The sequence below is a fragment of the Gadus macrocephalus genome, chromosome 11 (genome assembly GCF_031168955.1).
Source record: "Gadus macrocephalus chromosome 11, ASM3116895v1".
Classification (NCBI taxonomy): Eukaryota; Metazoa; Chordata; class Actinopteri; order Gadiformes; family Gadidae; genus Gadus; species Gadus macrocephalus.
Window position 1 is genome coordinate 23,563,864 of NC_082392.1, and position 144,179 is coordinate 23,708,042.

Genomic DNA, 144,179 nt, shown 5'->3' on the forward strand with positions numbered 1-144,179 from the left:
TGTGTGCGTTTGAGATGTGTATGGTTCTGTGTGTCTTTGGTTGACCTTGCCTCCCAGGCTCTAGTGTATGCATGTATATCTTCTTGTGTTCTTCCTGACGGGGGAGAGTCTCACAGAGTCTCCTGCTTGTGGCCCTCCCGTTCTGAGGATGAAACGGTGCATTGTCTGAGTGTTTACCATTTGCCGGGAGGAGAGATGGGGCCTTGGTTCTGGCCTTCACCTGACCATGTTCTCATGTGTGTGTTATGTGTTAAAAATGGACTATATTGTAACGTGACTGCCATGTGTTGTGCTCCTCAAGCTAGGGTGGGAGTTAGCTATATTTATAATGTACATGTGATGTGCTCAGCAGGTTATTTTGCCCAACACTCCCAAAAAGGGTCCTATGCCGCCCGGTATGTATGGCTACAGGGGAACATAGGACCCTTTTTGGGAAAAACGGGGAACATAGGACCCGGGGAACATAGGACCGACCCCTTTAGTCCTATGTCGTATAGGCTTCGCCTTTTAAGGCTATCGCTATTGGGTTATCCCTAGGCGTGAGCCGTAGCACTGAAAATTTTGTAATCCCCGCCCACCAACAGCGTGGGCCTCAATTACGTCCGCGTGTGGCGTGCCTCAACGACGTCCGCATTTCGCAGATATAGTCGGGCGCCGGCGGACGTTCTGCTCCCGTTTTCTTCAGCGTTCCTAGCATACTGAAAGATACGAACATGGACTCCAGGACGGTCACCAACTGCAAGCACTGTAACACGGGTTACATCTTGCCTCATGACGGCCATGAAGTGTGCGAGGGCTGCCTCGGGCATGAACATGCCCTCTTGGCGCTCTCGCCGCTCTGCCTGTGTCGGCATTGTAAGGCGCTGTCGGTGGAATGCCGACAGCGCAGGGCCGACACTGCAGCCGCCATCATTGAGGGTGCCGACCACTTCACCGTCCCGCTCGAAGATGCCCTCTCCGTCCTCGTGGGCTCGGAGTCGGACGACTCCGCCCGCGGCGAGGAGGGGGCGTCTCCCCCGGCTTCCCCTTTCCGGATGGAGGGGTCGGAGCCCGGGGTAGCAGCATTGCCCGTCCCTGCTGCCACCTCCCTTCCAGTGGTTGGGGCTTTTTTTTTTTTTGGCAGCCGCAAACCTTGGCCTTGCGGTGCCCTTGCCTGAGTCCCCCCACCGCCCGGACCAGCTGCATGGCATCTGGGGGCTCGAGGCCGCGACACACCCCGCCCATCTCGACCCGATCTGGCCGATGTTTCCCGCCATCAGCCCATACTTCAGTGGGGCTGCGGCGGAGCCCGGGAAGCTCGGAGCCCCGGTGAAGACGTTCATCCAGGTCACGAAGAGGGAGGGTCTGACGGACCGGGGTTACAGGGCGGTACCGCCGCTGGATCCCGCTCTGTGCGCTGTCTTTGGAGTGAAGCCGGGGCTCGGCGGCCGCCGCCCCACTCCCAAAGACCAGCTGACGGCGAAGCTGACAGACAGGGCGCATCAGTGCATGATGCAGCAGGAGGCTGTCATGAACAACATCGCCTTAATGGAACATGACATCTCCACCATGGCGGCTGACCCTCATCGTCTGGCCGAACGGGCAGTCGACGTGGCGAAAGCTGCCGGCGTCATCCTCTGCCTCTGCTCCACCAGTGCGGTGACAGCGGCCCGGACGGCGGCGTGGCAGCACCTCATCCAGAGGAACCTGTGGCTACAGCAGACCCCAGGCATCCCTGAGCCAATGAGGCGGCAGCTGTTGGAGTGTCCCATCAGCCCGGACGGGCTGTTGTCCATGGTGGACAAAATGCAGGCTGCGTCCGAGGAGGCGGAAAAGTTCCGGAGGCACGTCTCCCGCCCTCCGCCCCAGCAGCAGCGCTCCGCCCCGGGTTCCCGTCGCCGCCATAGGCCGTCAGCCACGGTCACGGCGCCGCCTGCAGCTCCTCCTTCTGGCCCCCTGGCTTACCAGCCTTGCACGGCTTACAAGCCCCGCCCGCCTCAGTCTCAGGCTGCGGCGAGCGGCCAGCAAGGGCCCCGGGCAACGGGCTCATGGGGCAATGCCCCGCCCCACAAGCGCCGGCGAAGGCTGTGATGGGGCGAGGGGGAAGCGTGTGACGGCGAGGAAAAAACTGCTCTTTTAAGAGCCACCCACCTCTTTATTAAAGACGGCTGTTTCCTCCACACACCCCAGTTAGCGCCAGAGCCTATCGGCTCGGCCATAACTGTTTCACACGCGTCTCCCACTACATATGGACAGACCGTCGATAAACCTCGTATTATCGAGCCAGCCTTTCATTGCTTTTTAAAAGGCAACCCCGCCCGACTTACCAGCCCCGCCCACCTCCATCGCAGGCCGCGGTGAGCGGCAAGCAAAAGCCTCGGGCACCGGGCGCCCCGCCCCACAAGCGCCGGCGACAATTACGGGGCGAGGGAGAAGCGCGTGACGGCGAAACACACCTCTTTACTAGAGACGGCTGTTTTCTCCCCGTGCCCCAGTTAATGCCGGAGCCTACTGGCTCGGCCATAACTGTTTCGCACGCATCTTCCGCTACGTATGGGCGGGCCGTCAATAAACCTTGTATTATTGATCGAGAGCGAGAAAACACCTCGATCGAGAGCGAGAAACACCTCTTTACTAAAGACGGCTGTTTTCTCCCCACACAGTTAACGCCGGAGCCTACCGGCCCGGCCATAACTGTTTCACACGCATCCCCCCCACATATAGGCAGGCCGTCAATAAACTTTGTATTATTGATCGAGCCAGCCCTACATTACTTTCCCCTCACCACGTCATGCCTGGCATGACACGTGGCGAGACGGATGCTAAAGCGAGCTCTCTGTCTACGAATGACACGCAGCTCGTTCACAGTGTCAGCAGTCTGCTGCCCAGTCACAATGTTATTCCTCCTCGCGTCCAAACGCTCGGGAGAGAGGAAGCTACACTCTTGTCACAAGCTGAGCAGGCAGGGCATGCCTCTGCTAATGACACACACAACCAGCCCTTTCGGGCAGAGCCCCCCATGGGCTGCGGGGAGGACTCCTCCCCTTGCAGCGGCGGCAGGGGCTCAAGCGTGGCTCGTTTCCATGAATGCCGCATCAAAACAAGAGGCTGCACAGCCGCTTTCAGAGCATTACTCAGAATGGCTGAACGCATGCACCCTGGCCAAATGGATGGACAGGCTGATCAGCAAGGGTCACACCCTGCAGTTCACCTCCGTTCCGCCGCGATTCAACGGGATTGTGGAAACAACGCTGTCATCCAAGGATCAACAGCTGTCACTCTTGACGGAGCTCCAGCAGCTTCTAGCGAAAAAAGTGATTTCCACGGTCCCGAAGGGAGAGGAAATGCAAGGATTCTATTCCCGTTATTTCCTGGTACCCAAGAAAACAGGAGGGCTGAGACCGATTCTCGATCTAGCCCTATTCAACAAATGCATCGCGGAGAGGCCGTTTCACATGTTAACAATCAGACGAGTGTTACAGTGTGTAAAGCCGGGCGACTGGTTCACCTCAATAGTTTTGAAGGACGCCTACTTCCACGTCACAGTGATCCCCAAACACAGGAAATTCCTGCGTTTTGAGTTCCAAGGGTCACACTACCAGTACAACCGTCTCCCGTTCGGCTATTCTCCAGCCCCACAAACGTTTTCCAAGTGCGTGGAGACGGCTCTCCGGCCGCTTCACACAACAGGAATGAGAGTACTGTTCTACTTGGACAATCTGCTTTTGATGGCTCGCTCCAAGGAGGAAGCAGCTATTCAATTCACCTGTCGAATTTAGGCTTCGCCATAAATTGGAAGAAGAGCTCCCCCCTCCCCTCACAGAGTGTGATGTATTTGGGGGTAGAGCTGGATTCAGCTGTAATGAGAGCACGGCTCTCACAGCAGAGGATGGAGACGCTGTGGTCTCTCTTCCGCCGCTGTTCCCCGGGCAGCGTCGTGACAGCCCTCTCTGTCATGAGGCTGCTGGGCATGATGTCAGCCGCACACACGGTGGTGCCGCTGGGGCTGCTTCACATGAGGCGGCTGCAGAGATGGTCTCGCCTGTGCATCGACCCGGGGCGCCAACGGCGGCGCAAAGTGACCATTCCCCTATCAGTGGGCCCCGATTTGACCCACTGGGGCGATCCCCGAACTCTCCCGAATTCTCCTGATTCCCAACACACACACACACACGAGTGTGTGTGTGTAGGCGTTATTCGATAGCCTGATAATGTGTAAAGGCCTATGTACGGTAGGAATATTCCAACCTGGTCTCACAGGAATCCGTGAAATGACTACGGAAGAATAACTCGAAATCCGTGGACACATCACGGAAACACGCCGATTTCCGTGATGTGGCCACGGAATTCGCTCCAATGCAAGTTAATGACGCTGCTGTTCCGTGGCTCACACACGGATCCCCGTTTCAACGAGCGAGTCGACCACGGGGTCTCGTTGAGACCGGGGTGGTCTCACTGAAACACTTAAATTGTACTTGTTGAGTCCACGGAAGTTGCTCCAATGCAAGTAAATGACAATGACAATGATACACACAGATTCCTGTTTCAATCTGTGTGTGTGCTCCCGTTTCAATCTGTGTGTGTGCCACATTTGACCAAAGCGGGGGCTTAACTCAAAATCCGTGGTGGTCTGACGGAATCACTTCAATTCTCCGTGATGTGGCCACGGAATTTGCTCCAATGCAAGTAAATGACACTGTTATTCCAACCCGGTATCACGCAATTGCGTGCTCCTGCGCACGAACGTTAATCTATTGAAGCGTGTTCCCGAGCACGATAGTCCGACTTTTTGCGTGTTACACAAAACGAAATGTAAACCAATGCATTCTGAATGGGAGTGTTCTAAGACAATTAACGTGCTCCACAAAACGGTACGAGAGAGAGAGAAAGAGAGAGCGGGAGGGACAGAGAGAGAGAGAGAGAGAGAGCGAGAGAGAGGCTTCAGAAAGGGTGTGCGCAGATAGTACAGTGCACCCTAGTTATGTTTATGCCAAAACCTATATATATAATTAGGCTGTGGAAATTGCAATAAGTTAAGAACACAACTTCGCACGTTGAGCACACAGCCGTGTGACTCGTTTATTTTGTAAAAAAAAGAAAACCGGAAAACAAAGCGTGCTGAAGGTAAACAAATCCAGCATGGTCTGTGACGTCATGAGACGCACGTAATCCTTAGGGACCGCGATCCCTGAACCACCAAGAACGTAAATGACATGCAGTAAACAACAACACAATTGAAAGAACAACACATAACGAAATACTGTAGGTGAATTATGTTACGGTCACTACAAGGCTATAATTATATTATTTAGCGTGTAATGAGACAATCTATAGCCAAATTGTCGAAGATGCCCGAGAATCTTCGGGGATATCAGCATGGGAAATCGGCGAATCAGACCCATGAAGGGTGGGGGGGGGGGACACGTTAGTTGAAGGGGGGGGGGGGGGCACGTTTGTAGGGGGGGGGCACGCTCGACAACGAGAGTTGGTTTTTATTGAACGCTCGACAACGAGAGTTGGTTTTTATTGAACGAGACTTCAACACGGAACAGCTGCACGAAACGATGGTCACGTCACTCTCGGTGACGGTGTCGACAATAATGAACACACGAACAATGTTAATAGAACAACACACAACCACATAACATCCCGAACCCATTAACCCCACTTAATCCTAACAACAAAACAAGTTAACAAAAGCCCCATTTGTCAACTGAGAACCCCAATTCCCAGAATCCCCCGCGGCTCCGGAACACGGCGTAGCTTATATTAATCTTAATTATCCGAATGGGAAATGCAATATTTTAGGACAGATACACCATTAAACGCGTTTCTAATGACATTTCTAGCGAGAAATGTACATTTTCCTTACATAATCTTCAGTCAGTGAATGTGTATGATCTTTATTAATATTTATTATCTGAATGGGAAATGCAATATTTTAGGACAGATACACCATTAAACGCGTTTCTAATGACTTTTCTAGCGAGAAATGTACATTTTCCTTACATAATCTTCAGTCAGTGAATGTGTATGATCTTTATTAATCTTTATTATCTGAATGGGAAATGCAATATTTTAGGACCGATTCACCGTTAAACGTGTTTCTAATAACATTTCTAGCGAGAAATATACTTTTTACTTGCATAATCTTCAGTCAGTGATTGTGTCTGATCTTTAGTTTTATAGTTATTAGGATTGGATCGGCTCGCTCGCATGTTTCAACGACGTCAGGTTGCTTTCGCTAAACTAGCAGCTCACGTGCTTCCTGCGTTTGTGTTATTAAACTGTTACTTTATGTAACTTTTAATGATATCATCTTGTTAGAAACACGTATATCTGAGAGCCAACCCAGTCGCCAAAAGCATACGTTGACAGTGTACTTTTCGTGAACACTGGATTACGTCGCATTTCAACATAAAATAGCGTGTTATACACACACACGCACGCACAGACACACACACACAAGCACACACAAGCACACACACGCACGCACAGACACACAGACACAGACACACACACACACGCACACGGTGCATTTCGCTGCTAAAACAACAACAAAAAAATATTCCCTCAAATATTATTACTTTCAAAACGTTGGCCGAAATGGCCAATAATATCATTTTTTATTTGGGATGCTTCTAGGACATTTTGGGTGGATTTTGAACGGTATGTGGGGGGCACGTTTTTTGCAGGACCTGGCAACCCTGCGCTGTTGCCCGAGATCTGGATCCAGCCCGGCGTGGTGCCGTCTCCTTTTGACCTTTTTGACCCCAGACTTCTGGGGGAATAGCTGAATCAATTCATTAGTCAATCAGAAGCATGTTAATATCGTCCCGGTGGCGTAAGAGGACGAACAAGGTATCCTTCAACATCTACGCTTCCAGGAGATTGCAACGGTGCCACACATGAGCATATTCGAACATGTTTAATGGTAGTAATTAGCTGTCGAAATTGGAGGCCTTAATCAATACTGAGCAGCTATTGATTTGCTTTCCGATAAAGATTTGTCACAAATGACATGTTATTTAGCATCTACACGTTGAGCTGAGTCCAATGACACCAAGAACGACACTCTAGCTAATGGTAACATGTGTTTAACATGGTACACCTAGGTCTAGGACATGATCTCGGTGTAGCAAGAGGCCGAGCTTGATCTCATTGGACTCAGCTTAACGTGTAGATGCTAATTAACATGTCATTTGTCAAAAATCTCCATCGGGAAGCAAATCTATAGCTGGTCATTATTGATAAAGGCCTCCAAAATCGACAGCTAATTACTACCCCGGAACATATTCAAATATGATCATGTGTGGCACTGTTGCAATCGTCTCGAAACGTAGATGTCAAAGGACACCTTGTTTGCTCTGTTGCACCACCGGGAAGATATTTTCATACTTCTAATGGATTGATTCATATTTTAAGGTTCTCGGAGTGAGACTTTAAGTGGCTGCAGCAGAAGTGTTGAGACGAAAGATGATATCAAGAGATTTATAGAATATTCCCATTCACATTATGATTCTTCGTCGTAACATCCGACCAAACATCCTTTACATTCACAGAGCGAAGATTATGAAAGTCCAGGCTCAGCAAGTGCTCCATCTCGTTGCACCTGCACCCAGCGGCTCGCTTGCAAGATTTTGGCCTGAAGTTCTTCCCAGACCAACACCCTAGCCATCCAACATGCATATCTGAGAATCAGGCCTCTCTTTAATAATGACAAAAAGTTATGAGAGAAACACACATTAACTTTTTGTTATCTCATAAGCGGCGTGGTGCCGGCTCCTTTTGACCTTTTGAGCCCCGACTTCAAAAACGTGGCCACAGGCCAGCTGTGTCTACACACCTTTAGCCACAAATGTACACCTCCATCCCACAAAAAAAAAAAAAGTTTTTGAGATAGGAAGGTCCTACCGCAAAAACAGTTTTTCCACCACATTCTGAACCATTAGGTCTTGCAGGCTACACTTCTGAGGGGCTTTGTCCAAATGACACTCCATTTGGGAAAACTTTTTTTCTCTAAGGGCTAGAACTCCAAATCTCGGATATGTCGTACACGGGGCCCCGGGAAATGTGTGTAAACATTTTAGCATCCCTAGCTATCTCGAAAAGGTCGGCAAAGGGGCGTGACCTCCAACAGTACAGTAAATGTACATAAGACAGAGGTTAGTTTCTAGTCCCCATTTTTTGTGGGATGGAGGTGTACATTTGTGGCTAAAGGTGTGTAGACACAGCTGGCCTGTGGCCACGTTTTTGAGGTCGGGGCTCAAAAGGTCAAAAGGAGCCGGCACCACGCCGCTTATGAGATAACAAAAAGTTAATGTGTGTTTCTCTCATAACTTTTTGTCATTATTAAAGAGGCCTGATTCTCAGATATGCATGTTGGATGGCTAGGGTGTTGGTCTGGGAAGAACTTCAGGCCAAAATCTTGCAAGCGAGCCGCTGGGTGCAGGTGCAACGAGATGGAGCACTTGCTGAGCCTGGACTTTCATAATCTTCGCTCTGTGAATGTAAAGGATGTTTGGTCGGATGTTACGACGAAGAATCATAATGTGAATGGGAATATTCTATAAATCTCTTGATATCATCTTTCGTCTCAACACTTCTGCTGCAGCCACTTAAAGTCTCACACCGAGAACCTTAAAATATGAATCAATCCATTAGAAGTATGAAAATATCTTCCCGGTGGTGCAACAGAGCAAACAAGGTGTCCTTTGACATCTACGTTTCGAGACGATTGCAACAGTGCCACACATGATCATATTTGAATATGTTTCGGGGTAGTAATTAGTTGTCGATTTTGGAGGCCTTTATCAATAATGACCAGCTATAGATTTGCTACCCGATGGAGATTTTTGACAAATTACATGTTAATTAGCATCTACACGTTAAGCTGAGTCCAATGAGATCAAGCTCGGCCTCTTGCTACACCGAGATCATGTCCTAGACCTAGGTGTACCATGTAAAACACATGTTACCATTAGCTAGAGTGTCGTTCTTGGTGTCATTGGACTCAGCTCAACGTGTAGATGCTAAATAACATGTCATTTGTGACAAATCTTTATCGGGAAGCAAATCAATAGCTGCTCAGTATTGATTAAGGCCTCCAATTTCGACAGCTAATTACTACCATTAAACATGTTCGAATATGCTCATGTGTGGAACCGTTGCAATCTCCTGGAAGCGTAGATGTTGAAGGACACCTTGTTCGTCCTCTTACGCCACCGGGACGATATTTACATGCTTCTGATTGACTAATGAATTGATTCAGCTATTCCCCCAGAAGTCTGGGGTCAAAAGGTCAAAAGGACACGGCACCACGCCGGGGTGGATCCAGATCTCGGGCAACAGCGCAGGGTTGCCAGGTCCTGCAAAAAACGTGCCCCCCACATACCGTTCAAAATCCACCCAAAATGTCCTAGAAGCATCCCAAATAAAAAATGATATTATTGGCCATTTCGGCCAACGTTTTGAAAGTAATAATATTTGAGGGAATATTTTTTTGTTGTTGTTTTAGCAGCGAAATGCACCGTGTGCGTGTGTGCGTGTGTGTGTGTGTCTGTGTCTGTGTGTCTGTGCATGCGTGTGTGTGCTTGTGTGTGTGTGTCTGTGCGTGTGCGTGCGTGTGTGTGTGTGTATAACACGCTATTTTATGTTGAAATGCGACGTAATCCAGTGTTCACGAAAAGTACACTGTCAACGTATGCTTTTGGCGACTGGGTTGGCTCTCAGATATACGTGTTTCTAACAAGATGATATCATTAAAAGTTACATAAAGTAACAGTTTAATAACACAAACGCAGGAAGCACGTGAGCTGCTAGTTTAGCGAAAGCAACCTGACGTCGTTGAAACATGCGAGCGAGCCGATCAAATCCTAATAACTATAAAACTAAAGATCAGACACAATCACTGACTGAAGATTATGCAAGTAAAAAGTATATTTCTCGCTAGAAATGTTATTAGAAACACGTTTAACGGTGAATCAGTCCTAAAATATTGCATTTCCCATTCAGATAATAAAGATTAATAAAGATCATACACATTCACTGACTGAAGATTATGTAAGGAAAATGTAAATTTCTCGCTAGAAAAGTCATTAGAAACGCGTTTAATGGTGTATCTGTCCTAAAATATTGCATTTCCCATTCAGATAATAAAGATTAATAAAGATCATACACATTCACTGACTGAAGATTATGTAAGGAAAATGTACATTTCTCGCTAGAAATGTCATTAGAAACGCGTTTAATGGTGTATCTGTCCTAAAATATTGCATTTCCCATTCGGATAATAAAGATTAATATAAGCTGCGCCGTGTTCCGGAGCCGCGGGGATTCTGGGAATTGGGGTTCTCAGTTGACAAATGGGGCTTTTGTTAACTTGTTTTGTTGTTAGGATTAAGTGGGGTTAATGGGTTCGGGATGTTATGTGGTTGTGTGTTGTTCTATTAACATTGTTCGTGTGTTCATTATTGTCGACACCGTCACCGAGAGTGACGTGACCATCGTTTCGTGCAGCTGTTCCGTGTTGAAGTCTCGTTCAATAAAAACCAACTCTCGTTGTCGAGCGTTCAATAAAAACCAACTCTCGTTGTCGAGCGTGCCCCCCCCCCTACAAACGTGTCTCCCCCCCCCCTCAACAAACGTGTCTCCCCCCCCCCCCCCCCCCCCCCCTTCAACTAACGTGTCCCCCCCCCCCCCCCCTTCATGGGTCTGATTCGCCGATTTCCCATGCTGATATCCCCGAAGATTCTCGGGCATCTTCGACAATTTGGCTATAGATTGTCTCATTACACGCTAAATAATATAATTATAGCCTTGTAGTGACCGTAACATAATTCACCTACAGTATTTCGTTATGTGTTGTTCTTTCAATTGTGTTGTTGTTTACTGCATGTCATTTACGTTCTTGGTGGTTCAGGGATCGCGGTCCCCAAGGATTACGTGCGTCTCATGACGTCACAGACCATGCTGGATTTGTTTACCTTCAGCACGCTTTGTTTTCCGGTTTTCTTTTTTACAAAATAAACGAGTCACACGGCTGTGTGCTCAACGTGCGAAGTTGTGTTCTTAACTTATTGCAATTTCCACAGCCTAATTATATATATAGGTTTTGGCATAAACATAACTAGGGTGCACTGTACTATCTGCGCACACCCTTTCTGAAGCCTCTCTCTCGCTCTCTCTCTCTCTCTCTGTCCCTCCCGCTCTCTCTTTCTCTCTCTCTCGTACCGTTTTGTGGAGCACGTTAATTGTCTTAGAACACTCCCATTCAGAATGCATTGGTTTACATTTCATTTTGTGTAACACGCAAAAAGTCGGACTATCGTGCTCGGGAACACGCTTCAATAGATTAACGTTCGTGCGCAGGAGCACGCAATTGCGTGATACCGGGTTGGTTATTCCGTGGCTCACACATGGATATCGGCGTGTTTCCGTGATGTGGCCACGGATTTCTAGTTAAGCGTCCGACCGTAGTCATTTCAAGGATTCCTGTGAGACCATGTTGGAATATTCATACTGGTTTAAATGTTATAGTATTTCCCATCTTAGCTGAGGAAGAGTTTCGATAGTTCAGTGATTGAAACAAATAAAAGCCTGGGTTATTGAAGGTTTACGGGAGGCCTACCCACTGTCATGCACCTACCCGATGTTAAGTGGACTGGGTTGAATTCACTGCGGGTCTCTCTTCTTACTGTCCTTCTCAACACTCTCTGATCTTACTAAAAGACTAGCAGCACAAAATCATGGGATATCTAGAATAGAAAAAAATGTGCGTGAACCGTGATTAATTGCGAGTTAACTATGACATTAATGCGATTTATCGTGATTAAATATTTGAATCGCTTGACAGCACTAATATATACACAAACATATTCATACATATATAGGCAGGAGCGGCTGGTGGTATGGGGTGGGGGAGCTAACAAATGCATTAAAGGCCCCATGCCATTAAAAACACATTTTTCCTATTGTTTGTTAATTAACATAGGTCAGAATAAGTTTGTGACCTGTGGTAAGTTTGAAACGTATGCAGTTTGTCTGCTGTATGCAATAGCCAATGAAAGGAAAAAGGCAATCTGGATAAGGGGACACTGCTACGTAGCGTTGTCAAATTATTATTCATGGCCCTGCCCACTTGGTTGGTTCGTAACCGCCCAATGAAATTCTGAAGGAGTCGTGATTGAGCTAGTGCGAATACGTGTACGTAGTTGCTGCGTAGTAACAGGCTAGTTACAGAATTTTTAATGCAATGGCAGAACGACATCGCACCTGTGTGTTATGCCAAGGCAAAACGTCCACATTGCATCTCCTGCCAAAGACAGAGGAATTAAGGGAGACATGGTTGCAATTTATTTTTGGAGGAATTCCGAAAAACTATGGAGCCAGATTAGTGCTGTGCTCGGCGCAATACAGAGACGATGACTTTGTCAACTTCGGGGAGTACAGCAGTGGGTTTGCATTATAGTTGGTTTTGAAACCTGGAGTTGTGCCATCACGGAGGTTACCCACTTCTCCAACAGCCGTAAATAATTGTATCTACACAATGAAATCCTATTATATGTAACTACATGATCTATATGCCCATTTTGGACAATGCTAGCATTAACGATCAAAGTAGCACGTGCAGCTAGCGCTAACTTCATTCCATGGTAGCCGCCAAGTTGTACTGATATGGTTGACACAACGTTTCAACCGTATAGGTCTTCGTCAGACTTGACGAAGACCTAGCAGCTATACGGTCGAAACGTTGTGTATCTAATACAATCTGTTACGTATTTTAAGAATCTAAGCTACCCACACATAGACCCAATGAAGCAGGACCAAACATATAAGCCGTAAATACTATACATAGCCACAAGGGGAGCAAGACCTTATTGGAGGCTGCTCCAGCCACAGATAGCAGCACCTTTAGATATATGAAGAAGCCAAAGCCATTACGGCACCCCGGCCACGCCCACTTGACGGTCTCTACCTGTGCACTCGAGGTGGAGAGCGTCAGAGATTATCAGCGACACCCGCGGAGGGTCACGGGCCTCTGCCCGTGGCTCGAAGTAGCTAGAGTTATTATCTCTCACACGTGTTCAACACGATTCCTAGACTTTCGTTCCATAGTCAGTTACCATGCCGAAACATGCAGGCTTTAACAATAAACTGAGTTAAAAGCAATCCCGGATTTGAACCCTTTCCTTGAAGAACTATTCAGCATTTGGTGATCCTGACGTTCTTGGAAAAGTTCTACCGAGACTCGAACCACGCAGCCGTTGGAACGCAGTTCAAGCTGGATGCAGGCGCCATTGAAAGGTAAACAGAACCTGTTGTCAATGACCAAAATCTGTAATAGTTAGAATAGTATCATTTAGGTAGGGTGACCATACGTCCGTATTTCCCGGGACATGTCCGTATTTCACGTCCTGTCCCGGGTGTCCCGGGTTATTTTTAGAAAGTGAGGAAATGTCCTGGTTTTTAAAATTACCTTCTTTGGACCATTACATTTACATGCACTAGGGCACTGCCCACGGCGCTGCGTGCGACGTAGCCTAATCCCCGCCCCTATGCTGTCAGCCCTATTAATCAGAACGTAGACAACGTGACTGTCAGTCATACGCAAGCAACATGCCGAAGCGCAAGTGTTCGTTTACCGACGAATTACTAAAGAGTTTCCCAGCTTTCAGACCGGGTCGAGACAAATGGGAAGCCTTGTGCACAGTGTGCAAAGCAGGCACATATGTCTCGGTGTCCAATGGAGGTGCAAGAGATCTGAAAATCCACCTGGACACCGAGAAGCACAAAACAGCTGTCCGAGGCGAGGGTAGTGCTAGCTCGATCACACAGTACTTTCTCAGACCAGGGAACGAGGATGCAGTGAATGCAGCGGAGGCTGCATGGTCATTTCACACAGTGAAACACCACAACAGTTACAGATCCATGGACTGCACTAGTGCATTGCTCAAAAAGACCCTCCCCGATTCAGACACTGCTAAAAAGTTTAGTTGTGCCCGAACTAAGACCGAGGCTATTGTTGATAGTGTACTGGCACCGCATTCTGTAGAAGTGGCGCACGAAGCACTAAAAGACATCCCTTATTGTGGTGTAAGTACTGATGGGAGCAATCATGGTGCGGTGAAAATCTTCCCCATCATTATTCAGTATTTTGATTGGAAGGCGGGTGGTGTTCAGAGTAAACTAATTGAAGTGCAAGATACACCCAACGAGACTGCAACAACCATCGCCAATTACTTAATGCAAACATTGACGAAAAACAATTTGGCCTCCAAATGCGTCGCATTTACCGGCGACAATTGCAACACCAATTTTGGTGGAACTCGGCGTGACGAAGGGGGAAATAATGTGTTTGCACATTTGAAGAGGCTGCTACAAAACAAAACATTGATTGGCGTGGGATGCCCAGCACATATCCTTAACAACTGTGTCCATCACGGGGCAGATAGGCTTAATGTGGACATTGAAAATATCATTTTCAAAATCTACCAGTACTTCCACATATACACTGTGCGCACAGAGTCCCTCAAAGAGTACTGCGATTTTGTGGATGTGGAATACAGGAGGATGCTGTCACACAGCAAGACCAGGTGGCTCTCTCTATTCCCAGGAATAGAGAGGATGCTGCAGATGTTCCCTGCTCTAAAAGCATTCTTTTTATCCCAAGAAAAGCCACCTGTGATGATCAAGGTTTTTTTTGAAAACCCTTTTAGTGAGGTGTATTTGTGGCACATGCACTCCCTCATGTCCATCTTCCACTGCCACATTCAGGAGATGGAAAGGGAGGACAACTCCATCATGGAAATCAAGAAAATATTGAGCAGCATCCACAACGTTGTTATTGAACGGAAGACCAATAATTTCATGTCCCTGAAAGTCAAGGGACTGCTTGCCGCACACCGCAGAGAAGGACTTGGAGAGGGATGTGACAAGTTCATGGCGGATGTGCTAGGCATGTATAGCTCATGCTTGGAGTACCTGGAGAAATGGATGGCGCCCATGGAAGAATTCACACCTTTCATGTGGATGGACATGAGCGAGGCACCTAAGTGGGATGATGTGGAGGCCTGCATCAAGTACCTTGAGGAGAAAGGGGTGGCAATTGACGATGTGAAATGCTTTGACCAAGTGTCCAATTTAAAGAAATTTGTGGAAAGCTGCAGTGAGGATGAAGCATTCATGGGCCTGCAGGTGCACCAGAGGTGGGTCAAGTACTTCGAGAAGGCCAAAAGCATCGGATGCTACTCGGAGCTGCTGAGGATGGCACAGTTTGTCTTCGCACTTTCTCCACATAATGCAAATGTGGAGAGAGTGTTTTCACTGATGCAGAGCCAGTGGACAAAGGAGAGGAACCAGCTCTCAGTTCCATCTTTGAAAGGGATCCTATTTGTGCAATACAATCTCAAAGATATGTCATGCAAGGACTTTCACACGTACATGTTGGGCCACAAGACACTGCTGAAGAAGATCAGCTCTACAGCTAAATACAAATGGGCAAAGAAGGACGAGGAAGAAAAACCAGACGAAGAGGAGGACAAAACAGATGAAGAGGGAGACGAGGATTAAGCAGGGAAGTTAAGATGGTGTGTTGATATTTATTTATTTTTTTTGTATATTTTAAGTAATTTTTTCGAGTATACAAGAGGTTTTTTTTTGTATTATGCTCATTTGTTAATTTATTTTCTCCAATAGGCTACCTGATTGTAAATGAGCTCATTTGTTATTTATTTTAATTATTTTCAATGATTGTTAATCAGCTCATTGGTTAATTCCCCCCCCCCCCAATAGCCCTACAAAACAGACTTTATTTTGTTCATTACTGAGGCTAAGTGAGTGTTATTTCGAGTTCAGAGTTATTGTTAACTTGTTAAGTGAAGCATGTTAAGATGCAACATTATTTCTTTCATTGTGCTGTTCATTCATTACAGGAATTGTTGACTCAAGCATTTTGAATAAAATTATCATTTGTTATTGGAGTTATTGTTGACTTTTACTGAAAAGCATTTTTAATAAACCAACTGTAAATATCTAGTTCTATCTATATAATATAATATAACGGTATAATTGAATAATAATAAAATACTATTAAAGCAGCAGCATCCTCCACATGACCGCCCACCCCCCAGCCACCCCGCCCCGCCCCACCTTCAACCCCCCCCCCCCCCCCCCCCCCCCCCCCCGACAAGGTGTCCTGGTTTTCCCAAATGAAAATATGGTCACCCTAATTTAGGCAAATAGCTTGTACTGCCTCCGTCTGGCTGCGGGGTCTCGGATTGTAATTCATAAACAGCCGGTTACTTGGACGGCCTCATATACGCTAACAGATTAAATAAAATAATTATATTAAAGGAACAAAGGGCTAGGAGTGTGTTTTTATGGGTTTGTCGATAGACTGTATCCAATCCCGTCTAGATCAATGTTTGTACCACGTGGGAGACATTACCTGTGGTATGGTGACTGTACGGATGTAAAGCCAGTACAGGCCAAGATATTATTTATTGCCGGCCACAAACGTTCCAAACTCTTACGGTGGGGTGAAGGATAGGTCAGGTTTTTAACGTTAATCTAGCTTAGTTGCATATTAAACCGGAGGCTAGGCCTTTGTTTGACCTGGAGTTAGAATGGGATTGATTCCTACCGGCCCGGTTCATGTGAAAATCAAATGTGCAATTTCGTATAGTGTAAAACGCAGCCGTGAGGCAAACTTACGCAGTTTTAAACCAACTGTTTTGTATGCATCGCTAACCCGCCGTGGAGACAAACTTGCAGAAATCTCATACTTCTTACAGAGATCCAATGCAGTGCATTTGACCAGTGCTATCTGGGTCGAACCAAACCAGTTTGAATCTACCGCGGACGTTGGGTGTAACACGTGGGGTAGGATTTAAAGAGACAACGCGTCTTGGTGACGTGGGTTTCCTTTGTCCAGACGTCCGCCATCTTGGGTCTTGCAGAGACCAAGAGCAGCGGGGAGCCCAACTACAGTGTTACATTCTCTCCCTCTCCATCCCTACCCCCCTCTCCCCCCTCTCTCTATCCATCCCTCTCCCCCTCTCTCTCTCTCTCTCTCCCCCCTCTCTCTATCCATCCCTCTCCCCCCCTCTCTCTATCCATCCCTCTCCCCCCATCTGTCTCTCCATCCCTCCCCCCTCTCTCTATCCATCCCTCTTCCCCCTTCTCTCTCTCCATCCCTCTCTCCCTCTCTCTCCCTCCACCTCTCTCTCCCCCCTCCCCTCCCTCCCTCTCTCCCTCTCCCCCTCCCTCCCTATTCTGCAAGTCGGTAGGGGCCATATTGTCTGTTGTTAAACACGGCATGGTCTCTGACCTGGGACAAAAGCAGCTCCCTCTCCCTCTCTCTCTCTCTCTCTCTCTCTCGCTCCCTCTCTCTCTCGCTCTCTCTCTCACTTTGACTCTCTCTCTCCCTCTCCCTCCCCCTCGCTCTCGCTCTCACTTTGACTCTCTCGCTCTCACTTTGACTCTCGCTCTCTCTCTCCCTCTCACTTTGGCTCTCTCTCTCTCTCTCTCTCTCTCTCTCTCTCTCTCTCTCTCTCTCTCTCTCTCTCTTCTGCAAATAGGTAGGGACTGCAATGGTAAGTCTTTTGTTAAGACTGCATGATCTCTAACCTGGGCAATAGCAGATCTCTCTCTCTCTCTCTCTCTCTCTCTCTCTCTCTCTCTCGCCCTCTCACCCTCTCTCACTCTCACTCTCACTCTCTTCCTTCTGCAAATAGGTAGGGACTGCACTAGTAAATCTTTTGTTAAGACTGCATGATCTCTGACCTGGGTAAAAGCAGATCTCGCTCTCTCTCTCTCTCTAGAGATATGTTCTCTCTCTCTCTCTCTCTCTCTCTCTCTCTCTAGAGATATGTTCTCTCTATCTCTCTCTCTCTAGAGATATGTTCTCTCTATCTCTCTCCAAGCACACACTTATTGAAGGCAACAAGTGTCATTTTTTGACCTGGGTGCTCCTGGCTGTTTTGATAAGGCAATGGTAGCCTGCACAAAGGGACCCCCGGTGTGTTGTGTTATGTCTGTCTGTCTGTCTGTCTGTCTGTCTGTCTGTCTGTCTGTCCAGTGTTTCCCAGACATAGACCATTGTGTGATGCGGCGCCACAGAATCAACATCGAGCGCCACAAATTGATTCTGTCTTTTCTTTTTTTTTATTAATTAATATTATTATTATTATTTATTTTTTTATAACGCGATTTGGAAATCAAAAAATCGTTCCGTCCATTAATCTCCGCATAGCACTCGTTCTCCCCATCATTCTCGTACACACACACACACACACACGGAGCGAGAGCGACGATACGCTAACACATGAACCCACCGATGTCACCCGTCGCTTAGCAACCGGACACGCTGGGGTTGATAAGTTACCGTACTACTGTAACTACTACGGAGTGATAATAACAAAGACGTGAATCAGGCAATAAATCCAATTTCCTTGACAGCGGTAAAGTTCGGTGTGCATTAAAGTACAGACGGAGTGGACCAATTGCGAACTACTGCAGCTGCTCTAAGTTAAACCCCAAACTAATCGGAATAAGTGTTTATAGCGGACTACACCACCTCTTCTATTCCGCATAGAATTCTATTCCGAACCGATTGAGGCGTATATATATGATACTTTTCTATTCCGATTTAGCTGTTCTTCCACATCTATGCGGATCAGATGTGTCCGCATGTAAACGCGGAGTTACATGCACACTCACTGACGGCTGATTCGCCCGCTCCTCCTGTCCACGCGCAATGCTTGAGATCAATTGAAAAATATATTTGGCACAGAGAAGACGGTCTGCGACATTTGCAGTTTACCAAAGGTTAGTATGATATACTGTGGTCCAAATTTTTTGTTAACTCAGAAAAGGTAATATTAGCTTTATGAACTCAACGTTATTGATATTGAACATCCCGCACCCGTCATCATAGACAACGTCGTTGGTAACGCAGCGAACACTGCGATTAAGATGAAATGCGGTTATAGTTTAGATAGGCCTATACGGTGCCCATATCAAAAAGAATAGAAAACATTTATTACATTCTATTCTTAATATTATTTTATTCTGACTCTGAATGTTTGTTGCTTTAATGCAGATGAGTATTGAAAAGTTTTTTCTGCACCAAAAAAGGCCTCGTCCAGACGACGCGGAGCAGCTTGAGGAGGTAGTTAGCTTAGTCTGAAATCAAGTTGAACAGTCAAATGGCTGTGGCTAGTAAATGTTTATTAAATATATAATACATTTATTTCGAATGTTCCTAGGCATCAAACATTGCTGAACAACCCAGTGCTTCTCAGGGGCCGGGCTGTTCAGGAGAGACGCTGATTAATATAGGCCAGGAGGACAGCAGACAAAATGTTGCTGAAACAACAGGTGAGGTGGAAACGGATTAGTGTAGATTTTAACTTTAAAAAAATAAGAGTAGGGAAAGTAATTTCGATCCTTCTGTTCCTGGTAGAGAAAATGTGCTGATCTGTTCATTGTAGGTCATCCAACCCTACATTACTGGCCTGGAGACAGAACTAACAAAGGAGGTTCCAGGAGCTGGACATCCTAGGAGCCTTCCAAGTCCTTAGACCTCAGTCGGCTGCCCTCCCTGACAATATGTGCATTGCATTCATTATTTTAGTTAGTTGCCTTGCTGTACCTAGTAGTATATTGTTACTATTTATTTTATTTTTCCTAAAAAAGTTAAATATTGGTTCAGATAGGTCTTGAGATAATTTGTACTTGAAATAAAAACCTCCAGCTTTAGTTGTCTGTTGCAATTCATTCCTTGAATGTCACAGAATCAAAAGTTCTGGTAAAAACTAAACTCGTGCGCTGACGCCGCCGCGTCGCCGTGCCGCGCTGTGCCTGTCTGTCTCTAGAAATATGTTCTCTCTCCATAAATATATTCCCTTAAAGATCCATCTGTTTCAAATGATAATAATATTTTGGCAGCTACTTATTCAGCCAATGGTGCAAGTATAATTGTCACATTTCACTAGTCAATAGCTGGAAGTATTATATTGTATATTTCATTCCAATATTTGAGGTATTTAGTTTGATTTTGATTTAAATATCAATATCTATTTCATAACTACAGTTTCCGCACGCTCATTAAGTGCCCTCATCCTCTACGAATCAATAAATCCATAGCAATAAGTTGAAAACCATCGGTAAAGCAATAGTTTCTGTACACATAATATTTTGACTATAATTTTGTAACTAATAGCATTCAACATCTATGGGAGAACAATATTTATGTATACATGTGATAATATCTGTAAATCCACTTTGTTTGTGCAGACATATTACTTTTGTGCAACACAAGAAGGTTGTTCCACAGTTTCAATATGGAATATTGAAAAGTAATTAACGTTGTACAATCTTGTAACTCCCAATTCCTCGCTCTTTCTCTCTCTGTCTGCCTGCCTGTCTAAAGGTAGGCCCTCCCTCACCCCGTAAATTCCTTCCCCACCCTTTGTCCCTGTCTCCGCAGGTCCGGTCATCAGACCTTTCCTCCCCACCCTTTTGTCCCCCCCTCCCACCCCCCCCCCCCCATAAAGACCCCCCCCCCCCCTTCCCCACAGAATAGCTTTGTTTTTAATGCCCCACTGGCGTCGTTTTGAGTACTCGTCGTTAACGATTGTTCATGGTTATGGGTGCGAGGTAAGGTCCTCCATTATCGGTCTCTGTGAAGATCGAGCCACAAAAGAACATTAACGAGAGTTCCAATCATTATTATCTTTCACTTACCCATTCTTCTGAACTTTCCTGAGGCTGGCACGGTCTGTGTTCCTAAGCAGTAGCTCCATTGCGGACGTTCAGAGTAAATACCACCTATCTGATGATCTGCTAATACCATCCAAGACTGCATGATTACATTTTACATTCAAGTCTGTTGGTATTTTGTTATTAAAGACGATGAATTATTAATCTACGAGTCCCGCCTAACACTTTACACTGGTAAAAGTCCCCACCACCCCCCCTCCAGGCCCAGTCTAACACCCCGTCCCCTCACTGGCCTTCCATCTCTCTCTCTCTCTCCTCCTCGTCTCTTCCTCCCGCCTAAACCCTCCTCGTAAATCCAACCCCCAGCCTCTCCCACGACACATCTCTCTCTCTCTGTCGCTATTTTTAACAACGATAACGTCTATTTGTAGTTCCCCTTATCATCCAAGGATCTCATAGGGCTATCTGTGTACATATAAATGTACACACAGCGCAGAAACAGAGTGTATTGAGAACACAAATTGCGGTTAAGTGGTAGCCTTATGCCATAAGGTACCACCGTTTTCAGCCGGACAGATAGAACTCAGAGAAGTTTCTGTAGTCGGCTGATACGTATGAAGTTTGCCCAGCCGCCATATTTGTAGTTCTTGATAGTGAATCCAACCCCCCCTCTCCCCTCCCTCCGATCCCCCTTCGTGGATCTCCTCCTCGTCTCTTCCTCACGCCTGAACCTCCTCGTAAAGACCACCCCTCCCACGACACCTCTCTCTTGCTCTTGCTCTCTGTGTGTGTGTGTGTGTGTGGCTGTTTAAAACCAACGATAACTTCTGTTTGTAGTTCCCCTTTTCATCCGAGGAACACATAGGACTATCTGTGTATATATACATGTACACACAGCGTGGAGAAAGAGTGTACTGAGAGCGCAAAATGCGGTTAAAGGCCCACTATGCAACTTTTTTAGCCAAAATTACATTAAGGGCCCTATCTTGCATCCGGCGCAAGTGACTTAGTCACTGGCGCATGTGTCGTTGCTAGTTTACAACTGGCGCAGAGCGTTCTTTTCCCACCACCGCCACTCGCCGGTAAATTAGGGATTGATCATGCGCCCCAAGGGGCGGTTCGGCGGAAGGAGGAGGCGTGTTCTGGCGCACGGTATTTTGCCGTTTCTGAATACCATTGCGCTACTGACCAGGAAATACCTGGTTTAAAGTCAGTGGCGCGTTGTTCAGATGCTATTTTAAGGGCGCATGCATACATGCGCATGTGATGCATACGGATTGCTTGTGCACCTCGCGCATACACTTTGCTTCTCCCATCTACCTAGCCGCACATTCTTGGTAAATTATTTGGGAAAGAACAGCTGAAGCAGCGGTAATAAGTTGTACTTTTAAATCAATGCATCTGCAAACACCGTACAGAAAACACATATTTTCTTGACACAGACATTGTGTAGGCCTACATGCCCATAACTTTTAGGATTGATGAGTATTTGATCGTGAAAAACATTGTTTTACCGCCAGTGAGTGTTAAAAAGAATGAATGAATGCGGGCGCGCGTGTGTGCTTTGTTTAAACACACGCAAACTAAACACGTAACGCATAATACAATCAATGGCAATGTCTATTACCGCGGGGACACATGCATATTAGGATAGCATACAATACTGATAAGAAACAATGTTTATAATGTATTGCGTATATCATTAAATAGAACCACAGTTACCGCATATCATATGTTATATCATATACGTTTTCTTTGCCGAAATTTATTTGAGGACTCAGTATTTCTGAAGTTGTGGAAGAAAACCCCTTATTCCATGTGTGAATTAGGCCATATTATTTGGCAATAAACTGAGCCATTTGCAGTTTGAAATTCATGTGCATCTGTCTCATCGGAGACTGCAGACGCCCTGTCAAAATACTTGTCCGATTCAAATGCGCTCATGGCTCTTAAAGGGGATGGGAGCTGGCACTCTCATTGGTTTGTTGGACGTTACGCCCAAACCACACCTACGGGTAACTAGGCTGCTTCAGACCAACCCTTTTGACACTTGCGCCGCGACGCAAGTGTCATTTATCCGCCTGTAAAATAGCGATAGCGCCGTAGAACCGCCCACAAAGCTACTTGCGCTTTGCGCTTCCCACTTGCGTTTCAGACCGTTAAAATAGGGCCCTAAGTATGCAGGTTTAGAGTTATGCTGATGGTTCTGCATCCATTTCTGGGTCGATTGGTGGGTGTGTCATTTACCCATGTCGCAACGGAAGTATCCTCGAAAATGTAGTCAGATTGTAGTTTTGAAAATGCTTTACGGCACAGACACACACCCAAACATGGCACCGGCTAGATATAAACAGCCAGTTGCGAGGCAATTGTTGCATTCATCATGGATCAATCGACTAATGGTACGGCCACACCAACCGCGTTACTCGCGTTGGATAACGCGAGTAACGCGCCTAACCTGACGCTTGATCATTGTGTGTCACAAAAATGGTTCAACGCGCCCAACGCGCCTGTGGCTGCGCTAGAGTCCGAGGTAGGAAACCCAAACGCCGCCGTGTTTGGGTGCATGATAGAGTTTAGATCGGGTTAGATTAAATAATCTCGGATATAAATAACGATCTCATCTCATCGTCATCCGTTTATCCGGGGTCGGGTCGCGGGGGGAGCAGCTCAAGCAGGGGGCTCCAGACTTCCCTTTCCCGGGCCACATTGACCAGCTCTGACGGGGGGATCCCGAGGCATTCCCAGGCCAGTGTTGAGATATAATCTATCCACCTAGTCCTGGGTCTTCCCCGAGGTCTCCTCCCCACTGGACGTGCCTGAAACACCTCCCAATGGAGGTGCCCAGTGGGCATCCTTGCCAGATGCCCGAACCACCTCAGCTGACTCCTTTCTAAGTATAGGAGCAGCGGCTCTAACGCCTCGTGCCCACTGCACTCAGTCAACGGACGTGGGAAGGCGTGGCTGACGGATGGGGGAGTAGTCTTTGCAGAGGCATCCGTCAGCCAATCAAATCGCTTCGCCGGGTTCTTCCCGCTTCTTCCTGCTTGTTGCGAGGCAAGATGACCCGCTTGCCTCGCAAGCGGTGACCCGTAGTGCCCACTACGGAGGTAGTGGGCACGGGGCGTAATCCGAGTTCCTCACGGATGACTGAGCTTCTCATCCTATCCCGAGACGCCAGCCACCCTTCTGAGAAAACTCATCTCGGCCGCTTGTACCCGCGATCTCGTCCTTTCGGCCATCACCCATGACCATAGGTGAGGATAGGAACGAAGATCGACCGGTAGATCGAGAGCTTTGCCTTGCGGCTCAGCTCTCTTTTCGTAACAACAGTGCGGTAAAGCGAACGCAATACCACCTCCGATTCTCCGGCCAATCTCACGCTCCATAGTACCCTCACTCGCGAACAAGACCCCGAGGTACTTGAACTCCTTCACTTGGGCCAAGGACTCATAAATAACGATAATCGGGTTAAATAACTTCACATGGTGTGTCTGGTGTGTTTCCAGCATTCGTAGTGTTGATCAGCAGAGAAATAGTCCGCCAAGACGTTGAGGTTGCTTAGCAACCAGAGACTCTGTCCATGCAAGTGAACGGAGCGTTCACTCTTCGTCATAACTATCAAACCAAACATCCTTCACATTCACCGAGCGAACATTATGAAAGTAAAATGCACATTTCTCGCTAAAAATGTTTCCATAAACGCATTTAATGGCGTAACTATGTTACTATTTCCACCCAGAATAAAGAAAGATGTCGGCCGTATGCTTCTGTGCAAGGGTCACTACTCTCTGTCAGTGACGTCGGGTCAAGCTCCACGCTGATTGGCTATTGTGGCTAAGCGTCACGCGTTGGAGCGTTGAAAGTTCAATTTTCTGAACTCCGGGCGTTGGTGCTTTACAGCACAGACCCCCAAACACGGAACCGGCTCGATATAAACACAAGTAACTAAGGGATTGTTATATTCATCATAGATCAGCCGACTAAAAAGAGACAGAGAAACCCAATGTCGGAGGAACAGAAGAAGAGAAAAGGGAGACTGACCGACAGAGAGGCCAGACACGAGTAAACGTTGGGCAAGCTTTTCAGGAATAGCGTGAACTGAAAGAAAAAGAAGACTGCAAATCAGACGCCGACTCGGCCGTGTTGCTTTTGAAATTGAAAGTACCCTTGGGTGAACTTTGTCTTCGTGGTATTCTTGATGTTGATAGTCTCTGTACAAATGTGTTTGCTCAACCATTTTGTTGTGAGCCCTGTAAAAATTGTTTTCTCGACCGTTTTGTTGTGAGCCCTGTATGTTTCTAGCTTGCTTGGTTGCAACCATATAAACACCTTTGTTTCCATGGGTGTTTTGCTGTTCGTCCGTCTCGTCCCCCAGATACAGACTGAATCCCCGAATCCAGGTTCTTTTTTATTCAGATTATTATGTTGGCCAAACCTCTTACACTGATTGTTCTGTTCAACCTAAGATATAACAATTATAACCTAGGATATAAATTCTCCCCTTCAACTATAAAAAAGGATGGATTTATGTTTATTGCAATACAAATACACCATTTTAAAAATGTATAACCTTGCCTACACTTTATGAACATCTACTTCGGACATGGCTCCACGCATTCGCCGGCTTCTTTGAAAACAAATGCACATGGCTCGCGTAGAAGTGCATGGGGAAGGGTCGTCAACGAGTTGTTACGACAGTGTTGTGAAATATCTACTACGAAGCTGTAGGGGGCGCTGTGTAGAGAAATGTGCGTTCCAAAACCAAGAAAACAGCGAAGAAATGCCCGAAGTTGCATAGTGGGCCTTTAAGTGGTAGCCTTATGCCATAAGGTACCCCAGATATCAGCCGGACAAATAGAACTCAGAAAGTTTCTTTTATCGGCTGATACGTATGTTGTTTGCACCGCAGCCATATTTGTAGTCCTTGGTAGTGCCCCCTACTCGATAACACGAGATTATTCGCAATTACATCTCAACATCTCCAACTGCACCACAAGAATATAACTATTATAAGTCCCAACTGGACAACCCCCTGCTTTCCAAGAAGCCGATCTACTGTTTTCCCCCATCCAGCTCAAGAATCCCCTTAATTGTCCAAACGAGACCAAATTTGCCTTGCAACAATAGGGTAATTAAATAGCCGTTCAAAACCCCTCTTGACTTTAACATTCATACTGAATCAGAGGGATCTAATACATTTATATACACCCCTATGCCACATCAACTTGATAGACAAAGCCCTGCAGATCACACAGCCCTGCAACTTAAAGCACACCTAGGCTGTACCTCCAAACGCTCTCTACTACACACTGCCTTATTTACATTGTTTAAAGAAGGAGGCTAAACCCCTTCCTATTGTCAGTTAAATTGAAGTCTTATCTCATTGTTCTTTCTCCCCCTTGCCCCCTCCCACCCCTAACACCTGGTAATATGTTGGAACCAGCATGTCAATTTGGTATATGTGTTTGTATATTTGAGGGTCTGTGTGTCTGGGTGCTGAAATACAGGGAGCCAGTCCCTAGTTGATATCGGCAAAACACGCAAATATTTGTGTAGGTTGTAATCAATGTTTTTTGATTCACCAACATTGATAGTTTAAACGATCTATAAATGTCTTGCATTTGTACTAAATTTGTTCTCTTTTCTCGTCAGGCCTTTGCAACCCGAGCAGTAATGGATGCCCGACATTCATCATTTTAATCGTTAACATTACTACAAATATTCCCTTTTCTAATCAGGGAGTGGCAACACAACGATCAGTTGCCCACGATCATCATTTTACTTCTGTGCATAAAATCTTAATTCTCTTTTCTCTTTAGGAGGTGTCAACACAAGCATTATAGTTGCCAAACACTCATCTTTTTACTTCTCTGCAATGATCTTAATTCTCTCTCTCCAGGAAATGGCAGTATAAGAACGAATGCCAAACACTGACAGTATTATTTATTTATTTTCAGGTTGCTAAGCCCTTCTGTCTATTCAACATGCGTTTTGTGTAGCAAGACAGGTAGAGAACCAGGCTGGTTCAAATAGACACGGGGTTCAACTGCTAGAATAATATGTCTAATTAATAAATGGTGCACATGGTTTTAAACGGTGCCCAAGGAGGGAGTTAGCTCAACTGCTGTAGACACAATTACAATACGTTTTTTGCGAATATTAACATGGGTTAAATTCTGCTATAATCAGCTACTACATACGAATAAACTGAATAACACTGCGTGAGGTGTTCAAAGGTCAACTATTGCTTCCATTGGAGCGATTGCAATAGATATAATATCGTACCACCAATATGCATGCATTATCTTGTATTCAACAATTAGGAAAGCCGGATTCCAGAACCGAAAGAAGTCCTACAAAAGGACACCAACCCAGGGGTCTTACATCAAACTAGATCCCTGTACGACAGTTACACGGTGATCTTAAGATAGGAATAATTATCTACAAACTATAAAAATAACAATATTTTAATAAAAGTCTTCACATAATCTATGGTTAATAATTGGCAATATTTACAATAAAATTACATAAATAGAATAAAATGTAATCCATAATTCATACTAATTTTGATTAACAATATACGTGTTACGTTTTTTCATTACACGCCAAGACAGTGGATACTCGATTATTACAATATATCACAACCAGTTTAATGGTCAACCAAAACGCACAGCCGTACGTAACCCCGACTGTCCCCAACTGACAACGTTCCGGTAACAACAGAAATATGATGCCTAATATTGAAATGCAGATTTTTTATATTAAGATATTTTGATAATGTTCAAATTTAAGTTTTGTATGTTTGTATTTTCCCATGTGGTCTTGTCATCCTGTTATTCTGCAGGGTCGTTCAAAATCCTTTGAGGTTAGTTGAAGTCAGTTCTCACTCTGTTCCTTTGTTGTCCTGTGTTGGTTTGGGCCCGTTATCCTTGATCCCCAGAGAAGCGCAGAGACGCAAGTGATAAGGAACGGCCAACCCCATATTTATGACATCTTAAGGAATGATGACTTAGATGACCATATGGTTAACAAAGGCTTTTGGTTTGTTGTGAGGCAGCTGGCCTCAGCAACACTTCTGAAGGTGTAAGAACTCCTGGCCACTCAGCGGACCTCTCTGCGGACCCTTTAGAAAATGAAGGGCTCCGCAGGAAGAAATCCCATCTGAGGTCTGTTGATGCATGTTATGATTAATCTTCGTTCGTGCTTTTCTTAAGAATGTGTATATAGAGATAAGAATAAAATGAAAATAAAAATCAGTAAAAATATAAAATGAAAACAAATGGTGGATTCTTGTGTGTGTCAGAGCCACCAAAATAATGGAGGTTACTCGACTGTTACATACACGAGGGGATATTGAAAGCATACCACATATAAAACTAAGATAATTAGAAAATGGTTCATTATAATTAACTTTCAATAACATTTGCTTCACCCAATAACTTCTGAATTTTTCTTTTAGGTTCAAGTTTTGTTTTGTTTTAAAATACCACCCTATAAGGTAACTGTTGGAACCAGATACGGTTACAAAGGAGTGATATTGAACATACAAATTTTAACATTGTAATTTCCCTTTTTTCATCTTTTTGGGTTTATAAGATAGGAAAGGGATTAGCAATACATCTGCTCGCCAGGGACAATATAGGCTCAATTTAAATTCAGAAGTAGTGGGTTAACCTTTCAAATACCACTGCTACTGCTGTAACGCTTTGTTACAACGTCAGCGTCTCATAGTCTGATATTTTTTACTCTGATAAGTTACGGCACACAGGTATACTGACTCATGAAACATTTACGGTTTACTGCATTTAACAACAGCGTGGTCTCAAGACGGCTGCATAGACCCACAACTATCGACCTTTGGTTTTGTATGTACTGGTTTTCATTTATCTTCATAATGGATTGGTTAAGATGATTAAGGAAGGGAACTTCAACTTGGTTGCACTACACCGTTGGTAGGATTGGTTAATTTTAATGCGCATGGCTGAAGCAATGCGTAAGGAGGGATGTAGTGTGAATATTAAATCAAGGTTGAAGGTTGAAATCGGCTCAGAATAAGGAATGGGTCACTCAAAACAAAAATTTAAAATCCGTACAAGCACTAAATAGATCAATTATAATACTAACATATTTGAAACGCATGCAATTTTCAGGTCCAATGTTTCCAGAAGCAAGATGAGTACCATGTATCACTCTGACACAGCTAACTTTGCACGTAATGCTTACGGTTAGATTCATGCTTACACTTACATTTCTAGGATCCCATAATGGACTTCCATTAGAACAATAAAAATAGAATTATAGGAAATATGTTTTTGAACAACTAACTGCTGTACATGAGTTTGTATTTCTACAATAGAAACAAAAGTTCCAGAACCAGATGCAGACAAACCCGGAGCCTATAAACTACGTCCGCCGAGCAAGGAGTAACAGTCACATGAGGAAATCAAATAACGGCAGGATTTGAATCGGTTCTGTTTTGGTTGTCCCTTTGGTTGTGTTAAAAAAAAGAAAATATGTATATATATATTGTTTGGATAAATTACATGTATTATAATCAGCAACAATTCGTTCAGTTTACCAGATAAAGTTAAAAGGAATATATATAGATATGAATATGTTATTGACAGAGCAAGGAGGGGTAAATGTGATGATAGGCACAACGTGTTGTACTTTATCCCCAATAACACAGCTCTGGATGGGTTGCTGTCATAATTACAATCCCTCAGGTTAGAATTGGCAGAGAACTCCGGCATTAATGACCCTTTCACAGGATGGATGGAGAATATGTTTGGGAGGTGGAAAAGCATGATCCAGTAAGTGCCCGTCGCGGGAATAAATGCAGAGACCGGCTGCCGTTGTATTCCCTGTGCACGAGGGCTACTGCATCTGCTGATCCCCACAGCAGTGGGCGCTACAGAAGCGCCAAGTGCCATTCAGGCTTACATGGGGATCAGATATGATCCGATGAAAGTGAACGATACATCACCTGAGGGGCCCGACCCTATCCAGCTGTAATATGTAGAATAGTCAACACCTATACTATTCTAGTAGAAGCGCCTGTATATAAGATAATCAATATCCCGGATTTACTTGAATAACAAATTTTAAAACAACCATACCAGACTATGTTTGTTATTGTGTAGTGTTGCTTGGTTGCGAGTGCAACCCGTTATTTCTGAATCGCTGCATTGATAATGGTACTGTTGATCTTCTTTGAGACGGTTGTTTTACAGGCCACCTGTTGCTGACACGACGACGACGGAGAACCTGTTTGGAGGCTCCCATGATGTAGGAGTAACCTCTCTGAGATGAGCCCTTGACAAGGAGGGACGAGTCTTGGGTTCATGAATGACAGGCCCGACGGCGACAGAAAAAACAATGACCACCCACATGAACCAGCGCACCAATACACGAAGATCACCTGAACCCTCCAAATCCATGCTAGCCTATCAATCATTTTGAAATTTTAAAATTGTATTATGACCACCAATTTTTACTTTACTTTTGCACATGTTGAAAATTGTATGACCTTGTAGCACATGACCAAAAGTATTAGCTCAGGATTTCTATGGATGGTTTTGTTTGTGTGCTGTTTGGCCATGTGATTGTATGATAACAAGATTTATGTTCATTGTTGTATTGTTAAATAATGACCTGTATTTCCAATGAGACCGACAAGGTGAATGCCGTCTCAGTATTATGAGCGCGTTGTGTCCTCTATTCGAGAGTCGTTCCCACACGGTTGATGGTGTTGATGATTGATCCTACTTTGACTATGTTTTCGGTGTGGTAAATGGTGTTTATGATTTAAAATATTATTGTATGGTCATCTAAGATGACCAAGGAGGGATTGTTACGTATTTTAAGAATCTAAGCTACCCACACATAGACCCAATGAAGCAGGACCAAACATAAGCCGTAAATACTATACATAGCCACAAGGGGAGCAAGACCTTATTGGAGGCTGCTCCAGCCACAGATAGCAGCGCTTTTATATATATGAAGAAGCCGGCCACGCCCACTAGACCACGCCCACTATGCCACGCCCACTTGACGGTCTCTACCTGAGGACCGGAGGTGAATAGTAGCCAGAGATTTTCAGCGACACCCGCGGACAGCCACGGGCCTCTGCCCGTGGCTGAAAGTAGCCAGAGTTATTATCTCTCACACGTGTTCTACACGATTCCTAGAATTCCCTCCGTATAGCTTCACTTACCATGCCGAAACATGCCGACGACTTTATAATAAATGAAGTGAGTTAAAGCAACCCGGGATTGGACAACTTTCTTCGAGAATATGCAATACTACCTCTTTTGAATTGTCAACTGTCTATTGTATTAGAGGTCCTTTTATGATGCATATACTGACATTTATTTGTATATGCACAGCGTAATTATATATATTTTTTATCTTGGTAGACGACCTATTGCCTGCTGGTTTGTGAGCTCGACTTCGCCATGTGAAGGTATCTACACCAACAATTACGAAGTTCAGTAGTGAATCAAACTTTTATTTAGTTAGTTATTTATGTTGGTTTACTAGGATCATTTAGGTTGATTTAAGGACGGGTTTTATGATGCGATAGCTAGTAGAAATAACAGTGTTTGTTTAATTATATCCTGGAAAGGGTGATGTTCAGCACATAAAGCCCTACAGATGCCGCCGCTTCAACAATGCTGATTATGATGGGCGGTGAATTTAACCTGTATGGCTTTTTCGTTTTAACTTCTCCAGTCGCCCCATCAGTCCCTGGCAGTCTGGTCCCTGGAGCAACTGGCCCTGGAGCAGCTGCCCCTGAATCACCTGCCCCTGGCAAAGTGGCCTCTTGATTGCTCTCGGTGTCTCCTGTCATGTCCTTTTCATCGCTCTTGAAATCCACCTCAATTTCTCCCTCAATCTCTGTAATAATTACAAGGTAATGTTGCTGTTTTATGTATTTTGACTTTGCATTTGCAACTACTGTCATCTCCAATGTAAGAAAATTAATTAAAGCGAATCATTTCTGTAATGTGAATTAAATCATCTGCCACAATCAGAAACCAATAAAATGTATAAATGGATCTACCGGCAATTGTTAATTGGGTAGAAATGTGTCTTATCTACATTGTGTGCAAATCCTCAGTGAATCCCTGACCTCTGGTTGTTTTTTAAACTGAATGTACAAATATGAATTATGTAATCTCATTAGGAGTGTAGTCTATCCTTGAATTACATGAAATGGGGAATATTGTTAGCTGCATGGATCATACCGAAGTTTAATTTGATGAAATATGTGTGGTCCGTTGCACTTGGTTCTGGAGGCACCCTCACAGAAGGGGGTTTCCTCCTCTTCGGCTTAGGGCGATGAATGAAAACTGTTGGGACTGCATCGGGCCTCAGCTTCAACATCCCTTCTCTTTTTGTGGCAGTGAATTGGTCATCTTGTAAGATCAGTTTCCATTGCACTTAAAATATCATTGAAAAGTCATAATTCACTACACTTAGCATTTCAAAGGGCATAATAATTCTATCAAGTGATGAACATTAATTACATTACATAGTTTTTGACGGTTGCTGACCCCTATCACTTGTACGTTTTGACGTCTGACCATTGCCATCCATTTCTTACAGCGCTCTTGGTCCTTGGGGAAGCCATACATGTGGTAACCCTTCTCGGACCGATTGGAGCATCCAAACGCTGCACAGCCAACCATGGTCTGACCATTGATCTAAACCAATTTTGAATTTGCTCAGGGCTATTATAAGTATTGTAATGGCATAAAGTATAGTATATTTGCAACGTTATATGTTAATGGTTTGCCCTAAGTATATTATATAGTGTTCCCTGCTGTGTCCATTGTTGAATCTGTTAACACAATCACACTCACTTGTTCTTGTCACACTAATTGTTTAATAAAAAAAAAAAAGATTTCATTCATCCAAGCGTAATGAGTTGTTATTCTTTAATATATTTGATACTTTGTGTGGCTCATCTTAAAGGGGTAGTTCGGAATTTTGGACATCGGGCCTGATTCCCAAGTGAGCATTGGTATTCTATATCACTGGAGACAGTTTTCAACACATTTCATTCAGTCCTTCTAGTTGCAGAGTTCGCTCGTGCTAGGCTAGCGCACGGCAACGGGCAATGCTAGCCTGCTATTAAAAACCAGAGCTGCCAACTTTTCAAAAAACCTTGGAGTGAGATTTTGTCGGGGGTACCCCTGACAACGCAAGCTCAGATTTGAGAGAATTTTATTTAATTGGATGTTGAACCCATGTTGTACCCTGCATTTTGGTGGTTTGTGGGTAGGCCCCAAGCCATTGATAGGGGCGGCTCACTGGAGATGGGCAATATTGGTTACATTATGTGAAGCAAAGACATAGCTGAAGGTCCATCCCCAGGAAATGTTGGATCAAGTAGATGTGATTTCCTTCATTATAGTGGATTTCTGGGTGGTCTGCTAAAGATGTGCAATACCTGAACTTATTCTGATTCATGTTTGGCATCAGGACTTGTAGGGCCTAGTCTGGAGTTGGACATTAAACCAGAAAACTATTGTTGTGCCTAAATGACTGCCTATGTGTCACAATATAGCCTTATTCATAGACCAGTGTAAGATTTGACCTAGGTAGGTTGATTGATATTTTGACCACAACAATGGTATTAAACAAATTCTGAACTGAAACCTAACCTATGTTGTGAATAATTGTATTCTTAAGAGCACTTAATGATTTATGTTCAGCCAAAAACGACAAGATTAGTTAGGGAGATAAATTATTCTTCATTCAAAGCCTCCCACCACATGGTCCATTAGAAACAGTGCTTAAACAGTACAACTTTTTCAAGCAATAAAAGATGAATGCATTACAAAAATAACTAACAATGAAGTCATCCGTATCAGATGCAGATCAGAAGCTAGTCCTCGTCTATGATCTGAGGGCACGGTTATACTGGCCTGTGGCCTTCTTGGAGGCCTTGAGGACATCTGAGGGGGGCTCCCATTTGAAACAGGGCTCCAGGTCGGCCATCTTTATGGTCATTATTGAGGACAGGGTGCCATCCAGTGCTAGGCTGTTTCTGGTCTTGGTTTTGTTCGCTCCTCTGCATGTTTGTCATTCTGTCCTGGCTGTAGCTCTCACTGACCTGTCTCCTGCTCCCTCTGTCCCGTGTGTTGCTCCTCTGTCTGTTGTCCTGTCAGTGGTTCTGGCTGTTCTGTCAATGTGTTTCTCTGTCTTTTTTCACTTGGCTGCTTCTTTAAATAAAATAAAAGGTTTTGCTTTTGTCCTGTCAAAGGTCTCTTACGGGACATCTTTGAAACCTGAAAGAATTAAAATGGCGATCATGTTGGTTTAATAACTCTACTCTCAATTATAAGAACATGCCTACTTCTATTGCACACATTTCTTGTAGCCTATTATTTTCGTTAAGGTCACCACACTAAATCAAGTCCACAGACACGCACAAACACAAACAAATAATTTCAAGATTTAAAGTTTAAGAGAGTGAGTTCTCAATTGAAATGCATTTCATTGTAACATACCTTGTAAGTAACGTCTCAGATGAGAGTTTACATTCCCATCTGACTTCTCAAGGTTGTTTTTCCCGCCGTCTCACTATTCTTCTGTCGCTAACTTCGGATGCAGGTTCAGTGGCGTTCAACAGCGCCATCTACCGTCGGGTAGTTTGGAAAGGAACGAACGCGTCTCAAATTATTTTTTTTATTTTTTTTGCCGTGAGAAATTGGATGTGTGGCGTGTGTAAACAGGCAAAAGAGTGTGTCACACGGTGAAACCGTGAGAGTTGGCAGCTCTGAAAAACAGTCTTACCCACTCCACAGTACACCCGAGGTAAATCAATTATAACGCCAGACTATAGATTTAAATGTCTGTGTTGATAGAATAATGTTAGAAATAAAACTAACCTTGCATCGCATTAAGGGAGGGACATCGAGGGACTACTTTCTCAGCAGAAGCGGAATTTTACTATGCGCTGGTTAGGTTTGTAACCGAATCACGACAGAAGAACGTAAACAGAGAAGCGTGGGACAGAAGCGCAATTGAACGACTAGGCAACATGATGGTTCCGTGTGCTTTTAGAAATTGTAGAAATAAACGGTGGCTTGTTGCTGCTGGCTTGGACATCAAAACACCGGCTCGTACATGTACGGTTCGTTGGATACAACAAAAGCAGATGCATCGCTAACTCCTCCAAACGTGGGCATATCTTGTTAATTGAATACGCTTATAGAATTCCTTCGTTCACTGTTCTCTGCGTTTGTAGCAATGACAGCGGCAGGTAACCTACGCTGCCGTAGCCTACGTACAGGAATATAAACACTGCTGCTGAGACCCCGCAATTCCCTCAAAATGCAATGCAATGCAAGGTTGGTTTTATTTCTAACATTATTCTATAAACAGACATTTAGATTTATAGTCTGTCGTTATAATTGATTTACCTCGGGTGTACTGTGGAGTGGGTAAGACTGTTTTTCATAGCAGGCTAGCATTGCCCGTTGAGGTGCGCTAGCCTAGCACGAGCGAACTCTGCAACTAGAAGGACTGTATGAAATGTGTTGAAAACTGTCTCCAGTGATATAGAATACCAATGCTCACTTGGGAATCAGGCCCTATGTCCAAAATTCCGAACTACCCCTTTAAAATGATCATGGTAAAACATCTTGATGACTTTGATTTCAATACAGATGTAGGGTAAAAGTTAAGGTTAAGCCAGTATGCTAACACGAACGTGAAGCTTTCCCTCAAACTTAAAAACGTATCTAACCACTCTAAAGGTAAAACTGACATTAACAAATATGCAATAATGCCGTAACAGTCAGACAAATACTTGTATGTGTTTTTTTCATTCATATTTACCATTCAATATTGAAATCTCTGCTGTCGTCCCATAGAATAACATTGACTGCGCGGCGTGTTTGGAACTATTGAGGCTTACATGAACCACGTGACAACCACGTGACCACCCTGTCGGCGAGATCATAGCGTGTCGCAACTCTTTCTCTCTATAGCTCTGACTGGGGCCATCACAACCATTACAAATAAAATATACTTTAACACTATTCAGTATGCTGGGCTTTTTTTAAAACTAAGTGACTGTTCCCCATGTATCAGATATATATATATATATTCAATTAATAAAGTACATTAGTGCAGCTTTTATTCTTTTATTGCTGACATCAAAACATTGCAATAATGAAAGTATAGTTTTTGATGAGCTTAGTGCGTTGCGGTGGAGATGTAATCAAACTCTCATCAGACACATTCTACCTTTAGCCTTGTAGGCATATTTATAGTATCGACAGGCGGGAGTAACGCAGCTGAGCTGCCACTCTCCTCGACTTGGGGCCTTTCTCAATTCATGTTCTTTTCTGTACTTGTGTGCGTTCTTGTGAAACGTCATCAGTGGTAGCCCAAGTACCGTTCCAATTCAAAGTACGCATCGGGCCAAGTACTGTCGTAAAACCCGGAAGTGTTCTTGATGCGTTCTTAGATTGGCCGAAATATCGAGACAGGCCGTTTCTCAATTCCTAGCACGCGTACTACGGACTCGATGACTTGCAAGCACGTACTTGGCAAGTCCATACTTCAAGCACAGACTTGCGAGCACGCGAGTACGTACCTGCAATTGGAACAGCAGCGGACTCGATGACGTCACCACCTCTGCTCGTCCGTTAACTGTGCTACGGCCTCATTTAGGCATATACTACTGAACAATATAAACAAATGATATAAAACAAAATCCCAGCCTCTTTCATTGTCAAATAGTATGTAAATATTCTGAATGAATAAAAATTGAAAAGATATGCGTGTCCTGTCATGTGTATGAGCTATACACACACGACTTTATATATATATATATTTATATATTATCTTATATTATTATTATTATTATTATTATATTATATAAATATATATATAAGTTAAGAGTAATTAAGCTACAGTTGTGCGTCTTCTCCATATTGTCCGCCATCGTACTGCTGCGAGTACGAAATGCATCCTGGGATTTATAGCGATTGCAAGCACACACGAGCCGTTTCTCAATTCGCGTACTTGTGCGTGCTCGTGTACTCGTGGACTCGTGAAACGTCATCAGTCGTTGCCCGAGCACTGTTCCAATTTGAAGCACGCATCAAGCGAGTACTGTCGTAAAACCCGGAAGTGTTCTTGATGCGTGCTCGATCTCGCCGTTTCACCAAGCATGCATCGGAGGTGGCTCGTGTGTGCTTGCAATCGCTATAAATCCCAGGATGCATTTCGCACTCGCAGCAGTAGGCTACGATGGCGGACAATATGGAGAAGACGCACAACTGTAGCTTAAGTTACTCTTAACTTATATATATATTTATATAATATAATAATAATAATAATATAAGATAATATATAAATATATATAAAGTCTGATGGAAAAGTGGTCTTTTATTTCCATAATCTTTGTTCAGTGAACGCATAAATCCGTTTGTTAGTTAGCAGTTAAAAAAAATGCGATCTCTTTGTGTGCGCATAGCCGTCACTCGCGATGGGTGTGCATGTGAGAAAGGTTTTCGCTTTTAGCGTCTATGGGTTGGTAATAACGGTTCTGATGATAGCGTCTATGGGTTGGTAATAACGGTTCTGATGATTTTTCTGATGGAAAAGTGGTCTTTTATTTCCATAATCTTTGTTCAGTGAACGCATAAATCCGTTTGTTAGTTAGCAGTTAAAAAAAATGCGATCTCTTTGTTCACAGTTACCAACGACCAACGTTTAAAGACTGCTGATTGGGGGTTCGATTCCCAAGTGATGCAAGGTTTTTTCTTTCATTTTGGACTGCACACACATCGCGAGTGACGGATACTCGCACAATGTACACACATCACTGTCTTTACAATTTCTAGTTTTTGCAACACAATATTTCTTACAATAACACAAAGTCCAAAGTTTTGATGACTCCAGTAGGAAACTTAAGATACCTAGAGAAATGCGTGAGTGCTCACAAATCATCAACAAGTGAGCAGTGTGGTACAGGGTGATCATTTCTGATATACAGTACAAAAGCTGAAACTATTAGCCAGGAGTGGGAAAGATGCAGACGCAGACGTGGGAAGCAATAAGACACACCAACACACAGTTGCCTGTTGCAAAATGGTTTAATATAAATATTTAGGGTTAGCTAGGGATTTTTTTGCCGAGCTCCGTGCAGGACAGCAGAAGAGCAATGGCCCAATGTCTCCTCCTCGCAATGTTCGATTAGGGGCGACAAGGGAGCTGTACAAATAAAACATGTAAAAGAGGACAGTAAATTATAATGAGCAGAAGGAACCCTGGAGTGGAAGGCAAGTATTAAGCATGCAGGGGGCCGGTATGGTGGAGAACAGAGTCATTGCCGTTTTGACATGTTTGCATTTTAAAAAATATTATAAGCAATTATTATAAGCAAAAACATAACATACTGTACCTTGGGTCCATTTTCGTTTTCTGGACAGTTTTGATTTGTGCTTTCGAACTGGCAGTGCCCTAAGATCATGTTTTTTATACATAACAATGTCATCCAGTTTATTAAGAATCAGTCCATTCTCTCTCTTGCACAGTTGTTCAATTGTTTGTGTCATATTTTCCAGAGCTACAGTCATTTGTTGTAAAGTCTCCAAATCATCACACAAATACGAGTCATCCGTTAACTTCTTCAGTTTTTCTCTCATTGCAACCTGTGCCGATTTGATCCTTAATCTGTCTACCATGATTTCTCCTCTGCATCCACCATCCAGCATCCTCTCCCCTCCTCCATCCAGGATCCTCTCTCCTCCTCCTCCATCCAGCATCCTCTCCCCTCCTCCATCTAGCGTCCTCTCTCCTCCTCCTCCATCTAGCATCCTCTCCCCTCCTCCATCCAGCATCCTCTCCCCTCCTCCATCCAGCATCCTCTCCCCTCCTCCATCTAGCATCCTCTCTCCTCCTCCATCCAGCATCCTCTCCCCTCCTCCATCCAGCATCCTCTCCCCTCCTCCATCCAGCATCCTCTCCCCTCCTCCATCTAGCATCCTCTCTCCTCCTCCTCCATCTAGTATCCTCTCTCCTCCTCCTCCATCCAGCATCCTCTCCCCTCCTCCTCCATCCAGCATCCTCTCCCCTCCTCCATCCAGGATCCTCTCTCCTCCTCCTCCATCCAGCATCCTCTCCCCTCCTCCATCTAGCATCCTCTCTCCTCCTCCTCCATCTAGCATCCTCTCTCCTCCTCCTCCATCCAGGATCCTCTCTACTCCTCCTCCATCCAGCATCCTCTCCCCTCCTCCATCCAGGATCCTCTCTCCTCCTCCATCCAGCATCCTCTCCCCTCCTCCATCCAGCATCCTCTCCCCTCCTCCATCCAGCATCCTCTCCCCTCCTCCATCTAGCATCCTCTCTCCTCCTCCATCCAGCATCCTCTCCCCTCCTCCATCTAGCATCCTCTCTCCTCCTCCTCCATCTAGCATCCTCTCTCCTCCTCCTCCATCCAGCATCCTCTCCCCTCCTCCATCCAGCATCCTCTCCCCTCCTCCTCCATCCAGCATCCTCTCCCCTCCTCCTCCATCCAGCATCCTCTCCCCTCCTCCATCCAGGATCCTCTCTCCTCCTCCTCCATCCAGCATCCTCTCCCCTCCTCCATCTAGCATCCTCTCTCCTCCTCCTCCATCTAGCATCCTCTCTCCTCCTCCTCCATCCAGGATCCTCTCTCCTCCTCCATCCAGCATCCTCTCCCCTCCTCCATCCAGGATCCTCTCTCCTCCTCCTCCATCCAGCATCCTCTCCCCTCCTCCATCCAGCATCCTCTCCCCTCCTCCATCTAGCATCCTCTCTCCTCCTCCATCCAGCATCCTCTCTCCTCCTCCATCCAGCATCCTCTCCCCTCCTCCATCCAGCATCCTCTCCCCTCCTCCATCTAGCATCCTCTCTCCTCCTCCTCCTCCATCCAGCATCCTCTCTCCTCCATCCAGCATCCTCTCTCCTCCTCCATCCTCGAAGGTATCGAGGGTAAGATATGGCGACATTGTGTACGTTGAAGGGAGAAAATCCCATGAGTAGTTGGTGAAATTAAAAATGGCAATCATGTGCTTGCATGGTAGGTAAGAATCTTGAAATGCACCACACTCACACAACGGCCCTCTAAGGTTGACGGAGTAAAAGAGGGGAGATTGCTCACTTCTGACTAGGCATGTACCATCACCTTTATCCACAACATCTTGAGCAGTGAAATGGGAAGCAGAACTGATGCTTCTCAAGCAGTGGAGGACCACATCTCTTGGTCGGTTTTTGAGGTGCTCTGGTACATCCTCATTGTAGCTCTTGTGGCTTGTGGATTGATTGTAATTCAGCCGCTCGTAGCCTTTCATTTTGTCAGGAATAAATTCTCGAACAACTGTTCCCAGTAGAGAAGAGAGAGTCCCAGTACCTGAGATTTTCAGGTAGAATGCCTTCAGATTTTTATTCATGGTTTCAACTCCATTGTTGGTGGTGACTGACACATTAAATGCCTCTGGCGCATAGGCTCTGCACCATTTCTGGAAAAAAACAAACAAAAAAAACAAACAGTGATGACAACAATTATATCAAATAATTACATACATAACAATTATATCTAATATTCACATACAGACTATACTGTCACTACACACATCCACTCTTCAAAACATATACACACATCCTAACACATTACACAACACATGCACAAACACACACCACACTTACAGCAATTGAGCTAGACCCCCCCCCCCACACACACACATTTAATCAATGACAATGTCTAACCTCTTTGATGGCAAGCCATCTCTGCTCAACATACGTCATCACTTGTTGATTGTCTTTATATAGGTAACTGTCCCTCAATGTCCCTAATGCTAACAAACAGCTCTCCTCTGTCCTGGCCCAAGCAATACTGCGTAGAAGTGTCAACAGGTCCATCTAGCATCCTCGGCAAGCTTGTTTTTTCCTACAATCATAATAATTTGGTCATACAGGCAGTATTCACTGTTTCCGTTGCAAAAAACACACAAGATTCCAATACAATCTCTGCACGTTACTAGATCTCACCATCTTTAGTCCAGCGGAGCCAGGCCTGCTCTCTGTGGAATGCACATAGGTGTGTTACTGCAGTGGGGAACACTTGGGCGAGGGCCTGGATCTCTTGCTCACTGTAATCTGTCATGAAGTACTTTGGAGTCCACTGAGGATTCCATGTCTTCAAGATGTCCAGTGCTTCTGCAATGGACTTTGTAGTTTCACTCTCACATACAAACTCTGCTACAGGTTTGTAGCCAACATTGGTTCGAACAACCAAAAAAAACAGTGGCATGGAATATTTTGAGGTTTTGTATGTGGCATCCAAAAGAACCATTTCCCCATATCGCTGCAGGAGCCGTATTTGTTTGTGGTGCTGATGTATGAAAAGAAACTGATGCTCTAGATCATCATCTCCTCCATTTGTGCATTTCCTAAAGAAGAAACGATTGCCCTCATCTTCAACCTTCCATTCTGCCACTTTCTTTGCAAGATTCTCCTGATCCAGCGCAGAGTAACGACCAGCCACTAATGCCATGTGAATGTGATTCTGGATAGTTGTGTTCGATGGAAAATATGCTTCATCGTTGTTGTGCGGCCGCTGGAGATCCACTTCACACAAGTCATTTAGCACATACTGCTTCAAGGCTCTCTTCACGAAAGCTATATTAGTTATCCCTTGTCCGACCATCACCTGAATTTGATTTTTTAGTTTTGGATGGATCGGTCTTGAAAAACAGGATCCTGCTCCAATTGTATGATTGTGAACTTCCAATAGAGGAATTTTTAGATGAATGAATGTAGAGGTTGGTGGGTTTTCTGAGTTTTGAAGTGCTATCTTAAGATTTCTCATAGTGTCTTCTTTATGGGATTTTGTGGCATCCCCTCTCACACTGAATGAGTCATATCTAAAAAGCAAAACAAACAATCAAGCAAAAATTAATCTACCCCATGGTCTGATTGACAATATTGATCAATCAGATCACTTTCACTATTGATCGATTCACACTGGATTTCTCCTGCAAAGGAGACAGAGCGGTTGAAAAAAGCTTACCTCAGCACATGCCGAATGAAAAGTTTAGCTGGGCAGTCCAACTTCTTCCCATTTTGGACATGAAAACGTTTTTTTGTGTATACATGCTCTGCTGAACGTTTCTCCTAGACAAGAAGATAAATAATGAGATTTCAATACAATGTCGGTTTTCAAGTTGTACAAGTGCAAGACAAGTCAGGTGTAGATTTTGCATAGGCCTGCACCTATTAGACATCCATTAAAACTGAAGACATTGCAGCAAAAAATTATTAAATCCACAAAATGTTATGTAATTCTGTTTTTCATGTAATTTGAACAGTTGACCTGTGCCTGTCTGGACCCTCGAATCAGAGAAACTTTGGTCGGTGGACCCTGTAGACTTATAATTGAACACCGCTGATCTAAAGTAATAGGGGTGTGTGAGTGTGTGTTACTTTAGATCAGGGGTGTTCAATTATAAGTCTACAGGACCCACAGACCAAAGTTTCTCTGATTTGAGGGTCCAGACAGGAGGGTTTGTTTACTATACTGTTTACCAATGTACCTTTTCTTTTTTCTGTCGAGCTTTGCCATGCTGACAAGCAAGGACCATTCTTTTCTTTACACATAGAGGGGTGTCTTCATTGAAATCCTCCACCTGCCATAGATGCCTCTCTTTGGTGCCATCTTTTATGTGTTCAGACCTATAGTAGGATAATATGATAGGGGCTTTTATAATTACCCAAACTTCATTAGGCTACATTAATATTTATTAGAATGAATATTTGCTTATTTGTTCTTCTCAATGTTAATGGAATTAAAAAAAACATAAACACAACACAAACCATCCATCAAATGCCTTTTCCTTCATACATCACACTCTGGTCTTACACCTACCATTTGACAAACAATGTCAGTGTGGCCCTTGAGTGGACCTCCAGCAGACTCTCCAATTCTTTTTGAGTCTGGACAAATCCAGAAATGTATCCATTGCTTGTATTTATTATTTTAAAATACGACGGTACCCAGGGTGGATCTATAAGATGTTCGAGAAAAAGAGTAAAGATTAATGTTAATCTAATGATCTGGACAATTTCACCATTGACAGTGTTGACTTTTTGAAGTCAGTTAACCCTTTACCCGCCAAAAGTGTTTGCTTTATAGTCTAATGTTAGCTTAGTTCATGTTGTTTCGTCATGTTAATCGCTAGTAAAAGTCATTTGTAGAAATATAATGTTAGCTTAGTTCGTGTTGTTTCGTCATGTTAATCGCTAGTAATAGTAAGTCATTTGTAGAAATATAGCCTATCATCACAGACTGTAGGAATGTCACACACCCCCCATCGCGTTCGACACAACCGTTCGTGCACAGATCCCGGAGACAAACGGCTACGCGCACACATGCACTCCCAGCGAGTGACCCATAGCGAGTGACGTAGGACGTAAAGTCCCGGTAAGTCCCGCCCAGGTCGAAGTGGCGTCGATTTAGAGAGTCCCAACTGTGCTACGGCCTCATTTAGGCATATACTAATGAACAATATAAACAAATGATCTAAAACAAAATCCCAGCCTCTTTCATTTTCAAATAGTAGCCTATGTAAATATTCTGAATGAATAAAAATTGAAAAGATATGTGTGTCCTGTCATGTGTATAAGCTATACACACACGACTTTATATATATATATTTATATATTATCTTATATTATTATTATTATTACATTATATATTATATAAATATATAAGTTAAGAGTAACTTAAGCTACAGTTGTGCGTCTTCTCCATGACCATTTCTCAATTCCTAGCACGCGTACTACGGACTTGATGACTTGCAAGTACGTACTTGGCAAGTCCGTACTTCAAGCACAGACTTGCGAGCACGCGAGGACTTACCTGCAATTGGAACAGCAGCGGACTCGATGACGTCACCACCTCTGCTCGTCCGTTAACTGTGCTACGGCCTCATTTAGGCATATACTACTGAACAATATAAACAAAAGATATAAAACAAAATCCCAGCCTCTTTCATTTTCAGATAGTATGTAAATATTCTGAATGAATAAAAATTGAAAAGATATGCGTGTCCTGTCATGTGTATAAGCTATACACACACAACTTTATATATATATATCTATATATTATCTTTTATTATTATTATTATTATATTATATATTATATAAATATATATATAAGTTAACAGTAACTTAAGCTACAGTTGTGCGTCTTCTCCATATTGTCCGCTATCGTACTGCTGCGAGTGCGAAATGCATCCTGGGATTTATAGCGGTTGCAAGTACACACGAGCCACCTCCGATGCATGCTCGGTGAAACGGCGAGATCGAGCAAGTAGGTCTATCTGCAGCCGGAGCCGCTTGCCAAACACGCCCATTGCTCTGCCAGACATGCCCTTGCTCTGCCAAATACGCCCTTGCTCTGCCAAACACGCCCATAGCTCGTGCGCGTGCGTAATGCTACAGAATATAAGCCCGCTGCCCAGTCCCGTCCTGATACGTTGCAGTCACGTGACTACAAAGTTGTTGACAACTTGACAACTGATTTGATTGGGTTGTCCGTTGCCGGGCAGGTTTCAAAAAACATTCGTGTATTGAATTGTTTAATCGAATTTGGATACAGTTTTCAACACATTTCATACAGTCCTTCTAGTTGCAGAGTTCGCTCGTGCTAGGCTAGCGCACGTCAACGGGCAATGCTAGCCTGCTGTTAAAAACAGTCTTACCCACTCCACAGTACACCCGAGGTAAATCAATTATAACGACAGACTATAAATCTAAATGTCTGTTTATAGAATAATGTTAGAAATAAAACCAACCTTTCATTGCATTTCATTTTGAGGGAATTGCGGGGTCTCAGCAGCAGTGTTTATATTCCTGTACGTAGGCTACGGCAGCGGCGGACTGATACCTAGGTTACCTGCCGCTGTCATTGCTACAAACGCAGAGTACAGTGAACGAAGGAATTCTATAAGCGTATTCAATTAACAAGATATGCCCACGTTTGGAGGAGTTAGCGATGCATCTGCTTTTAAAGACGATTATGAGGAATTTGTTGTATCCAACGAACCGTACATGTACGAGCCGGTGTTTTGATGTCCAAGCCAGCAGCAACAAGCCACAGTTGAGTCCTTTCTGGATCTCGCACTGGAAATTGGTGGAAACTTTGTGGTGCCCATCTGTACCGTTTATTTCTACAATTTCTAAAAGCACACTGAACCATCATGTTGCCTAGTCGTTCAATTGCGCTTCTGTCCCACGCTTCTCTGTTTACGTTCTTCTGTCGTGATTCGGTTACAAACCTGCGCATAGTAAAATTCCGCTTCTGCTGAGAAAGTAGTCCCTCGATGATTCATGCGATGCAAGGTTAGTTTTATTTCTAACATTATTCTATCAACACAGACATTTAAATCTATAGTCTGGCGTTGTTTTTAATAGCAGGCTAGCATTGCCCGTTGCCATGCGCTAGCCTAGCACGAGCGAACTCTGCAAATAGAAGGACTGAATGAAATGTGTTGAAAACTGTCTCCAGTGATATAGAATACCAATGCTCACTTGGGAATCAGGCCCTATGTCCAAAATTCCGAACTACCCCTTTAAGGTTACCGAGGATTTGTTTTCCGGCGGTCACGTTACCCTGACCTGCCTTTTTCTGTTAAGATCAGCTCAAGAGACAAAAGTTCAGTCAGGAGGTACTGTGGAAATAAGGAGTGCTCAGTCAGACAGATGGTCTTTTAAGTTGACTTTTAATAGCCATATTTCCAACACAATCAAAAGAAAAGGGAAACAGAAATTCTCCTAGTTTAACTTTTGCCAATAAGCTACAATTTACCAGTTTGCATGGTTTGGACATATTCTTGTCTGCATTCCTTTCTACAACTGTGTTTCATGTTCCGAAGCAACAGTCATTCTGGTTTATGTTTTGGTCCTCTCCTACAGGACCAGACAGATGTGGACTTTTTGATATGTGATTTTGTTTTGCTCTTCATTGAATAGGGATGTTGCACAGCGCATCGTTGCGGGATCCTGGACAGAGAAGACGGCTCTAGATTTTGAGGTATTGTTTGCAATGTTTGATTTGATTTATTATATACCATTATATACCCTCGGGAGTGAGAGCTAGTCTTCCTGGGGTCCAGAACCTGTCCCTGAATTATTGTGTCATAATCAGCTACGTTGCTTTATTTCTGCCTTTTTTCATATAGGGGCTTCCAAAGCAGAGTCATGGGAATGACTGTGGTGTTTTTATGATAATGGTGAGTCATGTTGCCATTATGAAGTTCAAATGTTTTCCTCAGTTTCCAGGCTAATATCTTCATAGATTCAGATGTGCTTTCATAATTCCTGTTTCAGAAACACAAGACTTGTCTTACAACTCTGTGTAACTAGATTGTTGATTTCCGTCTAAACATTTTTTTGATATTCTCTAAAATATTTTGCTCCAGACTTAAATTGTTCTTTCAATTTTTTTTGCTGATCTTCATTTCTTTTATTACTTTCTTTCTTCTTATACAAAGAAAATTCTATAATTTCTCCTCTAAATACAGCTTTTAAGTTATCCCATGAAATGGGTGTTCTCATTTCATTGCATTTTCAAAGAATTTGTACATTAAAATTCAAGTGTGCATAGGAAGCCTCAGATAACTTCCTTTTGGCATCACCCCTTCACATTTCATTGTGTGAGTACTTTCTCAGTAATGACAAAACTGTCTCATGTTAAATATGTCTCACATGTGTCTCTCATTACAGTACGCCTGGTATTTTGCCACAGAGGCTACTTTTGACTTCAGTATTGTAAGTATTAAGTAAAGTCAATTTGTAATAATATCAGATCAAATAAGAAACAATAAATAACAAACATAGGAAGAAAAAATAACAGAATTTATAGTCAAGGTGTCGAGCTCAGCTTAAAATACATGCCAAGGAGAAGAGGTGGGTCTTAAGTATGTAGCAGTTACTGAGAGTACTGCCTAAGGGTCAATGTGTAGGCTGCAGATGGTGAGTTACTTCCCAAACTATAATAAAACATATCCAAATTGAATGAAATCATGCTTACTTAAAAATTGTGAGTGTTCAGAGTGTAAGCACTAAGCAGGGTTATCACAACACTAGCTGTTTTTATTATGAAACACAGAATCCGTAAATCCTCTCCTGGAACCGTCACCTTATCCTGGTGGAGAGGTTTGCGTGTCCCTGTGAACCTGAGAGCTGTGTTGTCTGGAGCCTTGTGCTCCTGGTAGGGTCTCTCATGGCAGAGTGGTGAGGGGCCAGACTAAGAATGGTTCACAAAACTCCAATGAAGAACGAAAAAAGAGGAGATGTGACCCGGCCCGGAGGAAGCCCGGGGCCCCCGTCTGGAGCCAGGCCCAGACGGAGGGCTCGATGGCGAGCGCCTGGTGGCCGGGTTTGCCACGGAGCCCGGTCGGGCACAGCCCGAACAAACTACGTGGCACCCCCCCTCTCTTCATCCCATGGGCCCACCACCTGTGGGAAGACCCGTTGGGGTCGGGTGCGCAGCCATATGGGTGGCAGCGAAGGTCAGGGGTCTCGACGGACCAGACCCGGGCGGCAGAAGCTGGCTCTGGGGACGTGGAACGTCACCTCGCTGTGGGGAAAGGAACCGGAGCTTGTGAGGGAGGTGGAGCGCTATCAGTTAGATCTGGTGGGGCTTACCTCCACGCACAGTCTCAGCTCTGGTACCGTACTCCTGGATAAGGGTTGGACTCTATTCTTCTCCGGAGTTGCCAAGGGCGTGAGGCGCCGGGCGGGTGTGGGGATACTCATAAATCCCCGGCTGAGCGCCGCGGTGTTGGAGTTTACCCCGGTAGACGAGAGGGTCGCCTCCCTGCGCCTAAGGGTTGTAGGGGGGAAAACTCTGACTGTTGTTTGTGCGTATGCACCAAACAGCAGCTCAGAGTACTCGGCCTTCTTGGAGACCCTGAATGGAGTCCTGTATGGGGCTCCAGTAGGGGACTCCGTAGTTCTGCTGGGAGACTTCAACGCCCACGTGGGCAACGATGGAGACACCTGGAGAGGCGTGGTGGGGAGGAACGGCCTCCCTGATCTAAACCCGAGCGGTCGTTTGTTATTGGACTTCTGTGCTAGTCATGGATTATCCATAACAAACACCATGTTCGAACATAAGGGTGCTCATAAGTGTACCTGGTACCAGAGTACCCTAGGCCGAAGATCGATGATCGATTTCGTGATCGTGTCATCTGATCTGAGGCCGCATGTTTTGGACACTCGGGTAAAGAGAGGGGCGGAACTGTCAACCGACCACCATCTGGTTGTGAGTTGGATCAGGGAATGGGGGAAATTTCCGGATAGACCTGGTAAGCCCAAACGAGTAGTGCGGGTGAACTGGGAACGTCTGGAGGAGGCCCCCGTCCTAGGTATCTTCAACTCACACCTCCGGCGGAGCTTTTCTGGCATTCCTGTGGAGGTTGGGGGCATTGAGCCGGAGTGGGCGGTGTTCAAAGCCTCCATTGCTGAAGCTGCGGTGGCTAGCTGTGGCCTCAGGGTCTTAGGCTCCTCAAGGGGCGGTAACCCTCGGACACCGTGGTGGACTACGGTGGTCAGGGAAGCCGTCCGACTGAAGAAGGAGGCCTTCCGGGATATGATATCCTGGAGGACTCCTGACTCGGTTGCAGGGTACCGACAGGCTCGAAGGGCTGCAGCGGCTGCCGTGTCGGAGGCTAAGCAGCGGGTGTGGGAGAAGTTCGGAGAGGCCATGGAGAAGGACTTTCGGTCGGCACCAAAGTGTTTCTGGAAGACTATCCGGCACCTCAGGAGGGGGAAACGGGGAACCATCCAAGCTGTGTACAGTAAGGATGGGACTCTGTTGACCTCAACTGAGGAGGTCGTCGGACGTTGGAAGGAACACTTTGAGGAACTCCTGAATCCGAATAACACGCCCTCTATGTTGGAGGCAGAGCTCGAGGTTGATGGTGTTTCGTCGTCAATTTCCCTGGTGGAGGTCACTGAGGTAGTCAAACATCTCCGCAGTGGCAAAGCCCCAGGGATTGATGAGATCCAGCCAGAAATGCTAAAGGCTCTGGGTGTTGAGGGGCTGTCATGGTTGACACGCCTATTCAACATCGCGTGGGAGTCGGGTACAGTGCCAAAGGAGTGGCAAACCGGGGTGGTGGTTCCCCTGTTCAAAAAGGGGGACCAGAGAGTGTGTGCCAATTACCGGGGTATCACACTTCTCAGCCTCCCTGGTAAAGTCTACTCCAAGGTGCTGGAAAGGAGGGTTCGGCCGATCGTCGAACCTCAGATTGAAGAGGAACAATGCGGTTTTCGCCCCGGACGTGGAACTACGGACCAGCTCTTCACTCTCGCAAGGATCCTGGAGGGGGCCTGGGAGTATGCCCATCCGGTCTACATGTGTTTTGTGGATCTGGAGAAGGCGTATGACCGGGTCCCCCGGGAGAAACTGTGGGAGGTGCTGCGGGAGTATGGGGTAAGGGGGTCTATCCTCAGGGCCATCCAATCTTTGTACTCCCAAAGCGAGAGCTGTGTTCGTGTTCTCGGCAGCCAGTCAGTTTCGTTCTCAGTGGGTGCTGGTCTCCGCCAGGGCTGCGCCTTGTCACCAATCCTGTTTGTGATATACATGGACAGGATATCGAGGCGTAGTCATGGTGGGGAGGGGTTGCAGTTCGGTGGTCTGAGGATCTCGTCACTGCTTTTTGCAGATGATGTGGTCCTCATTGGATCATCGGCCTGTGACCTTCAGCACTCACTTGATCGGCTGGCGGCCGAGTGTGAATCGGCTGGGATGAGGATCAGCACCGCTAAATCTGAGGCCATGACTCTTAGCAGGAAACCGGTGGATTGCTTACTCCGGGTAGGAAATGAGTCCTTAGCCCAAGTGAAGGAGTTCAAGTACCTCGGGGTCTTGTTCGCGAGTGAGGGTACTATGGAGCGTGAGATTGGCCGGAGAATCGGAGCAGCGGGGGCGGTATTGCGTTCGCTTTACCGCACCGTTGTAACGAAAAGAGAGCTGAGCCGCAAGGCAAAGCTCTCGATCTACCGGTCGATCTTTGTTCCTATCCTCACCTATGGTCATGAGGGCTGGGTGATGACCGAAAGGACGAGATCGCGGGTACAAGCGGCCGAGATGAGTTTTCTCAGAAGGGTGGCTGGCGTCTCCCTTAGGGATAGGGTGAGAAGCTCAGCCATCCGTGAGGAACTCGGATTAGAGCCGCTGCTCCTTTACTTAGAAAGGAGTCAGCTGAGGTGGTTCGGGCATCTGGTAAGGATGCCCACTGGGCGCCTTCCTTGGGAGGTGTTTCAGGCACGTCCAGTGGGGAGGAGACCTCGGGGAAGACCCAGGACTAGGTGGAGAGATTATATCTCAACACTGGCCTGGGAACGCCTCGGGATCCCCCCGTCAGAGCTGGTCAATGTGGCCCGGGAAAGGGAAGTCTGGGGCCCCCTGCTTGAGCTGCTCCCCCCGCGACCCGACCCCGGATAAGCGGATGACGATGAGGATGAGGATGAGAATCCGTAAATATACTATAAGGAAATTAATGTATTTTGACATCTTTCTTTAGCATGACATGTCTTTCCTGAGACGGTGGTGGTGTGTTGTCCTGGTGGAAAACCTTGAGCTGGAAGGGTATGCTGTGGTGCTACAAACATAATCTGTATTTATTTATGTATTATCAGGAATTTGGGATAAGACCTGGTAATAAATGTAATGCTGTGGTGTTTTAATTGCAGGTATGGGAGGAAGTTCGCCCACTTTACGGAGGAAGGAAAATCAACCCTCCAAGACAATGTCCCACCTGTCTTCAGGATTGCCCGAAAAAGGAGACTTTCAAGCTGCACAGTGGTCAGTGCTAAGTACTTCATGTATCTTTATGGCTCCTGCAGTAGGTTTAGTTTGGTACTGTGTCATTCTGAATCCAACCTGGATCGCTTTTTCAAGTGGTCAACCATTGCATATTAAACATGATATCGCGCAATAATGATGTTTGGTTTACAGATGCCATTGGACTCTGACGAGGACCATGCTTATAATAAGAGGCCTTACAGCTTTCCTTCTAAGGAGATGGTTAGTATAAAGTTAATTGCATACAAAGACAATGTCCACCATCAGAGCTGTACTTATGTGAATTTGTGTATCCATTTAGGGCAGTGGAGTTACCATGGACAAAGATGTCTTCAGCTTCGAAGAAGACACATCTCTAATTTAACCAACCATTATGTCATTTATTGCTACAGGCTTTAATAATTAAAATACTTTTGGTATGGAGCTTTTTATATTCTAAGGTTTATGCCAATATTTGGAGGTGAGAACATGATGCTACTGCATGTAAAGTCTCTAGTGCAGTGGTTCTCAAACTTTTTACCATGAGTACCACCTTAGAAATGATTTGGCTCTCCAAGTACCACCGGAATTAAAATAAAGTGCGTAGGCCTATAACTACATAGAGTTTACACAGAAGGCATTAATATTGATAATACGATTTATTATTCACATAACTTTACCTGACTGAAGCAACCAACTGTCTATAACTCATGTATTGTATTTAAACACTTGCAACGGGATAATACTAACAATTGAACAACTGCTTCAATAGGGCTACCCAGCAAATGGGGATATCATCTGGCATATAACATACCAGTCAATCTAGTGAGGTTATTAACAAGTATACTGCATTAAAGCATTCACAGCACTGAATATTAATTTTAACAACTGCAGTCAACCAATCATGTGAGGTAAATTTTACTGCATCAAAACATTCAAAGAATTGAACATGAATATTTAAATACTGGAGTCAAACAATCCTGTTATAAGCAATCATGCACAGCAAAGAGAGAAATCATGTGTACTGCGAAAACACTGTAATCAAACTATCATGAGTAAGAACAAGTGTATCATAGAAAAACAACGTATTCAGTATTGAAAAATACTGCAGTAAGTGCCATAAGGTCAGAATATAAACTATGTTTAGGTTTGAAGGAGAATGTACTCAGGCACACATTGAAAATTAGGCCAATCATGCTTAGTGAGAGGGGTACATGTCTGGGTCGATTGAGGTTAGCTTTAGCCTCAGACTTGGTTCAGTATCCAACCTGCTTCCAGCACACGAGATGAGGGTGGATGGCATCCCCCTTTGGAATTAAAATGATCAAAATCATCCCCCTTCTGAAACAGCCATCCCCCCTTCCCATCCCCTGTTATATTATCAATTAATGTGGAAATATTACCGCTATTTCATTATAGCGGTTTCCTTTTTCAATTCGGCGCAAGCAACGTTACTTTTCCCAGGGACAGATTTGACAGCGATACATCATTCTCGGGCAGCATGCTATTGCGCAAGCACGCAGGCGTACTTGCGCAATAGTGCCTCCACGAGCTCTCATTCCACACCGTACGAAACAGACACTGGTAGCGTGAAGCAGTCTCTGCATCTCAGACATCGCTTCCGCAGGCAACTCTGTCCCCTTTTCTCCCTTTCATTCCAACCCGTGAGCAACGCTAGTCTCCCTTCTCTTCCGAATGCATTTTTGAAAAAAAAGAATACGTTTCTAAAATCCTTAAATGTGAAGCATGCCTCCGAATCGTGTGATGCGTCCGATCAGCTGCGTTTTTGGGGATAAAATAAGAGCGATGACATGACAGTAGTCATCGCTCTTATTTGCGACCATTTGCGACCAAGAGAAGCCTGGTCGCAAATGGAATGAGAAAGCGCACAGCCTTGTCTGAAAGCGCAGGATATTCGCTGCGTCGCTGCATCCAAAAGTCCAGAAATGTCTGGCCTGAAGGCAGACTTCAACGTCTCGTCACAGGACGATTTTGCACAATTTTTGCTTCCCCTACTCATCGTCACAGGCAGTTAGTCAATGCAGGTTTAAGATCATTGCATATGATGGGTACATGCAAAACATTGTTTTAACGGTTGCTTCATCTTCAAAAAATTGCTTCAAAAAATCGTTCATACTCCGCGTACCACTAGAGGGCGCTCGCGTACCACCAGTGGTACGCGTACCACAGATTGAGAACGGCTGCTCTAGTGCAATCTGCTGTCTTCACCTTTAGCCAATATGTATTATCACAATGTTCGAGTTGTAGTTTACGACACACACATTTTGGGATTTATTGGGAGCTTTTCAATACAATAATAAGGGTCCAAGTACTGATTCTCTGTTGCCACTGGTTTACTTTTATTTATTTTCTATATAGAAATAGTCAGAAATGTCTTAAAGGTCCCATGACATGCTATTTTATGTATTCTTTAATATAGGTATTAGTGGGCAACTAACACAGTATTCAAAGACGTTCCCGAAATTCAGCCGTGGTGCAGAGTTACAGCCACTCCGAGCCAGTCGCACATTGAGCTTCCCCCAAATGCGCTGTTTTGGTGTCTGTAGCTATAATGCAAATGAGGAGGAGCGAGGGGGGTCAAGGAGGAGGGTGGGGGTGTGGCCCTGAGCAGCTTGCAGCCACGGTACCATGCGCTCTGTTTACAGTGGATGTATCGCAATGGCGAGGCGCACACAGCCTTTAGCCGTGTTCTGTAAATATTCTAGAACACACGGGAGTCCTGGAGCTCTATATCTAAATATTATCATATAGCCTACATAGATATCTATATCATATAATATATATTATAACGGCCAAAAGCTGTGTGAGCCGATATTATGAATCTCAAACGACCGCGTTGGGTTCTCCGACGTTCCTGGTTCTTCAACGTCCTCATCAATGTGAAGTAGACTGAACCGCGACAAGGAGGAGAAAGGGATCGTTGCCGGGCAGCGCTTAGGCACCTCCGCCTCTGGCGGTGGTCCCTCAGTGGGTCTCAAGCTGGAGACATTAGCCGCCAACAATCCCTTTCTCCTCCATGTCGTGGTTCATGTTCTTGAGGGAGTCAAAGCCAAAGTTCCTTCCCCCCAATTCATTCTCAACCTTGGCTGAGATAGATAACCCCCAATACGAGTCTCGTTGTAGAAATACCAGAGACGAGAGTCCGACAGAACGGTTATCCAAATAACAAGGAAGTATACAACACTTGCGTTACAGTCCTGGAGCTCTATATCTAAATAATATCATATAATACATAGAAATCTATATCATTTAATACATATTATCACGGCCAAAAGCTGTGTGCGCCTCCAGACGATATTTGAATCACAAACGACTTTGTCGGGTTCTGCAACGTCTCTGGTTCTTCCACTTTCACATCAACCTGAAGTCGACTGAACCGGCTGCCTGCTGCCGGCTGCCCGCTGCCGGGCGATGGTGCCTCGCGGCAACCGGCGGCATGTCACAGTTCATGTACTTCAGCCAGTCAAAGCCAAAGTTCCTTTCCCCCAATTCCTTCTCAACCATGGCTCAGATAACCCCCACAACAGTCTCGTTGTGGAAATACAAGACACGTCAAAGAACCGACAAGAAACACTTGCGTTAAAGTGTGTGTATTCACACACACACACACACACACACACACACACACACACACACACACACACACACACACACACACACACACACACACACACACACACATACACACACACACACACACACACACACACACGTGGCGCTCGCACGGTCGAGTCTCATTGGCGGGCGAACGTCTCTGGGCGGTGCCAGGCAGAGTAAGGGGAGGAGCTGAGATTCCTGATGACGTCATGAATACAGACATTCCAAATCAGCGCACTTGAGCCTCCGTTTTTTCAAAGGCGAGCAGAACAGCTAGTGCTCGTTTTACACCAAACGCAAGTTTTAGCCATTGGGGGACCAGAGGCAGGCTAGGGGAACTCATATTTATGTTAGAAAACCTCATAAAGTGAGATTTTCATGTCATGGGACCTTTAAGCATGAGATTTTTTACAAAGCTTACAAAATTAAGAATAACATGCTTTTAACAGATTTAAAAGAGGCTATGTGGCTTTCCTTAAGGAGAAGGAGAGGAGATGCTCTTTGCGTCTGAGTTCATGATCCAGGTTGATCCACAACCAGTCACAACATTCCTAAAAGCTGTTGTGTGTTAAGCTGCACACTCAAAAGTTATTCAAATGCCTGGCAACAGACAAACGAATGACGTAGGAAGGTTCTTGAACATTCGCGAACTTTCATGCTCGTTCTTTGCACTCCTTCATTGAGCGTGACAAGACAGGTTTTTGAAACCTGCTTTAAACACTCAGTTTACTAGCTAAATTCGATTAAACAATTCAATACAATACAAATATAAAGTAAAAACAAGTGTTATCTAGCGATCCGTTATCTGTATTATTTTATTTGGTGTTCGGCAACAAGCGCGAATGGTTTTTGAAACCTGCTTTAAACACTCAGTTTACTAGATAAATTTGATTAAACAATTCAATACATTACAAATATAAATGAAAAACAAGTGTTATCTAGCGATCCGTTATCTGTATTATGTTATTTCGTCTTTGGAAACATGAGCCGAATGTTTTTTGAAACCCACCCGGCAACGGACAACCCAATCAAATCAGTTGTCAAGTTGTCAACAACTGATGACGTAGGCCGGTACAAATTTGCCATGACACCACCATAGAACGAGCAATGGGCGTGTTTGGCAATACATAGTTTTCAGTCACGTGACTCACGCTGCCCCCTGGAGGGCAAAAAAACGGTTCCAAGATGGCGGTTAACACTGGAAACGCTGGAGAAAAACAACGCAAACCTGTCAATTTCCAAACGGTTTCAAGCCACGAATATTTAAATCATCTCTCCAAAGAACAAAATACCAGGTATATGTTTAAAATGCAAGTTTTGGGCACTTGCGACCCATACACTGCACCCGCCGCCGTATTTCAGCCGTTAAAAACAGCCAAGTCCCTGCCAGACCTCCAATTCGGAGATGTTTACATTTATCTTGTGGAGAATCCCTCCCCTTACACAGCCGCCAGGATGAGAGCATACAAAAGTACGGACAGTTATATGTATTTTCAATCTGGATGGGTCAATAATGCTGCCGTTTGGGAGGTGAAGGACAAGAAATTTTTCATTGTCAAAGCGAAGGTGAGTGTTAATTAGCGTTATCTATCTTTGATCTGGGTTGTTAGTGTCAGTTCACTTTTTCAGTCAGCATTCTAGGGCAGTAGTGGCGATGCATGAATATTTTGGTTAGGTTGACACAGTCCCTTATAACATAAATATAATCAAAACGTTCTCCCTCCCAAATGTCAGGTAAACCATTCCTACAGGCAGGGGCGGACTGGCCATCGGGAATACCGGGGACATCCCCGGTGGGCCGATGGCCCAAAATACTATTGTGTACCGGCCCACGCCCATCATCGCATCAGCCCTACAATGGTTATCGCAGCGGCACAAGCGTAATTTTCTCCAAGAGCTATACCTATCTAATCTCAATCGCACTGACTGACTTTTATACTGCTACTCGCAATCGGTCTTCACACTCATGGTGACTATTTTTCGATTTTTTTTTAAGTGTCTTCTAATATGTGTTTTACAGACTTCGGAAGTCCAAAGTAAGAAAAGATCTCCACCTTATTAATAAACACCTCTAAATTGGTTCTTACACAGCCGAAGTGTTCTCAGCTGTGCGGATTGAGGTAGAGAATTTGGATTTGCATACATACACGCAACGCGGCACCCAGTTCTACGCATGCGCTCAACCCATGAGGAGAAAGGGATTGTTAGCGGCGAATGTCTCCAGCTTGAGACCCGCTGAGGGACCACCGCCGGAGGCGGAGGTGCCTAAGCGCTGCCCGGCAACGATCCCTTTCTCCTCCTTGTCGTGGTTCAGTCTACTTCACATTGATGAGGACGTTGAAGAACCAGGAACGTCGGAGAACCCAACGCGGTCGTTTGAGATTCATAATATCGGCTCACACATCTTTTGGCCGTTATAATATTATATGATATAGATATCTATGTAGGCTATATGATAATATTTTGATATAGAGCTCCAGGACTCCCGTGTGTTCTAGAATATTTACAGAACACGGCTAAAGGCTGTGTGAGCCTCGCCATTGCGATACATCCACTGTAAACAGAGCGAATGGTACCGTGGCTGCAAGCTGCTCAGGGCCACACCCCCACCCTCCTCCTTGACCCGCCTCGCTCCTCCTCATTTGCATTATAGCTACAGACACCAAAACAGCGCATTTGGGGGAAGCTCAATGTGCGACTGGCTCGGAGTGGCTGTAACTCTGCACCACGGCTGAATTTCGGGAACGTCGTTATGTAACTTACTGTTTTGTTATGCACCTTCAGCACCCCACACAAACAATCACACACCCAGCATGCAACACTACTGATACCTGATGTTCACACCCCATATGTTCTGTTCTGTTCATTTCTAATATATTGTTCATGCTAATTCTACCCTCTGATTCCAGTTTCTTTATTGTGTGGTCTTTCTCTGCTGACATTCATTCCTTAAGGCTTTGTAGTTATACTTGTATAACCATCTGATACTAGCCAAGAGTTAAGCATATTCATCTAGCAAACTATACCTACCTTGGAGTGTTACAATAGCCAATAATCATTTTATTCCATGTGTCCATCCAGGCAAATTGGTGGATCCAAATGTTATTAAAAAACAAACATACATATATGATGTAATTTCTTTGTAATCATCCAAAATAATGTTAAGTGTATGGGTATTTTTCCCAGAAGGCCACTGACTGTTCGATACGCGCGATCCATTGAGTGGGCAACGCGGCGTGTACTTAGTGGGCCGCGCGCCGTGTATTGAGTGGGCCGGTCTGACAGAAACTCCCGGGCCACTTTTTTCCCCCAGTCCGCCCCTGCCTACAGGTTAAATGACTCCCAGTTGACAGCTTGGGTTGCTGTGGAGAAAGAGGGATTGGTGCGATTTGGCCACTGCACATGTATGGCCGGTTTAGGGGAAGTGTGTTCACATGCAGGTGCCATACTCTACGCTTTGCTAGCAGCTGTGAACAAACTGAGTGGCACTGCATGCACTGATAAGGCCTGTTGCTGGAACGAGCCTAGTATGGCAGCCATAAAGACAGTAGGGTATGCAGAAGGGATCCAGATAGGTTTCACAAAGGCCCAGAGAAAGAGATCTGCTGGTGGTTGTGGTGACCTCCCCCCGGTCAAGATTCCACCTCCAACCCAAGATGAATGCACAGCACTCTACAGTATGCTACATTCATCAGAAAGCACTGAAAAGCAACCGGTCAAAAGTTCAATTTTGTCTGTTATCCCTGGCCATGCAAAGAGGTATATACCTCGAGCAGTGTAACTGAACATCCCAGCACCCTTAAGCCAGATGTACAAGCCCCAGCACAGGTCACTGTCACGCCAAGAACTGCAGGCAAAGAGTGAGGAAGTGTTCACAGGGTTAAGCATAACAGAAGAACAGGTACAATTTTACATCAGTCAGTAAATGTGATTGAAGATATGGATGTCAGGAATGTCTCAGGCAGTAACTATGATAGCTCAAGTGCAGAAAACGTTCTCCTCAGAATTCAATAGTCACTTTTTTTTTAAATATTTTTTGTCAATAAAAGTTAATACATCACTGTTTAGATGTCACATATCACTAACTTGCTACTCTACCTTGCTACCTTTTTCAAGTGCCGTGTCATAGAAAATGAGACAAGACGACAGGCAAAATGTGCCATGTGGTTTGACCAGAAGGCAGGAAGGGTGACTGCGTCAAACATCCGAGCAGCCTGCCACACGGACCCAGACAAACCAGCTGTTTCCCTGCTGAAGAAACTGTGCTATCCAGTGGCCTACAAGGACCCAAACAACAACACACCACACTCTCTCAGGTATTCATATCCCCTTAACACTGGATAAAAGCAACACACAAAAAAAGTGGAAATCAGGATTTTCAAATAGGGCAAAAGCAACCCCAAAAGAGCTGGTGAGGGAAAGCACGAAAGTGGCAGTAAAGTTTTTAATACAGCCATAGTCATCTTTCACAACATTGTAGGCTTATAAAAAAACACAACACATTAAATCTTCATGCAACTTGTGTGGTCTGCATGTAGATTTAAAATGTTTTTTTATAAGCCCACAATGTTGTGAAAGATGACTACGGCTGTATTAAAAACTTTTCTGCCAATTGTCGTGCTTTCCCTCACCAGCACTTTTGTGATTAACATTTACTTACCTTAACATTTACTTACCTTATCACCTTGCTGGTAAAACACAAATGATCAAGATAAATAACACATCATTTAGAATGACATTGTGTACATTTTTCTGTTTTTAGATGGGGCACTGAACACGAGGGAACGGCAGTTGAGGAGTACACCAAAACAATGGAGAGCCACCACACCAACCTCACTGTCAGGAAGGGAGGCCTGGTCATCAACCCTCAATATCCATGGTTAGGGGCATCCCCAGACGGCATATTAACATGTGACTGCCATGAAATGGGTGTGTTGGAAGTAAAGGCACCCAGCAGTCTTGATAATAGCACTTTGGGGGAGAAAAGTAAACAGGACAGCACGTTCTGTCTCAAAGAGGTTGGCGGTAAACTTTTCTTAAAGAGGGACCATCAGTACTTCTATCAGGTGCAGACACAAATTCATCTGACACAAGCAAGCTACTGTGACTTTGCTGTCTGGGGACCGGGGAAAGGAGGGAATGGGGAAATGCACATTGAGAGGATTCTACCCGAGACTGACTTTTTTGAGTCCATGTGTGAAAAGGTTAGCAAATTTGTGAAGAAATGTGTCATCCCAGAGCTTGTAGCAAAGGTGTTCACAGCTCCTATTCTAACATCACATGACAAAAAAACATCTGAAGGCAAGGGCTGTTACTGTGGGGTCCCTGTACTGCACAATGAAGACAGACTTGAGTGTAAGTCAGGAATCTGTAAAAGACAACTCATTCATAGAAGTTGCATAAAGTTTGACACCACACATTTAAAAATATCAAGTTGGAAATGCAGTGACTGCATAGGCGGAGCCACGGGTGTTCCAAAGGGTTCCGGGAACACCCAGTTTCATAGCTGGAACACCCAAAAAAAAAATTGCCGTCACCTGGCAACCGATTGTAAACGCAAGCTTCGCGAGTGCGACATAGTGTGCTTAAAAATATGCCACGATGAAACAGTTCTCTTCAAAATGATTTTAAAAAGCCACGGCTTGAGGGCCAACAGGACTCAGGTTCTAGAATCGAAGATGTTCTCCCCTCAACAAGCAGGCCCACGACACCACCAAGTGAGCCCACAGCTACCCACACCATCCGAGAAGATTATGCAGCTAACGCTGCTGTAGATTAACCCAATACAGCTAGCTCGGGGATCCAAGATCTCTCTTCTGTAGACGAGCCTGCATGCCAGCCCAATCTGCAAGCTTTCCCTGTCACCGAAGCGGTCAGTGGAAAGAAAAGGAATTTTTCTACCAAGTGGTATGCCCGATACAGTTGGTTGGAGTACAGTATTAATTTAGATGCAGTGTTTTGTCAGTCATACCGTCACTTCAGCAGAAACGACAAGGCGGACAGGTTCACAAACACAGGAATGAGAGACTGGGGGCATCTCAGTCAGACCTGTATACACCACGAATTAAGTAAAGCTCATGCTTCTGCAGTGGCCCGACACAAAGCTTACATTGACATAAAACGTGCAGGAAACAGAAAGCCGAGCCACGCCGCCTTGCCCTGTGAATTCAGTTGCAGCGCAAATATAGCAGCAAATACGTTACATTCTTAACCCAGCAGCGGTGTTGTTCAGATACTGATTAAATGGGTTTGTTAACCATGCGTAATAGTATGGCTCCATGACTATGCGCACACGTTCTATGTGTTCTTCATCTCTGGGCACTGCGTCCCTTTATGTTTTGCAGCGGTTGCATTTTTTCTCTGTTAAAATACATGGTTAATGTATTATTTTGGAGTTAATAAATTTGAAAAAAAAACAGGAACACCAGCATTTTCTTGGGAACACCTAGTATTTTTTTTCTGGCTACGCCACTGAGTGACTGTATACGTGAAATAGCTAAAGAGAAGAGGGATAACAAAAAACAACAATCTGAACAAAGTGTAAGTGTTTTATTCAACACAGGTGCGTATAGAAAATATTTAGATAGATGTATGTAGACAGATAGTACAGTTTTGTATATAGATGTATATAATTACATATATACATACACACAGTACAGTTTTGTATATAGATGTATATAGTTACATATATACATACACACAGTAGTTTTTTATATATAGTGTGGTATCCCGGTGCTCGGTTGAGCCGGAATCCACGTACAAGACTTGCTTGGCTGTGGGGTTTTAGCCATTTCAGGCATTTATTTAACATCAACGTAACAACAACGAAACAATCAAACCAAAGAAGGAGTCGCGGTCTCTAGGGCCTCCGTGGGCCTCTAGGCTCTCTCCTTGCCACGAGCCCTTCCTTCCTGCTCCCGACCCGTGCTGTGCTGTGCTGTGCCTCCTTTTAAAATGGCCCCCGTGCTTTCGGCCAGGTGTCCCCCAATCACCCTGATTGGGGTGCCGAAAGGGCTGCTCTCTCTCGCCGGCTGGTGGGTGGGGGTGGTACACCCCGTCCTCTACGGTACCCCGGGCCCGTCCAGACCGAGGACCACGTGGCGGGATGCCACAATAGATGTATATAGTTACATATTTACATACACACAGTAAAGTTTTGTATATAGATGTGTATAGTTACATATATACATACACACAGTAGTTTTGTATATAGATGTATATAGTTAGTTACATATATACATACACACACAGTACAGTTTTGTGTATAGATGTATATAGTTATTTACAGGGTTGCCACTCTTTTGTAATGTTACATTTCAAGGATTTTTCAATCACTTTACAAAAACAAATTATTTATTACATTGGGACCAATAATTGATAGAAATTTTTTGTAAAAAGGTAATAAAACACTAAAATATTAAAAGTATGAATTCATTTTTGTCACTGTCCTTATTTCATTGATGGAAATAACAGTGACTTCACTGTTACTAAAGTTTCTTCTCATGTTCAACCCAAAGGAATAATTGAAGGAGCCAAATGTGTCAGTGCACAGCACACACAGACTATTTTATCTAGAGGTGTAAGACCTTCAGGATGCTCAGCTTCACACATTTGAATCCCAATTGTACTTTGAAGTATGGTGTACCGCAGGGGCGCAGATGGGATTTTTGAACTGGGGGGGACCAAGCTGTCAGCAAATGATTGCAACTCAATACGTTATTTTTGTGTAATTTGGGCTTTAACTAGCGCTCAAGTAGTTACTCTCGTAATAGCCTATGGGCTAATGGTTTGCACTAAAAAGCCATTGGAGAATTCTTATTTGAAATCATGGATAAACAACAGTGAACATTGTTAAACAAAGGCCTACTTGATCAACACTATGATGAAACTGTTATTTGTCTGGAATGCCAATCATCCACAAAAACTTCATGCCCTGGGCAAAATATGTTTTATTTAAACATTTATGTATACACTCAGAAGTGTAAACAACAAAATATTTACATAAATGAAAAAAAAGCCAAACAAATTTACTGTCTAAGCAGACTCACTGAAGGACCCAAAAACATCTCTCCTCCTTTCATTACCCTGAACATACTGCTGGGCAATATCTTGTCTGTCCAGTCTGTCTAGCCTCTCTTGGTGAATATGGCACACAGCAATGCCATTGAGTCTTTTTTGCGTCATGGTTGATCGCAACCATGTCTTCAAACTAGCTAAAGAGAATGACAAGGTATTAATATATGGGCCAGAGCCAGGCACACTCATAATTTCTTTAGGAATTTTCTAGTTAAAATAAGATTATGCATAAAAATGAAAAAACATTAAAACTATTCACCCACGGCCTGAAATTACTTTTATTTTACATTTAGCCTACTTCAGGTAAGAGCAAATGCCGTTTATTAATGTCACTAGCTCCTACTCAACATTACAAAACGATTAGCTGCCACATCTGGGATGTTTGGCAGCTAATGATTGTTTTTTGCTTCTTCATTTTGTTTCTTCATTGAAGCACCCGCTCTGTCATAGTAGACAATGATCACCGCAACAGGTACAGGCGCAGCTGAGCTACTAGTTCCTCTTTAGGACCCTGGGGAGAGTCGGAACTTGGAGCATGGAACAACGTAACCCCAAAGCTGAGTGCTCCCAGCGCTTCCCAGCCTCACAAACGTGCAACAAACAAACAAACAAACATGTAACTAACTACTGTTTACGTGAGTAGCAGATAGCATGAATTCTATGTCTGGCTGGTGAGATTAATTCGACTTTCCGAGTTGGAGATCCGACTTCACGGGGGCACATTCGTGCACAACTGGAACGCACCATTAGTCGTAGCACACAAACGCCGGGCTCTCAATGCGCGCTGCATGTAAATTAGTCTAACAAACTGAACATTAATCATCCGTTTTACCGGCAGTGTTTTTCGCCTTATGTAGTCTAACTAACGGAACATTAATTAAAAACAATTAATGTCTTACCGGCGATGTTTGTCGCCTTATGTAGGGACAGAGTGGGGGGGGGGGGGGGGGTCACTATGAATCTGAGGGGGACATGTCCCCCCCGTCCCCAGTGCCATCTGCGCTCATGTACCGATTCCTTGCCTCACCGATAACTCTTTCCACATGTATCCTAACTGATGCAAGTCCTTGTGTGGACTCTAATTCCACTGGACCCAACTGCTTTTTGCCTCTAGTGAAAGCTGGGATCTTAAGCTCAGCATTGTACAGACCAACTGAGTGCCACATCAAACCCTCTATCAGCTAGTATGACATCACCTGGGTTGAGGTGATCCAAAAATCCACTTCTTTCAGTGTTTGTCTGATGTTCTCCCACCCCATCCTTTTGATATAAAAGAAACTGTTCCTTGTGGTGTAATGCCAATTAGATATTTCATGGTATGGTGATGTTTGTATTTTGAGTATGTCTGTGCTCGTGCTCTTAGGTTTCTAGGCCTTTCAATAAAAATTTCAAAGCAGTCAATAATACAAGCACATTTACGAAAAACCTGTCTAAATATCATAGGCATTGACAACTGAAGCTCCTCTCGATTTGGCCAAAACAAAAGTGCTGGAGCAAGTCTTGCATTCAGCACTTCAATGGTGCTTCTAAATGTTCTGCTGGCAGTGGGAATTGAGATCTTAAACATACAACCAAGCAATGACAGGGGAAGGTTCATTTTCAGCCTCATAAGAGTTAACAGAATTTGTTGGAAGGGAGAGGTTTGTACCAGTCTGCAGAAATGAAAACACGAATGTTAAAACTACTTGTAACTTTGAATATGAGGGGATTCCAGTCATTGCCTTCACTTTTTCATCATCTTTTTTCAAAAGCCAGTTCATCAAATGTTCCTGATTTAATAATTTCTTTCAGTTTACGGTTTTCCTCCCTGAGGTCATTACACTCCCTTTGTAATCTTTCAATGTTTTCCTTGCATGGCTTGTTGTCACACTGTTGTTCATCCACAACAGGTGGCGCAGGTCCAGCATCTGGTACTGATGACAGGTCAAGGAGGACATCCACTGCATCTTTCTTCTTTTTCTCCTCCACCCTCTTGTTCTTCATTCTGCTGTGCTGCTCATACCTTTCCATGTCTTTCTCCCTTTTCCTCTTCTTGGTGGCTGGAATGTGTGAGAAGATGGATGGAACCCAGTCAGGGGACAACGGGTTGTCACATTTGGCACCTATAATGACACAAGAGGGTTTATGTCCCACATATGCCAACAAGTTATTAGTAACATCAAGAACATTGTGATATCATTCCTTCAGACGTTTTAGTCTTTGTCACTTATTGAAAATTGTATTTAGTTAGTCCAATTTTGTTTTTGTAAATGTTTAAAGTAGGTAGTGGAACACAGTTTTAATTAAAGTCAAATTGTATTCCATGTTTTAGTCATTATGTTCTCAGACAGTTTCATGATACTGTAATGGATTTTGCTAAATGATATTTCTCCTGGCTGTAAGAGAAAAAAAGAAGAGAAATAAGTAACGTTATCCTGAGCTAGCTGTTTAGACTTTAGACATCTAAGCTACGTGTTTGTTACAGTACTTCATAACTAATGTTACCATAATAATTTATTCATGAAATAAAATCACGTAAACGAATAATATCAAGGCCGCTGGAGTTGGGTGCATAGGTCCACTTAAGCGAACCATGTCAGAACGAATACGTAAATATATAATGACTGACAGTACAATAATTAAAATACTGTGTTGACTAACGAGCTTAACCTTACCTTTGATGAAATGTTCGCTACAAAGACGTGTGTACTTGGATGGTTGCCATTGTTTTCCCCAGGGACGGAGGCACGTCTCAAGGCACATATCCACAACCTCCTCCTCTCTGGGTTTTCTTTCTCAGACGGGATTCTGTAAAAGCACAACCCAGGCTTGTCTCCTCGTCGATTTGTGCAGCCAATTGCACAACAACTATCTGGCATTTTGGTAAAAGATAAGCCAAAGCTAGCAAAGAAAAGTAGCTGGCGGGCAGCGGACCGGCAGTTGAAATAGTGTCTTTTGCCCTCCAAGTGGGCGTTCCCACAAGGGCGTGACGTCACGTGAAAACTATGTATAGGCGTGTTTGGCAGAGCAATGGGTGTGTCTGGCAGAGCAATGGGCGTGTTTGGCAAGTGGCTCCGGCTGCAGATAGACCCCCTACTCAGATCGAGCACGCATCAAGAACACTTCCGGGATTTACGACAGTACTCGCTTGATGCGTACTTCGAATTGGAACAGTGCTCGGGCAACGACTGATGACATTTCACGTGTCCACGAGCACACGAGCAAGCACAAGTACGCGAATTGAGAAACGGCATGCATCGATGGTGACTTGTGTGGACTTGGCCGTTAAATATCCCAGGGTGCATTTCGCAGCATAACGATGGCTGACAACATTGAGAAGACCCACAACTGTAAGCAAAATTACTATTTTACTATTACTACTTTTGTTTCACGAAAACCGGTATGTATTTGTAACGTTTTTATTAGGCTATATAATTCTCCAACCTGTCAAATCTTACTACACATTTTCTCAGAGGTTTTAATTTTTTCGGAGCGGGACAGCTAGCTTGCCCCGCCAGATTCAGCAATCAGTCCTCAGTTCATCATGGACCTATTTTAAAAACCTCAGGCAGATAGCCGTTACTCAACAGGACAATTGTCATTGTTAAACTTGATATAATGGCCTTTATTATGCACTCAATTAATATAGGCTTATATACACGTTATATTTTATCAAGGGACAAATGAAGAAACAAGGGCCCTCATCGAGTGGCGGGCGGCAAATGAGGCGCTATTCACTGGCTACCGCAACTCATCAGTTGTGGGATGGGAGTGAGTATTGATTGATTGATTAGTATGAATAATATGTTATATAGCTATAAAGTGGCATGTGAATGTGCTTTTCTAGGGACTTTATCTCCACTTCTGGCCTGGTTATTACCACCAAACAGGCCAAAAAGAAGTGGAACAATTTAAGGAGCAAGTACAAAGTAAGTATACGTTGCCTGTTTATCTGCTTTGTATTATATACTATAGAGCTTTCCAGGTGTAGGGAAAAACGGTCTGTCTAGTTACTGGACCAGATGAAATGAGACGGAGAGGTAATAAAGTCTATCGGCACGAGGACCTTGGATTTATTAAGTAAAGTGGCAACGGTTATACAGAGTCATAAAGCGTGAGAAATCGAATATGTCTAAGTCCCTAATCAGCGCTGATGGTTCGTCCAGAGCTTCGCCTCTGTGGAAGGTCTGCTGCAGAAGAAGGTGATGAGTTCCTGTGTGATACACTCTTATGCTGTATCCTCCTCTCGATGAGGTGTGTGCGTTTGAGATGTGTATGGTTCTGTGTGTTTTTTGCTTGACCTTGCCTCCCAGGCCTTAGTGTATGCCTGTGTATCTTCTTGTGTTCTTCCTAACGGGGGAGAGCTTCACAGAGTCTCCTGTTTGTGACTCTCCCGTTCTTGAGGATGACTGGTGCATTGTCTGAGTGTACAACATCTGCCTGGCTGAGAAATGGGGCCTTCGGCTCCGGCCTTGACCTGACTATATATTATGTGTGTGTTATGTGTTAAAAGTTGACTATATTGTAATGTGACTGCCATGTGGTGTGCTCTTCAGGCTAGGGTAGGAGTTAGCTATATTTATAATGTACATGTGATGTACTCGGCAGGTTATTTTGCCCAACACAGGGATTCCTTCATATGAAATTAACCTACCATTTCAGTGGCCCTTTAAATAGAGTAACTGTAATTAAGTGTATTAAATGATCCCTATCCTGTTTTCAGGAGCTTAGGGACCCCCCCACAGGCAGAGGGGTAGAGGCCGGTACAGCTACTGCTGGCACCTGGCAGTGGTATGGTGCCATGGATGCTGTACTCCAGGAACAGCACTCCATCAGTCCGCCCCTGGTTGTTGCAGCAAACATGTCTGCCACTACAGGTGGGGTAGTTAGCTCACCGGCTTCTACCTCTTCTGCTGAAGAGGTCAGTGGCAGCAGCACCAGCAGAAAAAGACCCAGAGACAATTTGCTCGAGCTTTTGAAGGAGCAGGGAGAAAGAGAAGAGCAGAGAGAGAGAGGCAGTGGCGAGAGAGGAGGAGAGGGAAAGGGCAGCATCATTAAGGGCGGAACGGTACCTGGCTCTGTTTGAGAAATTAATTGATAAATTGTAATTAAATCACATTTTATTCATCTGCTCATTCTTGATAGCAACAGTGTATTTTCTTATATTTTACATTTCACATGTACACTGGCAAATTCTGAGTTACACAAGGACTTCAGGAGCCAAGAGTTTCAAGAAGAAAATCGCTGCTTTATTAAGCATGAAATAACGGAGAAGATATCTGCTGAAAGTTGAGACTCATTCAGCATCAACAACATTGCAACCAAAAAACAAACAACTTATTTTCATTAGAAATATGTACATTTATTTACAAAGCTAGCTTTAATGTAAACTATCTAAACTGTGGTTAACATTACTGAACCGATTGGGCAGGCAAACTGTACATGCAAAGCAGAATATTATTAACGGTGGGGGGGGGGTGTGTGTGTGTGTGTCTAAAGGTAATCATGTTCTGCCAGGCAAACATCCACTCCTGCAGGAGCAGAAACCTGGGCAGCAAGCCTCGCTCGCAACGCATTCCCCGACAGGTCCCTGTCATCTGCCTCCAGGGGGTCACCTGGGCCATCCTCCCCCTCCTCCTCCAAGATATCCCCTGCTGCCATGCAAATGTTGTGCAGGATGCAACAGGCACCTACCACCTTGGGGTCAAACAGAGACCGGATCTCCAGATACCGCAGGAAGATGGCTCGCCAGCGGGTTTTGAGGATCCCAAATGACCTCTCCACAATGCTACGCCCTCTGGTGTGGTGCTTGTTGTAGCGGCCTTCCACATGACCTGGTAATCAAAATTCACATAGATAAATCAGTGTCACCATCTAACAATTTGTTTCTGTGCATGTGTGACACAAGAGAAGGTGCTTACCGGCTACAGGGTGGCGGTATGGTGTCATAATGGCCACGGGTCGAAGGCATGGGTACCCTCCATCACCCAGCAAGAAGTACCCAGCTGGTGGGTACAGGGCCTGCCTATAAAAGGGAGAACGCCGGAGCACGAGTGCATCATGCACTGACCCCGGGTTCCCGATGTATACGTCAATAAATTTGCCGTTTCCATCACAGATGCCCTGCAGGATGATAGAAGTGAAGAGCTTCCTGTTGAAGTAGCTCTTCTTCTGCTCTGCAGGTGGCAAAACTTTGATGTGGCATCCATCAATCGCCCCAGCAGCACATCTGAAGGCCTCGTGACCTGCCAGGCGAGCAAAGCCAGCCCCCACCTCCTCCATCTCCTCTGCCTTGGGGAAACGAATCACCCTGTGGAGGATGGCCATCATCTCCTCCACCACGCCATGGACCGTCCTGAAGACTGTGGACAGGGGCATCCCAAAGGCATCTGCCGTCACCCTGTACGATGCTCCACAGGCCAGCCAGTACACCGCCACCACCACCTCCACCTCACGGCTGCACCCATGGGCTTTTTGCCGGGGCAGCAAGGCAAGCATCCGGCTGGCTTCAGGTCCCCTCCAGAGAAAAATACAGCCAGGATGGGCACAGTGGTGTTCAGCTGTGAGCTGCTTTGGTCCTGGTACCAAAGAAATGCAAATATATTTTTAAATGCTGGTCTATGCCCATGGTTAGGTTAATGTATTTATATATATATTGCTTATTCGTGTAATTTAATGTACAATAAATGGCTATTATGTATTTAATTAATGTTTTGTCTGCTGCAAAGCTGAATTAAAAATCTATTTAACATTTTACTCATGTAATCATTGAAAAGGTACGGGTAAATTCACTAAAGGAATCTTTCCTAGGCCTAGTTTTAGTACATTTCAGCCTGTTTTATATGTTGGGTGTAGCTTTAAGGGGCTTAAACTTTCTACCCTGTGGTAAAATGACAAATTCACCCATTACAGTCAAGTGTATATATCAATATTAACCGATAAATTGAAAGGTTTAAAACAAGCCATATCAATAAAACACATACGTGAGACAGACGAATGAGGATGGCTCTTCTCCTTAGCATCCTAGCTCTCCGCTCGACGATTCACCTCCTCAGTTCGGCAGCCGCCTCTTCAGATCGCCGGTAGAGTAAACCCATCGCAATGGCAATCCCGGTCCGATCCATCATGTAATTTGAAATAACCTACAACAATAAATCCTACAATATTTTCCCCGCCACTGGCTTTATATGTACACAGTTTCCCGCCAACGACAGTGGAATATATATATATATATATATATATATATATATATATATATATGTATGTATAAAGTTGTGTGTATAGCTTATACACACGACACGCATATCTTTTCATTTATATTCATTCAGAATATATACATACTATTGAAAATGAAAGAGCCTGGGGTTTTGTTTTAGATAATTTGTTTATATTGTTCAGTAAATGCCTAAATGAGGCCGTAAACAGACGAGCTGAGGTGGTGACATCATCAAGTCCGCTGCTGTTCCAATTGCAGGTGCGTACTCCCGTCCTCGGAAGTGTGTACTTGAAGTCCGGACTTGCCAAGTACGAACTTCCAAGTCCGCGAGTCCTTATTACGCGAATTTGGAATTGAGAAAGGGCACATGTAACAACTGACAGACAGGAACCGGAAGTGTCAGGTAACACAGAGGTAAAGTCAACACTGCCCTCTAATGGACAGGATGAGTAAGGGCGTACAATAGTACTACACTTAACAGTTTTTAAAAGTTTTTAAACATTAAACTAAGCTTCCGTAAAACTCAAAATAAAATGATACTACTACAGATAAACAGCTGTAAGAGCGCCTATAAGAACCCAATATCATTTTACCATGGAGTACACATCCCATAGGCCTAAGCAGTGTCCTGGAGAAATCAAATAAAATAGCTGTGAAAGAAAAGATTCAGAATGGCTTGTCTTGGTTTAAAGCCCACTCGCCACCACGACAAGGCGCAGGCCAGCAGTGGGAACATATAAGACTGGAAGAACATAAATAGACGTGAAGAGCAACTAAGAGTCTCAAATCTGTGCTCCAATAGATGATCCACCACATTCATGTTGTCGATTCGTATTCGTTTGTGTGCCTCCGGCATGTTTAGTAGCAAATTTATCCTTCTCCTTCTCTTCTTCTCTTCACTCGAGTCATGACTCATCACGTGCCTCACCCTACAGCCAATGAACTGTGAAAAAAGAAATTACACTGTAGTGGAACGATCCATGGCGGTCCCGGTCGGACTAGCCCCAACAGAAGTAAAATAATCTCCGTCCACTTCAACAGAGAAACCCTCTGAGCATGCGCATTTCAATGTTTCAAGTCCAATACACATTACATTGGGCTGGTGGGGCTATTGTTTCCCTAGTGCCAGTGGATCATCCTTGGGGATTGACCCTACCCTTGACCTCGGGCCTGTCAGACATCCTGTTAGCAATTGCCTGTCCTTGTGGTAGATAAACCACAATGCATAATGCCTACCATCGAAATAGGTTGCATACATACTACACACATTAATATACATATATATTAATGAACATATCTCGTGTATACCAACCCCAGCTTTTCCCGCACATTCATCTGACATGTGTTAATATACGGATAACTATAGTGTTTCATATCAAAAATAATACTCTCATTATAAAAATAACTGTTTTAAGAGGATTCATAGATTAATATACGAGATAAAACATCCCTTTTAACACTCATTTGCATAAATAACCCTTATATATAGAATATAGTGCAGAAAGGGCACCAATTGTACACTGTAACAGTGCACTATGGCTATAATCCACTCAACGCTATAATATGGTGACGCCCTAAATGGTGCACTATATTGGGCACAAGGGGAAAAATCTAACACGGCAATGATCTTCCAGTTCCAAAGTTCAGGTCACATCCGAACACAAATTCATCTCAGATTCATGGAGTGCCTTCAAGGGCACCTCCTCGCAACACCGAAGATCATTAATGTGATCAAGTGTGCTTTCCCCGGCTGGCAAATAGGCCCTAACTGCCTCCCCGCACCTCATGCCACCAATGATTACGGCTGTGGAGATCCAAGTGCTGAGTAACACGTCGCCCAGGGCCCGGCACGGCCTGGCCTCACCCTCTTCGGTGGGGGCTCATACCCAGTGGACAAGGGGAGAATGTGGAGACAGCCTCTGGTGCTCCACCAATCATAGTCCTCTGTTCCTACTCCACACAGTACACCTGCTGTATTGATGATGTAATGTGTGTTGTGTTGTGTAGTTGTTGATGTATACAGTTCAACAGATGATTTTATCCACTGATGTATGTAGGCGTTGATGTATAGAGTTCAACAGATGTTTTGATGTTCTGATGTGTAGAGATGTTGATGTAATGTGGATGTTAATGTATGTGCTGATGTATTTAGATGTTGATGCATACAGAATATCAGATGTATTTAGGTCAAGATGTTTTTAGATGTTTAGGACGACCGCAGGGCCCAGCAATATGCCGGCGCTGGTCCCCGGTGATGTCATCAGCGAATTTTTAATCGTTGGCGGTACAGAGTTGATAGTGAACTACTATGGCCATCGCCTTCACAGCACCTAGCGATCCTGTTTCTGATCTCCTTCATTTGCCTTTTTCAAGTCGATCGTTTGGAGAGAAGACAGATTTAATTTCAAGAGGAAGACCTACACCGAAGCCTGATGGGCTGACCCAGGCCGGTAAAGGTTTTGTGCGGCACTTTACAGACTGCAACTACAGCTGCTATGACTGGCTAACGGCTAGCACCGTTCAGAACAACCTATTCTGGCCGTGTTTGCAGTTCAACGTCAGTGAGGGGACATGAAACAGCGCCGGATTTAGCAGTCTTAACAGCTTCACCAAGGCAGTTATAAAATTTCAGGCCATGGATGATGGGTGAGCTTTACTTTGCACTGTGTAGGAGCGATAATGTTGTTGTGGTACTTTAGTTTATAACACATTTTTTTTAATGTTTTGAAACACAAATATATTGCTGGAATTTGGGCAGTAGGCTTAATGGTAATGCTTTGTGTGGATGCCGCTTAATAAGCATATTAAATTAACTTGTTCACTACTACTCCTGTGGGCTTACTATTCTGGCTGGAATAGCTGTTGTAAAATATGTGGCATAAAGGCCTACTTGTATGTTTCATTTTTGTTAATGAACTGGCGTTGCACTTGTGATATTGTCGCTATAGGCTACTTTATTGAATCCGTTGAAGTTGCAAAATATGGTGAATATAACAATAACTGTGAACACTTGTTTTTGTGTCATGTGTGATGTGCAATCTGGTTGAGGAGTGACATAAGGAAAGATGGTGATGCTGCATTATTCAAGCTCTGCGGCATTGCAAAGTGGTGTGCGTGTGCGCTGTTGTTGTTACTGAAGATCAACTGTCTTGTTGTGGATGTTATGCAGTAGCGCATATTGTGGCTGTGTTGGCACCTAATATGAAATTTGTGTGCATGTCTGAGTGTTTGGGGGTTGGCCGTTGGTGGAGTTCGTAACTGAAGGCCCTGACTTAAACCCCACGGTACGCTACTGCCCCTGGGGTATTAAAAGGTAAAGTTCGTAAACGTTAGTTTAGTTTAGATTTTTTTTTTTTAATGAAAACAATATTCTCAATTTTACTGACATCTTTGTTAAAGCAAACTCGCAAATCTTTCCTTTTCTATAAAAGGTTTGTGTGTCATAGGATTTCCCCTTGTTCATTTGGTTTGTGTAGAACCGAAAATCTGTTGCTATGGAAACGTGACGTCACACTTTTGTCTGTTCAGCCTTCAAAACGAGAGCTGGTAAATTGTGAAAAATGAATTAAACTTTAATCAGACAACGCAGTTATATGCTATAGAGGGATTATCAGTTTACGTCACTCCCCGCTCTACACGCATGTCGTTGGCAGAAAGAGACGAGAGCGACAAGAGCCGCAATCATGTCTTGTTGTGCGGTTGGTTGCACAAACCCTTTTAATAAGACTGATTATCCCATTTATTCTACTTCTTGCTTGCAAACATAAAACAATTCAAATACTTTAATAATTACGCTTTTTCTTATTCGTATTGCATGCTTATTAAATGTATACTCTGTTTGAGTTCATCTCCCTCAAAAGGTAGTCCCCATTAATTACGCGCAGACATGTTTTTGACACCTCGAAGGGCATTATTCCGCTTATACCATGGTCACTTGCCAAGGAAAAGAAATCAAGATCATTCATTTATATTTTCATGCGTTTTACAATCCCACTATAAAGTTTTTAACATAAATAGGAGGGGTCTATTCCAGGGTCAATAGCATATAACCGCGTTGTCTGATTACAGTTTAATTAATTTTTCACGACCTACCAGCTCTCGTCGTGAAGACTAGTCACCGCGCCATTTGTTTCAATGGAAATCGCAACGGTCTATACTTTCAACTAAAGTGTACATATTTATATTTCAAAATTCGTCCCAGCCTTTATACCACAGATACTATAGGGTCTATAGTATATAACCGCGTTTTCTGATGACAGTTTAATGTAACATTAAACTGACAAAATCTCTCATTAACACCGCAACTGCAAATTAACCACACAGAGATAACCATGGCAACCGGTCAAACAAATTTTCTTTTTGCCATCTTCCTGCGCGCGCGCATCCGCCGTGTTGATGAACAAATAATCCCCCTATAGACCCTAGAGTTAACGTTAGCTCATAGCTGAGTGGACTATACCTCCCGTTGCCAAGTCGTAGCTAAGGTCCGTCCTATTTACTGGATGAGTGAACATTGTTTCTGTTGCATAAGAACCTTACGGGAGGGTAATGATTGGAAAATATCATGCATTTTGAATGTCCAAGTAGCACACCCGTAACATATTAGTCCTGTCTCATCTCGTCAACAAAAAAAATAATTACATTCCGTCAGTTTTTATTATCGAAGATCTATTTTTAGCTCTTCAACGTCTCGTCTTCATGGAAAAAAGGTTGTTGACGAACATTTTTCATTAACGAAATTAACACTGTTGATAACTGGGTAGAATTAAATCATAATTGTGTTGAGCTGGGGTTGTGACAATCAACACATACTGATCAGTACAGACCTCTTCATGCTTGACCTCTTAAAGGTCGGGAACATTAATTTCACTTGGTAACCGCCGCACAGAGGACACTAGACAAGTTTATTATTAGTCAGCGGCACATTGAATCATTTTCCCTCAAAACATCTGTGTTTTTTGGAGTGTGAAATTGCTGAAATGAATTGACTCTCATATTTCTATTTATTTATTTCTGCAGTGTAATCACTGGATAATGGGTGCAAGGCTGGAGGCTAATTTCACATCAATTAATGCTATTCACAGAGGACTCGATAAATGATTACAGCTCCGGCACAACTACATAACGCGTTGCATTGATTAAGGTCTAGTGATCGAAGATCACACGTCTCAATAAGCTTTTAAATGTAAATATGGGATTGGGGATGGGCCCTCAAACTGAATTACTCTGCTTCATAGCTGCAGTCTGGAGTGTGTGTGCCTGTGTTTGTTTGTGCCTGTGTGTGTTTTGTGCCTCTGTGTGTCTGCCTGGCACTAGGCGTCAGTGCCATCTCTGTTCTGTCTCCGCTTCGATGACGTGCGTATGAAGATGAAGGACACAGATATGTGAGGGAACTGACAACTCGCCTTTCACTTGAAAAACAAGAAGAAAAAGCTGAAGGACATCGTTGCTGAAACTGGAAGACTGAATGTGGCTCTCAGCCACGACGTGCAATCAATATCGGAGCACAATGCGGAATTATCATTTGATTTTAATGTGATCAAACAGCAACACTGGGCTTGTTTTGTCCTCAACCCACACTTATGTATGGATCTAGTTTCAAAGCTCTAGCAGTTCCTGCCTTTATTATTATGTCCCGCAGGACATACATTATAACAATTATGAAACTAAAAGTATTAACACATCTGTTTAATATTCATGAAGCAGACTTCAGAATTGAGAAGGTTGCTTGTTTTCCGTCTCGCTCGCTCTCTCTCTCTCTCGCTCTCTCACACCTTGGCCCACACAGTATGGAGAGCGGGTAGAGCAGCTAGTGAAATGGTCTTGGTGATGAAGAGCAATGATGACTACTTTAATGGTACTCAACCTACTTCGTCTCTAACCCAACGTCTCTTGGGGTACGGCCACATTGAACGCGTTATGCGCGTTAGAAGGGTAGAATATCGGCATTTTTGAGAACCTTTGGTTTAGGCGCGTAGATGCGACACACGCACTAAAGCAAGGAGTTCATGCACCCAAATACGACAGCGTTTGGGTTTCCTACTCTCCTCGAACGTCAACAAATACAGCGCAGCGATGGTGGTGATCTCAGCCATGTTTGTGGAGCAAAAGAAAAGTAGCGGGGGAAAATATGTTTTGGGCGGGCTCATCTAGCTGCGTTGGCGCGTAAGGCGTGTTGAACCGTTTTTGTGACACACAATGATCAAGCGGCAGGTTAAGCGTGTGCGTTCAGTGTGGCCGTACCTTTAGCCTTCAAACTGACAATCGACATAACTCAACGCAACAGCATTTATACTACAGATGTCACTGATATATCATGCCTTCCATTCGGAATAAGAAGCTGCTTTTCCATGTTTTGTTGAGTGTGCTCCAGTCACTGTAGTGGTGATCCCTGGCTCGCCTTAATTTACAGCTTAAGTGAGGTCAGCTTACAGCACTAAATCAGAGCGAGAAACAGTGACCCAGAATACGGGTTACCTTATTCCAGAACTCGCAGAGAAAGTTTTCTTTGGCTGGTTGCTGAGCCGCGCCAAAAAGGATCAATGTGATATTTATGTATTGTGACCTTTTAACTGTAAACATAAATACTCAAGTAATGATGAGTTGCAGTGAATCATATGGTGTTTCAGTGTCGTGTGTGTGTGTGGGCTACAGCAGCCCGTGTTGAGTTGACTGTTTCAAAGTCATGCACACACCCTGAAGGACGCGGTACACACCTGGGGAAAAGAGGAAATGGCCCACTCAGGCGCTCGCTAAAAGGGTGATAAATGAATCACAGCGCCTAAATTTAGCGGCCAGTCTACCTTGAAATCGTCCCAGGCTTCCATCTTAGCAGCAGCTTAGACAGGCTGCATATTCCTTCTGTAGAAGCAACCTCTACTGCCACAGTGAAGCAAGTGAGAGAGATGGATGTCTGACCAAACCATTCATGGTTGCTGAGATAATATGATGTAAATGGTGCATAGCCACGTCCTGGGTGATGGTCAGCCCTGGTTACAGCCGAGATGGCTGTCTTGGTGGCCGTCGCGGTGTAGTCTTGTGAGACCCTCCTGATGTTCAGAATTGTGTTTTGCAATGAATATTAGCCTGGCCTGGGCTGGCCAGCAATTGAGTTCCAAATATTGGCGTGGCCTTTTGTTGTGCTTTTACTCTATGGAATCACATACAGAGGTGACCACCGAAGCTACACCTCAAGAAATGAAATCGTCTGGAAGATCTCTCTCTCTCTCTCTCTCTCTCTCTCTCTCTCTCTCTCTCTCTCTCTCTCTCTCTCTCTCTCTCTCTCTCTCTCTCTCTCTCTCTCTCTCTCTCTCGATGGAGTTTGCTACTGTCGCATGATGAAGCTACATGGTTGACGTACTGCTCAGTACTCAATTCTTGTGCAAAAGATGTTTGGGCAGATGAAACAAACGACCAGCATATTAATAATTTGGGGTGTAAATTGTGTGACGCGCAATTTGCAGTTTACTGATAGGCTTACAAGGCATTTATAAGTCCTGGTTAGTCTAATGGGGCCTGCCCGTAATTCCGACACCTCATTGTTCCGGCGTCTCAATGGTCCGAAATATTTCCCATTAGATCGACATGCCACTATGCCGACGGTTACATTTTCTGAAAACGGAACCCATTGGTCCGAAGGTCCGTTTGTCCGACTTTTCAAAAAGGAGGAACATTAGGCAGACGGTTCAATATGCCTACATATAAAGAGTTTTATACCTCGCAAGCGCTCTCGCTCTCTCTCACAAATACAACATAGGCCTACATATGACCTACATATGGTTAAATTTTCTGAAAACGGAACCCATTGGTCCGAAGGTCCGTTTGTCCGACTTTTCAAAAAGGAGGAACATTAGGCAGACGGTTCAATATGCCTACATATAAAGAGTTTTATACCTCGCTAGCGCTCTCGCTCTCTCTCACAAATACAACATAGGCCTAAATATGGCCTACATATGACATGAATATTGGAGAGCAAAGTGACAACGCATTCATTTCGACAGGGTGTTTCAGCCCCATGGACAGAGAGCGTAGGTCTAATTCTCAACACGGGTACGCACACACACACACACACACACACACACACACACACACACACACACTTGACTAAGTACACAGTATGAGATATAAGTTTGACTAAATCAACAACAGCGAAATTATTTAGGCTAAAAGCCCACCGTAAACACAGTAAACAACACATAGGCCCACACAATGCTACTAAAGATAAAAAAAATATTTGTTTTTCACTCACCGTTTGACTTCTTTACGGGAAAAGTATTAGTCCTTGTATAACGTGCGGTTCATAAATTCACCTCTTGTGACCGTTGAAGCCCACAGCAACAGTCTGGCTTGGTGAAGTGCACTGCTGGAACTTAGCCTATCGTCTTTTATTTTTGGTTTCATAATCACACATGTGGAATTGTGCCTTGGCCTATTCGGCATATTGAACCGTCGCCCTAATGCGGCTCCTTTTTGAAAAGTCGGACAAACTGACCCCAATGGTTCCGTTTTCGGAACATCGGCATAGTGGCATGTCGATCTAATGGGAAATATTTCGGACCATTGAGACGTCGGAACAATGAGGCGTCGGAATTACGGCATGGCACCAGTCTAATCGCCTCTCACACTCAAGCCAGCTCCACCTCCGTCATTAAGACAGGTACACCCCGGGGATCCCGGTTTTGCGACTGGGAGAGCAAACGGAGCACTGGCACCAGGTTGTGAAGTAGCCTCTTCCAGGCTGGAGATTATTTCAAAAGGCGTTTTTGACTGTCTTTGATAGTCTGATAGTATTATAATATCATTTATAATACCATTTATTCGTTCAACTAGTTATGGTTAACACCAGATACTCAAAACCAAAGCAGACACACCATCGTTTTCGTCTGGGAACAATTAATGTACGCACCTGTAAGTGCGAGAGCAAATTAGCGGATTGTGTAACTCAATGTAAGAATTTAGCACAAGATATAGTATGTATGCAGGAGACTCGTATAAGAGGCGAGGGTGAGATAAAGTTTGATGATCGTGTGTTAAAGGATTGGCATGTTATATCCAACGGAATGAGTATAGCACGGGCAGGTGTAGCAATCGTCATGGCACCACATGTCCGGCTCATGGATGTGGAGCATATTATGTAGGGTAGAATTACAATGATTAGAGTCAAGGTACATGGAGTGAAGCTGGCAATATACTCATGCTACAGTCCAACTGAAGAATACAGTACCTCTTCTCAGGAAAACTTCCACCGGACATTACAAAGAGCCATGCTACAAATGAGAAAAGAACATCCCTCATACAAGATCATTGTGGCTGGAGATTTGAATGCAACCATTGGGCAGAACTGTAACCATGATACATGGAAAGGTGTTGGCCCCTACCATGATGAAGATCCCACTAGCTTCAATGGCACGAAACTCCTTGAAACTGCTGAGTGCAACCAGTTCCATATTTTGCACTATGTTTGCAACAAGATCCAATGAACATAGATGGACATTCCACTCTAACCTCGGGTATAAGCGTAGACTAGATTACATCTTAACGGACTGGTATGTAAAGCATGCAACTACGAACTGCCGAGTCTACCCCATGCAAAGTCACATGTTCGACTCAGACCATAGGATGGTGGTAATGACTGCAACCTTTCCAACTAGAAAGCAAGTACACAGGATTTTCCGAAGACCCAAAACCCCACCCATACGCCCTGATATTAAACAACTGAGGGATGACCCCGCTATCCAAGGCAAATATGGTGTCAAGCTCGACTCTATACTGCTGGGGGACGAGCTCGACTCTATACTGCTGGGGGACGTAGGGAAGAATATTGAGATGGAAGATGTGGAGGGACTCGTGAGAGATGCGATTTTAAGGGCGTCTAAAGAAACGATACCAGCGTGTAGCAAGAAAGAGTTAGAAAAACCATGGACGTGTCAAGCCTATCAAGAACTATCGCGGAAATTCTTAGCTGAGAAGGACCCGGTAAAGAGAAAGTCGCTATACTATCAGACCAGAAAGATGCGTACAGAACTGAAGAATGCCTACTTCAAAACTAAGGCAGACCAACTGAATTTTGCGAGTGAACAAAGGGACACAGAACAGGAATTCCGGCTTATGAAACAACACACTACAATGACACGGCTGAATAGACAACTTGTCTCAACTCGAAAACTCGAGGAACACTTCACTACGCACTTTAGTGACCGTAAATGCGAGCCGGAACCCGAACTAGAACAACCGGAGTGCTACCCCCACATAGTGCCACCAGATGACACGCCCACGATTGATGACTCGATACCAGAACGTGGAGAAGTAGAGAACAGTGTAAAGAAACTGAAGAATGGCAAATGTCAAGGGACAGATAACATCTATGCAGAACAACTGAAATACTCGCAGTCAACTGGACTGATAAACTACATCGTGCTACTCATCGGTTTGATATGGTCATGCAATCAGGTACCAGTAAAGTGGCTAACAGCAAGCATTACTTGTTTATACAAGAAGGGCCGGAAGTCATTGGCAGAGAACTATAGAGGGCTAAGTATAATAGCTACAATATCGAAAGTCCTGTCTGGGATAGTTGTCGAAAGGATACGGGAAGTATGTGAACACATCCTCCTGCAGTCACAGTTGGGCTTTAGAGCCAATAGATCGATCACTGACGCCATATATGTACTACGTCATCTACTCGAGGATGCAAGGAGATCAAAGAGGCCACTGTTTATAGCATTTGTGGACCTGAAGGCTGCCTATGATTGGATTCCGAGGGATGCCTTATTTAAATGTCTAGAGATCCGACTGAAATCCCCTCGTTTGGTGTCTATACTACGAGCACTCTATACCGGTACGAAAGCATACGTGAAAGGAAGTAAGCACATTTTTGATACATTGGTAGGATGTAGACAGGGAGCACTGGAATCGCCAATCCTTTTCAACATTTATATGGATTTCGTAGTACGAGTTGCCCGTCATGAAGTACTGAGGGAACGACCAGACTCAGGTATTAAGGTTGCATATTCCATCCCAAATGAAGTATCGCCACGGGAGTATCGCTCGAGAGCTCCATCTCGCGGGACTACCCAGGTAACGGAACTGTTATATGCCGATGATGAAGCAATTTTTGCCAACTCCGTAGTAGAACTGAAGACCATCCTAGAAATCTATGACCGGACTTTCACACGTTTTGGCTTGAAGATGTCGTACAGTAAAACCGAGACTATGGCCTTCAATGTCGATGACGCAACAAAGAACCATGAAAGTCTGATAAATATTGGCAATAACAAAATCAAGAATGTGGGAACTTTCAAGTACCTTGGGTACACGCTTAGCAATGACGAAGCAAAAACATCTCGCTTCCTTCATGCAAGGATTGGGGTTAGGTTCCTTAGGTTGAGTTAGGTTCCTGACGACGTGCGTGCGGTCTCGCCTCCTGTACAGTATCCAGGCTTGGGCACTTACGGAGGCAGAGCTTGATACCCTTGAGGCTATATGGACTGGGTTCCTGAGGAGAATGGTGAAAGGGGGGTACGTTCGAAAAAACATTCCCACAGATAGGGGAAGGCAAGGACTGACGGACAAGGATTTAGACTGGCGTTTTGAACTTTCGAACGATAGACTCCGGGAGATTACACAAACACTACCTATCCGCAACTTCTGTTACCGGCAACATGTTAAATACATCGGTCATGTGTGCCGGTTAGAAAACAATACCTTACAAAAGCAAGTATTGTTTAACATTAAAAATCCCAGAAAAGTCTGGAGCAAAATAGAGACAGTGCTTGGGGTTGATGTTACACAAGCCAGAAGAGCGATGATGTCGAAGACAGACATCCTGCTGCTGCTGGAACAGAGACTTCCAACTCTCCAGCAGTAGCGCCCCAAGGCCAGATATGCGCCTAGCGGGAAAACTGATGATGATGATGATGATTCCAAGGCTGTCGGATAGGAGAGGAACAGAGGAAGGAGTAAAAAGATGGGAGCATTCTCTTCTCTGAGGATTTACTTTAATATTGTACATTGGTGTTAATCACATGGTGGAGGCAAGGTTATTATTGTTAACAACTAGCAGAATTGTTGAGTTTTTATGAAACTTTGAAACTTGCCTCTGACGTAAATATAAGAAAAAAAATTAAAATATTGAAAGCCAGAAATTAAAAAGTCAAACAAAATTAAAATAAACTAAACTGTCATATTCTTGGTTTGAATATGACGGCCCCCTCAAAAACAGCAGTATAGTTTACTTTTTGATAATAGTCCTTCCAGGTCGGGGATGTGTGTCAATTACAGTTAGCTTCATCATTTTGCATGAAGATACCTCGTAAAGTAAGACCAAGGCAAAAAACTGTGGCCATGTATCTTGAATTCATAGAAGAATAGAAAATCACTATTTTTCCTATTCTCTTTTATCCTTGAAATATACTTACATAATGCAATTCATCTTTTTAATTCATCTTGAATTAAAAATAATTAATCTTATCCGTTCACAGGATGTGACGCTCATTCGATCTTTTCTTCTTCCTAACGTGTCATGCATACATCACCCCAGCCTCTTCAGAACACTGTGTCTTGGAGATGCTTGAGGCCTTGGAGAATGTGTCTGCTATGAATCAGCACTGTGTCACTCTGTGAGTGGACTGCCCCGAGCTTCACGCTCCGTTTGGTATTCAAAGCAAAAGGTTATGACCGTGAGGTAGAAAATATCATTGCAGTGGTCCATCTCGCTTGCAAATATATTACAAATACTTTCCATAATAAGGTACTCCCGTCTCCCGCCCTCTCTCTGTATCTCTCTCTCCCTCTCTTCATCTCTCTCTCCAACTCTCTCTCTGTCTCATGCCCTCTCTCTCTCCCACTTCATCTCTCCCTGTCTGTCTCTTGCGCTCTCTCTCTCTCAATCTCTCTCCATTTCTCTGTCTCTCCCTTTCTGTCTCTTGCGCTCTCTCTCCCTCTCTACGTCTCTCTCTCTCCATTGCACTCACTGTCTGTCTCTCTCTCGTTCCCTCCTCATTTAGCCCTCTGTACTTCTCTCTCTCTCTCTCTCTCTCTCTCTCTCTCTCTCTCTCTCTCTCTCTGTTCCCAGCAGAAGCCCTGCAAGCACACCATTCACATCAACCCTGTACCTCCCTTAAAGTGGTATTCCGGAATTTTGGACATAGGGCCTGATTCCCAAGTTAGCCTTGATGGATATTGTTATATTTTCACCTTTGTCGGGTATGTTTTCTGTGTTTTAATGTATTGATTGCAACAGCCCTTTTGATGTTGTAATCGGGAGAGGAGCTCACGTTAAGAGTTGACCGGAGGATATTGTTATATTTTCACCTTTGTCAGAATAAATGGAGATCGCCTCCAAAGATATCCTGGTCTGGGTTTTTTCAACCAAACACAACGCAGACAACGCCAGAAATTAACTGTTTACATATGCTATGAAGTATTATTTTTTGGTTTGTGTATGATCCGTTCATTTGATTATTAAATTCATTCATCCAAACGAAAAACATTAAAAACGAGTCAATATTTCATTTCAACCAAGACGAAATATATTAACATAATTTACTTATTTCTTTATGTATCTTCCCGCTCCACAGAAAAAAAAAAATAATGCTCATTATTTATTTTTTGTTTCATTGTTTATTATAATTTCCGTTTTGAGCTGAAAATAGGAAGGGAAATTATTCTATTTTTGGTGTATAAAGAAAAAAACAGAAAAACGATTGAAAAATATTGACTAGTTTTTTCGTTTTTCGTTTGGATGAATGAATGTGATAATCAAATGATCGGATCTTAGACTGACCTATTTTAAATATTTATTGTAACTTTGTAAAGCTTCACCATCTTTAAAACTGTCATGTTTCAGACAAAGGGCAGAGGACGTAAACCGTATGCGCAGTACATTTACAGCAGTAATGTTGGAGTACAAAACCAAAGAGAAGTAAGTAGCAATGGATTATGGTAATGATATTACTTTTTTTTGTATTTGTATTGACATGACATCAACTGGATTGATTTGTCAGATCACAAGGTGGGCATGCTTGCTAAGTAAATACATTTCAGCCTAGAAAAAGGTAATTATCCAAATAAACTAGCCTATCTTTTGGACTTTGAAATGGTTGGTGATAAAAACTTTGCCTACAGCCTCCAGTTCACCATAATGCTGCTCCATAGCAACCACCAGCAGGAAAACGAAACAGGACTGACAGTCATGTCAGAACACTGATAATGCATAAATCATTCAGCAGTCTTATTGCTTGTTTTCTGTCTGGAAACATTAGAGTTCCAGAGAGCGTTCTGTCTGGAATAGTTGAAGTAGCTAACAGACAACCATTGTTGAAATCTACATTTGGGTGGTTTCCTGTAGGCGGCAGTAGTCTGGGCCAGTCTATATGAGTTAAAGCAGCAAACTACCCAAAGTAGTCACCCATTTCTTTTTAATGGGTGTCCATTTTGTGGAAGTAGTATACACAGCAGTCCAGCACTCTTAATAGAGCAATGGGACACTTTGTCACATTGCTAAACAGTATTGTAAGCCTATCGATGTAAGGGCTACTAAAGCGTTAATTGGAGGGCTTTTGAAGGCATATATCTGGTTAAAATGTTGTATTGATCTAACTATTTAGTTAGAAGTGTATGAGGTTACGTTACGTTGGTTTTCGATTGAAGTTCAATATAAGTTACTTTTATTTTGAAGTGTGAACTGTTGTTTGCGGGAGGAGTTGGTCGCGTGAGAGTGCCGTGAGTTGCGCACGTAGGGAGATGAGACGGAGAGGAACGCATGTGCTCCGAGCCAGAACAAGCCACTGTGCTATTCCTTTAGTCAGATAACCGAACGCAGATACAAACAGATGAACCGTCAGAGCGATGCAGTTCTCTTGTGAAAATACTTTCGGTGAGTTTAACCGTGGTCTGGCTCATGAATGTGTGAAGCTGTAGTGCCGAGAGACGGGAGTCGGAGGCGGAGTATCCAGCACTAAGTTTTAATGAACACAACACAATAAAACGTACATTCGGAAAGTCAAACCGGACTGAACTGGACGGTCGTTCCGTCTACTAAAAGGGTCCGTGCTAAACACGCCCCCCACCCATAGTTCCGTGGGTGAATTATGTTAACCACCACACAAGCCCCCCCAGAATTCACCCATAGTCAAAGTCTTTGTGACGGGAAGGGGCGACGACCCGACCCCGTCTCGAGCGGATGACGGGGGCCGAGGCAGAGGAAGCAGCAGGCACGTCGGCGCCGTCCACCACCTCGGAGGTCCCGGGCGTCAACGAGGTCGCTGGGGCCTCAACGGCCAGCGCTGGGCGCGGTGCAGGCGGACGTCCCCGGCGTGGGGGTTGCGCCACTTCCACCGGTCTGGAAATGTCCACGTTAGCCGGCTTAACCCTATCCCAGGAAACGGTCTCAGGCCTACCCCCGACGTCCACCACCAGGCACTTCTCTCCGTGGTTCAAAACCCTGAACGGGCCATCGTAAGGAGGGCGTAGGGGCGAATGAAAACATAGTCCACCGTGCACAGATCGGGGGGCATGCGGAAAGTGGGAGTGCCGTGTTGCGACGTGGGAACAGGCGCGAAAACCCTAGCGGTTTCCAGCAGGGAGGAACGTTGTCTGACCGCCGACCAGGGAACCGAAGCGTCAGGAATAAAATCGCCTGGCACTCGTAGGGTCTGCCCGTAGACCAGCTCCGCCGAAGAGGACTGCAGGTCCTCCTTAGGGGCGCACCTGAGGCCGAGCATTACCCATGGCAGCCTATCTACCCAGTCGCCGTCCTTCAAGCTGGCCCGTAGGGCTGCCTTCATGGAACGGTGGAAACGTTCGCACAAGCCGTTTGCCTGGGGATGATAGGCGGTAGTGCAGTGCAGCTTGACCCCCAACCCCTCGACGCCACCGCGTCCCAGAGTTCCGAGGTGAACTGCGAGCCCCGGTCCGAGGAGTGGTCTGAAGGAGTCCCAAAGCGCACGACCCATGTGCCGATGAACGCGCGCGCCACGTCAGAAGCCGACGTCAAGGAGAGGGGAACAGCTTCAGGCCAGCGGGTCGTCCTGTCGACCATGGTGAAGAGGTAGGTGAACCCGTGAGAGGAGGGAAGCGGTCCCACCAGGTCGACGTTGACGTGGTCGAACCTCCTTTCGGGAACAGTAAACTCTCCAAGGGGGGCCTTAATATGGCGGTGCACCTTGGACCGTTGACAGTCAACGCATGAGCTGACCCAAGCACTAACGTCCTTTCTAAGCCCCTGCCACACAAACATCTGGGAAACCAATTTCACCGACGGCTAGGGATGGGAATTGATAAGAATTTCACGATTACGATTACGATTCTGCTTATCAATCCGATTCCTTATCGATTCTCTTATCGATTCTCATTGGGTGAGAAAATAAGTACAAATGTGTTTGTTTGTATTAAATCTCTTTAATATCTGATCAGAAGTTCGTCTAGTATTAGGAAATTGTACATTTTCAGATCAATTGGTCTAGACAAAAAAATATGTATTTGGCTTTTTAAGCCCAAATGCCATCATTATGTGCCATAAAACTAAAAACACAGACTGAAAACAGTCAAGAAAGAGCTTGTTCCTTTTTGGAATACTAACAGTGCTCATTTGCATTCAACATGTGACAATATTCAACTGACAAAATGAAGTATTGATTAGACAGAGATTGACTTTGAATCTACGTTCACTTTGTATGGGATCTTGTCGCCCCGTCGCGGTTTGTGTGAACACACAATGCGCTTCTTCCTCGGCAGCACCATGTTTGCTGCGTTCTGAACCAAAACAAAGCAGCGTGTGTGTGACGTCATGACGCATTTGCCGCGACCGGAACCGATAAGCGGAATCGTTAAGCAGGCTTGCTAATGATTCCAAGGAATCGGTTGACTCGGCACCGGTTCTCGATTCCCATCCCTACCGACGGCTTCCTGCCGGGGTGGGAAAGGCCATGCAGCGCCTCAAAAACGGGCCGGCGCCAGGACACCGGGACCAGCGGTCGAGGCTGGCCTGTGGAGACGTCGCACCATAGCCTCACGTCCGAGCCGCCAACCGCGACCTCCTCCAGGCGCAAACCCGTGTCCGAATCCCTCAGGGCCTGGACCCCATGGTCGGAGGCCTGGTCCACGCTCATGCGGACGTAATCCAGGCCCAGTTGGACGGCCCCGACTTGCCAGCAATGTGTCGGATGTCCGTGGTGTACTCAGAGATGTACGCAAGCTGACGCTGCTGGCGGGCAGACCACGGCTCCGCCACCTTGGACATGCAGAATGTTTGAGGCTTGTGGTCCACGAAAGCCGCAAACTCTCGTCCTTCCAGGAGGAACCGGAAATGGCGGAGTTCCCTGTCGAACGAGCAGTATTTGCGCTCCCTGGGGGTCAACTGGCGACTGAAAAAGGCGAGCGGCTGCCAGGCACCATCGACCCATTGTTCGTGCACTGCGCCGACGGCGTAGTCAGACGCGTCGGTGGTGATGGCGATGGGGGCATCATGCGACGGATGGGCCAACATGGCGGCTTGGCCCAAGGTGGCCTTTGTGGCCTCGAACGCCTTCTCCCTCTCCGCCGTCCAGTCGACAGCCTGGCCAGGGGACTTGTCCTTGAGAGCCCCGTACAGCGGGTGCATGACGTGAGCCGCCTGGCGGATGATCCGGTGGTAAAACGTCACCATCCCCAGGAATTCCCGGAGCGCCCGAGCCGTGTGTGGGCGGGGGAAAGTAGAAATCGCCTCCACCTTCAACGGAAGAGGGGCGGCCCCATCTTTGTTGATGAGATGCCCCAGGAAGTGGATGGAGGACAACCCGAACAGGCACTTCGCCGGGTTGATGATTAGCCCGTGCTGGTCGAGCCTCATGAAGAGGTTGCGTAGGTGACCCTGGTGCTCCGTTTCGGAGGAGCTGGCAACCAGGATGTCGTCCAAATAAACGAAAACGAAGGGCATCTCCCTGAGCGCCGAGTCCATTAACCGCTGGAAGGTTCTTCTTGAGCCCGAACGGCATACGCAGGAACTCGAATAACCCGAACGGCGTCACCACCGCTGTCTTGTCGATGTCCGAGGGATGCACCGGCACCTGGTGGTAACCGCGCACCAGATCCACCTTTGAGAAGACCCGCTTGCCCACCAGGGGTGATGAGAAGTCCATGATGTGCGGGATTGGGTAGCGGTCGGGCGTGGTAGCATCGTTCAGGCGGCAGTAATCCCCACAAGGTCGCCACCCGCCGTCTGGCTTGGGAACGATGTGGAGTGGTGAGGCCCAGGGGCTGTCCGAGCGGCGGATGATGCCCAGGCGCTCCATGTTGAAGGCTGAAGGTCGCTAGGTTGGCGAACTCCGACCTAGCGACCTTCAGCCTGTCGGGGTTAAGTCGTCAGGCCCTAGCGTAGACGGGTGGGCCCTTGGTGTCTATATGATGCTCCACACCATGTTTCGCCGTGACCGCGGAAAAGGTAGGTCGGGTTATACCGGGGAACTCCCTGAGCATGCGTTGATATTCGTCCCCCTCTGAGAGGGAGCTGGAGAGCCCGCCGTAAGCCGCTCAACCGCTGGCACATTCAAATGAGGAGAGCGTCCATTTTTTCTGACTGTGTTATGCAGGTCAGGTTTTTCCTTTTGACGCTTGATTGATTACACACTGACCGATGGCGAGCTACCATTGAACCAGGATCCACTGAGATGAACATTTTAAATTCTTTGCACCGGTTGTGAGTTATCGACTGAGTGGTAGGATCCGCACGGCCACTACTATTCCGCATATCGTGCGAGAATCCAACACGGGACAATCACCACACACAAGAGACAATTACAATCCCGGGTTACATTTTCTCCTCTCCTGGAACCGTCACCTTATCGTGGTGGAGAGGTTTGCGTGTCCTTGTGAACCTGAGGGCTGTGTTGTCTGGAGCCTCGTGCTCCTGGTAGGGTCTCTCATGGCAGAGTGGTCTCAGGTGAGGGGCCAGACTAAGAATGGTTCAAAAACCTCAATGAATAAATTAAGATGTGACCCGGCCCGGAGGAAGCCCGGGGCCCCCGTTTGGAGCCAGGCCCAGACGGAGAGCTCGATGGCGAGCGCCTGGTGGCCGGTTTGCCACGGAGCCCGGTCGGGCACAGCCCGAACAAACTACGTGGCACCCCCCCTCTCTTCATCCCATGGGCTCACCACCTGTGGGAAGACCCGTTGGGGTCGGGTGCGCAGCCACATGGGTGGCAGCGAAGGTCAGGGGTCTCGACGGACCAGACCCGGGCGGCAGAAGCTGGCTCTGGGGACGTGGAACGTCACCTCGCTGTGGGGAAAGGAACCGGAGCTTGTGAGGGAGGTGGAGCGCTATCAGTTAGATCTGGTGGGGCTTACCTCCACGCACAGTCTCAGCTCTGGTACCGTACTCCTGGATAGGGGTTGGACTCTATTCTTCTCCGGAGTGGCCGAGGGCGTGAGGCGCCGGGCGGGTGTGGGGATACTCATAAATCCCCGGCTGAGACCTGGTAAGCCCAAACGAGTAGTGCGGGTGAATTGGGAACGTCTGGAGGAGGCCCCCGTCCTAGGTATCTTCAACTCACACCTCCGGCTGAGTTTTTCTGGCATTCCTGTGGAGGTTGGGGGCATTGAGCCGGAGTGGGCGGTGTTCAAAGCCTCCATTGCTGAAGCTGCGGTGGCTAGCTGTGGCCTCAGGGTCTTAGGCTCCTCAAGGGGCGGTAACCCTCGGACACCGTGGTGGACACCATGGTGGACACCGGTGGTCAGGGAAGCCGTCCGATTGAAGAAGGAGCCCTTCCGGGATATGATATCCTGGAGGACTCCTGACTCGGTTGCAGGGTACCGACAGGCTCGAAGGGCTGCAGCTGCTGCCGTGTCAGAGGCTAAGCAGCGGGTGTGGGAAAAGTTCGGAGAGGCCATGGAGAAGGACTTTCGGTCGGCACCAAAGTGTTTCTGGAAGACTATCCGGCACCTCAGGAGGGGGAAACGGGGAACCATCCAAGCTGTGTACAGTAAGGATGGGACTCTGTTGACCTCAACTGAGGAGGTCGTTGGACGTTGGAAGGAACACTTTGAGGAACTCCTGAATCCGAATAACACGCCCTCTATGTTGGAGGCAGAGCTCGAGGTTGATGGTGTTTCGTCGTCAATTTCCCTGGTGGAGGTCACTGAGGTAGTCAAACATCTCTGCAGTGGCAAAGCACCAGGGATTGATGAGATCCAGCCAGAAATGCTAAAGGCTCTGGGTGTTGAGGGGCTGTCATGGTTGACACGCCTATTCAACATCGCGTGGGAGTCGGGTACAGTGCCAAAGGAGTGGCAAACCGGGGTGGTGGTTCCCCTGTTCAAAAAGGGGGCCAGAGAGTGTGTGCCAATTACCGGGGTATCACACTTCTCAGCCTCCCTGGTAAAGTCTACTCCAAGGTGCTGGAAAGGAGGGTTTGGCCGATCGTCGAACCTCAGATTGAAGAGGAAAAATGCGGTTTTCGCCCCGGACTTGGAACTACGGACCAGCTCTTCACTCACGCAAGGATCCTGGAGGGGGCCTGGGAGTATGCCCATCCGGTCTACATGTGTTTTGTGGATCTGGAGAAGGCATATGACCGGGTCCCCAGGGAGAAACTGTGGGAGGTGCTGCGGGAGTATGGGGTAAGGGGGTCTATCCTCAGGGCCATCCAAACTCTGTACTCCCAAAGCGAGAGCTGTGTTCGCGTCCTCGGCAGCCAGTCAGTTTCGTTCTCAGTGGGTGCTGGTCCCCGCCAGGGCTGCGCCTTGTCACCAATCCTGTTTGTGATATACATGGACAGGATATCGAGGCGTAGTCGTGGTGGGGAGGGGTTGCAGTTCGGTGGTCTGAGGATCTCGTCACTGCTTTTTGCAGATGATGTGGTCCTCATTGGATCATCGGTCTGTGACCTTCAGCACTCACTGGATCGGCTGGCAGCCGAGTGTGAAGCGGCTGGGATGAGGATCAGCACCGCTAAATCTGAGGCCATGAATCTTAGCAGGAAACCGGTGGATTGCTTACTCCGGGTAGGAAATGAGTCCTTAGCCCAAGTGAAGGAGTTCAAGTACCTCAGGGTCTTGTTCGCGAGTGAGGGTACTATGGAGCGTGAGATTGGCCGGAGAATCGGAGCAGCGGGGGCGGTATTGCGTTCGCTTTACCGCACCGTTGTTACGAAAAGAGAGCTGAGCCGCAAGGCAAAGCTCTCGATCTACCGGTCGATCATCGTTCCTATCCTCACCTATGGTCATGAGGGTTGGGTGATGACCGAAAGGACGAGATCGCGGGTACAAGCGGCCGAGATGAGTTTTCTCAGAAGGGTGTCTGGCGTCTCCCTTAGGGATAGGGTGAGAAGCTCAGCCATCCGTGAGGAACTCGGATTAGAGCCGCTGCTCCTTTACTTAGAAAGGAGTCAGCTGAGGTGGTTCGGGCATCTGGTAAGGATGCCCACTGGGCGCCTTCCTTGGGAGGTGTTTCAGGCACGTCCAGTGGGGAGGAGACCTCGGGGAAGACCCAGGACTAGGTGGAGAGATTATATCTCAACACTGGCCTGGGAACGCCTCGGGATCCCCCCCGTCAGAGCTGGTCAATGTGGCCCGGGAAAGGGAAGTCTGGGGCCCCCTGCTTGAGCTGCTCCCCCCGCGACCCGACCCCGGATAAGCGGACGAAGATGAGATGAGATGAGATGAGGTTACATTTTCTTTTATTCTCTTTTATTTCCTACTTGGGCCCAAGGTTATGTCGTTTATGTGATTTATGTGATTTATAAAGTATAAGGTTATGTTTGTTTTGTACTGTTTAAAGAAACAACTTTTGAATAATAAGTCGTCAAACTAAACTGTGTCGTCTCATTAATTATCCATCTTGCTCCAGTAGTCGAACCTACACTGTAAAAAATAAAAAGTTGAGAACACTCAAAATTGCAAGGCAACTTACTGCAATACATTTTTGAGTTTTGAGCCCAACAAAATGTCATTTTTCTTCTTTAGACAAACTTGAAAGTTAGAGTTATACCAATTAAGATTTTATGTTTTACAAAACTCAAAAATTTATATTATTTAAAAAAAAAAACATTTCAAAGAATGCAAAACTAGTTTTAAGTTCACTTTATTAAAGTTAATAATTGGAAACTTTCATTTTACATTTCTGAATGCCAGACAGCAATAGATCAAGCAGCATGTAGCTAGTTCAGCAGCAGAGAATCGCTGTCTAAATGCAGCAAACCAAAGTGCAGAACAAGTTCGACATTATGGTCAAACTTGTTCTGCACGATACGGGAGCCCAGGTTAAACGGTGACGCAACTCTCGTGCCTCATACACCGCACGATCCCGAGAGCTGCCTTTATTTAACGTCACACACCCACACACACAGCGCACCGCACACCCAACCAACGGTCATGCAAGTCTCGGTAACGGTGGCGGCAACACTACACACAATAAACAACACACAAACAATAAAGACCCCAAACCCGTTAACCCCACTTAACCTAACAGAAACAAATTGACAAAAGGCAATAAACCCCTTTTTCCCAACCGGCATCACGAATACCCAGACTCCCCGGGGGTAGGAGTCGTCACAATATTTACCATCTGAAAATTCCGTTAGGAAACCCTGTATTTTCCAAAGTGTTGAAATGCGCATGTGCACCGTAGTTGGCCCAGCCTCAGACAGAGTCTGACTTAAACCCGTGTGTCTTGCTAACAAAGATACTACACTGAGCCCAACTCTTGACCCAAAACTCAACATTGTTGGTTGGACTAAATTGCATTGCACAGTTGACATGAATACTTAATGTTTTATAATCATTTTACTCAGAAATCATAATGAGACCAACAATTTTAAGTTTTCGTTTTTACAGTGTAGTTATCTGGCCCAGAATATTGTTGTATCAAATATTCTTAATCTGCTAATCCAAAAAGGTGTTACAGAAATTGACAAACTAGCCAGGAGCAAGTGGATGATTTTTGAGTGAGGTATTTTAATTTGTGAAAGGGAAATAATAACGGATGAAGGAGCTAAGGTTCCCAATTCGGTTATTATTAGTGGGTTAACTAAGTCTGTGGCTGATAATGAAATTCAGAGCTATTTGGAGTCGCATGGATCCATTAACAAGGTTATTTACATTGATAAACCAGACTCTGAGTTTCATAACAATGCGATAGTTGAGTTCACATTTGGAACTGCACTCAGCCCTTTGTTACCGTTTGACCACAGAAGTCCCACTTCACCTGATGTAACATTCCATGTCCATGCACTTGTGAGCGTTTTTTCCCCTACCGCTGCTCAGAGTGCAACTAAAGGTTACATTTCGTCACCCTCTTAAAATAATGGCCTAAGTCATATTTTCAAGTGGTTCAGAAAACAGAAAAAACTGAACCATATATAGTATAGTATATGATATTTATGAATAATTTCAAACAAAAAGGTAATGACAATAGATGACTATTGATATACAAATAATGACGTCAGTCAATTGTGTAACATGAGAGGATAAAATGACTTAGGCCAATTTGTGAAGTACCCAATTGTAATAGGTTAACTCTTAGCTAAACCAAACAAATGGCAGATAAACTTTCCTCTGTGATAATATGAAAAGATTTTTCAACGTGCACGATAAAGCACAATTTAACAGCTTAACAGAACGCTGAGGAGGCATGTGCATCTCCTCACTTCTCCCTCCAGCTTATCTGAGCAGGGTTTTTATTGTAAAATAATCTATCAAATGAACCTTTATTCTCAGTTATTTTGACTGATGCCTATTGATGAGGCAAGTTGTTGAAGAAGGGATGACACTCGATCGGCATGACATGTTTCATGGACTTAAGGTCCTGGAACTTTCTCTCCTTGATTTGCAGAGCATATGGAAACACTCTTATCAATGCCATCGGCTCTTTTGGCACCTGTATCCTCTGTGGCAGTGCTTCCCATGCAGTGTTCTCTGAAAAGGATAGCTTGAAATGCACCTTGCCATTGCTGCTAAACTGAAGAGCCCGCAGATCATGCACAGTCGGATCTCCAGCTTTCTTGCCTGGTCTGATGCTCAAGAAGTAAGAATCATTCAGACTCAGGAATTCATCATGCTTGAGCACCTTGACATGGTAGGGTGATTGTCGGATTCTTGCCGTCTGGAGTTTGATTACATAGTCTCTGTGGGTGAAGATATCCACAACCATTTTGCGTTCAATGGTACTATGCATGCTGTCACACTCCATTTGTGTGTGCACTGCAACAAGGTACTTCTGTGTTACTAGTACACTGTGTTTCCTGGCAAGCTCAGAGTCTGCATTTGCCACAGTTCCATTACTGTTCTGATAACCACAGCCATCACTCCACACAATTATCTCCTTTATTTCTAGATGGTCTTTGATCACACCTTCAAAATGGCGATATTGTAAATGTGCGAAAACCTCACTATTCAGGCCACCCTCTGATTCGTCCCAAGTCAGTGGAGGCTTCTTCATTGAGGAGAGGAGGAAGATCCTCCTTAACATTGTTGAGAATAAAAAATGTAGATTGCCCAGACTACTGTAATGAATGAATGCCCTCAAATATGACCACTTTAATGCCTTTGAATATATAATGTTCGTTTCCCTGGGTAAAGGGACATTAGCACCCCCTATCGCCTTTTGACAATTACTTCAGGGAGGAAGGTCCTCCCTCAGCCTCCGTTGACTCCCATTCATTTCCCAGAAAGTACTGGTGGCCGGTGATTAACATGGGTTTCAATGGGAGAGAGGAGGAAATTCCTCCTCTGAGTGGGTGTGACCTTACAGGCGTCTGATTCGCGCAAAAATTGAGTCGTGCTGCGCTATGAACCAATAAGCAGGATCCCTGGCTGGTGAGCAGTGTTGCCAGATTGGGCAGATTTCCCACCCAATTGGGCTACTTTTAACCACGTTAGGCTGGGAAAATTATCATTGGGCGGGATATTTGCCCAATCTGGCAACGCTGTCGATAACAAACCCGCTCTGCCTGCATTGCCGCTCATGAGAGGAAAAGCAGGTGAAATCATCTGAAGGATAACGAAATTCTAACATTTGCAAATAAAGTGTACAATGGAAACATTGGAAACAGAGGACATTGTTCATGTTTAATTACACAAAGCATTCCATTCATTGAGTTACAGTGCTAAGTTAGCGACCAAAGAAAAATGTAGACCACAATCGAGATCACCAAAAGTAATGGCAACGTCAGTGTTGTGGGTGCTACATGGCTTGCTAGGTACTCATGGCTTACTGGTAGCATTACTAGCAATCGAGTGTATTGCTGGCCCTGTTTGCTAATGAATAATGGCAAATCTCCAGCGTGGGCTGTTCATGGTTTCCCTGATGTGAAAAATCTTGATAGGGCAACCAAACGCCACGACTAGTGTCAAGTTCACGTTGGTGCTGCTATGCGACTTTCCTTGCTAGGCACCATGCCAATAGATCAGGTTGAATCTAGAATAATGTTCTCGTTCTTTTACTAGTTTGTTACTCTGACCGTTCTGTTTGATATTGTGGAAATTGTGTGGAAAGGGTGAATGATTCAGAGCATTTTGCATTTTAAATGGCATTACTTTTGGTCAGTCTTTTCTTAAAACAATTGTTACTGAAAATAAACATAGCTATATTACAACCAATAACTTCAGTCATTTTGGGCAAAAAAAGGCCCAGATTTTTTTATTTACTTTTACAAATCAAGAGTTGGCTTGATTTGAAAATTGGGCTTTGCATCCTTTCCTTCTGCCCTTGTAGTCCATTTTCAAAGACATGCTGCCCACCAGCTTTCAAATTACAGTGATGCCACTGGTGGCTTTGTATCAAATTTATTCACATAACTATCCCTCCATACTATTTTGTAGTTCACCAAAACACCCTGAAACAACTTGAGTCTCACATTCTTATGCCACCATACACAAACAGTGCAAGCAGGCCAATGGCAACCAAGCGCGCAGTCCTTCCTCCCTCACTTTAAAAACTACCAGCCGCCACTGTCCCAAGTATAGCAGTAGCCTTCCTTTGATTCCAAGTTGAAGAGGGTAAAGTCATGGATCTGTGGTTTCGTTTTGTAATAAATGCTGCTGGCTTGGGTTCTTGGAGACAGCAGCACGGCTTGCAAATCCATTGTCAAAACGGACTGCTCATTGTTTGCAGAATCCTTGTCGCGGGATTTCTCTTGCCTTGCTTCATCTTTCTCTGCGACATGTGCATCATACTCAACCTTACTGATATCCCCATGCTTGAATGAAACACAAACATCACACTGATCTTTTCACGGTATGAATACGGAATAGTTTTCTTCATGGAACACATCTGTGAAATGTCGTATCCCAACCGCCCTCACTTCAGCAGTTGCAGCTGTCTGTACATATTCTCTATGTAGTTGGGAGAGGGTTTTGCCAGGGTGAAGGAACTTCTTGTTTTTGTAGGTTGAAGTGCTTCTGCAGTAGTGTGGATCAACAATGGGCAGGTCCTTCAACCAGTCCTTAAGGAAATCTGTGACACAAGTTTCCAGCTTTGCATTCTTACCACTCTTAGGTCCGGATTTAGACGTTGGGGCTGCTGCTTGTTCTGCATGGTTGATGGTGTCTTTGTTTAGCCAGTGTGTAATGGTTCTTTCAGGGACACCAATTGTAGAGCAAAAAAGAGACTTGCACACCTTACAACTGCTTTCATCCTGAAGTTTCAGTTGGTAGGAAAATGATACACTGCGTCGGGATCCTCCAGCAACTTTCCTTTGCTTTATGACAGCCTTTGTGACCAAAGCGGTGATGTATAACTGACGTTCTTCCCAGGTGTTCATTGACCAAACTTTCTGAAATATTCACTGCCGCTGCTCTTCTGTAATGGATTGGCAGCCTTGAGTTGGGATTCGTTGACAGAACTTCGAGTTACAGGGAGAACCCATAGCCTTTGCACTTCATTCTTTGCCACCTTTGAGGTTGTATGGCATTCCTTTGAGACAATTCTCCTTGGATTCATTTTGCTCCCATGTTCCTGGACTGAGGCGTTTATTTATTTTCCTTTGGACAGTATTGTTGAGGCTGTTTTCATTTTCCAGGGGAGGGGACTCATCAACGGATGGTTCATAGTGGAACGGCGATATCATCAGCAGATGAGTCTTCTTCAAGATGTGGACGTGTCTGCTCGACTTCTTCAGCATCATCAATGGGAGTGTTGAAAGTATTGTCTGCTCCATCTGAAAAGGAGTCTTGGCATGGTACATTTTCCTCCATCTCAACGACGGTCTCGTTTTCATAATCATTGGATGGGGCCTGATGAGTGTCAGAAGAGTCAAGTTCATCTCCTACCAAAGAGTAAAAAAACAGACTAATAACCATGCAACATTCAAATTCTAGCATTTATTATAGTAAACCTTATCACTTACCAGTATGGAACGAGTCCTGCACCATGGCAATAACGTCATTAGCTTGGTAGACTTTCTTTCTTTTGGAAGTGGCTGCCATTTTGAAATGCTTAAAATAAAATGGCCTAATTCACACTCTTGACATAGGCCAATACACTAAAGTGGATCTGTTCAACTGAGGATGCTGAGAATTTTACCAGAGGTGGCCAGCCGCACAAGGAGCTGATTTAGGCAAGAAAATCATTTTGGCAAAAAAGTGACTTAGGCCATCATTTTTTTTGAGGGAGACGATTCGGAGTTACAAGCCATTGCTAAAATGACAGGGAAGGCGTTCCAACTTCCAACTCCGTCTTGCAAGAAGCGCTAACAAAGCTAAACGTAACAACTGTATCCCCAGCGGAAAATGAGCAAGACCACACATTTGGTCTGGGTTCAGTGATGCCACCTCACAATGCAACTCAGTCGAGGGCTTCTCCCTCTATTACCACTGAAGATCCTATGCCAACAGCTAATGTGTTTTTTTCCACAAAGCTCGGCCACGATATATCAAAACCTGACCAAAGGCCCCAAAACAGTCAAATCAGCAGTGACTGTCAATCCGAGTGCACAATTAACTGACATGAACCCACCTGAGATACAGAAAGTGGTGGTGGAACACATTGTTAGGAGTGAGGAAGCCCCACAGTCCTACTATGCCGGTGCTCGTCTTCGCTCTTTTTCTGGTAGACTGCCGCGGCCAAATAATGAGGCAGATTATGAGACTTGGAGGTCAAGTGTAGTGCTTCTTTTAACAGACCCAAAATAATCTGACCTAAGCGGAACACGTAGAGTGGTAGACAGCTTACTGCCCCCAGCTACAGATTTTGTCAAACATCTCGGCTCAAAACTCAGCACTAGCATATCGTCGCTGTCCGATGAAAACCGCGTATGTCCATTTTTGCCGATTTTGAGATTTTACGATGATAGTTATGTCCAGGTCCATTTCCGTATACAGTATGCGTCATGAACCTAATTGACCAATGAAAAGTTGTGAAACACGTCATCTGATTTTCAAGTATATCCATTTGGTGTCAAAGCTGTCAATCCCGCCGCGTATCTCCCGCCCTGTGGAGTCATCTCATTAGCGTCTCTGGAAGCGCATCATCGGGTAGCCGAATAACACTTTGAAGTTAAGGTATTTCGTTTTTTTGTCAACTGTTCTCAAGTTTATTCTAGTTGCAATATAAGATGAAGTAATTTTCACCGAATATTTTTTATTGTGAACCTGACTGACGAACGTAAATAAAGTAGGCTAAATAGGGCTGTAACGTAGCCTGGCTCCGCCCGCCTAAGTACTTCCGCTCAATTTGAATTTCCTTTCAGTACTCTCTGTACAAATGAAATGAAATGAAGTGAAGAGTACGAGAGTCTGGTAGAACCAGGCAAGCTGTAACGCGTATCGAAACCGAAATCACGACACTCAAAGCCACGAACCTGTCTCGCGGTGTGAGAAGGCAGAAGCACGATATACGCCCTTTCTAACTCTCTGGTAAAATTGTCAGATTGAAATTTGCTAATTTGTCTAAATAATAGTCTGCTGACACCGCCCCCTCTTATTGATGCCGTAAGTTTGCGAAGAGATGCCCTCTCTGTGATGACAGCTCTCCGTGGATACGGAGGATTTCATTTCTCCACAGCCGTCAAAGTCCTCATATGCGATATGAACGACATTTATCCAGAGTGGGCCTTGTGTGATCCCTGTTGCTTGTGTGATCCCTGTCTCTATTGTTTTGTGTGATTTGACCGGCAGTTGGTCTGCCGGAATCGTGAACGGAATCGTTCGCTTCTTCACTAGACACTGTCTAGTGAATAAGCGAACGATTCCGGTAGAATAAAGTACCCATCCTGTCAATAATCGGTGGCCGCTTCATTCCGACCTTCATAACGAGGCATAGTGTTACGAGTAGCGTATGTGTGTGCGAGAGAATGGCAGTGTGCGTATGTGTGTGTGTGTGTGTGTGTGTGTGTGTGTGTGTGTGTGTGTGTGTGTGTGTGTGTGTGTGTGTGTGTGTGTGTGAGTGATTGACGTCAGCGAGTGAGTGGACGAGCGAGGAGTGACACAATTACGGTAGGTCTAACGTTACAACCTCTGTATAGCTTGTTAGTGTACTGATTCATTATCGCTTCATAGTTAGCAGGAGACATAATTATGAAGGGACAATGAATCAGTACACTGATTTTCATACTGACAAGATTAATAGGTTATGCTCAGTTTATTAAATAGCCTTAGGTTGGACGTAGGCAATTAATAAACTTAGCGTAGCCTATTCATCTGTCAGTATGAAACGCGACTTGCCCATTCATGATCGGAAGAACGCGTATCGACCACCGTTACTGTAAAATATGCACGTATGTCCATTTAAACTCGATTTTGGTCAAATGTGAACTATACCATCACACTGGCAATATTACGACTACATTTAAAGATGACGTACCAAGTATGACAACGCTACGTTCAACTGCTTTGAAATTAGGGTGTTTTTTTCATTTCCTGAAAAGTAACCGTTTTGGATGTACGCGAGTTTCATCGGACAGCGACGATATATTCAGCTCCTTGACTCAGCTTATGGCGCGGTGGAGGATGGTGGTGAACTGTTTGCTAGATTCATGAGTACCTTTCAGAATGTCGGAGAAAAACCGTCAACCTGCCTCCATAGGCTTCAAATTGTTCTACACACTGCCAAAAGAAGGGGGGGGGGGGGGGGGGGAAGTCCCAGCTGATGAGTTTGATAGGCATCTGTTAAAACAGTTTTGTAGAGGCTGTTGGAATGATTGTAACGTGGGCGTTTAGCAGGACCCAGGTGCACAGACTGACGACGAGCATGGAACAGTGTCAATAGTTTTATTCGGGTACAGGATCGGCAGGCAGGATAGTCTGACGGGCAGGGATCAGGAACCGGCAGAATAGTCAGACAGGCGGGGATCAGGAACCGGCAGAATAGTCAGACAGGCGGGGATCAGGAACCGGCAGAATAGTCAGACAGGCGGGGATCAGGAACCGGCAGAAGAGTCAGACAGGCAGGGATCAGGAACCGGGAGAATAGTCAGACAAGCGGGGATCAGGAACCGGCAGAAGAGTCAGACAGGCAGGGATCAGAGAACAGGCAGGATCGGTGGTAGGTCAGGATCTGAATCGCGGGAAAGCACTGTGAAACACAAGAGACAATCTGGCAGGGAATGTTTGGGAGGAAAGGACTGATATAGGGGAAACACAGGTGAAGGTGGTTGGGTTAATTGGGAGTGATCAGGAAGGCAGGCAGGTGAATGAGAAAACCAGAGGCGGATCATGACAATGATACTTTAATCACCGACCTACAGCTTGAGCAAAAGATAAAATGCCCCCCTTCCTTTGCTGAACTGCTCATCTCACTGCGCACAGAAGAAGATAAACATGCCAATAAAGAGATGCGCATGAAAAAACACCTTGGTGTTAACAAGCAACCCTCAGTTGGTCCAAAACAGCGAGTGTGGTCCCAGCTACAGAATGTGTGTGCCTGCTCAGAGCAGATAGCTTCAGTTGAAACAGATCAATTAAAAAAATAAGTTGTTGAGCTACAGGCCCAAGTGGCTAAATTGACCACACAAAACAAAAATAAATCAAACATTTTCAACTTCTCACACAAATGTGACTTCACGGATAAAGCCCACCTCCCAGCCGTCTTTGCCATCGGCTGGTTCAGAGTATAAGCAATTCAACAAGCCCCGCCCATGGTATTGCTTCTGCTGCGGAGAGGATGGACATATAGCTCCTAAGTGCACTAATGAAGCCAATCCCTCATTGGTAGCAACAAAGAGAAACACACTGCAACAAAAGCAGCAGCAGTGGGAATCTGAGCATGATCCTGCTCATTCTGGACCTTTAAACGAAATCCAACTCCCGTTGTGGGACAGAAAGGAGTTGAACTTAATGATAAATGTCCCCTCACACTCAAGCCAGTCATAGAAAGGCGCTTGAAAGGCAGCCCTACAAATTTTCACGCAGATTAGTTGGGACCAAGTGCACTGCTAAAGTGTCAATAGCAGAGCAAAAAGTCAGCTGCCTTTTAGAAACAGGATCCCAGGTCACAACAGTTACCTCGTCTTTTTATGAAAAAAAATTGAAAGAGCAACAGATCAAACCATTACATGATTTATTGGAGGTTGAGGGAGCAAATGGCCAGGAAGTCCCATATTTTTAGTATGTAGAGTTAGATATCAGTTTCCCCAAAGAGTTTGTAGGGCAGGAGATCGAGATTCCAACGTTAGCCCTTGTTGTCCCTAACATGAGAGGGGAAGCTCAGGAGCAACTCCTCATTGGCACCAACACACTTGACGTGTTGTATTCAGTCCTCACACCCCAAATTGACGATTTTGACCTGCCAGTGCAGTGTGGCTACAAAGCAGTTCTAAAAGTTCTGGAGATCAGACACAAACATGGTCTAAATGGAAATCTGGGGGCAGTGAAACTATTAGGGAAGGACCCAGAGCTAATTCCTGCTGGAAGTACAATCGCCTTTAAGGGGCAGCTTACCGTCAGGGGTTCCCTTAATGAAAAATGGGCTATTGTTGAGCAGCATTCATCTCCATCCTTGCCAGGGGGGCTGCTAGTGGCAAGTTGTTTGGTTACCATACCTACAAAGCGACTTGGTACAATGGCTGTCATAATCAAAAATGAAACTGAGCATTATGTTGTCATCCCACCTGAAACAGTTATAGCTGAAATAAGTGCTGTTCAACAAGTGTCACCACTCAAAAGTGACCCCAACACATCTGATCTTGCAACCGACCAGCCAGATGTTAACATTTATTTTGCTGACTCTCCTTCGTCTGCTGACTGGAAAGAGAGAATAACAAATAATAATTCAAACCGCTTCTGCATTGATTATCGCAAACTCAACACACAGACGATCAAAGACGCTTCTGCGCTCCCCAACTTGGAAGAGGCTTTCTCCGTTTTATCTGGCTCAAAGTGGTTTTCCGTCTTAGACTTGAAATCGGGGTATTACCAAATTGAGATGGAGGAAGCGGATAAGGAGAGAACAGCCTTTGTATGTCCTCTGGGATTCTATGAAATCAAGAGAATGCCCCAGGGAGTCACAAATTCCCCCAGCACTTTTCAGCGGCTAATGGAACGCTGCATGGGAGACTTGAACTTAAAAGAGGTGCAGATTTTCATTGACGATCTAATCATTTTTTCAGACACCTTGGAAGAGCATGAGGAGAGACTGATGCGGGTCCTAGTTCATTTGAAGGGGTATGGCCTGAAACTCTCTCCTGAGAAATGCAGATTTTTTCAGTCTTCCGTCCGATATTTGGGCCACATAGTCTCACAAAATGGAGTTGAAACTGACCCAGAGAAAGTTAAAGCCCTGAAAACATGGCCAAAGCCAAAAAATCGGAAGGAGTTGAGATCATTCTTGGGATTTTGTGGGTACAATCGCAGATTCATTAAAATTTTCTCTCAGATACTTAAGCCCCTAAATGAGTTAACTGCTGGATATCCCCCATCTCACAAGAAAAAACCTTAAGTTAACTCTGCTCAGTATTATCAACCCAAAGAGATTTTTGGTGAACGTTGGACACAAACTTGCCAGCAAGCATTCGATTCAATAATCGAAAAGCTCGCTTCAGCCCCTGTTCTAGGATTTGCGAACCCTAAACTGCCATATCTGCTTTACACAGATGCAAGTACTACTAGGTGCAGCTCTATATCAACAGCAAGACGGTAAGCTGAGGGCTGTAGCTTTTGCGAGTAGAGGGTTGTCTAAAAGTGAGGCTCGGTATCCAGCCCACAAGTTAGAGTTTTTAGCACTCAAGTGGTCCGTAACAAATTTTTTTTGCGACTATCTATTGATTTCACCGTCGTCACTGACAGTAACCCCCTTAACTACATTTTGACTACCGCCAAACTCGATGCCACTTGTTATAGGTGGCTGTCAGCGCTTTCCACCTTTTCGTTTAAGCTGCAGTTTAGGGCTGGGAAGCAGAATATAGATGCAGACGTTCTGTCAAGGCGACCACACAGTGAACTAACTAGTGACTATGCTTCCCAAAAAGAACAAGAAAGGATCAGTAAGTTTGCTGCCAATCACCTTTCTGACGTTGAGAGCTCTGAGATGGTTCTGCCAGAGGTGGTCAAAGCCATCTGTGAAAGGCACGATGTTTACTCTGTGGCTGAGGAGTTTGGCTCCCTGGGTCATTGTATTGCATTAGTTAAGTCCCTGGCACTCAATGCTGATGTTTTGCCCCTTAGTTTCCAAGATGAGCATGACCATGGTTTGCCACTTGCCTCCACCTTCTTACTCGCTGAATAACAGAGAAGCAAAATGCAGATCCCAGCATCAGGGAAATAATAATTCAGATAAAAACCGGTGAATCACCTGCACCTACGTTGAGGAAAGAGCTTCCTGAGGTTGTTTTCCTGTTGAGAGAATTAAAAAAGTTTGAACTCATAGATGGATTTTTATACAGAAAAAGACAAAGCCACAGCACTACCACTCATCAGCTGGTATTGCCAAAAGATTTGAGAGAATCAGTGCTCAAAAGCTTACATAACGACATGGGTCATCTCGGTGTGGAGCAAACTTTTGATTTAGTGAGAGCAAGATTCTATTGGCCAAAAATGTTGTCAACAGTTGAGGAGAAAATTAAAACATGCAACCGTTGTGTGCGCAGGAAAACTCCAGCAGAGAGGGCCGCCCCAAAGGTCAATATAAAGTCCAGTAGGCCATTGGAGTTGGTCTGCATGGACTTTCTGAGTGTTGAACCCGATAGGAGTAACACAAAGGATATATTGGTAATAACAGATCACTTTACCAAATATTCCCTTGCCATACCAACCCCTAATCAGAAAGCATGCATGGTTGCCAAATGTTTATGGGACAATTTCATAGTACATTATGGGTGTCCAGTGAAGCTCCATAGTGATCAGGGCCCAGATTTTGAGTCACGTACCATAAAAGAGCTCTGTGAAATGGCAGGAATACATAAGACAAGGACGACTCCATATCATCCTAAAGGAAACCCGGTCGAGCGCTTCAACAGAACACTGTTGCAGATGTTGGGCACTCTAAACAACAAGGATAACTCTCACTGGCGGGATTATGTGAAGCCCCTCGTTCACTCTTACAACTGCACTAAACACGAGGTCACAGGGAGAGGTCACAGGCTCCTTATGAGCTTATGTTTGGTAGGCGGCCGAGGATCCCTGCTGACTCAGTGTTTGCACTCCCTGTTAATGATCATTCTCTGTCCTATTCCCAGTATGTGCAAAACTTGAAAAATCGCCTGAAAGAGAGCTATGCACTTTTAAGCAAAAATGCTCAAAATCTGCTGAGCGCAACAAACTCAGGTATGACAAAGAAGTCGCAGAATCCAGCCTTGTGTAACCAGCATCAGCTCTAACCGTCGATGGTAAAGAATGGGAGATACAGATATATTTATCAGTGCATTAATTAACTCGTGGGCCAGAAAATCTGAAGTCTAGATCGCTGTAGGAGAAAGGGGTATTAGCAATATGCATTGAGTGACAGAGTAAAGGACTCACAAAATCAACAGGTACGTTTTTAAGAGCTATATTGTGTGGATTTAAAGAAGTAAAATAAAAATAATAAATGAAAAAACATGAGATATCAACCACAGTTTCTCAATACATCCAGCCACTGGGAAAATCTGAATCTCATTTTCTTGTAAGAAAATAACAGTCCTTGATTTGGGTAGCTCGCCACTACCACTGAGGTTCCCCACTACCTCTACAGAGATGGGAGAACTCCCAGCGGGAGAAGAATCTTCATGCAGATCTCAACCAGGAATCCATACAAAGCAAAAACCCGGACTTTAAAGGCCAGATGAAGGGTTACTATAATATTCATATAAATAAACTATACTTTTAAATGTAAATAAATGCATATTAACACACATATTTATACATGTACATTGTTTTCTAATAATCATCTTAACTACTTTTTAACACATTTCTCAACATTAACATGAGGCAAATGGCTGAACATTTCTTTCCGTTCATCTCCTTTACTTTTCCTTTTTCTACCACCGCACACTCTCAGATTAAACACAGAGTGGGGGTAATGTAACTAAAACACCGTAATATAAAACATTTTTAAAACAACATACATGAAATTAATGCCCCATTAATCCACATTAACATTAACAGATGCACACTTCAACTCTGTTCATCAGACGAACATCAATAAAGTTTACTCACCAGAGGCTCAAGCATCACATACACACACACACTCCGGGTACAAGGCAGAATACACAGCTCTCATCAGTCCAGGTTCCGCTTTTGAAGAGACAGGGACACGGGAGTTCAGTAATATGTAACGAAGTACATGTTGCTAATGGCATGAGCTAACGCTATAGTTGCTAATAACCAACTCACGTTCTCCTTCGTTTCCGTCACAAACAAGGTCCGCTAATCAACCCACGGCAACAACAAAAAAAGCTTTGTTCTCTGCGCCGCCGATAATAACTCAAAACGTTGGGATATATCTGGCTCTCTCACGCAAACAATAATTTTCTTCAAGAAAAAGTTTGCATGCCGCCACCTCGACAACGGTCCGGCAGAGAGAGAAAGAAACGGCACGTACACCTTGACGGTGTCTGATTGGTTACGCTACGTTGCCTTACGTGAACTCCTCATGTCACCCGAATCTTGTACACTTTGAGAAAGGCACATTCGCCACACTTGAAATAAACAAAATATTATTTTTAAACAGATATAAATAACCTTGTGTATATTAACCTTTTTAATCTATTTATTGACATATTTAAGATTTCAATCATAAATCCTATTCATTTTATGGAAGATTATTTTAAATCAAACCCTATTTATTTATTTATCTTATCTATCTTATTAATTTATTGATCTAATCAATAAACTGAAACTGGACTTCTGATAAGGGCTTAGTAACCTGGGTTACATCCTCCCCTTCTAAAGGTGTGTATGTCCCATTACACCCTCATGACTATGAATTGGCCTTGGGGTTACTTAGGGGGGGGTCTGCATAGCCATGGTTCTGGAGTGCGTCGGCCAAAGCAAGGTTGAGGCCTTGGAAAATTGACTGGACTATGGACAGCAAGGGATTTCCCGGTTGACCATACTGTAGTCGTTCAGGTTGATCTCTATGCCTCTGGGAACGTCTGGGAACATTGTCACTCTCACTCTCTCCCATGATGACTGGAGAGATTGTTCTTCCAGGTGTCCCAAATGCTGTTTCCCCATTGGTCCTGTTAAATGACATGTCCTCACAAGGTTTGTTGACAAAGCATCCTTTATCCTTGCAGCTGTCGCTGAATGACAGGTCTGAGAAAACAGGAAGGCTTACATCCATAATATAATGTTTGGTTCTGAGGGAGACTCCGACATGCTCGACTGGACAGGTAAGGTCTCATCCTCTTGTCTTGAAATGTCAGAGGGGGCATCCTGAGAGTTTCCAAACAGAACTCTTCTCACTTTGGGGGGATGAGCTTCTCTGTGCCTTGAGGTGACCTCAGCCTCTGGATCAACAACTGCTGAGGTTCCTCTCCATCCAAAACTGTTTGATCTGTCAGAGCTTGGCTCATTTGGGGTGTCATCCCCGAAAGCTGGAAGTTTCTCTGATTTGGATGGAATGATCTCCACAGGTATCCGCTGCACTGTCTCTCTTTCAGGTGCACGTCTCTTTTCTCTGTCCTGTTTCTCAATGATTAATGTCTGTCTTTTTTTCCAGGTCGGCAGGAGCAGGAAGCCAAACAATTGGAGACAGGGTTTGTTGTTTTGTCTCTCCGACATGTCTTTCCCTTGCAGGTACTGTCTCTGGCCGGGTCAGAATCTGTGTTTCAATAAAGTCAGTATTCAGTGTCTCTCTAGGTAAGTAGCAATAGTAGTCATTGTCTTCTGACTCTGAATTATCATCTGCCACCTCAGACTCAGCTGTGACTTCCATTCTCGACTGTCTCCTTGTTCTAGGTCTGTTGATAGTCTGCTTCGGAGGTTGCTCGGGCTCAGTCACAGGTAAGAACCCACACGGCAGCAAGAGGTCACGGTGCAAGGTGCGAAGTGGTCCATCTTTTCCCTCTGGTTTGACAGTGTACACAGGTAGGTCACCAGCACGTTTGACCACTATGTGAACGTCTGGTTCCCATTTATCGGCCAACTTGTGTTTCCCTCTTATCCGAACATTCCTCACAAGGACACGATCTCCTGTTTCAAGAGTGGACTCAACAACTCTCCTGTCAAACCGCTGCTTGTTACGCTCAGCTGTCTTGGAGGCATTCTCTGTGGTGACTCGGTAGCTTTCCTCTCGGTAGCGGCCCTTTAAATCATGCACATACTGGGAATGTGACTTCGGTTCACGGCTGGAAGGTAGACCAAACGCCAAATCAACTGGATTGTCTGCCGAACATTAGTTTGTAGGGACTGAATCCGGTCACGTCATTCCGTGTGCAGTTATAGGCGTGCACTAGAGGCTTGACAAACTCCCTCCAATGAGACTTGTCCTTATTTTCCAGAGTGCCCAGCATCTGGAGGAGGGTCCTATTGAATCTCTCCACTGGATTCCCCCTGGGGTGGTAAGGGGTAATCCTGACCTTCTGAATACCAGCGATGGAGCACAGTTCTTTTATGGTGCGAGATTCAAAATCTGGACCCTGGTCACTCAGAAGCCTTTCCAGAAATCCATAATGCACCAGAAAGTTTTCCCATAAAAACGTAGCCACAGTTTGCGCCTTTTGGTTTAGAGTTGGAATCGCGACTGCGTACTTAGTGAAATGGTCTGTCAGTACCAGTATATCTTTTGTGTTGCTCCGATCAGGCTCCACTGACAGAAAGTCCATGCAGACCAGCTCCAAGGGCCTGCTAGCCTTGATGCTACACAAAACGTTCACACATTTTGATCTTCTGCTCTACATATACTGACATTCTAGGCCAATAGAATCGTGACCTCACGAGGTCGAGGGTCCGCTCTATGCCTAGATGACCTAGATCATCATGTTGGCCTCTTAGTGCTGTGGCTCTAAGTTCAGCTGGCAGAACAAGCTGGTGTGTGACTCGTCCATGTTCTTGCCGTGCCCTGTATAACACTCCATCTCTCAACTCTAGACGTTTCCATTCTCGGAGCCACAACCAAAGTTCTGGAAGCTCTTGTCTCAGGGTGGGTGAAGGCATGTCTCCAGACTCCTTGTGCTCGATGACCACTCTGAGATCAGGATCAGCTCATTGCTTTGCCCTTTCTTCAGTCCAACGACCAATCACAGGGAGTCCATGATCATCTTCCTGCTGGAAACCACTGGGCAGAGCATCGGAATGGATGGCAAGAGACTCGACAAGTGTGACTGATGGACATGTGTAGGGATGGGAATCGAGAACCGGTTCTTGTTCAGAACCGGTTCCGAGTCAACCGATTCCTTGGAATCGTTAGCAAGCCTGCTTAACGATTCCGCTTATCGGTTCCGGTCGCGGCAAATGCGTCGTGACGTCACACACACGCTGCTTTGATTTGGTTCAGAACGCAGCAAACATGTCGCCGCCGAGGAAGAATCGCATTGTGCGTTCAAACCAAACGCGACGGGGCGACAAGATCCCATACAAAGTGAACGTAGAGACGCGTATAAGGGCGAGTTTGTCGCGGGAGAAAACCGGCGACAAGTTTTTGTCGTGATGACAGCCAATCAGCGTTCAACAGCGTGATAACTGAGTGACATGTGTAACGTAACAGCCAATCAGCGTTCAGCCGTCAAACTCAGTGCAGTGCAGTCCGGGTGAACCGCGGAATGGAGGAGAAAGTGATTGTTGCAGTTTGCGACTCCCGGATCTCTATATATAATAGTATATAATATATTATATACTATATTATAATTGTATATATAATATCACGGCCAACAGCTCTGTCGCCTCCGGATGGCCGTAGCGTGGGGAGCTCTCATAGGGATTGGGCTTCTCGGGGTTTGTTTACCGGCATTGCTATGGTTTCCGGTCTTGTGTGTTCCAACGGTTTATTAGGTAGGCCCATCTAATAAATCTCTGTCTAATCAATGCTTCATTTTGTTTATGTCAGTTTAATTTTGTTACAAGTTGAATGCAAATGAGCACTGTTAGAATTCCAAAAGGCACAAGCTCTTACTTGGCTGTTTTCAGTCTGTGTTTTTAGTTGTATGGCACATAATGATGGCATTTGGGCTTAAAAAGCGATACATTTTTTCGTCTAGACCAATTGATTTAAAAATGTACAATTTCCTAATACTAGAAGCACTTCTGATCAGATATTAAAGAGATGTAATGCAAACAAACACATTTATACTTATTTTCTCACCCAATGAGAATCGATAAGAGAATCGATAAGGAATCGGATCGATAAGCAGAATCTGAATCGGAATGGTGAAATTCTTATCAATTCCCATCCCTAGACATGTGGAGTTTCTATGAGACCACTCAACATCATGTCTCTCACATATGGCCTTCACTACATCTGGAAGAACAACATCTGGAGTCTCCTGATCCTTCAGGCAATGTAGAGTGAACTGTTCAATCCTTTCACGCTCTTTTCTTGACACAGCATCATCCCGGAGTTCCCCATGTGGTCGACGAGAGAGTCCGTCTGCATCTTGATTCTGAGTTCCTGCTCTATACTGGAGCTTGAAGTTGTATGTCGATAGGAGCGGACAGCCACCTGTAACTCGTGGCATCCAACTTCGCGGTGGTCAGGATGTAAGGGATTACTGTCAGTGACAACAGTGAAGTCGGTACCATACAAGTAATCACCAAACTTAGCAGTGACAGCCCACTTTAGAGCGAGGAATTCCAATTTATGAGCAGGGTATTTCGCCTCACTCTTCGTCAATCCTCTGCTTGCGAAAGTGATAGGCCTCACCCGTCCTTCTTGTTCTTGATACAAAGCCGCACCAAGCCCTGTCGTGCTTGCATCAGTGTGAAGGACGTATGGAAGTTTAGGGTCTGCAAATCCTAAAACAGGTGCAGTGGTTAGCTTCTCAATGATCTCCTCGAATGCTCCTTGGCATTCTGAAATCCACCTCTTCCCAAAGGATTCCTTCGGATCAAGTACAGGTGAGTTTTTCCTCTTTCTTGATTGTTTTTCCTGGGAGGTGGGTACCCTGCTGTGAGGTCATTTAGAGGTTTGGTGATCTTTGAATAGTTCCTCACAAACCGTCTGTAGTACCCAGAAAAGCCCAGGAAGGAACGCAGCTGTTTGAGGTTCTCGGGTACCGGCCAGGTCTTTAAGGCTTCGATCTTCTGTGGATCCGTCTCAACCCCGTGCTCGGAGACAATATGACCAAGATACTTAACGGAGGTTTGGAAAAACTTAAATTTTTCTGATGACAAATTTAACCCATACTCTTTAAGTCGGTTAAGGAACTGTAGTAATCTTGACTCACGTGCTCCAAGGTGTCCGAGAAGATTATGAGATTGTCGATGAAGACCATCGCCTCCTTGCGGTTGAGATCTCCCACACATCTCTCCATCAATCCCTGAAACGTACTTGGCGCGTTGGTAACCCCCTGTGGCATTCTATTAGCGCTCTCAGGACCGCAGAGTCGCTCACTATCTTCCAAAAAAGACTCAAGACTCACCTGTTCAGAGTCCACCTCGACTCTGCATAGCCACCCTCCCCCTTCCGGCCACCACTGTACATTGTATTGTATTGTATTGTATTGTATTGTAGTACTTAACTGTGTAGCAACTGCAGTAGCTGCTATCATGGCTGTTTCACACGGGGTACTTACACTTGGTTCTATGAACATCCTTTCTGTACCGACAGCGATATATTGATGCACTTCTTATGACAAATGTACTTATTGTAAGTCGCTTTGGATAAAAGCGTCTGCTAAATGCCCTAAATGTAAATGTATTCAATTCCCAGAAACCCAGGGGGCACACGAACGCAGTCTTCTGTTTATCAGCCTCTTCCATTTCGACTTGGTAATAGCCCGATTTTAAATCGAGGACTGAGAACCATTTAGAACCAGTCAAGAGGGAGAACACCTCCTCTAAGCTTGGTAGGGCGTAAGCATCTCTTATGGTCTGTGAGTTGAGTTTCCTGAAGTCGATGCACAACCTCACAGAACCATTTTTCTTTCGCACGACGACAATGGGAGATGCAAAGGGGGACTCAGACTCACGTATGACACCAGAATCTTGCAGCTCTTGAAGATGTTTCTTAACCGCATCTACAGTACATCGCATGGATGGATGGTGCTGGGTAGGTGCTTGAAAAGAGTGTTGTCACTCAGCTTGATGTGGTGTTTTACTTTGTTGGTGTGACCAAAGTCTATGTCATGCTGAGAAAAGACCTCAGGCATGTTATTGAGCAGCCTTGTGACTCGCTCTTTCCACTCTGGTGGTAAAGGGGAATCCCCAAAATCAAATTCCATCTTGTTGGTTTCAGGAGCGGTCAAATCGGCGGATGGCTCCTTTCCCATCACCTGTTGAACGGCGTGAATCTCAGCCGACACTGTTCTCGGGGGGAAGGTGACATCATGTTGAGTCTCATTCCTCAGCAGGATTAACATTGAGCAAAGGCGCTTGACAGGTAAGGTGCAGAGGGAGCTAGCAACCACCAATCCGCCAGGAAGGGACGGCACAGATGCGGCCTCTTCAACTGCCCATTTATCCTGGTGAGCACCACTCATGTGGACCTGCCCTTCCACAACGACTGTGCTGCCCGCTTGCACCACTTCGGGGGTTTTGCTTCGTGGCTTAATCAGCCCAAGAGCTTTTTCGTTTTTTTTTTCCGTACTTCAAGGATTTTCAAAACCACTCTGTAGCCAGGAAGGAATGACTGAGGGCGACAATCATGCCTTTCAACAAAGCTGGAATAGAGGACGTCTAATGAATTGGTGCCGATGAGGATTTGAGGCACAATGTTCACATCAGGGACAACCAACACTAACGTAGGGACTTCAGTCTCTTTTCCGAAAAACTCCTCTGGAAACAACAGGTTGAGTTCTACGTACCCAAGGTAAGGCACGGCCTCTCCATTGGCTCCCTCTATTTGCAGCTCTACATCCAAAAGGTCGTCCGAGGATTTCAAGGAATGATGAGACAGGTGAGTGTGAAAAAATGATAGCGGGATAGTGGTCACCTGTGATCCTGTATCTAGTATGCAGTTAACTTTGTGGCCTTCAATAGTGACTTGAGCAGTGCATTTTGTTCCAACCAGCTTGGGCGGCAGTATGGTGGAGGTGGTGTTAGCATTACCACACTTGCTAGCCACTTGCTTTGTTTTTCTAGGGTGTTTGGTTGATCTTTTAGTCCCTGTTTGCCCTGCAACAGGGGCTTCTAGTAGTTTAACTGCTTGATGCCAGTGCTGCCATTTTGCTGATCCCATTGCCGTTATTTCTCTCTAAGCAGCTGTCTCTTTTCCTCGACGAGAAGGGGATTAGGTTTACTCTCACAGTTGCCTGCCAGGTGAGCGTCTCCACCGCAGCGGAAACAGTACCATGGACGGGGCCTACTGTTTATTGTTGGCCCTGAACTGGACTGTCCGCTCACTCTCTTGTTGGGCGACTGGTGTCGAGCTGTCATGGAGAAGTCTCTTGAGAATGCAGGCGATGGTATCTGATGACTCTGAGCTTGGGGTGGACTCACCTGTGCTTGATGAAAGGCAAGCTGTTGTTTCAAGGCCTTAATCTCTGTTGCTTCTAGGTGGTCGCTTTTAGCTTCATGAATTGCTTCCCTCATATCAGCTACCTGTGCTTGAATGTCAGCAATCTGTCTTTTCAATGTGCCGATTTCAGTTGGGTCAGGACAGTTGACTTTGGCTTTACGTGGAGTTGCAGTCTGCATGACAGCAACCTGGGCTTGTATCTCGTTAAGCTGTTTCTTGAAGAAGTCAGTATCAGTTACTTCTTCGTCAGGTGTAGCACAACTGTATGCAGATAACTGTTGTGCTGCAGCTCTGAACTTTGGGACAGCAGAACTTGGCTTGTGTAATCCAAGGTGTTTTTTCATACGGTTGTGTTTACTTGCCTGTCTGTCTTCCTCTGTTCTGATCAGAAGCACCAGTTCAGCAAACGAGGGCGGTGCATTTGTTTTTCGCTCCAGTTGGAGATCAGCGATCAAACCATCATTCCAGCAGCCTCGACAGAAATGCTTCAGGAGGTAGCGGTTTCGTTCACTCTCTGCGATACCACCTCGCCTGACCGCAGCACTCAGAGCAACTTGCAAGCGGTTCAGATAGTCAGAAGACTTCTCGTCATTGTTCTTTAGTGTCCCCATAATCTTGGGCAACAGCTCATCTCCATCCTCTACAGAGCCATAGAATGAATCAAGTAGCTGAAGATATACTGATGGCAAAGCCTGAGGGCTGACATGCTTGATAACATCAGTAGCTGGAGGCAATAAGCTGTCCAAGATCATGCGTGTTCTGTGCAGGTCAGACATGGAGAGATCTGTCAAGAATAAGTCAACATTTGCTCTCCAGGTATCAAAATCAAGTTCATTGTTTGGACGAGGAAACTTTCCAGAGAAAGGTCTGAGGCGAGTTGAAGACATAGCTTCATTAGCTCGCATGACATGTTCAACAACAACCCGTTGTACAGCAGGAGGATTAACATCACTCATGGTAAGTACTGAATGGGTCACTGCAGCACTGTCACCATTACCACTGGCTTGGATGGACAGGGATGCTGGATGTTGAATGTTCAAGTTAGCAGCCATGCTAGGCGATGGAGAGGCTGTCAACACAGCAGGCTGTGACTGACCATTCACACTGGTAGGTAAGGACGTTACCTGTGGAATCCGAGTAGCGGCCTCAAGCCTTTGCAAAGCTGGTGTTTATGCGGCTTGGGCATCACCTCTCAATCCATGCTGACCACGCCTGGGTGAAGGAGATGGTGGGAACACAGCTGGCAAATTCCTGACCATCTCAGGTGAGACAGATCCAAGCAGAAGAGAGGGTTGTTGCATGACCTGTGATGGCGCTTTAATATTCTCACTCTCCCGACCAGTTGCATCAGAAGCGTTTAATTGAGAGTCTTCGACTGGTGCAGTGTCAGCGGGGAGGTTCACACCTTTCCCTGCACTTATCTTCATCAGTTCCTCTTGGAGTACACTTTCAAATGACTTCCCAAGTTTATTAGCAATGGCTTGCAGTTCTTCAAGATACCCCTTGGTGGCACTGCTGCTAGCAGTGCTAGTGTAAACACTATCTTAGGAGCGCACCTTAAAGATAACATTTTCATCAGCTGAGCTCTGATACTCTGTTGGCAATATAGGTTTAAATATTTGCATTGCAGAGCTACTTGCAAATTCCACAATGGACCAGAGATGATACTCTGATTTTGGGTCATCAATAACTAGCACTCTATTAATAGAGCCATAGCGGTTTAGGTGCCTCTCAAGTTCCCCATCTACTTCAATTTGGGTTAACCCATTAACAATAACTGAGTTACGAACATTTATCTTTTCATCTTCCACTATATCCATTGTACTATATTGCTGCTTACCCTTTTACTCTCGTCACTAAATACTCCACTTCCTGCTGGCTAGCTCGCCAATTTCTGTAACCAGCAGTGTTGGGTATCGTTACTTTTGAAAGTAATCCGTTAGGTTACTTTGTTACTATCAATTAAAAGTAATCCGTTACGTTACTACGTTACCTATAAATAAAAGAAACGCGTTGGAGTAGGCCTACTCGTGCGTTACCAATAATTAAAATGCGTTTGGGGTGCGTGCGTGTCCGCCTAGCACAACAACAACACACATCCTCCTTTAGATGCACCAACAGTGCTGACTGTTTATGAATCAATCATGAACCTATAGCATAATGACAGGAAAGACAGTCATCATATTGCACGTTTTATTTAACAGGCATTCATCCTTTGATCATTTGAACAGCTTCCATGAATAACATACTCCGGTAACAGGCAGTTATTTTAACAGAATGTAGCTTACCGTATTGGCTGCGCACAAAAGAACAGTGCGTCACACATAGCTTATCCACTTTACAAGTGCATGCGCCTAACAAAGTGCTTAACAGGTAGGCACGCAACCTTTTAGAATTGGAAATTTAACTCAATTTAACCGTATGCGTTGCACAAAAGAACAGTGCATGGCACTAAAAAAACATTGAAGAACTGAAAATGTTCGTGTGACCCTATAGCCCTACATTCATAACAATCACGTAGGTGTGGAAAGTGCAATAAGTAAAGAACACAACTTCGCATGTTGAGCACACAGCCGTGTGACCCGTTTATTTTGTCAAAGAGGAAAACCGGAAATCAAAGCGTGCTGAAGGTAAACAAATCCAGCATGGCCTGTGACGTCATGAGACGCTCGTAGGGACCGCGATCCCTGAACCACCAAGAACGTAAATGACATGCAGTAAACAACAACACAATTGAAAGAACAACATATAACGAAATACTGTAAGTGAATTATGTTACGGTCACTCACACTACATAGGCTACCTTTAGCCTATTCATCACCAAAGTAATGGTTAAAACGTAGGAGAAGAAGGTGCTCAAAACGTTTGTCTGATAGTCGATTTATTTTAGGAGTGAGAACAAGACTCCCGAGGCTGAACAGCCTCTCCACAGGCGCACTGGAGGGTGTTGGGGTGTTGAAGCGTAAAAATAACGCCTTGATTGTGGGGAACTTGTTTAATGTGTCGATCTCGACTCCTGACTTAAGATAATCAGCAATTTCAGTCTCCACCGAATTTGAGTCCTCTTTGTCGTCTGTAAATGATGAAAAAAAGTCGGACTCGTCTTCTCCTCCGCTGACAGGTGCGGGTGGCAGCTCCTCTGGCAGTGGATGACCCTGGGCACGACACTCGGCAGCGAGCATGCACTTCGCACTTTGGCCTCACCCCTTAACCAGCGCAGTTTGAATTTAGGAATTGTCACTGCAGCCAGCAGAGCCTCTTTGCTATCCAGCGTGGATGCAAAACGTGTCTTTATGGCCTGCAAGATATTAAAATGAATTCATTTGAAACCTGTAAATCGATGTTCATTAAAGGTCATCACCATATAATACGCCTTATTGTTTCTGCATCCTGTTGGTTTTAAGCCTTCTTTTTTTCTCTGTATTTCTTGATTTCTACTTATTTATTATGACTTCATTTTTAGTTGTAGCCCAAGTCATCCCTTTCCATTTTTCTCTTGGGCCTACAGTTAGGCTATGTAGCAGGATAGAGGTGCTATCCATGTTAGTCACGGTTAAGTACCACTAGTGGCCGTCATGATGTGGGCGGTATAAAAGCAGCCATCCTCCACCTGCCTCTTTCTTTTTGCGCTCCTGTCACTTGAGCGTCACTTCCGGGCCAAAAGGTAGTCTGGTCCGATAGGGCGACTATTTGTTGCTGCTTCAGGGTTTTCGTGCGAGCTATGGTGTAAGTTCTTGTAAGCAAGTTATTTTAAGTATTCTTTCGTGGCAATGTAGTTGATGCTGTCTGATGGCTAACGCTAGTGTGTTCTCAGGTAAACGCTGATGACGGCCGGAGTCCTCTCTCACTCCCTCCTCCTGTGTGAACGCGAGTGTGTGTGTGTGTGTGTATGCCAGTGTTTGGTCGTAAACAGGTATGTGTTAGCATAGCAAACAACTGTAGCATTTCTGTTTTATGTAGCCACACTAACATCATGTTTGGTCGTAAACAGGACCAACTGCAATCAGCTCATTGGGGTCGCTGCTGCTTTGCCAGGCTGATCTTGCCTTCCCACGCTACTCTGCTTTGCCAGGCTGATCTTGCCTTCCCACGCTACTCTGCTTTGCCAGGCTGATCTTGCCTTCCCACGCTACTCTGCTTTGCCAGGCTGATCTTGCCTTCCCACGCTACTCTGCTTTGCCAGGCTGATCTTGCCTTCCCACGCTACTCTGCTTTGCCAGGCTGATCTTGCCTTCCCACGCTACTCTGCATTGCTGGCTGATATTGCCTTTCCACGCTACTCCGCTTCACTACTGCTTCCGCCGCGTTGTTTACTTCACGTGCTTTGCTCCGGCTGGCACCTCGTGCCTACTGCCGCCTGTCGCTGCGGCGCACCCCCCCCCCCCCCCGAGTAGTTCTACCAAGGGTGCTCATCCAGTGTGCCTTTTAACCGGGGTTTCCCCCCATCCGTGTGTGCATGAGTGTTGATGTGTGTTCTAATTATTTGAATGATTTGTTTTCTTTTGTTTTGATTACTTATCTAGTTCTGCGTTTATCAACTATTTTGTGTGTATTGTTTTTCTTTTGGTTTGATTACTGATTTAGTTCTGCGTTTATCTCAACTATTTTGTGTGTATTGTTTGTTTTCTTTTGATTTGATTACTTATTTAGTTTTGCGTTTATCTCAACTATTTTGTGTGTATTGTTTGTTTTCGTTTGGTTGCATGGTGAAGATTTTGCATTGAAAAGGAAAGAAGTTATTTAATAAATTGTATTTTTCTATAACATTTGAACTACGTCTCATGCCTTCTAAACGAGTGGACTTACCTGTGTGCTTTGCACTTTACATAAATTCCCTGAGGTGAAATTCCCAGGGTGGCGTTGTCGGTTCCTTTTTCTTATTTCTTAGTTAGATCTTTTAGTTTATTTTCCTTTCGCCCACCACCTTGCCACACTTGGCGTTGTCGGCAGGATCACTTTTTTTTCGAACGGCTGAGACGTGTGTTCCTTTGTATACATATTTGTTTGATTTTCTTTTTCTTTTCTTTTTTGTGTTGCTCGCTGTATTTGGTGCGATCTAAATTTTGTTTTTGTGCGTGCAGATTGGGGCGATCAGAGACAAAGCAGCAGTGGCCCCTCGTGGATCTTCGTGAGGGAGTTCTCCCTCACTATAGGTTTGACTTTCGTGGTGCTTTTGCATCATCGTAGCTACTAGTAGTGTAGTGAGTTTGTTGTAATCATGGAGGAGGAAACTCAGGAACTTAGAGAGCTGATTGCACAGTTAAAAGCAGATAATGAGCGGTTGCGACAGGGACAGGCTGGCTCAAGTGCTCTACCGTCTACCTCTTCAGCAGTACCTGCTGCCTCTCCTACTTCTGTTCCCTCTGTAGCAGAGAGACTAATTTTTGTGCCTAGAGATAGGAAGTGTACCATCTTTAGGGGAAGGACAGGCGTAGGATTGAGTGAGTGGGTGGAGGAGGTGCAGGCGAGTGTGAGGGCCCGACATCTGTCCCGGTCTGACCAGGCGTTTTTTTTGTTCGACCACCTAGAGGGAGAGGCCAAGGAGGAGATAAAGTATCGCTCTGCCTCTGAGAGAGAGGACCCCGCTAGAATACTTGCCATTTTAGACGAGCTGTATGGGTGCTCAGAGTCGTATGTTGCAGTGCAGCAAGCTTTCTTTTCCAGAGGTCAACAAGAAGGAGAAACGCTTCAGGAGTTCTCCCTCGCGTTGATGAGCCTCATGGGGAAAGTGAAGCGGTGCGCCCCCGCTGACATGCCACACGCCGGGGCCCTTCTGAGAGATCAGTTTGTTGAGCACATCTTGAATAGTTCCTTGCGACGCGAGTTGAAGCAGTTGGTGCGTCGCCAACCTGATAGCACCTTGCTTGAGGTGAGGGGCGATTCGATGGGAGCGTGAGGGTTTGCCTGGTGGTGTGAGAGGTCGCAGCAACTCGGTCCCCTTAGTGTATGGTGTCCAGTATGGTGTTCATGGTGCCCCCCAGGCTATTGCCCCACCTACCGCGGTGTCTGAGATGAGCGAGATGAGGGAGATGTTGAAGCGTCAACAAGAGCAGCTTGATCAGCTTGTGAGAAGCATTGCTCAGCTACAAAACTCCAACCAGTACCGTCGTCCACCACGGCCTGGGCCTCTAATATGCAGGCGTTGTAACCAGCCGGGACACTATGCAAATGAGTGTGATGGCGAGCGCGTTCCCTCTCGTTCACAGTTTCCCTCACGACCCCCCTTGAATGCTGATCGACAATCTCGCCCTCATTCCATGTCGGAAAACTAGTGCCCATCGAACTGCAGAGCCACAGTTCGGGTGGGGCCGCCACTGGCTCTCAAGCTGTTTCACATAACATGGATGCGTCTGGATTGATTTCGTCTTGCCCCCATTTGGATGTCGATATGGGCGGCATGAAGGTCCCTTGTCTGGTGGACACCGGCTCCATGGTGTCTACCATTTCTGAGAGCTTCTTTCGCCAACATCTTGAACCTTGGGGCCAGGAGCGCCTCCGTTCTTGTCATTGGTTGGAGCTCAGAGCTGCCAACGGTCTGACTATTCCTTACCTCGGATATTTGGAACTTGACGTGAAACTTTGTGGTAAATTGATGCCGCAATGCAGTGTTTTGGTGGTTAGGGACCCGCCTGGTGGCATGCCTTCTCGAGTGCCTGGTATCCTGGGGATGAACGTGATTCGTAAGTGCTACCAGGACCTTTTTGGCCAACATGGTGTAGCGTTGTTCTCCCAGGTCTGCATCTCTGAAGCCCCCAAGCCAGTTGTGCAGGCACTGCAACAGTGTCATCATGCAAGTGGCCTATCTCCCTCAGACACTCCAGGGGCGGTGAAGGTCAGGGGTAAGAGGAGCTGGCAGATTCCGGGTGGTGTTATGAGAATGGTGGCCGCCACATGTTCTGAGCAGTACTCAGGTTCTACGGTACTTTTTGAGCCTTTGGATGCTGGTTTGCCTGCGGGGTTGCTGGCTTCCCCTTCTTTAGTTTGCGTTATAAGGGGTACAGTCTATATACCTGTTATTAATGTTGGCTGCAACGATGTTATGTTGTACCCCCGCACTGTTGTTGGCACACTGGACTTCGTGAACGTGGTCAGCCTTCCTGCAGGAGTCACCGAGGTGCCATCAAATGTGGCCACTGTGTCTTCCCAGACAGCTTCACCCAGTGTGCAGCAACAGGTGGACGATGTGGATGTGTCGCCATTGTCGGTTGGTGAACAGGGTCAGGTGAGGTCACTACTTGGACATTACGCTTCAGTTTTCTCCACCAGTGACACCGATCTGGGTTGTACTAACCTCATCTCCCACGACATTCCTTTGATTGATGATACTCCAGTGGCGCAGCGTTATAGGCGCATTCCACCCTCAGAGTATGAGGTGGTGAAGGAACACATCAATCAACTGCTCTCATCTCAAGTAATTCGGGAGAGTAGCAGCCCCTACGCGTCCCCGATTGTGTTGGTACGGAAAAAGGGTGGCAAACTACGCATGTGTGTTGATTACCGGCAGCTTAATCGTAAGACCCGCAGAGACGCCTTCCCTCTACCACGCATAGAAGAGTCTTTGGACGCATTGTCCGGTGCTTGCTGGTTTTCAACCCTGGACTTGACCAGTGGCTATCACCAGGTGCCAGTCACTGAGACAGACCGGCCAAAGACCGCGTTTTGTACACCTTTCGGTTTATTTGAGTGGAACAGAATGCCTTTTGGGCTCTGTAATGCGCCCAGCACTTTCCAAAGGTTGATGCAACGCATCTTTGGTGACCAGCAGTGTCAGTCTTTATTGTTATATCTTGATGATATTGTTGTGTTCTCCTCCACTATTGAACAGCATCTGGAGCGACTCAAAGTGGTGCTGGAGCGGCTTCAATGCGAGGGGCTTAAAGCCAAGCTCAGCAAGTGCTCGTTCTTTCGTAAAGAGGTGCACTATTTGGGCCATGTGATATCGGCTGATGGTGTCTCCACAGATCCGGCCAAGATTGAAGTGGTTGCTAATTGGCCGTTTCCCGCTACTGCCTCGGAGCTTCGTTCTTTCCTTGGTTTCGCCAGTTATTACCGGCGGTTTGTGGAGGGATTCGCTAAACTGGCAGCTCCTCTGCATAGGGCTGTGGCTGAGTGTGGTGGCACCAAGAAGCCTGACCAGCGGTTTTCCAGGTGTTGGACTGAATAGTGTAACAAGAACTTTGAAACACTGAAAGCGAAGCTCACCACTGCGCCCGTGTTGGCTTATGCAGACTTCACCCTTCCATTCATTCTGGAGGTCGATGCAAGCTATGGTGGCTTGGGCGCAGTCCTCTCTCAGACTCAGGCGGGCAAGGTGAGGCCGATAGCCTATGCTAGCAGGGGCCTGCGACCTACAGAGAGGAACATGGCGAACTATAGCTCTATGAAACTCAAGTTCTTGGCCCTTAAGTGGGCCATGACAGAGAAGTTCAGAGAGTACTTGTTGGGAAATAGATGTGTTGTGTATACTGATAACAACCCCCTCAGTCATTTGTCTTCTGCTAAACTGGCTGCTACTGAGCAGAGGTGGGCAGCCCAGCTAGCCTCTTTCGATTTCGAGATCAAGTATCGATCAGGGAAGAGCAACACCAATGCCGATGCTCTCTCTCGTCAGCACTTATCTGGTCCCCAGGATGTAGAGGCGATGCTTCCAGGGACAGCCATACCGAAGGCTTTGCAGCAAGCGTTGGGTTTGGGAAAGGCAGAGGCCACCCAAGCTACCATCACAGCCATGCCACAGCTTACTCCGCCTGAACTTCCTCTCGCTCAACAGACTGACCCTGTGATACAGGAACTGTTGGTGTTTTGGAGGAGGAAGCAGCGTCCTAGTAGTGAGGAGCGGGCACAGCTCTCCCAAGCTACGCTAGTGTTGCTGCGGCAGTGGGATCGCCTGCTTGAGAGGGATGATGTCCTGTACCGAAAAGTGTTCCGACCTGATGGTGCTGAAGCCATGTACCAGCTGTTGTTACCCAATGTACTGAGAGACGAGGTCCTGACCCAAGTGCACCAAGAGCATGGTCACCAGGGGGTGGAGCGAACACTGGCGCTTCTCCGGTCTCGATGCTACTGGCCTGCTATGTCCTCCGATGTAGCCCGTTGGTGTCAGCAATGTGAGAGGTGTCAAGTGGCCAAGGATGTTCACCCAAGGGTGCACGGAGTCATGGGACATCTCTTGGCTTCCCGCCCCAACGAAATCCTTGCCATCGACTACACTACTCTAGAGCCGGCCCAGAATGGTCTAGAGAGCGTTTTGGTCCTTACTGATGTTTTTAGTAAGTACACCATGGCTATCCCTACTCGGGACCAGCGCGCAACCACTGTAGCAAGGGTTTTGGTGTCAGAGTGGTTTTATAAGTTTGGTGTCCCCGCTCGTTTGCATTCTGACCAGGGCCGTAACTTCGAAAGCTCGCTCATTCAACAATTGTGTAACTTGTATGGTATCGTAAAATCACGTACTACCCCGTACCACCCCGAAGGAAATGGTCAATGCGAGCGGTTTAACCGGACACTCCACAACCTGCTGCGTACTCTGCCAGTGTCTCGTAAAAGGGATTGGCATACGTGTCTTCCTCACGTCCTTTATTGTTACAACACGACTCCCCACCAATCAACGGGAGAATCTCCCTTTGCCTTGATGTTCGGGCAGGAACCAAGGCTACCACTCGATTTCTTGTTGGGTAGGGTCGAGAGCCCGGTCGGGGGGTCCATCCATGAGTGGGTGCAAGAGCATCAAGCCCGCTTGGAGGTGGCCTTTGAAGGCGCAAGGGAGCGCTTGAAACATGCTGCCGCTCGGCGAAGACGAGTCCATGATCAGCATGTAATAGATTTGCCTTTGCAGGAAGGGCAGTTGGTGTACTTGCGCGACTTCAGGGCCAGGGGGCCCCAGAAGACCCGAGATCGGTGGAGCTCGATGAAGTATCGAGTGTTGAGGATGCCTAGAGAGGGTGGCTCAGTGTATACTATTGCGCCAGTAGACGATGAGACAAAGGGCAGACAGGTCCACCGCACTATGCTGAAGGCGGTCGTAGGGGTGGACTCACCTCGTCCTGCCTCTTCCCACAACTCGTCACCCAGGGACGAACCATCTCCAGAAGAGGAGCCTCCATTTGAGTATGATTTGTTAGTCCTTGACCAACGACCTTTTGTGGCAAATTCTGCCATACCATCCGCCGGACCAATTATGTCCCAAGGGCCTTCATCAATTCCAAACCCGGGGGCATCCTCATGTTCTCCTTTGGTCACTTGCCCTGATTCCAGCAACATGGGTCCACGCCGGACCCCACGTCAAACGGCTGGTCAGCACCCGAATGTGCATCGTCTTCCGCGGCCTGCTGGAGAGGTGCAAGTGGCCAACCCTTCTGCTTCTGTGTCCAACTCAGTGTCTGCCTTGTTTAGACCCTGGAGTTAGCTTGTTGTGTTGATCGTCGGGACGACGATCCAAGAAGGTGGGGTAGAATGTAGCAGGATAGAGGTGCTATCCATGTTAGTCACGGTTAAGTACCACTAGTGGCCGTCATGATGTGGGCGGTATAAAAGCAGCCATCCTCCACCTGCCTCTTTCTTTTTGCGCTCCTGTCACTTGCGCGTCACTTCCGGGCCAAAAGGTAGTCTGGTCCGATAGGGCGACTATTTGTTGCTGATTCAGGGTTTTCGTGCGAGCTATGGTGTAAGTTCTTGTAAGCAAGTTATTTTAAGTATTCTTTCGTGGCAATGTAGTTGATGCTGTCTGATGGCTAACGCTAGTGTGTTCTCAGGTAAACGCTGATGACGGCCGGAGTCCTCTCTCACTCCCTCCTCCTGTGTGAACGCGAGTGTGTGTGTGTGTGTGTATGCCAGTGTTTGGTCGTAAACAGGTATGTGTTAGCATAGCAAACAACTGTAGCATTTCTGTTTTATGTAGCCACACTAACATCATGTTTGGTCGTAAACAGGACCAACTGCAATCAGCTCATTGGGGTCGCTGCTGCTTTGCCAGGCTGATCTTGCCTTCCCACGCTACTCTGCTTTGCCAGGCTGATCTTGCCTTCCCACGCTACTCTGCTTTGCCAGGCTGATCTTGCCTTCCCACGCTACTCTGCTTTGCCAGGCTGATCTTGCCTTCCCACGCTACTCTGCTTTGCCAGGCTGATCTTGCCTTCCCACGCTACTCTGCTTTGCCAGGCTGATCTTGCCTTCCCACGCTACTCTGCATTGCTGGCTGATATTGCCTTTCCACGCTACTCCGCTTCACTGCTGCTTCCGCCGCGTTGTTTACTTCACGTGCTTTGCTCCGGCTGGCACCTCGTGCCTACTGCCGCCTGTCGCTGCGGCGCACCCCCCCCCCCCCCCCCCCCCCGAGTAGTTCTACCAAGGGTGCTCATCCAGTGTGCCTTTTAACCGGGGTTTCCCCCCATCCGTGTGTGCATGAGTGTTGATGTGTGTTCTAATTATTTGAATGATTTGTTTTCTTTTGTTTTGATTACTTATCTAGTTCTGCGTTTATCAACTATTTTGTGTGTATTGTTTTTCTTTTGGTTTGATTACTGATTTAGTTCTGCGTTTATCTCAACTATTTTGTGTGTATTGTTTGTTTTCTTTTGATTTGATTACTTATTTAGTTTTGCGTTTATCTCAACTATTTTGTGTGTATTGTTTGTTTTCGTTTGGTTGCATGGTGAAGATTTTGCATTGAAAAGGAAAGAAGTTATTTAATAAATTGTATTTTTCTATAACATTTGAACTACGTCTCATGCCTTCTAAACGAGTGGACTTACCTGTGTGCTTTGCACTTTACATAAATTCCCTGAGGTGAAATTCCCAGGGTGGCGTTGTCGGTTCCTTTTTCTTATTTCTTAGTTAGATCTTTTAGTTTATTTTCCTTTCGCCCACCACCTTGCCACATATAAGATTATTACTATTATTATTATTATTATTATTATAAGGCCCATTACGAAGAAGAAGAAGAAAAACGAAGTTACCTTGACTATGACATCGGGCAGGCCCGATGTCATCCGGGAGAGGTTGGCCTTTAGATCCAGTGTTTTCGTCATCAGGGCCTCCAGTGTGGGCAGGGTAGTCCCGTAAAAACAGTTATCCTCCCCTTGAAGTATATCTAGGGCCATGGCCAGCGGTTTGACGACTATGCAGTACTCTTTAACAAAGTGGTACTCCTTGTCAGCGATGCACCTCATGCCGAGCTGCGTGCATAAGCTTTGTAGGTCAGTGATGGTGATGTCTGTGATCCTACACAAAGCTTCGTAGAAGGAGTTCCACCTTGTTGATGTGGGAACCAGCAGCTTCCTCCTGCTGAATTTTTCCACGGTTTCTGATGCTACTGCTGACCTGCTTGCTTTGGTCCAGAGTGCCGAACATTTAGCGGTGGCACTCCTGTACACTGCTCGTGTGTCACTGTTGGAGGACAACCATTTCTCTATGTCGGTGGATATGAGATTCAGCGTGTGTGAGGCGCATCTGTGATGCGGAGGGAGACTGATCATGTCATTGGCCTCACCATCAGAGCCGGACAGCACATTGTTCAGATCTTCAAATGTAACACTGTCACTCCTGTCTTCATCCTCTTCTTCTGAGTCTGAGGCCGTTTTGTGAAACACCTGGAATGCCTTGACGAAGTTAGATCCATTGTCAGTGACCGTGGCTGTCACTTTCCCACCGAGGCCATATGACATATGGATTTGCTCAATCTCCCCGGCAATTACATCATATGTGTGCCTTCCTCTCACTCGCCTACACGCGATCGCAGCTTTCCCTCGCTTCAGAGTGGAGGGCTGAATCCAATGTGCAGTCATCCCCATGAAGCTCTTGTTATTAGCTGTCCATAAGTCCGCTGTGGTAGAGATGTATTCCAGGCTATCGAATTTTTCTCTCAGTTCTTTCTCCATATCTCCATAACATTTGTCTAAGTAATTGGCAAAGGTTTTTCGATCCGGCATCGCTCCCCCTGTCTTGCTTGTCGTTGGTATTTTATTGATTATTCTACGAAAAGATGGAGACTCAACAGTAGAAATAGGGAGCATCTCCTCAACTACGTAACCAGCCACAAGCTTGTGGATTTCACTGGCGGACACCGTTTTAGCCACAGCCGAGCTAGCACTAAAACTAAGACGCTGTTGCTTAGCAGCCAGAGCACCACCACTGTCCTCCATTCCCTCGGCAGGGCGTCCGACCAACTTGGTGGAGGAGTGTTTTGAGGAGAGATGTTTTTTTAAATTCGAGGTTGAGTTTTTGGCAGTTGACAGAAGTTTTCCACCTACACACAGATTGCATTTGACCACTATGTTCTTGTCCTTTTCGCTCTGTAACTCAAAATAATGAGCGTACCTCCACGAATCGAAGGCTATCTTCTCGGCCATCTTGCCGCTGTACAAACAAACACACGTGGCTTACACACAGGTGCGCGCGCACACAGAGAGAGAGAGAGAGAGAGAGAGAGAGAGAGAGAGAGAGAGAGAGAGAGAGAGAGAGAGAGAGAGAGAGAGAGAGAGAGAGAGATGCAGGGCAGCATCTGACTAAATGCAGAAAACCCGGGACTTTACTTTCCTTATCGAGGGAAATTCTTAAAGTAACGGAGTAACGAGTGGTTATTTTGGAAATTAACGAGTTACTGAATTCGCAAAACGAACGCGTTAGGTTACTCGTTACTGAAAAAAACGAATAAGAGTACTCTAACGCGTTAGTTGTAACGCGTTACCCCCAACACTGGTAACCAGCATCAGCTCTAACCGTCGATGGTAAAGACTGGGCGATACAGATATATTTATCAGTGCATTAATTAAATCGTTGGCCAGAAAATCTGAAGTCTAGATCGCCATAGGAGAAAGGGGTATTAGCAATATGCATTGAGTGACAGAGTAAAGGACTCACACAATCAACAGGTACATTTTTAAGAGCTATATTGTGTGGATTTAAAGAAGTAAAATAAAAATAATAAATAAAAAAACATGAGATATCAACCACAGTTTCTCAATACATCCAGCCACTGGGAAAATCAGAATCATTGTAAGAAAATAACAGTCCTTGGTTTGGGTAGCTCGCCACTACCACTGAGGTTCCCCACTAACTCTACAGAGATGGGAGAAATACCAGCGGGAGAAGAATCTTCATGCAGATCTCAACCAGGAATCCATACAAAGCAAAAAAAAAAACGGCCTATAAAGGCCAGAAAAAGGGTTACTATAATATTCATATAAATAAACTATACTTTTAAATGTAATTAAATGCATATTAACACACATATTTATACATGTACATTGTTTTCTAATAATCATCTTAACACATTTCTATACATTAACATGAGACAAATGGCTGAACATTTCTTTCCGTTCATCTCCTTTACTTTTCCTTTTTCTACCGCCGCTCACTCTCAGATTAAACACAGAGTGGGGGTAATGTAACTAAAACACCGTAATATAAAACATTTTTAAAACAACATGCATGAAATTAATGCGCCGTTAATCCACATTAACAGATGCACACTTCAACTCTGTTCATCAGACGAACATCAATAAAGTTTACTCACCAGAGGCTCAAGCATCACATGCACACACACACTCCGGGTACAAGGCAGAATACACAGCTCTCATCAGTCCAGGTTCCGCTTTTGAAGAGACAGGGACACGGGAGTTCAGTAATATGTAACGAAGTACATGTGGCTAATGGCATGAGCTAGCGCTATAGTTGCTAATAACAAACTCACGTTCTCCTCTGTTTCCGTCACAAACAAGGTCCGCTAATCAACCCACGGCAACACCAAAAAAAGCTTTGTTCTCTGCGCCGCCGATAATAACTCAAAACGTTGGGATATATCTGGCTCTCACACGCAAACAATAATTTTCTTCCACAAAAAGTTTGCATGCCGCCACCTCGACAACAGTCGACCAATGACAAGAGGTGTATTGACGGCCCGCCCATACGTAGCAAAAGATGTGTGCGAAACAGTTATGGCCGAGCCGGTAGGCTCCGGCTTTAACTGTGTGGGGAAAAAACAGCGCGAGAGAGAGAGAGAAACGGCACGTACACCTTGACGGTGTCTGATTGGTTACGCTACGTTGCCTTACGTGAACTCCTCATGTCCGAATCTTGTACACTTTGAGAAAGGCACATTCGCCACACTTGAAATAAACAAAATATTATTTTTAAACAGATATAAATAACCTTGTGTATATTAATCTTTTTAATCTATTTATTGACATATTTAAGATTTCAATCATAAATCCTATTCATTTTATGGAAGATTATTTTAAATCAAACCCTACTTATTTATTTATCTTATCTATCTTATTAATTTATTGATCTAATCAATTAACTGAAACTGGACTTCTGATAAGGGCCTAGTAACCTGGGTTACATCCTCCCCTTCTAAAGGTGTGTATGTCCCATTACACCTTCATGACTATGAATTGGCCTTGGGGTTACTTAGGGGGGTGTCTGCATAGCCATGGTTCTGGAGTGCGTCGGCAAAAGCAAGGTTGAGGCCTTGGAAAAGTGAATGGACTATGGACAGCAAGGGATTTCCCGGTTGACCATACTGTAGTCGAAAAAAACAACGGTGCACTCGTGCGTTGCGGTGCTACGAGAATCATATACAGCCGCTCCTCTTGGACTCGGTCCAAGACTTGGGGAATCAGGGGGACGGGCGGAAAAGCGTACAGGAGTGTGTTCGGCCACGGTCTGTGAGCGTACGCAACCACCCCGAGTGGGGGATTGTCCTCGCACTGTGTGTTCTCCCGCGTGGCTAATAGGTCGACCTCCGCCTTCCCAAACTCGCTCCATATCTGATTGATCAGATCGTGGTGCAGAGTCCAGTCGTGGTGCAGAGTCCGGTCTCCTGGTTGGGGACCCCCCCTCGACATTATGTTGGCCCCTCTGTTCAGGACACCGGGGATGTACGCTGCTCTGATGGAGAGCAAGTGCGTGTGCGCCCAGCATAACAGCTGTCTCGCTATGCTCAGCAGCTGCGCCCAGCGCACGCCCCCTTGGCGATTTATGTGTGCCGCTGTCGCCTTGCCGTGTGAATCATTACGTGTTGATTCGTCAACAATGGGGCAAAGTGTTGGACCACTTTCAACACAGTGAGGAGCTCAAATGCGTTTATATGCATGGTCACGGGGGGGGGCCAAACGCCGGCCACTACGTGAAACTTGCATGTTCCTCCCCAGCCCGACAGAGAAGAATTCGTGAACACCGAGATGTGTGACGTTGCTCTGCCCAACGGCACCCCTTCTCGCAAGAGTTCGGGGATCGCCCCAGTGGGTCAAATCGGGGCCCACTGATAGGGGAATGGTCACTTTGCGCCGCCGTTGGTACACCGGGTTGATGCACAGGCGAGAAAACCATCTCTGCAGCCGCCTCATGTGAAGCAGCCCCAGCGGCACCACCGTGTGAGCGGCTGACATCATGCCCAGCAGCCTCATGAAGGAGAGGGCTGTCACGACGCTGCCCGGGGAACAGCGGCGGAGGAGAGACCACAGCGTCTCCATCCTCTGCTGTGAGAGCCGTGCTCTCATTACAGCTGAATCCAGCTCTACCCCCAAATACATCACACTCTGTGAGGGGAGGGGGGAGCTCTTTTTCCAATTCATGGCGAAACCTAAATTCGACAGGTGAATCACCAGCTTTTTTGTTTGAATAGCTGCTTCCTCCTTGGAGCGAGCCATCAAAAGCAGATTGTCCAAGTAGAACAGTACTCACATTCCTGTTGCGTGAATCGGCCGGAGAGCCGTCTCCACGCACTTGGAAAACGTTCGTGGGGCTAGAGAATAGCCGAACGGGAGACGGTTGTACTGGTAGTGTGACCCTTGGAACGAGAAACGCAGGAATTTCCTGTGTTTGGGGATCACTGTGACGTGGAAGTAGCCGTCCTTCAAATCTATTGAGGTGACCCGTCGCCCGGCTTTACAAACTGTAACACTCGTCTGATTGTTAACATGTGAAACGGCCTCTCCGCGATGCATTTGTTGAATAGGGCTAGATCGAGAATCGGTCTCAGCCCTCCTGTTTTCTTGGGTACCAGGAAATAACGGGAATAGAATCCCTGCATTTCCTCTCCCTTCGGGACCGTGGGAAGCACTTTTTCTCTCTAGAAGCTGCTGGAGCTCCGCCAAAAGTGACAGCTGTTGATCCTTGGATGACAGCGTTGTTTCCACAATCCTGTTGAATCGCGGCGGAACGGAGGTGAACTGCAGGGTGTGACCCTTGCTGATCAGCCTGTCCATCCATTTGGCCAGGGTGCATGCGTTCAGCCATTCTGAGTAATGCTCTGAAAGCGGCTGTGCAGCCCCTTGTTTTGATATGGCTGTCATGGAAACGAGCAACGCTTGAGCCCCTGCCGCCGCTGCGAGGGGAGGAGTCCTCCTCGCAGCCCATGGGGGGCTCTGCCCGAAAGGGCTGGGTGTGTGTGTCATTAGCGGAGGCATGCCCTGCCTACTCAGCTTGTGACAAGAGTGTAGCTTCCTCTCTCCTGAGCGTTGGGACGCGAGGAGGAATAACACAGTGACTGGGCAGCAGACTGCTGACACTGTGAACGAGCTGTGTGTCATTCGTAGACAGAGAGCTAGTTTTAGCGGCCTTCTCGCCACGTGTCATGCCAGGCATGATGTGGTGAGGGGAAAGTAATGGAGGGCTGGCTCGATCAATAATACGAAGTTTATTGACGGCCTGCCTATGTGTGGGTGGGGATGCGTGTGAAACAGTTATGGCCGGGCCGGTAGGCTCCTGCGTTAACTGTGTGGGGGAAAAACAGCCGTCTTTAGTAAAGAGATGTTTCTCGCCGTCACACGCTTCTCCCTCGCCCCGTAATTGCCTTCGCCGGCGCTTGTGGGGCGGGACATAGCCCCATGAGCCCGCTGCCCTTGGCCTTCACTTGCCGCTCGCCGCAGCCTGCGATGGAGGCGGGCGGGGCTGGTAAGCCTGGGGGCCAGGAGGAGGAGCTGCCGGCGGCGCAGCGACACTGACTGCCGGGGGCCTATGGCGGCGACGGGGGCTTGGAGCGGTGCGCTGCCGACCGGTTGGAGGCGGAGGGCGGGAGACGTGTCTCCGGAATTTCTCTGCCTCCTCGGAAGCGGTCTGCATGTCATCCACCATAGATGACAGATGGGGCCCGAACAGCACGTCCGGGCTGATGGAGCACTCCAGTAACTGCCGCCTCATCGGCTCAGGGATGCCCGGGGTCTGCTACAGCCACAGGTTCCTCTGTATGAGGTGCTGCCATGCCGCCGTCCGGGCCGCTGCCACCGTGCCGGTGGAGCAGAGGCAGAGGATGACACCGGCGGTTTTCACCACGTCGACTGCCTTTTCGGCCAGACGATGAGGGTCAACCGCCATGGTGGAGATGTTATGCGCCAGCAGGGCGATGTTATTCATAACAGCCTCTTGCTGCATCATACACCGATGCGCTTTGTCTGTAAGCTTGGCCGTCAGCTGGTCTTTGGGAGTGGGGCAGCGGTCGCTGAGCCCCGGCTTCACTCCAAAGACAGCACACAGAGCGGAATCCAGCGGCGGTACCGCCCTAACCCCGGTCTATCAGACCCTCCGTCTTCGTAACCTGGATAAATGTTTTCACCGGGGCACCGAGCCTCCCGGGCTCCGCCGCAGCCCCACTGAAGTACGGGCTGATGGCGGGAAACATCGGCCAGATCGGGTCGAGACGGGCGGGGCGTGTCGCGGCCTCGAGCCCCCAGATGCCACGGAGCTGGTCCGGGCGTTGGGGGCCCTGAGGCATGGGCACCGCAAGGCCAAGGTTTGGGGCTGCCCTGGCGATAATGCCCGGTCGCTCTGCCACCAAAGCTCCAACCACTGGAAATGAGGTGGCAGCAGAGACGGGCAATGCTGCTGCCCCGGGCCTCTCCGTTCGGAGAGGGGAAGCCGGGGGAGACGCCCCCTCCTCGTCGCGGTCGGAGTCGTCTGACTCCGAGCTCACAAGGAGAGAGAGGGCATCGTCGAGCGGGACAGTAAAGTCGTCGGCCCGTTCAGCAATTGCGGCAGCAGTGTCGGCTCCGCGCTGTCTGGGCAGCGCAGCATAATGCCGACACAGGCAGGGCGGCGTTAGCGCCAAGACGGCATGTTCATGCCCAAGGCAGCCCTCGCACACCTCATGGCCGCCATACGGCAAGATGTAACCCGTGTTACATGTCTTGCAGATGCCGTTCACCGTTGAGTCCATAATATCTATTTATTTACTTCAGGATCGTCCTGAAGAAAATGGGAGCAGAACGTCCGCCGGCGCCCGACTATATTTGCGAAATGCGGACGTTGTTGAGGCACGCGGACGTAATTGAGTCCCACGCTGTTGGTCGGCGGGGATTACAAATTTTTCAGTGCTACGGCTCACGCCTAGGGATAACCCAATAGCGATAGCCTTAAAAGGCTGCGCCTATACTCATAGAATCTAGAGTTACAATACGTAACTATCGGTTCCCCTATTACTCGGTAATCAACCTCTGGCAAGCAACCCACCGCTGTATTCTGGCAGGTGTGACGAAAATAAGCAAATATGTAGCAAAATTCAAATGGCAATGCCATTTGAAATTACATTATGCAATTGACAATTCATTATGCAATTTTATAATGTAATTTGTAAATACGTTATTCAAAGTGTATTTTAATATGCAAAGTGACAATGCAATCCTCAATTAAATTTGCAAAAGTTATAACGATACAAATAGAATAACATTTTGTCAAATTCTTTGAGTTCCTTTATTCAAATTGACATGAATTGTTTGTTGTATTGAACATGTATTGTTTGTTGTATTGAACATGTGTTGTTTGGTTTCTTCAATTACACCTCTAGTCAAGCAAACCAATATTTGATCATAAACCTTATTATTTTATTAGCTAAATGGCATATTCATAAATGTAAATACTCGAATCAGAAACCGCTTTTTGTTGTGTTTGAGAATGAAACCAGGCAATAGGAATGGGACAGCTATTAAAACACTTCGTGTGTGCTCTTTATAATATTTTTATTTAATTTAATGCTGCATTTTGTATTTTTTGTGTCTGTATTTTGTATGTCTGCCATTTCTGTACCCCCTGGCTGTTGTTGTATTGCTAATTGTCAATAAAATGTATTTAAAAAAAATGTGTGTGTCAGGTCAATGGTCACCAATGGAGGAGATTATTGATACGCTCCGAAGTTTGGCCGATGATGTGGAGAACAATAGTGTTGAAGACACAGATGCAGTTGATAGAGGGCGTGTTCTGGGAGATAGGATAGACGACTTATCCTCACTGGTACGTTTTGACGCCAGTGTGGTAAACCGAGACCCACCGTGGAGATACCCTTGGAGGCAATAGGATGTGACGTAATTTCCGCCCATACGCTGATTGGCTGATACGTTTGCCACTTTGCATATTGACTTTTTGGAAAACGTTTTGGATTCCGTTTTGCCAAATCTTTTGCAAAGCGTTCGTTTTGAGGGTTTTAATGTCATTTGAATATCGCAACACACGGAGCGTGGCGAAGTGGATTGCAATCATGGGGACGCTATAGCTTTCAATTTGAATAAAGGAACTCAAAGAATTTGACAAAATGTTATTCTATTCTTATTGTTATAACTTTTGCAAATTGGAGGATTGCATTGTCACTTTGCATATTAAAATACACTTTGAATAACGTATTTGCAAATTACATTATAAAATTGCATAATGAATTGTCAATTGCATAATGTAATGACATATTGAATTGCAAATTGCATTTCCATTTGAATTTTGCTACATATATGCTTCCATAGCACATAGCCATAAGCAGTGTTGTATAGTAGCGAAGTAGAAATACTTCGTTACTGTACTTAAGTATTTTTTTTGGATATTTGTACTTTACTTTACTACTTATATTTCTCTGTACTTTTACTTTTACTTCGCTACATTTTGCGAAGAAAACGGATACTTTTACTCCACTACATTTCCCTTGAAACCTTCGTTACTCGTTACAAAATCAACTTATCTTTAGAAAAAAAAAAAAGAATCATAAGAGATATGAGAATAACGTCGGGGACTGTGGTAGAACACAGCCTGCGAGCCTGTTTGGCGAATCAGCTGTCCCAGCGCACGTTCGCAAAGCCCCCTTGCTTAGTTACTGTTGCTACGTCGATCAAAACTCCTACGACTGTCAACACACAAATGCATGGCTAGGACGAGGGCAAGGGCTATCAAAATTCTACTATTTGTATCAGGCTGGTTTGTACACGCAGTATTACAACACTATCTTATACACTTCAATACGCTGTATATGTACCATTTTTGCTACAAAGCTAATTTAAATACCCTTTTTGGGCAGGGACTTAAGTTTTCCGAAAATCCGCGATCCTGGATGACACCAAAATCAATATTAAGTAACGTGTACCAGCGCTTGCTTGCGGGATAATAGGTCGGGCTACGATATCTGTCAGTGTCAGTGATTTTTTTTTGGAGTAACTCCGCGACAGCATCCAGATCATGGCAAAATGGACTGCAATATGCAGTGGAAGGATGTTTTCAAAAAAGATCAACAACGAAGGGGAAACAACAATAATCGAAGCAAAATCATACAGGTCTCAATCAAAAAATTAGAAACTTCACGACCTAATTAATTTAATTTGTATAGCACACTTTAACACTGCAAGGAGGTTTGAGTGTCCTTGATTTAAAATGAGCGGTGAGGAGGTCCTGGAGGTAGGTTGGACCGGAAGTGTTTATGGCCTTGTGGAGTTTTGCCTATTGTGTTTGTGTTAGTTGAAATAAACTCCATTATTCTAAAAATTCTGACCCTTTGCTTTTTTATTAACAGCAGTTACTTGTACTTTTACTTTCAGTACTTAAGTACATTTAATATCAGAAAAGTACTTTTGATACTTAAGTACAGTAAAGATCAGATACTTTAATACTTTTACTTAAGTACTATTCTAAAAGGTGACTTTTACTTTTACTTAAGTAATTTTCCAGTAAGGTATCTGTACTTTTACTTAAGTATGGCTTTTGAGTACTTTATACACCACTGGCCATAAGGGAGCAGGACCAAACATATAAGCTGTAATAACTGCACATAGCCACAAGGGGAGCAGGACCAAACACATAAGCTGTAATAACTGCTCATGGCCACAAGATGGAAGTATCATCACACATATGAGGAAGCTGGAGGCGGGCTCTCAAAACCATAGCCAATCAGAGCACGTACTACGTCATATAGACCCCGCCTACTCTGTATTGGGTCAGGTTTATTGTGCAATTGTTCAGTTAAAGGCTGTAGAGAAAACACAATGAGAAAGACTACATGTCTCGTATGTGCCGTCACGCTCCCTGTGACTGGCTTGGACAAGACCGACAATCTCCCCATCGGCATAACTGAAACTCTCCAAATGCCCCAATTTATAATGGTTTTCACCTCTTTTGATGCTTTTATCCTCCCCTTGGAAAGAACCTAACATTATCAAACTTCTTCACGAAAATGTTTAGTTTTCTTTGCATGAAAAATTATCATTTAAATCCAAATACAACATATGTTTTTGGATTTAAATGATAATTTAAATCTTTCATACTCATAGGTCACATGTGCTCTACCGGAAGAGGCGTGACTTTGCCACTCTATTAGAGTAGGGTCCATAGATATGGCTGTGTCCCAATTCCTAGGACGCATCCTTCGAAGGCTGCATTCGAAGGATGCGTCGACGCCGATTGCGTCACAGCGACGCGCCAAGTGCTGTCCCAATTCCAAGGGTCCTTCAAATGGGGACTCTCTAAATCGACGCCACTTCGACCTGGGCGGGACTTTACGTCCTACGTCACTCGCTATGGGTGTGCATGTGTGCGCGTAGCCGTCACTCGCGATGGGTGTGCATGTGAGAAAGGTTTTGGCTTTTAGTGTCTATGGGTTGGTAATAACGGTTCTGATGATTTTTCTGATGGAAAAGTGGTCTTTTATTTCCAAAATCTTTGTTCAGTGAAAGCATAAACCCGTTTGTTAGTTAGCAGTTAAACAAAATGAGATCTCTTTGTTTACAGATACCAACGACCAACGTTTAAAGACTGATGATTGGGGGTTCGATTCCCTAGTGATGCAAGGTTTTTTCTTTCATTTTGGACTGCACACACAACGCGAGTGACGGATACTCGCACAATGTACACACATCACTGTCTTTACAATTTCTAGGCAACCGAAGTTTAAAGATTGTCAAGTGGTTAACTCTTGAATCGCGGGTTAGTGGTCAGAGAACAACTAATTAACGCGGGGATAAGGGGTTCGATTCCTTAATGAATCTAGCTTTTTTCTTTCATATTGGACTGGATGTTTGTATGCCATTTTGCGTAACTTGTAGTTTATGATGAAGAAATGTTACTGGGGTTATGGTTAGGGTAACGGTAAGGGTAAGACACAAAGTGTTTTTGCAACACAATATTTCTTACAATAACAAAGTCCAAAGTTTTGATGACTCCAGTAGGAAACTTAAGATACCTAGAGAAATGCCTGAGTGCTCACAAAACATCAACAAGTCAGCAGTGTGGTACAGGGTGATCATTTCTGATATACAGTACAAAAGCTGAAACTATTAGCTAGGAGTGGGAAAGATGCAGACGCAGACGTGGGAAGCAATAAGACGCACCAACACACAGTTGCCTGTTGCAAAATGGTTCAGAGTTTAATAGAAATAGTTAGGGTTAGCTGGTATGGCGTTATCTGGTATGTATGGCTATAGTCTAATGTTAGCTTAGTTCGTGTTGTTTCGTCATGTTAATCGCTAGTAATAGTAAGTCATTTGTAGAAATATAGCCTATCATCACAGACTGTAGGAATGTCACCCACCCTCCATCGCGTACGACACTGACGCTCGTAATCTGTAGTGCAAGGGAGTTCGTGCACAGATCCCTGAGACAAACGGCTACGCGCACACATGCAAACCCATAGCGAGTGACGTAGGAAGTAAAGTCCCGCCCAGGTCGAAGTGGCGTCGATTTAGAGAGTCCCCCTTCAAATGCGGCCTACGAATGCAGCCTTCTTTTCCCGGATTTGAAGGATGCATCGGCTGTATCCTTCACGGCCCAACGTATCCCAAGATCCTTCACGGCCCAACGTATCTCTCCCAAGATTCATTGCGCACTCAATCAATGGAGTTGGCGGAGAATGGCGATTTAAGTTTTGCATTTAAATGTAAGTATTTGGTTTCTAGTCACTGGAGTATTTAACGATACAAATGTTAAAAAAAACAAGGGCCCTTAAAACTTTTTTCATTAAAGTAATAGGCAATATAAGTAAGGTGACGTTACAGTTAGTGACGCTGTAACGTTAACTAAGAACACCCGTTAAGCCCTATAGTCAGGGGCGGACTGGCCATCGGGAATACCGGGGACATCCCCGGTGGGCCGATGGCCGAAAATCCTATTATGTACCGGCCCACGCCCATCATCGCATCAGCCCTACAATGGTTATCACAGCGGCACAAGTAATTTTCTCCAAGAGCTATACCTATCTAATCAGTATCGCACTGACTGAGTTTTATACTGCTACTTGCAATCGGTCTTCACACTCATGGTGACTATTTTTCGATTTTTTTTTAAGTGTCTTCTAATATGTGTTTTACAGACTTCGGAAGTCCAAAGTAAGAAAAGATCTCCACCTTATTAATAAACACCTCTAAATTGGTTCTTACACAGCCGAAGTGTTCTCAGCTGTGCGGATTGAGGTAGAGAATTTGGATTTGCATACATACACGCAACGCGGCACCCAGTTCTACGCATGCGCTCAACCCATGAGGAGAAAGGGATTGTTAGCGGCGAATGTCTCCAGCTTGAGACCCGCTGAGGGACCACCGCCGGAGGCGGAGGTGCCTAAGCGCTGCCCGGCAACGATCCCTTTCTCCTCCTTGTCGTGGTTCAGTCTACTTCACATTGATGAGGACGTTGAAGAACCAGGAACGTCGGAGAACCCAACGCGGTCGTTTGAGATTCATAATATCGGCTCACACATCTTTTGGCCGTTATAATATTATATGATATAGATATCTATGTAGGCTATATGATAATATTTTGATATAGAGCTCCAGGACTCCCGTGTGTTCTAGAATATTTACAGAACACGGCTAAAGGCTGTGTGAGCCTCGCCATTGCGATACATCCACTGTAAACAGAGCGAATGGTACCGTGGCTGCAAGCTGCTCAGGGCCACACCCCCACCCTCCTCCTTGACCCGCCTCGCTCCTCCTCATTTGCATTATAGCTACAGCCACCAAAACAGCGCATTTGGGGGAAGCTCAATGTGCGACTGGCTCGGAGTGGCTGTAACTCTGCACCACGGCTGAATTTCGGGAACGTCGTTATGTAACTTACTGTTTTGTTATGCACCTTCGGCACCCCTACACACACAAACAATCACGCACCCAGCATGCAACACTACTGATACCACTGATGTTCACACCCCATCGTATGTTCTGTTCTGTTCATTTCTAATATATTGTTCATGCTAATTCTACCCTCTGATTCCAGTTTCTTTATTGTGTGGTCTTTCTCTGCTGACATTCATTCCTTAATGCTTTGTAGTTATACTTGTATAACCATCTGATACTAGCCAAGAGTTAAGCATATTCATCTAGCAAACTATACCTACCTAGTGTTACAATAGCCAATAATCATTTTTATTCCATGTGTCCATCCAGGCAAATTGGTGGATCCAAATGTTATTAAAAAACAAACATACATATATGATGTAATTTCTTTGTAATCATCCAAAATAATGTTAAGTGTATGGGTATTTTTCCCAGAAGGCCACTGACTGTTCGATACGCGCAATCCATTGAGTGGGCAACGCGGCGTGTACTTAGTGGGCCGCGCGCCGTGTATTGAGTGGGCCGGTCTGACAGAAACTCCCGGGCCACTTTTTTCCCCCAGTCCGCCCCTGCCTAAAGCTGTCATATTGTTCACAGACAAGTTTAAGTAGAAACGGGTGGCCAAAAGATGTCATATTGTTAGTTATCACAGACAATTTTTAACAATAAATGTTCTGTACGGAGCTCCTTAAGGCCAGACATGGCAGGTGAATAGGGTACATTTTTTAAATACAAGGGATCACCATGAAACTTTACCAGTTGATTACATACATCATCATAAGAAAAAAATGTATTACAAGTTTTTGGATTTTTCATATTTAATTATGCTAATTAGGCTGAATCTCATTAAATATGCACGTTTTTGCATATATTTCCGGTGCATGAATCTTAAACTGTGACAAAGCCAGGACCAAAATTCTTTTTTTATTTTGTTTATTTATCAAATGACAAAAAAAATCCTCACACGGATTTTAGGATATCTGCTTTTATGACCTGGGAAATCAAAATATACTATCCATGGCCTTAAAAACCCTATTTTCGCCATGATTTCCAGGTAAAATGACCCATAAATCTGGCCAGGAACAATTTATAAATAAATCCATGTGTAGATGTCTTCATAACAATGCTATGTGTGAAACTGGGAAGTGTGGTGTACCTAGGTTCTACATAGGCTGAGAAATGTGCACCTAAAAATGGAAAAACACTCATTTTGAGAAAACGGCATTTAAAGATTTATATAGGGGATTTTCATACATTTATACAGCAAAAATCTACTAGAACGCAGAATAAAGGCTCAAGCTCTTAGTCATAACAGTTTTGAATATATAAAGAACATTTAAATAAATAATTTAATAACATGGCAGCCATAGAAAGCCAACAACTGCTGTAAATTAATTATACGGTATTGTGCACCCTCTATGCCTGATGGACTGTCATCCATGACACTCATTGTCTTGGGTAGACGGTGCGGATTGGAATGCTGCCCTGCTGTAGGTCTCGCTGAGCGGCGCACCGCCACTGTGGTTTCCTCTGGCATCCCAGCCGTATCTTCCATGTCAATTTCTTCCGCCACTAAGGGACAGGTGGGAGCAGGTTGGGGTTCTTGGGGTTCATGTTCCACATCATACCAGATGACTGCATCTCGGGTCTCATCGTCATTCCCGGCAGGGGGGTCGTCCCGAGCAGGGGAGTCGATGGGGATCTCACCTTCCTGAGCGAAGCCAGGGATGCCACTTTGTCCGGGCTGTACTCCTGCGGGGACCCCACGCATCTCAGAACGATGCACCTGCCGGACAGGTCCACCTTCAGCTGCCGGGGTTACTGTGTATACCACTCCGGTACCAGAAGGGCCACGCACGACTCTGTAGGCTACAGGATTCCAGTGGTCCTGGATTTTATTTCTCCCCGGTGGATGGCTCCGCAAATAGATAAAATCTCCTTCTTGGAAGCCAGCGTCATTCACCTGATCATTATGGTTCTGGTTCCGTCGGAGGGCCAGTTCTTCTGATCTTTGCCTGACGTGTTCCTGAGTAATTTTGACGCTTTCCTGGTGCCTTTCAACCCATTCTTCAAGGGTATGGGTATCTGGGGCAGCCTCCCTGGTGCCAAGCAAAAAATCAACTGGCAATCTTGGATGACAGCCAAACATCAGAAAATATGGTGTATAACCCGTAGTCTGGTGTGGGGTAGTGTTATAGGAGAAGGTGAGCTGTGGCAGATGGTGTGGCCACCGACGCTTCTCTGCCCGGGGTAGTGTGCGCAGCAAGTCGTGGAGTGTGCGGTTGAACCGCTCACACTGGGCGTTCCCTTGCGGATGGTATGGAGTTGTGCGGCTCTTTTGTATCCCGTACATCTGACACAGTTGCTGGATAAGGAGGCTCTCAAAGTTTCACCCCCGGTCGGAGTGTATACGGGCTGGAGGACCAAATCTATGGAACCATTGCTCCACCAAGGCCTTGGCCACTGTGGGAGCTTTCTGATCTTTAGTAGGGATAGCCTGCGAATACTTTGTGAAGATGTCTGTAAGGATCAGGACATTCTCTCGTCCATCGCTGGCCGGCTCCAGCTGAGTGAAGTCAAGGGCCAGAATTTCATTTGGTCGAGTGGCTTGCATTGAGCTCCAATACGTACGGACTTTAGGTTGAACAGCCTTCCCCAGCACGCATCGCTGGCACCCCTGACACCACTGTTCAACATTTTTAGCCATACCAGGCCAAAAACATCGGCTTCGGAGTAGCTGGAGTGTTCGTTCTGTGCCTTGGTGTCCTTGCTCGTCGTGGACACTACGTAGGACTTCTGTTTGCAGGCAGTGGGGCAGCAATAGTTGGAGAGTCTCGGGGCCACCTCCTGGTGTGTGGATTAGGCGGTACAGAACTCCTTCCTCGTTGATTAGACGGTCCCATTGCCTAAGCAAAACTCTGCTTCCCTGCGGTAACACTTCGCGTTCCGCTGCGCTTGGCCTTCGCCCCTCTCGGTAGTACTTCCTCAAGGGCCCGATGACCGGGTCAGCTCCCTGGAGCACGCTGAGGTCTTGAGGTGTACGCCCAGGTAGGGCTACCACCTCCCTGCACAGGCCCTCTATGGCAGGCATTGGAACAAGACTGGTCAATGCGCCCAATGCAGGGACCTCGGTCCCAAAGGTGAAGCGCTCCAAATACTGCCGAGAGAGGGCATCGGCATTCTGATTGTCCTTACCCGGCCGGTATCGGAGGGTAAAATTGAACGACGCCAGTTGAGAGGCCCACCGTTGCTCCGTGGCTCCCAGCTTTGCCGTGTGCAGGTGGCTCAGTGGGTTATTGTCAGTGAGGATCGTGAAATGGTTCCCCAGCAAATATTCACGGAACTTTTCCGTTACTGCTCACTTTACTGCAAGCAGTTCAAGCTTCATGGAGCTGTCGTTTCTTTCGGCCGCCCTGAGTCCCCGACTGGCAAATGCGACAGGTCGTACCTTCCCTTGGTGTTCTTGCGAGAGGATTGCACCCAGACCCCCGTGGCTGGCATCCACCTCCAAGATGAAGGGCTTTGAAAAGTCGGCATATGCCAGAACTGGAGCAGAGGTGAGTCGCTCCTTCAAGGACAAGAACGCATGTTCACACTCTTCGTCCCAGGTCGAGGCCAGAGGAACAGGGGGTGTCTTTCCCTTCTTGCGGGGTCCATTGAGTCTCCCCACGAGATGGTGGAGTGGGTCTGCCAGCTTTGAAAAGCCTTCCACAAAGCGCCTATAGTAGCTAGCAAAGCCGAGAAATGATCGTAACTCGTCTAGGTGTCCAGGGCGCCTCCACTCACTGACTACCTCTATTTTGGCAGGATCCGTGGAAACTCCTTCCCTGGAGACTACATGCCCCAAGTAGCTGACCTGATGCTGGAAGAAGCTGCATTTTGATACTTTTACTTTCAGTCCCTGCTTTTGCAGGCGGGAAAACACTTCTCCTAGCCTCTCCAGGTGCTGTTGGACGGTGGTGGAAAAAGACGATAATATCATCCAGGTACAGTAGGACGGACTGGTATCTGCAATCCCCGAACATGCATTCCATCAAGCGCTGGAATGTTCCGGGTGCGTTACACAGGCCAAAGGCCATTCTATTCAACTCGAACAGGCCAAAAGGCGTACAGAAGGCAGTCTTCGGTATATCCCGTTCCACCATTGGGACCTGATTATAGCCACTCGCAAGGTCCAAGGTAGAAAACCATTTCGCTCCTGAAAGGGCATCTAGAGACTCTTCTATACGAGGAAGGGGGTAAGCGTCACGGCGGGTTTTTGCATTTAGTTGGCGATAATCTACGCAAAGGAGCAAACTCCCATCCTTCTTGGTCACCAGGACTATAGGAGAAGAGTAGGGGCTGCTACTTTCTCTGATGACTTGGCTATCCAAGAGCTGTTGAATGTGCGCCTTTACGGTTTCATACTGAGAGGGTGGGATTCTTCTGTATGGTTGCCAAACCGGAGCATCATCGAGCAGGGGAATCTCGTGGCTGATTAAAGACGTGCATCCTAGATCTCCATCCCCTCGGGAAAAGATGTCGCTGTACTGGGCAAAAAGAGCCCTGGCCTCAGCAGCTTGTTGCTGAGACAACCCCTGGAAGGCTGGCATCATGGGCTCGGGACCACTAGATCACTCAGCCACCTCCTGTGTGGAAACATAGGCCTGACACTCTTCCCATGATGGATTGACTGATATTGAGGCACCGGTTTCTGTCGCGGCCGCAGCCACAACTTGTACAGTGCCAATGGGGCGCCGTGGGGACAGCCACACTTTTGTGCTCCCAACATTAACTACCGGTGCATATAGGAATCCCCTTTTTGCCGGCACCAAGGTAGAGGACAGCAGTAGACCTTCGGGCAACTGCTCTTCGTCAAAGCCCAAGGGCTCCAGCAAAAACTCTGCAGACTCGAGCTGGGGGCATGTAACTGTGACCATGGTTAGGGCTCCTGCCTCGAGGCAGACTGGCAACTTCCCATGGACTTTCACTTTGAACGGCTTCGGTGCATTTTCAATGGCCTGGATCTGTTCACAGTGTCTCAGTGCGCGTCGGGCTGCTGGCGCCGCCGACTGCACCGGAGGGGAGAGGAAGAGCTGTGGCCCATGTTGTCTAAAAAGAATCTGATAACACTCCCCAATTATATTCATTCCTAGTATCCCTGGGGTCAAGAGCTTGCGGTCTTTAAGAGTGCTATTCTCTGGGTCTTTAACAATTAAGATACCCCTTCCCGGAATGCATTGCCCCAGTACCCGTACGTCCAACTCTATGTAGCCAATATAGGGGATGTCTAATCCATTAGCGGCCTTAAGCCCGAGCCATCTACAGTCCCTCGTTTGTAGATGATGAAAATGATTTCTGAAGAAACTCTCGGTGATGGTAGTCACCATCGACCCAGTGTCAATCAAGCAGGGAACAGTTACATCTCCCATAGACACAGACAATACAGGGCAGGTTTGGACTAACTTCCCAAAGATTGAGGATGCCTTGAGCCAGACACATCCCCTCCCAGTGTATGGCTCTGCACACTGGGAGTTGCTAGTTTCCCGATCGGCTATTATGGCTCATGGGGCCTTGTGTAGGGGTGTCACCAGGGGGCCAGCGCAAGGCTGACGCATTATTGTGGTGAGAGGGAGCTACCTGGCAGTAGCGAGCTATGTGCCCTGGTTGATCACACCGTATGCAAATGGCCTGACCATTGGGTGCGCGTTTGTATCGCCCATCCCGTTGTAGTGGAGGGGCCTGCGATCTACCATTAGGGTGTCCTAACTGCCTTACAAGCGTGTCCAGCTGCGCTTGTTGTTTAAGAACCAAGTCTTTTAGTTCCACAAATTCGAATGACGAAGGGGCTGCAACACATTGTGACACGACCTGAGCTTCACTGCTTGCACCTGGGGCACGGTAACTACGGTCTCGATGAGACTGATCTTCCTGCACCCACCTTATAGCTTCCTTCCTTACATCTAAAAGAGTCAACACACTATCTCCCCGTACCAATCTCTTAAGTTCCCGCCGTAACATGGGATCACTGACATTTTCGCAAAACTGGTCTCTCAGAACAATATCAGGGTTTCTGACGGCACCTTCATTTGACTGTTTTACTTTCTCTAACATTTCCATTAAAGCATGAGAGAACTCAAACAAACTTTCATTGTCCTTTTGCTTTCTGTTAAAGAAACGCTGTTGCCAGTACACATACGATTTAGCACACCCATATACTTCCTTCAAGACTTCAATTATTAAATCAGGGTTCTCACGTGTAAATGACGATACTTGATCTCATTACGGGCTTCGCCCTCCAAGTGATCGAACAAAAACAAAGCCTTATCAAAGCCAGTCATATGCGTTGCCCGAATACAACTTTGCGCTTCTTCAATCCACTCTTCGACGGACAGAGAGCCTGCAGATGCAGAGCCCGAAAACTTTGAGCAACGCCGTTCTCGGGGTATAAAGAGTGCTCGCTCCCGTTGAACGGGTTGGGTACCAGTATCAACGCCCGCTCCTCCTCTCCCCGAAAGTCTCTTTGAGAAACTCTCATTTTCA

At 45.6% G+C, this 144,179-nt stretch overlaps 1 protein-coding gene and 4 long non-coding RNA genes across 5 annotated transcripts; 3 read left to right on the plus strand and 2 right to left on the minus strand.

The window, feature by feature from the left end:
- Positions 1-22,959: 22,959 nt before the first annotated feature.
- Positions 22,960-25,046, plus strand: LOC132467237 (uncharacterized). Its single transcript, XR_009527978.1, has 2 exons — positions 22,960-23,105; positions 24,678-25,046. It is a non-coding gene; the product is annotated as an uncharacterized LOC132467237 (long non-coding RNA).
- A 14,049-nt stretch (positions 25,047-39,095) lies between these two features.
- LOC132468257 (uncharacterized) lies at positions 39,096-43,219 on the minus strand. The gene is made up of 6 exons (XR_009528190.1): positions 43,062-43,219; positions 42,623-42,761; positions 42,291-42,429; positions 41,768-41,871; positions 41,332-41,621; positions 39,096-39,445 (listed from the first exon to the last, which is right to left on the minus strand). It is a non-coding gene; the product is annotated as an uncharacterized LOC132468257 (long non-coding RNA).
- Positions 43,220-46,288: 3,069 nt separating this feature from the next.
- On the plus strand, positions 46,289-51,061 carry LOC132468258 (uncharacterized). Its single transcript, XR_009528191.1, has 5 exons — positions 46,289-46,527; positions 50,292-50,356; positions 50,461-50,572; positions 50,726-50,794; positions 50,874-51,061. It is a non-coding gene; the product is annotated as an uncharacterized LOC132468258 (long non-coding RNA).
- Positions 51,062-63,979: 12,918 nt separating this feature from the next.
- On the minus strand, positions 63,980-65,222 carry LOC132467569 (THAP domain-containing protein 1-like). Its single transcript, XM_060064922.1, is given in 3 exon segments — positions 63,980-64,347; positions 64,900-64,957; positions 64,960-65,222. Coding segments are annotated over 3 exon segments (570 nt in total). The 5' UTR covers positions 65,104-65,222.
- A 50,796-nt stretch (positions 65,223-116,018) lies between these two features.
- On the plus strand, positions 116,019-116,453 carry LOC132467097 (uncharacterized). Its single transcript, XR_009527949.1, has 3 exons — positions 116,019-116,100; positions 116,189-116,287; positions 116,366-116,453. It is a non-coding gene; the product is annotated as an uncharacterized LOC132467097 (long non-coding RNA).
- Positions 116,454-144,179: the final 27,726 nt, after the last annotated feature.